Raw genomic sequence first — 144,179 nt, forward strand, 5'->3', positions numbered from 1 at the left:
TTGTTTTTATTTCTGCTCAGGGTTGCTCCCCTGTTTTGTTGTTGTTTCTTGTCGGTTTGGCTGTTGGCCGACTGTTGTAAAACTTTAGGTTTCGGGTCCTTGTAAAACCCATTTATCTTTATAAAAACTATAGAACCACACATAAAAGATCAAATAATTAATCTTAACATAATTAAATAAATCAGCTTGCAATTACTAACATACTCACAACACTGAGAAGATCAAGTTTACTAGCTAACATGGTGAATTACACCAAGATGCTGACGACTCATAGTGAATAATTTAGACCTAGAGTATTTGAGGGGAACTCATGTCATCTCTGAACCACACATACCATTGGGATTAAAGATACACTTAGACCTGTGGAGCCAGGTGGATTCGATGTTTGGTACCCACAAATCCTAAAACCACAAGGCCACAATACAACATATACAAATATATGATAAAATGCAAGTGATAGAGAATCACAATGGAACATCCTACTCGCAATGAGTGATGTGACGTCGTTCCTATCATGAAGACAGTTATAAAACACTCAAACATGTCATAATTCCAAATCATCACATGTAATCATGAAATGGGGTTAGTATATCCACAATGCTATCAAATACATAATCCATCTAAACTAACAAGTGCCTATAGAGATCGTTAATATGAATCCATCATATCATGATCATCAATAACAAGTATCATCTTAAGCATCTGAAATATAACTAGAGTCAACACATAGTGTATTACCATCAAATATTACCATAAAGTAAACTAAGCTATGTCAATAGGGTCCATAAATGCACAATGAGGATTATGAGTCAAGGTGGAACACTACACAACCAATCAAGTTCTGGTCGAGAAAGTGTTCTGATAATTTCTCCCTTTGTCATTGATGACAAAAACACTTAAAACTTATCTACCATATCTCCCCCTTAGATTATGCTCCCTTAATTCACAATATTCTCACCAATACACCATTTTTCTTTAAATGACCATATTTCCACCCATTCGACATCAAGGAGAAAGGGTAACAAAAAAAGGTTACCAAAACTATACTCACAAAAAAGGGTTTCAATTACATTTCACTTTAAAAATTATCTTGTACTTCTCTTTAAGTTCTAGAAGAATGGTCTTCAAAGAATTCATGGACAAACTGAGACTCACACCCAGATTGTCATTTATTACCAAAAAATCAATAACTTCAGATAAGGAACTAGGGATGAAATGGTTACTTACACATTTTTCTACTTCAATAAGAAGACTAGAAAGATGTTCCAATTTGGCTTCAACTAACTCCTTCACTTTCTAGAAAAAATTTGTCACATCTCCTTTCTGCCTCTAATAAAATATAAGGTTAGACTGCAAAGATTTTATCTTCTTTCTTTGTTCACCATCTTTGTCACTGAAAATATCAAATTATTTACCCATGGAATTCAAATCAGACTCAATAGAATCAATTTTAGTTTTGAAATGTTCCATAGCCATAGGCCATTGAAGATAATATTTGTACACTTTGGCTGCTTCTCCAATATAATCTTTCATCTCCTTAATACATTGAAGAAATCTATTTTGAGCATAGGTACACCTCTTCTCCAAATCTTCCTGAACTTCATCTCTTTTAGTTGATTCTTTAGGAGGATGCTTCATACTATTTTCAAGAATTTCAAATAGAATATCCAAGAGGATATTTGCAATACTTTTCAAAGAAATACTATTCTAGAGGAAATAATCAATTAAAACTTCTTCAATCTTATCTTGATCATATGAAGATCGCTCAAGGCACAAATATACAAACTTTTTCAAGCCATCTACTTCCCCAAGCAAACTAAGAATGTTCTTAACACTGTAAAGATTATCTTCATCCATACTGCCTTCTTGTTTCTTGCCTAAAACTAGCTTTCCCTTAGCTTTTGTAGATGGTTCTAAACCATCAAGGGAAATTATTTATTTCTTCTCTTCAATATTCCTCTTCTTCATCAGTTTTGAGGGGGACATGTCAATTCTTATCTTTTAACTATTACTACCAGAGAAAGTATTATTCTCAATAGTACTGACAATGCTAAGAACCTGACTAGAACATGACAACTTCTGAAGATTCATGAAATTATTATTGCATGCCTAATATCTATCTACCAAATATCTAGATGCTTATGTTATTATTTACTAAGTTGTCATTAGTTTTATTTCCAAAGTCATCCTATATACTCTAGTCGGTTAATACTACCGAAATATTCAGTCGGTAAGCACTAAAGCAGTCGGTTACAGAAGAAAGGAATCACAGAGTTAAGTATACACCGAGTTGTCTACTGAGTAAAGTTCTATATCTACCGAGCAGCAAAGAAGGTATACCAAGTACTCTAAACCGAGTGGGAACGTGTTACCAGATTCAATGAACCTAGACACATATGTGAAACGTGTTACAAAACTCGAGAAGATCTAATCGTTATCACATAGGAAATTGCACTTCAAGATTTTGTATGATTTTGAGGAAGTTTATCCAATGAAATAATTTCTATGTTTATTCATTCGATGAATCTTGTTTGTAAGATCAAAGCATGAACAGATCACCATTCTAGAGATCTATTTATACAGAATGATTTGAATATCTAAAATGGTGAAGAGACATGTGTGATAAAAGAGGAAAATCATGAGAAGAGACAATGTGTTGTGATTGCTAAGATTGACAAAGATATTCAGAGGTCCCCGAGAAAGTCTTCAGAGAATAGTTTATGGGATAGAGTAAACAAAAGGGTTTATCAAGTTGATTTATCAATTACCGAGGTATGCTATGAGCAAGGTAATTTCATATTGAGCACATAGAATCTGCTATAACATTTCAGATGTAAAGTTGCAGATATTTGTAAAGATTTTGATTGTATTACTTGAGTTGTAATAGAAACCTTTAACAGGGTAAAAGACTCTAACAAAGTCTATAAATTGTAAAGCCTTTAATCAGGTGCAGCATTTTGTATAAGTGTTGTAAAATCCTTTAGCAAGGTAGATCTAAAGATCTTGATACTCCTAACAGGGTAAGCTATCAGAAATAGCTAAACATGTAGCTCTAACCGAGCAACCTTTATTATTGTAGTAGTGAAGTTGTGGATGCCATCCCCACTGCAGTTTTTCTCTCTAACCAAGAGTTTCTGCATAACCAAAATATTTGTGTTATGGAGTGAAATGTGTATGAATGTTACTTCTATAATTATGTGTTAGCTTTATATTATGAGATCAGCAGTTTACAGTTTATGTTTATCAGTAAGATTGTTTTTGGAGAAAAGTTTTGAAGTACTAATTCACCCCTCCCCTCTCAGTACATTATCTTTCCTTGTTGGACCTAACAACTTGTAAATTTGTATTCCAACAGAAACATTTTATTCTCATATAACATTCTCTTTCAACGGCAAGGATTTTTTGAAGTAAAAACTCAAGCATATGATCAAAGAACCAAACTAGAATTGATATCCAGTATTTTTTGTCAAATTAATATTTTCTACTAATTATGGCTACAATAATTCATGCAAATCAAAATCCTTGTTCTCTTTTACCATTTGATGTGCAATATATACTACTATCACCGAGGCTGAACCTTCTCTATTTTTGTAAGAAATTTTATATGCAAAATACCTCACTACATGGTTAATGATTGTAGCAGTTATCAATTCTCATTGATCAATTGTAACACCAATTAGGGTTTCATCTTCATTTTTCTTGATAGATCTCTTCATCGGAATGGGTCCAAAATCACATAGACCAAAAATAGCTAATATAGCTTCCTTCAAAATTGGATAGGGTTTGTCCACTATCATATGATCAACCTCAATATGGTTTAAAAGAAACCTGATCACATCGTCATCTAGAAACCATGGATACACACTCCAAATATCCAAGCCTCTATTCCCTAATTCTCTAATTTTCTACAATTCTTCATCTAATGAGCAATTTCCCAAATTCATAATCCTCTCATGATTATATTCCTCTAATTGCACTTTTTCAATTTTTCAACCATTTTTTCTGCTAAATTCTCTTCCAGATCTCATATTGGAATCCATAGAGAAAAGGTATGAAAGATACCTTTCATTCTTACTCTGCTTTGAATTTTCTTTTTCTCTTCTACTCTTCAAACTTTTCAACGCATAATGCAAAATAATCTTGAAAATTAAATATTTAACTTGTTCATTGTACCCAGGGTTCTGCCACCAAAAACAGCCTTGTGATAGTGACGTCAACTAAATTTTGTACTCATATGCAGTCTACCAAAGAACACATCAATAGAATAAATTACACTAGCATGTGCAAGCCACCATATTCATTTCCTTCATGAGAGGGGATACAAATATATATTTCCTTGAAGTTCCCCCTAAGCTAAAGCTACCAAATCAATTTTTTAGAGGAAGTAGCCACACCAAACTTAGGTTAAACAAACTCGAGACCACATATTTCCTTCTCCATAGCATAGCATTATTCTTCTTAGGTTTATTTGATATTACCAATGCATTTACATTCCTGGACTAGTTAACAAAATGTCCATATTTGTTGCAATTGTAACACTTTATATTCTCCTATCTTGAATTCACAATTTCTTTTTTATATCTACATTGATTAGCATTGTGACCAAACTTATAGCTTACATGAAAATAACCTTGAAAGGGCTTACTTACATGTGATCCATTCATTTCATTTGTAAACAGTCTATAGATTTTATTCATAACTTGAATGCAACAGTTATTAGCCCTATGTCCAGAACTTTTATAGATAAAGCATTGACTATTATGATTTCCTTTACTTCTGAAATCTACAACTTTATGTCCAAAATAATTGCATTGAAAATAATAACCATTGAATGATGGGTACCTTTGAGCATTAAGTTGACGAACCAAAGATATATTCATAGTAGATCTTGGATTTTGGACAGGTTGAATTTTCAAGTTTCTTTTTAGCTTCCACCTTCTCCTTTCCTTTTATTTTGTCATACTAATTTGAGCACTCTCTAGAAAATTCTAATCCTTGCTTTTCATTATGATATTTCTACATGGTTAAGAGTTTATCCAACAATGTGTTGCTTTCACTGACTTTTGCTTCTGACTTCAGCTTCATGATTTCTTGTTCTAGCTTCCCACATTCTTCTCACTTTTGATTAATTGTATCCTTCATAAATTTTGCCATCTTCTTTCTTTATTCAATCTACTGCTTCAAACTTATAAATTATTCCATCTTCTTGCTTTCTTCCATCTCTTTGCTTTCTTCAATGCCTTTCTTTAAACTTCTAGATTTGATGTCTCAGCTTCTTCACACATTCATTTGCTACTTTTACATTTTCTTTCAAGTCTTCATTATCAGATTCCACAGTCTCCAAATCTTCAAGGGTTGTCTTCAATTCTTCATCCAAATAGTATTCTCCTATCATATCCAAAGGAGCTATTTATTCAAATCAAGATCTCCCTCAAGTGGTTAAGCTTGCAACAAGGGACTAAGCTCTGATACCAATTATTGAATGTACTAGAATGCTGAGAGGGGAGGGGAGTGAATCAGTATTCTCCAAATTTAATCCCCAAATTTAACACATAAATTTTGAAACTAAATTTGATCTCAATTAACCTTGTCATAAAATGAAATCCAAAACACGCAACCATAAGAAAGAAACCAAATTTTTATACGTGGAAAACCTAAATGAGAAAAACCATGGAGAGGGTTAACTCTTAAGATAATGTAATGAGTTATATGGGATTACAAAAAGGAGACTCATAGTCGGAGGGCTCACTGCCCAAATTACATAGACTCACTGCTGAAAGGCTCACTGCCAAAAAGAATAAGAATGAAATGAGAAAATTGCATCTACATATGCATGGGATCAGATCTTGTTAAACTCAAACAACACATCAACTACTTGTAGTAGATTTGATTAAGAAACTCTACAACTTATTCACCATTTTCTTGCTCACACTCAAAATACTATCACACAAAACCTTCCCTTACTCTTCACTAATATTTCACACTCTATTAGTTATCACCTTCTTCGCTATTACTTTACTCTACTCTTTCTCATATCTCATATATATTTGAACATAATAAGTATATGTATATGTGTGTGTACCGATAAGAATTATACATTAAGTTGGCCTTAGAAACACTTACCCAAAATATATTCCAATGGTCATATCACATGCTACAATCACCAGAGAAAAACAATAATTAAAACATTCAAGGTTGCCTTGACCTAGAATGAACAAAACCTTGAAGTTCCACAAAAACATGTTATTGAAGCATAAAGAACGCAATCCATCTTAGTATAGGAATAGTTAAGGACATGAACAATAGCTTATCAATAGGATTAAAATTAGATACCAAAAGTCAGAGGCAAAACTGGAGCTTATAAAACTAACAGACACTACATAGTCAAATATCTTTGTAGGACAACATTCGGAGCATGACTTCTGAAGGACCAAAAATGGAATACAACAATCCTGAGCAATAAGAACCAACGTATCAAAACACATGCACTATGATAAACATGCCCATGAACTGATACCACACAGTTTTGGACCAACAATCTACCAAAAGAGTATACTTACGACCACTGCTAATTGCCTTTCATTCCTACATACCTATCTTTCACTGTGTTGCATTGCCAACATTCTGCATACTCAACATGCACTGCAAACACTATATACTGCAATATTCAGATCAATCTGGATCACCAGGATTGACATCAATAACAACCAATCAAGCATTTCTAACATATAAGCAGTCTTATGTACACTACTTATTCATTGTATGGAATCATGTTAATTCTATTATGTTGCATCATTTATAAGAATACAATTTAATCTTGTCATATTCTATCTCTCTTAATTATGTGCTTTCCACTTGGTCTCTAGATCTTGGGTGCCTACTTGCATAGCAATTTCTTACACATTTTAAAATAAAGCATATTATTCATACATATTTTCTTTATATATATTTGCATGCTTCATACTCTTTTTAGGAGTAGACTTCTTTTAAAAATAAATATCGAAGCCTTTTTAACCAAAATAGCTTTTATTAGAGGAATCCAAATTGAACATTTTATTAGTTGGTATTAAATTAATAAAATTAAAATAGGTTGATTGGAGTTTTTTAGCAATAATATTTTTCAAATTTATTTTTAGATATGAAAATTAATTTCCTATCATTCTAATCAATATCAATATTATTTGAGTTATTGAATTCAAAATAAATTGTAGATTTATCTTCTATAAAATATATCTCATTTGATAATGACATAACATATACAGAGACTTAATCAATGGAAGCATTTGTTTCTATTATTTAATTTTGATACCTTCATGGACAAAATATTTAATTAAATTTTGAAAGAATTTGATTCAAAAAATTAAATAAAACAACAACTTGTTTCATGATAATATGGACAAGTATTTTATGTCATTTATAATTAACTCAGAAAGAATGCATTGAGAGATCTTGTGAAAAGGTGTAGAAGAAATCAAAGTCATTGGATCTAGCAATGTTTTTTATAAAGATAAACATGTTTTACAGGGACTTGAAACCCAGAGTATTGCAGACCAAGCCCAACAACCAACCAGACCGAGAAACTAAGTAGAACAGGGGACAAACCCCACACAGAGCGAAAACCAAAAAGTAAAAAAGCTGAACCAAAAAACAGGGCAAAGCACTCAGCTAAGAGAGTACATCAATTCAGTATTTTTTTGAATAATACTTCTATTAATTTTCTCCAAATCCCCCATGATGAATCTGGAGGTTCCCTGGTCTTGGCTCTGGCTCCTGGTTCTAGTACAAGGACCTGAGCTAATCTTCCCACCAGCAGCACTCTGTCTACCCTCTAAAGCAATCTTTTTTTCTTTTCCCCCATGGGAGGGTCACTAGCAATGGTCTTGGTCCTATAATTAGTCATCATGGAATTAATTTTTTCCAAACCATCAGCACTATTGTTTATAGTCTGCCTACTAATTTCCACCAGATTGTTTAGGTTTTCCTTGATCTCAGTCACATCCTCTTCCAGGTTCTCAATTCTATGCTCTTGGTCAACCTTCATAGTTTCCACATCATTATAAATTTTTTGGATCATACTCATGATCTTCTCAAATTTATTGGGCCCAAGGGATTTTATTAAAGTGTCAACAATTCCTTTAATCTCATCTTTTAGGGATCCGATTTTCTTCTCCACCCACTTCTAGCAATTCTTCTAACTTCTAGTAGCCTCCAATAGCAGACTTCCCATCACCCTCTCCTCCTTTATCTCACCTTTATTTTCCTTAACCACAAACCCATGTTTCTCATCATCCACCTTGATAGGGATGTCCAACCTAATCTCATGGTCCAGGGATTTGGATCCACTAGATTTGGTAAGTTTTGTTTTCTTTTTGGTGGGTGTCTCTAGGTCTTGCATTTTTTGGCAGCTAGATTTGAACTTGCTAGCCGCCCACCTTTGAGGATTGATTTTCCTGCTACTATTAGTTCCAGGGGTCATGATAAGCTCCCCTTCTTTCTTTGGTCTATACTCAAGGTCCTCCATATCCTTTATATCACGTAAATCCATAGCAATACCATTGTCATCCTCATCCATCTTCATATCAAAAACCAAATGCAAATCAAGGTTAGAGGAGGAAATGTGGTTTTTATCCTTGGGGGAGGGTTTCACTCCATGATCTTGGGAATATTCCATAATCAACAAGATCAGCCCTTCATGAATCACAGGGTTATCCTTGTTTTCAGAATGTTTAACTAAACTATTCTCCAAGGATGAAACCAAATAAAATGGAATGGAAATCAATCTACCATGCCTAAAATGGTTTAAGATAGTAAAATGATGTGAGAAAATACTAGCATATCTACCATCCAGGGTGATGTACCTAATGATGAATTGTGTCATATCAGACCAAAGGGAAATCAACTCTTTCCTGTTATAGCCACCATCCGCCATTTTTGTAACCCCCAGTCTTTCCTTCTCCTTATCATAAAAGGAAGCAATAGCCTCCTCACCTGACTTCCTGTCTCTATAGAATTTTCTGCCTTTCATATCCAGACCAGTAACAGTTGCAACCAGATTTTCATCAACTTGAAATTTTGCACCAAAGGCAATCAACACACCCTTATTCCAACCTTTAACAAAGCTTTTCGTAAAAATGGAAAAATGACCATGCAATCTCTCCAAAAAGCGCACCATCCTGCCATCAAAAATTTCCTCACAAACATCCTTATTCTTTTGCCACTTATCATAGGTTGTGGGTTCAAACCTATTCTTTTCACCTCCCATTCTAAAGCTCGAGTAAATCAAAGATTCTAGAAAAACCAGGAGGAAAGCAAACCAGAAACAGGGCAAACTGAAAGTTCTAAAACTTCTCAAAGTGGTAATAATTCGAAATACCACCCCAACGACTCCCATCCCATCATATTATTTCATCATAAATTTCATTGGAAAGGCCAAAGATCTTGGCATAATTTCTTGCCAGGTCGCATAGGGTTTTTGGGAAAGTTTCCTCTCCTCTCCACCATTTAACTGCCAAGTTCCCCAAATGATCCGTTAGTTTGTTTCCTTCCTAGAAAACATGCAAGATCTTTAAATCCTCTAGTCCAGCTATCATTTCAAGGCAGTCCTTGATTAAGTTTGAAATAATCCAGCTAGGCACCGTACATCCCTTAATGCATTTGACGATGTTAAGTGAATCACTCTCCAGCCAGACCCATTTGAACCCCTCCTTGCTCGCCATGTGTAGTCCTATGTAGGCGGTGCTAGCCTCCACAAAATGGTTAGTCGAGATCTAGTATTGTTACATCTAGTATGGAATTTATAATTACAAACATGTCATGAAAATATCGGTAGCGATAATAAGTGTATGACTCTAAATTATTTAACTTGTTTTTCTATATTAAACTACTTATATTGGGCAATGACTATCTTTTATCAAAATACACCATAAGCATCCATGGGCATAGTATTTTAGACCTATTAGAGACCTCATGGGTTCCACTCGACATGGCTTGTTTTCCATTTTGTATGATCTATAATTTTATATTAATCAACAATTAGGAACAAATTTATCAAACATTTAAAATCACTCTCATACAAATTTGCACATCATACATAATAGGAAACATAAAAAAAAAGATATCATAGTGCCACCTTACTGTTGGAATTTTGGCACTTAGTTGTCATTGATGTCAACCGGTAGAGATTGAGCATGGTAGATGGCTACCTAGATAATGATGAAGAGGCGGAATGTTAAGATGTACAACCGGTATAGGATGCTATACCGGTCAACAGGTGAATAACACTCTACTAGAAAAGGGTTTCACCGATATGTGTTTGTCAGACTGACTGAACATTGGAAAGTTGTGTCTTGATTAGTGTGAAGCTAACGTGGAAAGTAGGGTGTGGTTGGTGAAGCTTCATCCCCAAGGTCGATGAAACAGACATTCGCCATTAATGAAGGCACCGCAAATCAAGGGATTGCATCAGACTGATTGTGGCTCAAAGAAGAAGGAATGACAGAGGAAGATTAGGGGAGTAGCTGGCACCTGGACCGAAGCAAGAAGATCAGATCGAAAGAATACCTCGAGAAGGAAACAAAAGAGTCATTAATAGCAATTTGATAGATGTAAATCTATATACAGGATTGTGTTTCCCCTATCCATAAAACATGTCTTAAAAGGCACAGAAATGACGGAGCTGAACTGATGGACTTCAAGGAGATCAGATCTTACAAGATCTAACTGGATTTGATTTGCCTCAAGGATGGTGAAGAAATCCTAACAGCCTGGATTTTGAATTGTTTTGGTGGGAAATCATCTTATAAGAAAATGGAGCAATGTGCAGATGATTGATAATGCTACAGTAAAGAAAGGGGTGTGGAGAGGAGTTGGAAGAAGAAAAAGTTGAGAAGGGATTTTGATCAAGTTATAGTGTGATCAAGCAGGCAAACTAGTTAGAGGATCCTACTGGTAGTTTCATAGTCGAGCAGTTGAGCCTTATCAGTAAGGCGTGCAGAGTAGGCAACATCCCAGTGTGACATAGTGTACTGAGAGACTGTGTGTGAGGAGAGAAAGATAACAGAAAGTTAATTGATTCAAGAGTTGCAAAATTCATTTGCAGTAAGAAGCCTAAATTGTACTCAAATAGTATTTCAATATACATTGCCAAGTTGGAGCTTGGTGCAGGGGTTGGTGCCCTAAAAGTCAGGGGTTGTAGCTCCTTGTGTTGGTGCCCTTAACTTTGTGACTGTGTTTTACTGTGAGGTTGGATTGGAGCAGTAGACTTCAGCAACTTTTCTCATCGAGGTTTTTCCCATATTAGGTTTTCCTTGTAAATCTGGTGTTGTGAGTTGGTTGTGTGTGCATGATCACTTTGCCCTTCTTTCTTATATTACTGGTTTGACTATCTATGTGATTAAGTAAATAATTTATATTCTCAAGTTAGATCAAAAAAAGAATAGACCTAGGAACCACCGATTCACTCCCCCTCTCAGTGGTACTCTATGTTCAACAATTGGTATCAGAGTGTAAGTTCCTGGTTATCTTCAGACCTTGGGTAGATTCTAGACTTTGAGCACAATGGAAAGAAGTGAGTTTGCTTCCTCAAAATCCCCTTTGTTTGATGGATCTAACTATGCTTTCTGAAGTAGAAGAATGGAGACATATATTTCATCTCTTGGCTTTGATGTATGGAAGTTAGTCAAGAATGGGTATGTTGTTCCTAATACTCCTCCCACTAATCCGGATGCAAAGAATGAGTATGAAAATAATGCAAAGGCTAAACATGCCATATTGAGTGGACTATCCGATAATGAATTTGTCAAGGTTATGCATTGTGTTTCAGCAAAGGAAACATGGGACAAGTTGCAGAGATTATTTGAGGGAGATACAAAGGTCAAGGAGGCCAAATTGCAAACTCTAAGTAGCCAACTTGAAAGCATCAAAATGAAAGATGATGAAAAAATCACAGAATACCTTCACAGATTTGATGAAACTATGAATGCTATTAGAGGACTTGGTCAAGAGATTGCAGATGAAATTCTTGTCAAAAAGATACTTAGATCTCTCACTCCCAAATATGATACCAAAGTGTCGGCCATAGAAGAAGCCAAGGATCTAAAGATTTTTACTATGGATGAACTATTTGGTTCCTTGACAGCCTATGAGATGAGAACAACCGGTGAGACTTCCTCAAGAAAAGAAGTTGCTTTCAATACCACCAAAAAGGGGAAGGAAGATGTTACCCTTAAAGAATCCAGTGAAGACTCCGATGCTGAAGTAGCAAACTTTGTTAGGAAGCTCAAAAGAGGATCAGGCCGGTACAAAGGAAAGCTACCACTTAAGTGTTTCAACTGTGGGAAGGTAGGACACTTCATTGCAAGTTGTCCTCACAAAGAAACTTGTGGAGATGAGTCAAGAGAGTTCAGAAGATCTATCAGAAAAGATAGAGAAAGGAATGACCATCGACAGGGAAGAAGAGACTACCGAAACCAAAACAGTTTATATACCATTGAGGATGACACAACAGATGACGAGGATGGATAAGAAGATGATGACCATGAGAACCACATAAGAGTAAATCTGTTAAAGGCACTTGACAGAACTGCTACTGAAGATGAGGAAGAAGAGGATGTTGAGGCTGAAGTGGATTTGGAAAGTGAACTCATCAGTGCACTTGAAGAACTAAGTAAAACAAGAAGAGAACTCAAGAGAGTTAAGCTTATGCCAATAGATGAACAAGATCTCATGAAGCAGTCTCTGGAAGAATCCAGTCAAATCATATCTAACCTAAAGTTGTAGCTGGAAGAAACTTAGAGGATCAGTGAAGCTATAGCCCTTGACTTGACAAAGAAAGAAAAGGAGCATCAAGAGCTGGAAGTAGAAATAATAAATCTCAGAAAGGAGCTTGAGGAAAGAAAGGAAGAAATAAAAATAAGAAGCAAGTATGAAGGCAACATTGAAGCTTTGGATAAGATGTTGAGCAAACAAAAGCAATCCAAAGACACTGGTGGCTTAGGCTTTGAAGTTGGTCAAGGATCAGAACACAATGGAAAATTTGACAAAGAGATAATGTTCACTTCTTCAATTGAAGGAGAAGAAAAGAAGACATTCATTGTAGGCAAGGAAACCGGTAAAAAGACATATGCTGATATTGTTAGAAATCAACATCCAAACCGGCATATAGAAATGAACTGGAGGTCACATTTCATGCACAAATTTGTAGATTCGAGAAGGAATACCAAGATTGATCAAGAAGGATTCACTAGATTCAACAAAATGAATGGAAGAACCCCAATGAGGCAGTTCCATTCTGGACAAAGACAGCACGACCAGTATTTATCGAATTTTCATGGTTACTGTTACTGGTGTAGTATATTTGGGCATAGAATAACTGACTGTAGGTTAAACAATAAACCTTCTATGAATTTTGAAAGTAGAAATTCATTTAATACACTCTGAGATATGAATGTTGTTTGCTATCAGTGCAATGGATATGGACATAAGAGCTTTGATTGTAGAAAGAACCAACCGATATCCTACAATAGTATTAAGGATGCTTCTTTTATTGAAAACATAAAATGCTATAACTGTCAAGAATTTGGACACATAGCCAAATTATGCAGAAAAAAGAAGATCAAGCAAGTGAAGGAAAATATTGATCAAAGACCAGTATCTAAACTTGAGCAGAATTCAGGAGCTGACAATAAGAAGGAAATCAAACTGGTTTGGGTTGAGAAAGAAAAGGAAAAGGAATAATCAAGTCTCATAGTCAAGATTGCCTTGCATGCTGAGAGGAAAAATCTATGGGTAGTAGATAGTGGTTGCTCAACCATATGATTGGTGACAAAATAAAATTCATTAATCTTGAAGATTGGAATGGTGGATCGGTAAGGTTTGGAGACAATTCCTCCATCAAAATAAAGGGAAAAGGAACACTAAGCATTGATGGAAAGATGAAGGCACATGATGTATATTATGTGGAGGGCCTCAAACATAATCTACTAAGTGTGAGTCAAATGTGCGACAAAGGTTACAAATTCACCTTTGACTCAACCAGTTGTCAGATAAAGAAAGACAGTATCGGTAAAGTGGTGGCAGAGGGAAAGAGAACTGATGGAAATGTTTATAATCTGAAGGAATGCTATGAGTCCCAATGTATGTTAGGACAAGTAGATGAAAGTTGGTTATGGCACAAAAGATTAGGCCACATAAATTTTAAAACTTGGTTGTAGTAAGAAAAAAGGGGAGTGTGAGGAATATTCCAACCATCATCAAGCCAGTAAACACATTTTATGATGAATGTGTAAAAGGCAAGAAAGCAAGAGTAAGTTTCAAAACAAAGGAGCACAACACCTTCAAGCCACTTGAAATTGTGCATACAGATCTGTGTGGTCCAACTAGAACAAGAGCACTTGTTGGTGAAAGATACTTCATACTTTTCATTGATGACTACTCAAGGATGACATGGGTCACCTTTCTACAAGATAAATCACAAGCATTTGAAAGATTCAAGATCTTTCAGAAGATGGTGGAAAAGGAAAGAGGGTATAAATTAAAATGTCTAAGATCAGACAGGGGTGGAGAGTTCACATTACTATGAAAAACATGGAATTAGAAGACAATACTCTACTCCTAGAACACCACAACAAAATGTTGTGTTAGAAAGGAAGAATGAGATAGTCAAGGAGATGGCCAGAACTATGTTGAATGAGGCCAGTCTACCAGATACTTATTGGAAACAAGCAGTGCATACTGCTGCATACAGCTTGAACCAAGTTCAATTGAGAACAAATAGCAAGATGACACCTTATGAATTATGGTATGACCGGAAGCCATCAGTCAAATATTTCAAAGTATTCGGAAGCAAATGCTTCATTAAGAAAGATATGGATGGTTTGGGAAGCTTTGACTCTAGGAGTGATGAAGGGACCTTCTTTGGTTACTCGTCAAACAGCAAGACCTACAAATGCTACAATAAAAGACTAAGAAGAATTGTTGAAAGCGTGCATGTAAGAGTTGATGAGGATATGCACAAAGGATGTCAACCACACATTAACCTATATGATGACTCCGATGATGAAAATATTGATGTTCAGTTTGACACTGAACCAGAGGTAGCACCTCAGAAGGCTCCCAACTGGTATGTATAGTTGAATCATCCAGAAGAGCAAATTCTAGGAAATAAGAGTGATGGTGTGCAGACTAGAAGAAGACTTGCTTGAAATGATGAACAAGTCAACCTATGTCTCATGACTAAAGTTGAACCCAAAACCTTCATTGAGGGTAGCAAGAGACAAGAATGGATGGATGCCATGGAAGAAGAAATGCACCAGATTGAGAAGAACAAGACTTGGGAATTAGTCTCTAGACTGGAAGATAAGAACATCATTGGCACAAAGTGGGTCTGCCAGAACAAAATGAATGAAGAAGGTAAGGTTGTGAAGCACAAAGCTAGACTAGTCTGCAAAGGATACTCTTAGGTAGAAGGGATTGACTTTGAAGAAACATTTGCACTGGTGGCTAGATTAGAAGCAATTAGGATGTTTATAGATTACTCTGCCTACAAGGGCTACAAAGTGTACCAAATGGATGTAAAATCTACTTTTCTAAATGGAAACTTGGAAGAAGAAGTATACATGGAGCAACCGGAAGGATTTATGTTGCATAATGATGAGACATTTGTATGTCAGTTAAAGAAAGCTCTGTATGGTCTAAAGCAAGCCCCCAGAGCATGGTACTCAAGGTTAGATCTATATCTAAAGGAGCAGGGATTCAAAAAGGGAAGTGCTGATAGCAATTTATACATAAGAAAAGATGGGACTTACATGATTATTGCAGTTGTGTATGTAGATGACATCATCTTTGGTGGCAACAAGGATACTCTCTACAAAGAGTTTGCTGATCAGATGCAATTAGAATTTGAGATGTCAATGCTTGGTGAATTGACTTACTTCCTTGGCTTCTAGATACTATAGAAAGATGAAGGAATCTTTATCTCACAGGTCAAGTATGCAAAGGAGATGCTGAAGAAATTCCAACTGGAAGATTGCAAACCAGTAAGTACTCCCATGGTGACTGGCAGAAAATTAAGTAAGAATGATGAATCACCGGTAGTGGATCAGACTTTGTATAGATCCATGATAGGCATTCTACTATATCTAACTGCTACAAGACCGAATATTGTTCAGGATGTATGGTGGCCAGATTTCAAGCTGCACCAAAGCAATCACTCGTGAATGTTGTTAGTAGAATTTTTAGGTATCTACAAGGAATGCTCAGCTATGGTTTGTGGTATCCTAAATAGGGAAATTTTATTTTGGAAGCATACACCAATGTTGATTGGGTAGGGTGTATTGATGATAGAAAGAGCACAAGCAGTGGTGCATTCTTTCTGGGTGACCAGTTGGTCTCATGGCATAGCAAGAAGCAGGACTCAATCTCCCTATCTACTGCTGAAGTTGAATACATTGTTGCTTCTACATGTTGCTCTCAGGTGCTTTGGATGAAGCATAATCTCAAAGATATCCAAGTGGACATCACTGATCCCATTCTCATCCAGTGCGACAATTCAAGTGCCACCAACATAGCAAATAATCTGGTCATGCATTCTAGAACAAAGTACATTGCAATCAAATACCACTTCCTCAGAGAGAAGGTTGAAGGACAAGTGGTAAGAATGGATTATGTTCCTATTTGTGAACAAGTAGTAGACATTTTCACCAAACCACTACTGGTAAGAACGTTTGAGTACATCTGACACAAGTTGGGACTTGTATCATTTACCTAGGAAGGTTTGTGTGGTTCAGGGGGAGCATTGTGTGGTTCAAACAGGGAGCTCGTAAGTACCCTTTGTCATTGTGTCAAAGGGGGAGAAATGTATCAGTATGGAGTGGACTGTGAGAAGTTGGCTTCAATGATAAAGGGGGAGATTGTTGGCATTTTGGCATTTAGTTGTCATTGATGTCAACCGGTAGAGATTGAGCATGGTAGATGGCTGCCTTGATAATGATGAAGAGGTAGAATGTTAAGATGTACAACCGGTACAGGATGCTATACCGGTCAACAGGTGAAGAACACTCTATTGGCAAAGGGTTTCATTGGTATGTGTTTGTCAGACCAACTGAACATTGGAAAGTGGTGTCTTGATTAGTGTGAAGCTGAGCTGGCAAGGAGGGTGTGGTTGGTGAAGCTTCATCTGTAGGGTCGATGAAACAAACATTCACCATTAATGAAGAATCACAAATCAAAGGATTGCATCTGACTCATTGTGGCTTGAGAAAGAAGGAATGATAGAGGAAGATCATGGGAGTAGCTAGTGCCTGGATCGAAGCAAGAAGATTGGATCAAAAGAATACCTCGAGAAGGAAACAACAGAGGCATTAATAGCAATTTGACAGATGTAAATCTATATAAAGGATCATGTTTCCCCTGTTCGTAAAACGTGTCTTAAAAGGCACAGAAATGATGAAGATGAACCAATGGACTTCAAGAAGATCAGATCTTACAAGATCTGACTAGATTTGATTTGCCTTGAGGATGGTGAAGAAACCCTAACCGCCTAGATTTTGAATTGTTTTGGTGGCAAATCATCTTATAAGATAATGAAGCAATGTGCAGATGATTAATGATGCTGCAATAAAGAAAGGGGTGTGGAGAGGAGTTGGAAGAAGAAAAACTTGAGAAGGTATTTTGATCAAGTTACAGTGTGATCAAGCAGGCAAACCAGTTAGAGGATCCTACCAGTAGTTTCATAGTCGAGCAGTTGAGCCTTATCAATAAGGCATGGTAGAGCAGGCAGCATCCGAGTGTGACATAGTGTACTGAGAGACTATGTGTGAGAAGGAGAGAAAGATAATAGAAAGTTAATTGAATCAAGTGTTGCAGAATTCATTTGTAGTAAGAAGCCTAAATTGTACTCAAATAGTATTTCAATATACATTGCCAAGTTGGAGCTTGGTGCTCCTTGGGTTGGTGCCCTAAAATTAAAGGGTTGTAGCTCCTTAGGTTGGTTCCCTAAACTTTGTAACTGTGTTTTACTCTGAGGCTATATTGGAGTAGTAGACTTCAATAACTTTTCTCACCGAGCTTTTTCCCATATTGGGTTTTCCTCGTAAATCTGGTGTTGTGAGTTGGTTCTGTGTGCATGATCACTTTGCCCTTCTTTCCTATATTACAGGTTTGACTGTCTATGTGATTAAGTAAATAATTGATATTCTCAAGTTAGATCAGAAAAATAATAGACCTAAGAACCACTGATTCACCCCCCCTCTCAGTGGTACTCTGTGTTCAACACTTACCACATAAGAAGTCACATCAAGATGCTAAAAATTGTACACCTTATATTAAAATCAACAACACATGGAAAGGGGAAGAGAATCTATTTAGATTTTTGCATGAGCATTTCACATGATGCAACCTATTTACCTACCACAATAGCATGATAACATTTTGCTAGTGTGACAAGAGTGTGCATAAGTGAGCATGGTTATCGAGTAGAAGAGATGATTGATCTAGTTGACAAGCTCAAGAGAAACAAAATACAACTATTCTAATTTGTTAGGGCATGGTACATTGCAATTCAATATCAAAAAAATGACTTGGATAATGGATTTAGTCTACATGAGTTTAAGTTCCAAGTAATAACATTAACTATCAAACACAAACATCTAGGGTTTTAGGGAACCTAATGTACGAGCACCATGAGCATAAATAATTCTCTTGAGCTAAATACATATTTAGGGAACATATGAAAAACCATAGAGTGACAAAATATATATAAAAGTATAAGAAGAACACAATACTAAGGCATGCACATATATAGATAATCAATATTAGTTAGAGGAGTCGACATAAGTAATCTCATTAGATTTATAGGTCAATTGGGTACAAGGGCTAACACCAAAATTTTATTTAAATGTACAAACATGAAGGAAACAACAATCATTTCTTTAGACCAAGTAAATACACTATGATGGAACACTAGCACACATATTAAAAGCATACTAGAACCCTAGTGTTGTAATTTTAATATTAGCTATAAAAGGACGGTTAATGAAAGCAACATGGCTCATAGAAAATATGAATTTTATATTTTTATCAACATGAATAATGAATTGTATATGATTGTATTCTTGATATCATGCATGATATAACTTCATAACTTTTATATGATGTGATTTAATTCCATAGCTTGTATTTTATTTTATTGTCTAGTTTTCTAGTTTTTCTATGATTTTCTATTCAATATGCTTATTGCAGAGACCTAAACTTGTCATGTTCAATTAAATAAATATTTTATTTATTTAATTATTTTATCCTAAGTCTTCTATTAATTAAATAAATTTTTATTTATTTATTTAATTAATTAATCCTCTCATAAGCCTTTCCTCATTTAAATAAATACTTTTATTTATTCAAATTGGCCTTTGCTAAATTAAATAAATATTCTATTTATCTAATTGATCCCACTTACTCTATTAATTAAATAAATCTTTATTTATTTAATTAATTTATTATCCTTTTCTACCCATGACATGTGTCATTCATCTCTTAATTCTTCACTTACCTACACCCTTTATCATTTAATTATTTCCTCTACCTACCCTTTAACCCTAGCCGACCATTTATTTTTACACCTCTTAATATTATCTCTCCATTTATTACAATGTTCTCTATATAAGAGGATGCCCTCTTTCTTTTCAACCCTAATTGATGTGTCTAATCAATCTTATTCAATCAAGCCTTCTTGCAATCAAGCTATCAACCACAATCCTTTCTTTATTGATCTCTTGTGGACACATAAATTCTGAGAGCAAATATATCAAACAAGATCAATGGAGATAGGAGATCAATGGAGATTGAAACCCTACTTGACATGTGAATGGTAATATTGTTTATTTTGTGAATTTGCATGATCTTAGGTATCTCTATTGGTATACCTATATTGTTTGTGGTTGGATCTTTATGTTTTTACAATAGTTTGTCATTATCACTTTTCACCATATACACTTATAACTTATATTTTCTAACTTATTTCAAGAAAAAAAAACATAGTTATATTTTTATTATTTTCATGTATGTTGATCATTTAAAACATGATTTAATTAAAATATTATAGCTATTCATTGATTTAAATGCTAAATGGCATAATAAAAATATATATATAACATAATTGTGTTTTTGATTAATGTAATTATGGAAGATTCTTAACCCATTATAGTTGAGGAAAAGTATATTGTAACATAAGAAGAAAAATAGGTTTCTTGGTTGCTTTATGAATCATCTTATATGTTGCAGCTTGTTTTGTTTTGGACTATAATGCTTTGATTACAAGCCTTTTAGAATCTCCTATGTAAAGGGTTTCAGGGCCCCTTCAAAACCTATTTTTGCCTTAATCCAAAACATAAGATGACAATATAGTTATACCTTGGAAACTCAACAACAAAACTACAAAGAAAAATTAGAAAAAACATATCCTGTACTAGAAATTAGAATTGGGACCAAGACATTGACCCACAAGAAAAATTTGGGATATTTGGGTCAGAAGAGAATTACACTTTTCTATGACACACAACAGTCCAAGAGGAATTATTTTTGGGGGGGAAATAAGAGGAATAATACTAGAATAACACTTAGAGGCAGTAGGAAAGTTTGAAAGTTGAACTACTGAACCTAGAACAAGAACCTGGAAAGCTAGAGAAAGAGAATATGGGACTTAGGAAGGGTTGAGTCATGTACTTGAAAGAGCCCCTAAAGGATTTATAGGAGTGTCAACTATATGCAGGGAAAGACCTAAAGTAGAAAAAGTAGTTAGGGCACATGAAGCATTAGCTGAAGTGATAGGGAATACTTGAGTAGGGGCCATAGGTCTTGAGCAACCATAAATTGTAGAAGCTAGAACAATTGATGGGGAGGGGAACACTGGAGCCAAATAAAAGACCAAGTCCAAATCCACAAGAAAGAAATTGAGATGAAACAATTCTACATATTTCCACTAGGTTGGGGAAGAGAAAATTCAAGAACCATGAGGGCAAGAAGAGGGCAAGTGCCAAGTTAAAATTAGTGTCTAAATCTGAATAGAATCCCTTCATAATCCAAGTTTTGTCTCCACTAAATCTCACCAGACCTAAGAGAGATCTTAGAAATAAGTTGTTTGAGAGGTCCAAAACAATTGGGAGTCTTGCAAAGGAGGTTTTGGAGAAGAAGTTGGCATTAGGGTCAACTTTGATATAGTGACCTAGTTTGTAGCCAGTAGATACATAGGTAGTTGTGTACCAAAACTGAGGAAGGGGATGAGAGAGTTTGACCTAGGTAGGGGAGACCTTAGTAAGATCTACAAGGGGATTGAAAGAGGGGGTCCATAGGTAGAGGGATAAAGCATGTAAGTCCCATTTCCAGAGGCCCAATGAAAGAATAACCTCCCAATTATCTGTATTAATAAAGAAAACAACAAAAATACCTTCAAAACAAGGGTAAATATCCAAGTTACCTTACACCAAAGTTTTCCAATTGTATAGAGATCCAAGAGTTAAGTGTTTGGAGAGACAACAACAATCGGTTGAATATACTAGTGAGAAATAGCAAGTTTATCATAATATATGTAGTCCAAAACCTCCTTGGCTACAACCACCTATGAAATGAAGGATGTGCAATGGAGTCATTTCACAATTAGAGCCAAAGCAAACTTTAGGTGTTTATAGAGTAGGTTTGTGAATGAGTTCTTAAATGGAGAATTTATTGAAGCATTAACCATTGAGGCGATAGGTTTGACTTTCTATGGGGAGGGAAAATTAGATTTAGAAATTTCCACATCAAGTTTAGAAATAGGGGATCCAGTTTTTAGGGGAGTGATGATATGAGATAATTAGTTTAAATACAAATTTCTAGGTGTAAACCCAAAGACAAATAATAAAAAATAGGATAAATTTAAGTAGATATTTGGTTAAAATTGATAAATACTTATTTGATCAAGATGAATTGTTTTATTTATTTTAAATTTTCTTTAATCTTGTACAACCAAAAGGCTTGTGATTGAGTAGTTTGACTTTTAGATGCTCAAGTATAATTCAATGTTTAATATTTTTGTCTAATAAGATTGTGGACCCCTTATTTTGAATTGATGGTTTGTTATTCTTTTTATTTTACAACAATTCAAGGAGTCTATAAATCAAATTGAAGTAACCATCATTCATATAAATTAATTACTTACTAAATTTATTTTAAACTAATATTACTTGCTTGTGAGTTTTAGTATAATGATCAAAGTTATGTGATCATTGTTAGAATCATGTAATATTTATAGATATTAAATTTGAAATAAATATTTTCATTGATACTATATAATTAAAAAAATTTACATTATAATTAGGTAACTAAATTTGTACACACGTTAATCCACTAATATATAGTTTTGACATATATACTCATGTGCCTAGCTGAAAGAATCGATAAAACTACTAATTTCATTATTGGTAAGTTCCAAACTAATAAAATATTATATTAATTTTTACTTAGCCCAAATTGTGTGAGGTGATGTAGTCAAGGCAAGGTAGTTTTACTAAACTATCTCACCATGTAGCCACATAAAAAAATATTACACAATAAGAACAAGATACTCTCTTACAATAATAACAAATAGAACATCTATTTGGCAACCTTAGGTCAAAACATTACTGAGGACAAATCAAATATGTTTTTCCTTACTACTTCTTTAACAATTCAACAAATAATTATCACTATCCCTCAATGAAGTATTAGGCAACTTAAAGATAATTTTGTTTCTAGATTCAATTATTTTCAAGGTTTTTCATATCACAATTGAGGGTATGTTTAGAATCATGAGGGGCCAAAAAGTGGTGACATTCTGTCTAAAGTCTTGATTGATAGGCTAATAGAAAATATCTATAACTTTAAAACATTATCACATTTTTTGAATCCAAAAAATTTGCCACATTCTATTCTTTATATACTATAAGATTAAAAAAATTGAATTTCATAAAGTCTTGACCAAGTTATGATGGTCAGACATACTAGTTTTTTATATTTTTAAAAAGTTGTAGTAAACAAATATAATTAATTGTTTATTTAAAAAAAAATACAAACAAATATGTGTCACATCTAGACATGAGTCTTCTACTTATATATAAATTCTTATAAATAATTATTACGATTTGATTGTGGTTAGGGTGGTTAGAAAGACACATGCTTTTTATCTTTTACCTGAAATTTTAGTACTATTGCATTGAAATTTCAAATTTTCCTCAAATAGGATTTTTTTTCTCAAAAAAAAACTAGTAGCTTAGAAGCTACATTCAATTATCTACATATTCTTTTCTTACATAATCATGAAATTATGTTTATAACTTATTCAAATTTTTACATCAAGTTCCTAACTCTATTTTTCTAATTTTCATTGCCATTTAAGGGCCTATTTGGCCAACCATGATCCTCCACATACCCTTGAATCTAGAAATAAGATTATCTTTATATATTGGATTGTGTAAATCTCTTAGCCTTTATTGGACAACTTCCTATGAAATATATGAGCATCCCTTTATTTGTTGGCCCTCTCAATTTCCTTCCAATGGTAGAAGATTCTTGATCATTTAAGAATTAAATGTAACAACTAGTACTATTTTTGTTGGTTGTCATTTTATGGTCACATTACTCTTTTGAATATATATTTTAGGCCCTTTTAATTGATTAGTCTGTTATTATTTTAGTCTTGAAGAGGTTTTCATGGACTTTGATTCTATCACTAGAAAAAATTTGTTATCTACAAATTTTGAACACTCAAGAATAAAATGTCATTAATTGGGATATGATTTGTTGGCAAGAAAAACATGTTGGTCTTGGACTACGATAAGATTAATTGAATAGTCAATCTTAACTGACTAGAACCTATTGGAACGTGTAGATAACAAATTCAACCTTGAGAAAATATTATTATATCTTCATAGGTGTTTTTGATGAGGTTCTAAGATTTGATTTGATAGAAAAGTTTATTTGACTTGTAATAGTCTCAAAGACAAGTACTTCCCTTGTTAGGAAGATAATATTTTGGATAGTGAATTGTTGTGATAAAGCTCTCTTTTCAACTAATTTATGGGATCTCCACTCTCATACTCCTCCCACTACTTTTCTTGACCACTTGAGGAATATTTTTTTAGAAACTAGTTGGTCTAAGATTATTGATTTTAAGGAGTAACATTAATTGCTGTATAATTATTTTTCTCACTAGAAATATGTAAGTAGTTGCCCAATGGGTGGAGACTGTGAATCTTGAGTAGCTCTCAATTATATTCTTCATGATCAAAATTGCTCTTATTTTCAAAAGAAGAATACTCTAGCTTGGTATTTTGCTCCTAAAGGAGTTTACTATATTTCTAGTTCTTATTTATTGTTAGATATTCAAAGAATCACTAGGAAGATTTCCCTTAGTGTAAAAAGATTTGGAATAATTTTTTTAGACTAAAAATAATTTCTTTGTTTGGCTTCTTCATCAAAATAAATGTCTTATTAGGGATGCTATAAAAAAATAGGGGTTTCAATGTCCTCTAGCTGAGTTTTTTGTGTACTCAATAAGGAATATTCTCCTCATATATTTTTTCAATGTCCATTTTCTATGGATATTTTCATACAAGGTTGTCATTTCCAGAAATATCCTTTTCTTTATACAACATATTTTCTAACTTTTGGGCTCAACTAGGTCAAACCCCTATTTTTACATCTTTCTTACTAGTGGCTTGAGATATTGGTCATTTTTTTCTTCTATTTAAAATTTCGTTGGAGAGGAATCATCAAAAGTTTTAATGAAATTACAATATATTGAGAATGTTTGGTAGAAGGATTTATATTAATATAATACTCTTTCTACTAATTGTTCTTTTGATTAGGTCCTTATTCCCTTTGATGCAATTATTTTCAATAATTTGTATGTAGATAACTTCCTTTCTTCTACTTCTCTGAGGTCTCATACTAATCCTTTTATTAAGGTTTAAAGATTTGGACATTGATCACATCCTCCGAAATATGTTTTCAAAGTCAGGAATGATGGTTCGTTTATGGGTAATCCTAGACTAGGTTTGATTGGTGATATTGCAAGATCAATTTAATTATTTTTTCTTTTTGGTTATATGATTTGGTACTAATAATAACATGGAAACCAAGATTTATTATTTTTTTTCTTTAAATAAAGCATCTAAATTAGATTGGAAATATTTTATTTGTTTGATCTAGATTTTGTGATTTTAGTTTGTCTTCTATAAACAATAATTATGATGGTTCTTTTTGGAATTTGGCTTCTTAGGTTGACCAAAATTTATTAATTTACTCACTTTAGTTCCATCACCCGTGTTCACATTCCCTAGGATTGCAAATCAGTTCCTGATTCCTTAGCAAAATGGGTATCTAAGGCTCCTTGAGGGTGGAATTAATTTTGATTGGGATTATTTATCCCCTAATTGGGATACTCACTTTTTCCTTATAAGAAAAGATGATAGTGGTTCACCATTATGATTATTTCATAATTAATTCTATAATTATAGGTTCACAGCATGATCAATTTTTCAAATACCTCTTTGGATTTTCCTCATCATATTTTTTGTGATTTTCATTGTTGTTTCAAATTCTTTTATAATCTCTTTGGAAATCTTAATTAAAATATTTTAATCCTTTTTGCTAAAAATTCATCCTATTTAATTTGTTACTTAAATTCAAAATTTTCACAAACATGATCAATACAAATGATATTGATTATATAATACTATTTTAAAATAATTTATAGTTCTAAGAAAAGGTATCACAATCATTGCCTCATACATTTGTTATCACCTTTTGTCATGCCCACCTTTTAGCCATGTGAACATGAAACAACACTAATAAAAAAAATTTAAACTTCAACACAAATATATGATATTTCAATGGAAATGCAATTCCCAAAACGTACACACTTAATAAACACAACACAACATAAATTAGTTACACCTTAGTTTACTATTTTTCCAAATTTCTTTTAAACTACAACAAAATAGAGTATACACTTTGAGTGATAGTAGCAGATAACAAGTTACCATTTCAAATAGGATTAACTGATAGATATTAAATTAATGCTTCCTTTGGTTCCCAAGACAATATACCTCCTTCTTACTCAAGTTTCTCTTGCATTCTTTTGTGATGTAATTGCCTTGCCTCCTATACCTACACTTGCAAGTTGTCTACTTGCCTAGATGTTCAACACGAGGTCAAAGGATTATTAGACACATGATCTCCATAACAAATCAAATAATTACTTTAACTAGATCAATCATACAATAGACTAAGGCATGCATAATAATAGGAAGGTGTGGCAAGATCAATCAAACTCAAAGAGCAAGACCTAAGGGCCAAGGATAATGTCTCAAGGGCTCATCACAGATTGTCTTGCCTACATGAATGTGCAGAGACTTCATAGTTCATAAAACAATTTAAATCCCATCTAATTTGATGGTAAAATAGTGGGTATGCAGCCCTTTCTAGGGTCCAATTCCTCAGATAGTTTTCTCATTGGCTGCCACCCACATAGGTGAAACAGAGACGAAACCTCTAACTAAATTTTTTTAGAAAGGGGTCGCACAACATATTCTCATAGGTTTCTCCAAGGACATACACAAAGGTTCCCAATGGATAACAAGTCTTAAAGAACCAAGTTCCAACTCAATTTGTATTCAACACCCAACTAGTTCATGGGGACCATACATAGCTAACAGAGAAAGAATTGATTGTACCATTGCCTTATTTTACCTTATTTTTTCTTTCATCAATATTATACTCTAGGTATTAAGCTTACTTGACTTGATCATAGAGAGCTCAAGCTAAATTTTATCATATCCTTAAGTTTTCAGGAAGAGTAGACCCTATTGGGTCTTGAGCTAACCTATACTATCCAATACTTGTTACTATACAAGACATCAACCGATGTGTTCTACACAAAAGTCATAATCCGACTCCTTTAGGAAACCAAATTAAGCCAACATAGTAAGAGAGAATTACTAGACTGAATTTCATAAAAATAAGCTCATTTAGATAATTGGTGCATGAACTTAAATCCACAGACAAAACTAATTTTTAGAGGTATCTAAATTGAAGGTGGTCCAATCCACATGGACAACCTATAATCTAGTGTATACTGTGGATCATCTTTTTTTTTTTAAGAAAACATAATAAAATAAAATTTAAATTCAAATTTATCAACCTAATAAATTTTCATTTACAATAAAGCCTCCCCTTTTTGATGTAATTATCGATCACAATACACATTAGAACACTTTGCCAACACCCTCAAAATAGATAAATTCTAGATTATTCTATCACCGTAAATGAGTTACACCAATCATGAAAAAGTCCCATATTTAATCCTAAAGGGGTATTACAACCCACCATCAACTTGAAGAATTACTTTCTAATATGCTTATTGAATCTTAAAACAAATATTAATAAGAATATCTTGAACAAAGTTCAAGAGTCACGAGTGTTATTAATTCATACAATTATAATGCATTGGAAGACACTTATCTCCTATCCTTCAACTAACCTTTACTACCCTTCAAATTAGAAATGCGGACACTTTTCTTATTGGTTCTCCACAAAATCTCAAAGCATTTGTTGCTGGGCATAATGTGAATCTTGACATTACTCTATGTATATCTACTCCAAGTGATTATTTGATAATTATCAACTACCATAATTTCCTCCTCACATAGAAGAGTACTGATTATACCCACAGTGAATTTCACAATATAAGACCTCTTTCAGCCTTAAGCACTATCTCTCATGCATCAACCATATTAAAACGTAGAATTTCATACCATACCCTAAGTCCGTTGAAAAGAAAATGAATAAATAAATGAAAAGAGTTACTTGAGCATTCTCACGAAAATGAATCTTATTATGGGTACAAAAGATCTGCTGGATACTATGAATTTGTGAACTGACCCAGAAATTAATAGGCACAAGTATGTGTACGATAGTATAGCTACCAGGCAATTTGGGCGAAGAACACCATTTTCAAGTTATAGTTTGCAAAAGAAAAAGGTATGAATATATATTTCCCAGCATCAGAATGTTATAGTAAGAAAAATAGCTTCGAGGTTAGCATATGCCTACGGATGAGATACTTTCTACACTCTTTTCCCCTCATTAATATGGTTTCAATGCTATTAAAAGAAATTGTGGGAACCAATATACAGTTAGTATCCATAATCTTTATTATTAACTTTAGCACACCCAAATTACAAAATTTCTACTTCATTATACTCTAGAGAGAATTCTCAGATATAAATACCTTTCCAAATTTCTAGTGAACTTGTTTATGTACCTTTAATGACCCCCTTATTGACTGATCAGTAATGAATGGTATGGTTCCGTTGGCTGTAGACAACTTTGATACTCCCACCCTTATCCATGGAATGCACTGTATCCTCGCTGCCTAAGCTTGATGGGCATTTCATGTGCTTATAGCTACAGCCGCCCTGGTAGATTTGTATGCAAAATGTGGAAGGTGCTCTATCGGCTGCCTTGATTGTAGAATGCACACAAAATGGATTCGTTGAAAAGACTTTAGAAGAATTTCAAGCAAATGCGACTGGCAGGTGTATAGCAGAACTCAACAACCTTTGCCAGCATCCTCCTTGTTAGCGATAAGAGGGAGCTTTTTTTAAAAACGTATGGGCATCCATCAAAGCCTAATAAAGTTGGAGTCTGTTACAGTTAAAACCTCAAAAAATGCTCTGGTGGATACGTATAAAAAGATGTGGAATCACAGGCAAGGCATGTGAGCTATTTTACCGGATGCAACAAGGGGATGTCTCCTGGAATGTAATGAGTACGGGATTTTTATGGGAAAATCGATTTCTGTTTTTTGTTTGAATAAAAAAATGTTTATTTTTTAAACACTTCCGCAATTGCTATTGGCAGGCGTAAAAGCCCCATCACTCATGCCATCCCTCTCATTAAAGCATTGTCTCCTGGTCAATGTGTTAATGCCATCCATTTCAAGCTTCTGCCATCGATTTTAATGGATGACTGTGTCCCTGTCGTCCTCTTTACTTTTCTTGCAGGTTTTATTTATTTTCTAGAATGGAAGGGCGCTGCATTCCAATGAATATAGTGGCTTTTGCCTTGTCTAAGAGTCATGGTAGCTGGAATAATAATGGTACTCAGTGCCTTTAAATCTCTTACGCCTTAGCTCTCCAACTACTAGTATTTATTTGAACAATTTTATATATATTTATGAAGTCATTCATCATTTGATGCAATATTTTAAATATCGTGTAATCTTACCTCGAATTAGGAGAAATTGACATGACACTCAAGGAGAATATTTGCTTATCCCACTTACCTAGATAACGTAATTTCACCCATTAATCAGCCTTCTTATTGTAATCAATGTCAAGTATGAAGATATTATTCAATATATATCATTTGGGGAATGAGTAATATATATATTGAAATAAATATTGTTTAAAATCACCCTTCTATTTATTTTTACTTTCTATTTGCAGCTGGTGATAATAAGTGAGATTGATGAAGATTAATAGTAAGTTTCATTCACAACAAATGTTCATTAATAAGAGATATAAGAAATAATAATGGTAACCAGTAATGAAAATAAGACTATAAAATATTCTCTATTTTATCTCAAATATCCAAGACAAAATGCATGACTTGGTGTTGACATAAATATTGGTCAAATCTCTAGTTTTCAAGGTTATTATCTTAGATGTTTAGTTATTCAAAATGATTGATGAATTTAAGATGATCTCAACTATAACTGTATTATTCTCTCTCCTATATCCATCGCACCTTAAATAACAAATCTTGTACTACATTACAGCAAAGTTAACTATAAATTCATATTGCTAATGCACCATTCACATATTGGGTAAAATTCACTACCTATAATCATTATTACTTTGCTAACTCTTAGCTTCAAGTTTGCCATTTCTTTTTTGACATAAGCATATCTCATAAGAAGGGATGGTTTATTAATTGACTCTAACAAGAACATAAAAGATGAAACAAGATAGAATAACCCTTCATTGAATGCATATTCTTATCCTTGTATAAATATATTTATGAAGTGAAGCAAAGATGTATGATTTTTTGTCATACCAGTGATCCTGTGAGCATGTGGGTAGGACTTCATTAGTGAACAAGCTATCATGAATCACAAGTCTAAACATAATTCACTTGCACTTGCATTAGCCCTTCTTTCCTTTTTAATAAGATCTATTGTCTTCCGCAATCTCCACAATGGTCAATCCATTATCCAATATGAAAACTAAAGGTAGTCCTTATAGCTTATGCAAAATAGATTTAAACTAATTAAGGTATGAAACTACTCTATAAATGAAACCATTCTAATTTTGTCTATCTAATAAGTTTAAACTTAACAATGTCATTCCATTTGTTAATAAAGTAAGAAAAAGTAAAGTATGCTCAACATAACAAAAATATGTATAAAACGATCATAATTATCATGTACTTGCATTCTCATGTAACTTTAAATATCCAACCGCAGTATTATTGCAGCAACATTGGTTCATTTATATCTTACATAAATATAATTTGGATTTATATTCTTATGGTATAAACACTTCTTAGACCACTCCTGAACCTTATTGTTAAATTTAAATATAATACCTAAATATATGCACCTAGTAATTTTCTTCAAATCCATTATCAGTGAGGTGGTATTAATGCTTATTACCTCATTAGTATTTGGAATTACATATTTTATGAGGACCTATAAGGTATACAATTAACCTTCAAATGGAAAAGTGTTATACTTATTTAATTCATAACCTTAGTTAAAATGGATGACAATGTCATATAATCCCTTTCATTTTCTTGAATAATTACTACTCATATAAAGGTAACTAAGCTTCGAGACTATAATCATTAGTTTGGTTTCCACACTTACTAAATTGCAATATTATAATTTGCATCAATGGGTGGACATCTCACATTCTATATTTTTATTATTATTATCCTTCTCGTTAATGATATTAACATAGATACCAAGCTCAATTGTTTTAATAGTAATCATTGTAAAGTCATTAGAATTCCCAACTCTAGAAAAGTTAGCACTTAGATATTTATTGCATTATCTATAACGTGGATCAGGACAATGGCATTATTTGGCTAGTATAAAATATAGAAGTATAATTAACCATAACCATTTTAATAAGAGTTTTAAAGAAAGATAAAAGGTCAATTCTAACACATATTTTGCTAAAATTAACAATAATACTTGATTTCTACTCTTAGTCTTCTTTCCAAAGTAATAGAGCAAGGTAAATAAGAAAAGTACTCACCTTCTCACCACGAGGTTTGTTTCCAACCACTCACTTCTCACAAGTCCAAGATAGGATTACAATTAGTCAAAAATCATCAGTACAACATAGCATCCAGGCCAAAGAAGCATACACTTTTAGTCATCTTATAAATAAAAGCACCTCCATCCACTATAGGTAAAATAACTATACTTTATCCTTTTAATCTTTTGTTCATACTAGATTGATATTGAATATCAACTACACCACACTGAATTTTTAATTTTGCATTAAGTGTAAAGGTTCTCAACATAATACTATTCTACGTGGGCAATATAATCATAATTAAGATGTAACCAAAAAACATGTGTTCATTCCATCATACTTGAGCAAAGAACCTCAAAGTAGCATCAAGATATAAAACATCCATGTGTAGATATAGGTAGGCATCAAACCTTCACAAACCCTAGATCATATTTCCTTCTTTAACATTGTCCTATTTATTTCTCATGTATCATTGGATTGATGGCAGCAAAGGAAGTGATGAAGGATGAGCTTTGAGTGGCCACAATGACTCAAAGCGTGAGCATGGAGTTATATGAGGACCTAATCAATGGTTGCCTCATAAATTCATGGCCTCACATGGCCACCCAAGAGTACATTTCGCTACTCTCTCCAAACTTAACAAATTCCTACCCTAAATAGATCTATAAATTTATGACCCTATCAATTCCATAGCCGTAAAATCTTATGAATCTAAATCAAACTAAACCTAGCTAAACCAACTAAAAACTAGCCCAAATGTAATATTCTCCAACATTCTTCCCCTCCTTACATTAATTTGAACAAGAGTGGGAACATTGCAATGATTGAACTCAAACCTTATGGAGCCTTTGATGAAGCACGTTCACTAATCGTCGTCACTCACTGAGGAAGCACCAAATTGAATGCATCAGTGGATCTCCTAATTGAAGAACCTACAACCATCTGAACAACATGAGAGAACATAAAAGTGGTCTTACCCTCCATTCACAATAGGACACATTTCTTCAAAAAAATCCACATGTCCTTCGAGTGTGTCTAATTCCCCCTCTAGTGTTGCACATAAGATGCCCTTCCTCAGAAAGTCCACATATTCTTCGAGTGTATGTAATGCCTCCTCAAGTGATATGGAAACAATCCCTATTATATTTTACAAATCACCAACCAAACATCTACAAATGAGACACCTTTCATCAAAAAGTCTACAACTCCTTTGAGTGTATCTAATGTCTCCTCAAGTTCACAACAAATCATCAAGTAAATGCAAGTACACTAAGTGTATCCACAAGAAAACTCACTCCCCCACACCCTCCCCCTTCCCTTGTTCCTTGAAGGGACAAAAATTATGCAAAGCCCCCTCTTTTCTTCAAGGACACAAATAGGGTGCTCCTCATGCAATGAATCACCCCTTTGCAAAAAGCTAGCTTGGGATGATAAAAAACTTCTTGACTCATTGCCTCCAACCTTTGATTATTCTGTTACACTTAATTAATTTGAAAGCTCCTATGAGTCTTTGGAGACCTTTTCAAGTGTAGAAAAGATAGCTTCAAATGTCCAATCAAGAATAAATGAAGATCCATTCAATCCAAAACTATTTGAAACTCCATTGGAACATTGAAAGGTTCTCTCACATGTAGAATAGATGACTCCAAAAGAGCAAGCAATGTTTGGCATATGTCCAAAGATAAAAATGTGGACTTCAACCAATGACAAACCCATATACCTTTAAAAAGAAAAAAATAAATACACCCTTATATTCCTTATTACTCCAAAATCAAAACAAAACTTCTTATAAGAGAAAGAAATATAATTGCACCCAATGCATGCCCTTGTCCTAAATAATGTGTAGGAATCATTTGAAGTGAATACTAGAGCTGTCGAACAGAAATAGATAGGTTACCTTTTACACATACTTGACTTGTACGCTATACCGCTCTTTTCTGGCCTTTCCGTTGTCACATCACATCAACACATACAAACTACAAAGAAGAAATGGATTGTCACTGGTTAGAGTTTCAGTGCATAACTTCTCTCAAATATATTCAGAACAAACTCACACGTTTCTTTATCTCCTGCAACGATCACTAACATGGGAATCACTACGGCATTTGGACTGGACTTGAGCTGAAATATATCATCTACTTCATTATACTTATTTTTTATCTTTCCATCTCAATTTCTCCAAAACTAAAATCGTTATACTTATCTGAAAATTTATTTGACCAACTATCTAGACAAAGTCACGCCATTCTTCTGTCGTATCGAGCCACGAGACTCCAAATTAACCGCCTCCAAAAAGATTTCAACGCACAATACACACTACGGCTTCTTCTACCTCATCGTAGACCAAAAACAGTCCCAAACTAATCCTGCCCATGTTGTCTCCTTAACAACTTCTAATCAGTTATTCAAACTGTTCAAATGGCGTATCTAAATCTTCCCCACTCCAACGTGGCACTAGAGTGGCTTTAGTCTTGGTGCGTTTTCAGTTTTGCAACATCTCCAATCGATGGCGACTATCCTATCGTTCACTTCCCCGTTGTCTGCATGACTGTGAAATGTTTCAGAATATGAAGCCTCAACAACAATTTAAATGTCTAAATAGTTTACTTTACTCTACACAGGCGTACAAAGAGTTTGCTACTTTATTCATCTTTAATCTACGTTCTATTTAAAAAAGCAGAGACAATACGAGAGCGCAAAAGAAAAAACAAAATAGAAAATGAAATTGAATCTAGATGATCAACATTATAATCTAGTTGGCATTTTAAAGCCTTTGATTTTACGTGAATAACCAATAACCAATAGTGTCATAACTGTAAAATATTATTAATCTAAATTAAACCAAACCTATCTAAAATTAACTAAAAACTAATCCAAATATAATATTTTTCAACATATTAACACCAATAAAAGAGATAATTAGGTGGCCAACACCTAAGGATTGATTCCAAGACCCTTTATTTTTATTTCCTTAAAGATAAATGTTGAGTTGTGGGAGAATTTTGAGAGGGGTGGCCAACACCTAAGACTTGACCCCAAGACCCTTTATTTCCTTAAAGAAAAATGTTAAGGTGTGGGAGAATTTTGAGAGGGAAAGGCTCACTCTTGTTCTCTAAAGTGGTGAAGGGAAAGACTATGAACTTTTATCACAATTTATGAATAGTTTGAAGGATGGAAAGGTGCAAGTAGGGATGTTAGAATAGAAGTCTCTCAGGAGCTAATTGAGAAAGTTATAGGCCTAAGATGTGAGGGGGAGAAGGTTCTTCTTTAAAGTAAGAATCATGCCTATATGGAGTACATGACATCAAAATGAGTTCAATCGACAAGATTTGTTGGCACCATGGCATGTTGTGAGCTATCAATTCATCAAATAATACTTTGAAAGGTAGGTTCTCCACTATCCATGATTACCATTTCCTGCTCTTAAATCATCTAAGGCACAAACAATTGATTAGTTTTCCTTATTTTCTATTAGTTTTCCTTTCTTTTCTTTTTTTTCTTCATTGTTGCTCCTCCACTCAACCCTACCCCTATGTAGAACACTTTACCCTCTCACCAAAAATCCAATGCTCCTTGCATGGAGGGAAATAAAAAATGTATTACCTTTATTGACAATAATCCATATTCCTCCAAGGTCAAGGATTTCTAGTATTAAGTTATTAAACGTTGACTTCTGATTTTATAATGGCAAGGTTATCTAGTATTTAGTGGTGTTACAAGAATACACAATTGTTTATATATATTATCCAACATATATATCTTTAACAAAGTTATTTAAAATATATCTAGAGAACGATACCTCTTCAGATATTTTATACAATTTTATTAAAGATATATATAGTAGTTATTACTTAATGTGAGATGTTCTTATTAGGTAACCCATCTACCATTATGTCTAAATAGTAACAATTACAACAAAACACTTCAATCTAGTTTTTGTCAATCAAAGATAAATAAAATGCACATAGAAAGAACAATAGTTTTAATCCAGGATGTCCTTATTAGGTAAGGTATCTATGATTATGTCTAAATAGTAACAATTACAACATTTAAACATTTTAGTCTAGTTTTTGTCAATCAAAGATAAATAAAATGCTCATAGAAAGCATAATACTTTCCCTTTCTCCTTAAATGAACAATTGAGAATTAAATACTTATACATATAAGGTACTAGTTAATGTGGATTTTCTAGGATTAATTTTTATAAATAGGTAAAAAAGAAAATGAGTTATTTTGTTGTACATAGACAAGACACATCAGTAATTATTTTAAAATAAATAAAAATTAATTAATATCTTTAAAATATCATTAATAAAATTTAAAATTCTTAATGGTGAGATGATGTTATTTTGAAAGATTAAATTTTTTAGTCATGCATATATGTAGATTTGGTGGGATTAAATTTTTATCCTAATTAATTAAAAATTATGAGTATAGATGTTAGAACATACATTTGACTATATGTACTATCTATCATATATATCTTTAATAAATATATAAAATATGTGGAGACAATATTTTTCTCTGCATATATTTTATGTAACTTTATCAAACAGATATATGCTAGTAAATTGTTCATCTTAGATGTTATTATTAAATAAGTTATCTACCATTCAATTTCAAGTAAAAAACAAAGTTTGTAAGATATTACTATTAGATAAGTTGTCTGTCATTCACTTTCAAGTAGAACAAAACCTTTCAATTGAATAATTGTCAGTCAAAGATTATTAAAATACTCCTTAAATGATCAATTGGAAACCAAATATTTTACAACATAGCATAATACTTATCACAACAGAAAATATTTATTAGAGTTAATCACAATAGAAAACAGAGACATACCTAATATATTTATTAATATTTCTTAATCTAACATGTTGTTATTAGATAAGCTATCTACCATTCAGTATAAGAGATGCAACAAAACCTTTCAATTCAAGAGCAGTCAGTCCAAAATAAATCACGAGAAACATTAGAGTACCTTTCAATTCAAGAGCAGTCAGTCAAAAATAAATAATTCATCTGAAACACGAGAGTTCCTCTTTCTCTTTAAATGAGGGATTGGGAACCGATTGATTACAGCAAATAGCCTTAATTGTAAACAATGGCAGATCATCGCCAGCTTCATGTGGTGATGTTCCCTTGGCTTGCACATGGCCATATAACACCCTACCTAGACCTAGCCAAGGGCCTCCTCTCTCATGGCCTCAGAATTTCCCTCCTCTCCACTCCGCTTAACATTGCACGGATAAAAAAACAGATAGTGCCTGGAATTGAGCTGGTGGAGATCCCATTACCATCTGTGGATGGCCTGCCCTCAGGCGTCGAGTCCACCGCAGGTTTATCAGAGATAGGAAGAACAGACTTAGTGCCGCTGCTCATCCAAGCGATAGATCTTTGCGAGGAGCCCTTAGGTGCGCTCCTGAAACTGCTTTCCCCAAATTTTGTCATACATGATCCTTTGTTGTACCGGATTCCTCGGGTTGCCAAAAAAAAGGGCATTCCCACTATAAATCTCATGGTGGTTAACATGGCTGCCATGAGTTTCACAATAGGGCAGGTAAGGCAGAGACTGCCCGAAATCCCGACGGCCGAGGATCTGACTGTACCGCCACTTGGATTTCCCTCATTGGCCGTCCGCCGCCAACTCTTTGAAACCCGGAAGGATCTCCCGTTGTATCAAAACAAGCGGCATAACATTTGTGATGACCTCACCTTCATGGACCGCCTTTCCCTGTCTGTGGAGGAAAGCTGGGCAACGGCTTGCAATACTTGCCGAGAGTTGGATGGGAAATTTGTGGACTATTTTCAAAGAATCACCGGGCGGTTAATGTTCCCCGTGGGATTTCCATGCCCAGACTGCCGCTGCGGCCTGATGCAGACCGTTGCTTGGCCTGGCTGGACAAGCAGCCTGCTCGTTCTGTGGTGTTTGCGTCCTTCGGCAGTGAATGCGTTTTCACCGTCCAAGAGCTCGGTGCTCTCCTGTTGGGTCTGGAGGAATGTAAAATTCCGTTCCTATGTGTTCTTCTTGGCAATGCAGCAGCTGAGTTACACCAAGGCTTAGAGGATCGCACCCATGGCAGAGGACTCGTTGTTACAGAGTGGGCGCCTCAGTTGCATATCTTGAACCATCCTTCCACTGGCGCTTTTCTTTCACATTGTGGGTGGAATTCTGTGACTGAAGGCCTGAGGTTTGGACTGCCTTTTGTTGCTCTTCCAATCCAGTACGAGCAGGGCATAACTGCAAGACTAATTGCTGAGGATTTGAAGTTAGGAGTGGAGGTTAGAAGAAACGGGGAGGATGGTTCTTTCACTAAGGAGGACGTAGCTAAAGCTGTCAGAGCTGTGATGGTGGAGGAAGAAGGCAAGCGGATTAAATCCAACGTTGAGGAAATTAGTAGGGTGCTGACCAGTAACGATTGCCAACAAACAAACTGTCTGATAAATATGTCTACGTTTATATCTATATCCATATTTATATTTCTAGGTGTTTGTGTTATTGTATTCCTTTTAGTGCTTTCAAATGGTTTAACTGTTTGTTGGACTATTAAGGTTCAGTCTAATAAAGTCACCTTAGTGACTTGCAATTTTTCATTAGTTTATTAAAGTTTTTATTAAATAATTCGTTACTTTCTTTTATGTTGGTTATGGTTTTGATAAAGTTATAATGTATTATATTGAAAATCAACTTTCAATAATGTCATTGTCATTTTATATTTAAAATTGTGTAAATGTAAATGCTTGTTGATTTTTACAATATTGTTTTATCAAGTAACTTTCATATCATTCAATAATTTCGAAGTCAACAAAATTACTTATTTGATTTGTCATGTATAAAAAAATATTGACATAGGAAGGTTTCAATTTTATTTTTTTTAATGAAAAATAAGTAGAATTTAGATTTTTCTTAATTAATTGTTAGATTTTGTTTGGTTTTCACTTACTGACAAATCTATTTGCAATTTATACTGGGATAAATTTTGTGTAATGGAACAAAAGGGAACTGGAACATTAAGTTGTTTCTTAGTGTTTTTGTCGTTCCTATGAATCGTGCTCTTTGCATGGAGGGTATGCTACTCATGGGTATATCGGACCTCTCCTAGATTTTGTTTGGTTTTTCACTTACTGATAAATCTATTTGGAATTTATAATGGGACAAATTTTATGTAGTGGAACAAAGGGGAACTTGAATATTAAGTTGTTTCTTAGTGTTTTTGTTGTAATTTTTAGGACGAAACATGTATTAAATTTGGGGATATGTAGCAAGAATTACTTTTGCATGGAGGTGCCAAAAAAGATGTCAAAATGCATCAAATCAACTTTTTTGTTAAAATCATAAGAAATATTGACCTTTTATTATTCTTTCGTGGATACTTGTGCTTTATTCCAAAACCCTACTTTTACAACTAGTTCCAATTTTTACAAATACAAATTCTACTAATAGAGCCTTGAAAATCCATTCGAGAATTCAGTTTTCAAGTTAGAAAAGTAGATATACTAATTGCTATTTGCATAACTTAGATCTAAAATGAAGTTGAGGCTTTAGATGATAGTAGAATATAAAATAATTCATATCTTTTCAATTTTCTTGATTTGAATTATGGTGTTGATAACAACATAATTAATTCATTGATTATTTTAATAAATTTCTTGAAGACTCTTGGGCTTTGGAGGAGGACTAAATTCTTCAACTATATTGGAAGTTGTCTTAGAAATTTCATTAGTTTCAAAGGCATTATAGGATTCATCGTTATCTATGTCCACTTCTCTAAAAAGTAATCTCAATATTAACTAGTAGTTCAAAACAATTTCTTATCTTATATCACTTCAAAATAATGAACATTAAGGGTCATTAGTCAAATATAATATATTACAAGTTTAGGATTCCAATAAAATATAACACAATGCTAATATTTTGTGTCTCTTCTTGATTAGTAGCTAAATGTTGTCTTCTTTTACCTCCTAAGGCATAAATTATTTGTATCTATCATTATATTTTAATATATATTTTACATAGTATTATTATAGAGTATTTTCATCATATGGTGTACACATGTGGATCTAATTATAATAAACACAAGGGGGTTGACTAAAGTAGACTACCCATTAACATTTTTTATTTTTTCAAGTTTTCTTTAAATTTATTTTATTTGTGAGAAAATTATTCAGGATGTCAATGTCATTTGAATCAATAGTTGGTATAATATAAAAATTTCCTAACAAAGCCAGTAAAATTGAATCGATTTCTCTCTAGTATATATGCCCTAGATAAACACACCATTTCTACCTATTTGGCGTTTATATCCAAGATATGACATTAGTTGATGTGCTCTAATGCCTTTGTCCAGTCACTTTCTCCACATTTTCTTGATTACTTTTTATTTTAAATCAAGTCTTATCAATTACATTTTAAGACTATAGGTTATTCAACACCTCAAATAGGCCTTATAGTCCTAGAATTATGTCAAAGAAGGTACATCAACCTATACTGATTTTAGTAATCAATGTATGTTACAAAAATTATTTGGAACTAATTACATGTTGATTAAATGAGGTTTGATCTATTGATCCTTTACATATGTATGTAGTGTCATGTCTTGGGAAATCCATACTAGTAGTATGAATCGAATAATCTATAGTATATTCATTTTTAGTTATTTCTTCATAGGCTTCTTGTCATTACGACGTATAGTCATAGCATGATCATCCTAATCTTATTCTTGGCTAATAGACTCTTCTTTCTGGAGAAGATTTACTTGCTTCTCAAATATGGGCGTCATCTCAATGACATTCAAAGTTGTTACAAAGACCTTGTATCTAGACGGTAGTGTTGATAGAACAATTGGCACCAAAACTACATCATCAGTCTTTTCTCCTAATGCTTGTAAGGAAGCTCTCAACTCTGCAATCCCTTTGAGAAAGGATTCTAATTGTTTGCCATTCTTCATCTTCAAATTGTGTAGCTAACTTTGCAATTTTAAGATCTAATTTCAATTCTTCACCTCATACACCGTCTGGAGCTTGTCCCATGCGTATTTGGATGTGGATGAATCACGGATAAAGGGCTTGACATCATCAAAAACACTGAACAGAATGATCAATTTAGCCTTTCTATCAGCTTGATCAAGTTTCTTCTACTCATCAACATCTATCTTATGACGCGTTGTGGCACCACTGACCACATCCCAAACTTCTTCAAACTCAAATTAAATTTTGAGCACTGACTCTATACCCTTGTTTTTGTTAGGATTTAGAAACGAATTAGAAGAGCAAAAAAATTGAATAATGAATTCACTAACAAAGACAAATGAGACACACAAATTTATTGTGGATTAGCAGATTGACTATGTCCACACTTAAAGCAAGGGAATCAATTTATTGATAACCAATTTTGGTTTGTACATACATAGCTTCAAGAAGCTTTAGAATACTCTTCACAAAATGATATCCAAACATCTCTTAAAGAGCTTTACAAATAGAAGATGAAGAGCCAAAGGTTTTGGCGGTAAAATGGAAGGAGTCCATTGGACTTCACTTCCAACAATCTCCCACTTGAAGGCCAATGAACTGCTGCAACAAGTAGATTCCCCCACTCATTCCTACTATCAGATATTTGAAAGACCGAGAGAAGCTTGACAAAAATCAAATTTCTCCCACTTAACAACTTTAGTGAGCACACTAGCTAGATTCTTTTCGGTGTGAATTTTATCTACATGAAACTTGCCTTCTTTGACCATGTGACGAACATAATGACTGCGAACATCAACATGTTTTGACCAAGGCTGAGATGTCTCATGCCTAGTCATAAAGATGGCATTGCTATTATCACAAAACAAGGCAAAATTTGATTGCTTCAAACCCAACTCGCTGAACAAGAGTTGCAACCCTACCATCTCCTTTGCTCCCTTAGAAAGAGCTATGTATTCAACCTTGACAGTTGATTGAGCAACTGTATGCTGCAATTTAGAAGCCCAACTAATTGTTGCCCCAGCAAATGTGAAAGCATAACCTGAAGTAGACTTTCTTTTGTCTAAATCTCCAGCAAAATCAGAATCAGTAAACCCTTGCAAGTGTGTATTGCCCTTCCCAAAACATAAGCAAAGGTCTGAAGTACACTTGAGATACCGCAAAATATACTTGACCGCCTCCCAATGTGGTTTTCCCGAATTAGCCATAAATATGCTCACCACTCCCACAACATGAGCAATATCCAGACGAGTAGACACCATAGTGTACATAAGACTTCCAACCGCAGATTTGTATGGAATTTTGTCCATAAACTCCTTATCTTCTTATGTTTTTGGACACAATTGAGAAGACAACTGAAAATGAGAGGCTAAGGGGATGCATACAGACTTAGCATCCACCATACCAAATCTGTCCAATACTTTTTTAATGTAACCTTGCTGAGATAGTTTAAGTTCTCTCTTTTCCCTATCTTGAAAAATATTCATCCCAAGAATTTTCTTTGGTACCCCTAAATCTTTCATGGAAAACTCATTAGCTAAGTGAGCTTTAAGCTCACTAACAATCTTCATTCTTGTGCCAACCACTAGTATATCATCCACATAAAGGATAAGTATGACAAATTCGTCATTGGTAAGCCTAAAAATTAGATACAAAGACTAGACTCATAGCGAGTAAACTTGCGATCAATCATAAATTTGTCAAATTTAAGATACCACTGGCGTGGGGCTTGCTTAAGCCCATACAAACTCCATTTCAATCTACAATAGAGATGTTCCTAACCCTTTTTAATAAATCCTTCAGGCTGATGCATAAACAATTCCTCATTAAGGTCGCCATGGAGAAATGTATTGGTAAGCCTTTTAAAATAGATACAAAGATCAGACTCATAGCGAGTAAACTTGCGATCAATCATAAATTTGTCAAATTTAAGATACCACTAGCATGGGGCTTCCTTAAGCCCATACAAACTCCATTTCAATCTACAATAGAGATGTTCCTGACCCTTTTTAATAAATCCTTCAGGCTGATGCATAAACAATTCCTCATTAAGGTCGCCATGGAGAAATGTTGTCTTCACATCCAGCTGTTCAAGCTCAAGATCCCAGGCTGCAACCAATCCCAATACTGCTCGGATGGTAATCATTTTGACTACTGGCGATAAAATTTCTTTAAAATCAAGGTCTTGCTACTTAGCGTATCCCTTGACAAATAGTCTTTCTCGAAATATTTTGCGACCGCCAGCTTCATCTTTCAATTTATACACCCACTTATTTCCTAATGCCTTTCTGTCAAGTGGAAGTGGCACCAAATCCCATGCCTGATTTTGCAATAGTGCGTCCATTTCTTCGTGCATTGCAACATTCCAGTTATCGCAATCTATAATTTTACAAGCTTCTTTATATGTTGCAGGCTTTGTTTGATCAGAGATTAACAAAGTGGGCTCAACTTATTCACAAAATAATAAATCATAGTCAGAGAACTTAATTGGAGGTTGCCTGTGCCTGGTAGATTTTCTCAATTGACTCTTTGTTGGAGTAGTCGAATCATGCAATTCATTTGTTCTCTGTTTATGCAAATCATTGTTGCATACATTTAATGGTTGATGCCCACGGTGAATTTTACCTTCTGTAGGGTGTTCAACCTTAGAATTTTGCATAAGGCAGGGTGGATTAAATCACATGACACATGTGGATTCTTGTCCATGCTATCTGGAAACATGTCGCAGGAGTAAGGGGTTGTGGAAGCATCCTCCACAGTCTACATGGGAGGATGACGCCCTTGATGTGGGCCCGCAGAGGAGGATGCTTTAGCAGTGAGGCCGCGAAGGATGCCCCTACTGTGAGCATTGCGTGCAGGGTGTGAAGTTGGCGATGTGTGGCATGAAGACTGCACTGCCAGCAGTGGTGACTATGTTGCAGGCCACCATGAAGATTGTTTACTATGTCGCCCAATGTGCTTCAGTCCAAGCAGTGTTGACTGAGATGCAGGCCGTGGATCAACTGGGTTGAAGACACTTTCAACAGTCTTCTTGCAAGCCTATGATGGTTCTGAGGAAGGCCATGAGATGTTATCCAGTCCCTATGTTCCATAGTGTGCTATCTCAAATGGCTATGAGCAGTCATGATAAATGCTTTCTTCTTCATCATTCTCAGTCTGATAATTGTATTAAACCATGGTAGATGGCATAAGGGCTACCACTGGATGAGAGATATGAGGCAGAACACCCATAGATGTAGAATAATTTTGAAACAGAGACAGAGGAACATATTCTTTATCTGGTTTATTTGAACCTTGTAGCGCAGGGAAGGAAGTCTCATGAAAAATTACATCCCTGCTACAAATAATTTTCCTATGAACCGGATCCCACAACCTGAAACGAAACTGCTCTTCGCCATACCCAATGAAAATACACTTCTAGGACTTGGGATCTAATTTGGCTTTTTTCTCCTTGGGTATATATGAGAAGGCTTCACATCCAAGCAAGTAAAGATGCGAGTATGAAATCCTCTTCCCTTGCCATTCCTCTTCTGGAACACCAAAGTCTAATTTAGATGAGGGACTTAGGTTGATCAGGTATATTGTTGTGTTACAAGCCTCTGCCCAAAATCTCTTGCCTAGACCTGCATGTGATAACATACATCGTGCCTTTTCAAGGATTGTCCTATTCATCCTCTCGACTGCACTGTTTTCTTGAGGGGTGAAAGGAACAACCTTAATTCTTCTAATCCCATTATCAACACAAAAATCATTAAATTCATGTGAACAAAATTATCCACCATTATCTGTTTGTAGACACTTAATCTTATGCCCAATCTGATTTTCAACTATAGCCTTGAAAATTTTAAATTTTGAAAAAACTTCAGATTTTGTAGAGAGCATATAAATCCATACTTTCCTTGTATAATCATCAAGAAAGGTGACAAAATAGTTATCTCCTCCAATGGAGGTTACCTCGATAGGCCCAAAAACATCTGAGTATGCAAGCTCCAATGATGTTGTCTTTGTATCATGCCCACCTTTCAAAAAACTGACTTGCTTTTGTTTGCCATAAAGATAATGTTCACAAAAGGCTAAGTCGACAAGTTTGAGACCCAGAAGCTGATTTCTTGTGTGCATAACATGGAGCCCTTTCTTACTAATATTCCCAAGCGTTTGATGCCAAAAATATACTTTGTTGTCCTCAATCACCATTGCAGCTCCCACTTCACCATGAGTCTTAAATATATAGAGACTACCCAATTTATTGCCATTTTTAATCAGCATGGTACCATGAGTTACCTTCCAAGTATCTAGAAGAAAAGTCACATTAAGACCTTGATCAAAGAGCTTCCCAACGGATATCAAATTTCGCTTCAATTGTGGGACATGTTGAACATCTTTGAGCAGCCATGTTTTACCACCTTCTAATGGTAGCAACACATCACCCTTGCCTGTAATTTTACAAGCTTTGTTATCTCCTAAGAAAACATTTCCAAAATGACCTTCTTTGTAGTTGATGAATACTTCAAGACATGAGGTAGCATGATGGGAGGCACCAGAATCAAGCACCCATGAATCCAGAGTGTGTCAGTTGTTGAAAGGATTAGTACACTATCATCTTTATCATAGATTATATTTTCTTCGTTGTCCCGCACCTTCTCTTGTGCCCTTTTGTAGTTTCTACAATCATTCTTTACATGACCAGATTTGCCACAAAACCAATAATCACCATTTCTATTTCTAGACTTCAATCTCCTTGCTGATTTCGAACGTCGATGATAATTATTTATGCCTCTATTATGGCTCCTACCTCTATTTTTGGTGCTTACCACCGTTAAGGATTCACCTGATGAAGGTTATTCATTCTTTCTTTTCAAATCCTCGCTGAGAAGAGTAGCTACTACGTCATTAAAAACTAACTTATTTTTACCAGATATCAATGTGCTAACTGTTGTTACAATGCCATCCCAACTACTTGGTAAAGAGCATAATAAAAGAATATCCTTGCAGTCATCATCTTGTGTCATCTCCACCTAAGTTTCTTGACTAATCAATGTATTAAATTCATTGATGTGATTTGCCATTGCACAATCTTCCTTCATCTTTAGCTTGTACAACTGCTTCATGATAAACACTTTATTGGCAGCCGGTGCCATTTCATACATGGCTGTGAGTTTATCCCATACGTCTTTCATTGTTTCTTCACCCGTGACATTGAAGAGAACATTGTTGGACAGCGAGAGAAAAATTGTCACTCTTGCCTTCTTATCTAATTTTTCCCATTCTTTATCAGCCATTGTAGTTGGCTTCTTTGATTTCCCTTCAAGTGCAAGTGAAAGGTCTTACTTTATCAACAAAGACTCCATCTGCACCTTCCATAACCTGAAGTTCTAACCGGAGAACTTCTCTATCTTCGCTTCTTCCATGATTCCAGAATTTCAACCACAGAAATCTTAACAACCATCTAACCTCGCTCTGATACCAATTGTTAGGATTTAGAAACAAATTAGAAGAGCAGAAAAACTGAATAATGAATTCACAAACAGAGACAAATGAGACACACAAATTTATCATGGTTCGACAGATTGCCTACGTCCACACTTAAAGTAGGGGAATCAATTTATTGATAACCAATTTTGGTTTTTACATACACAACTGCAAGTAGCTTCATAATACTCTTCACCAAATGATATCCAAACAACTCTTAAAGAGCTTTACAAACAGAAGATGAAGAGCCAAAGGTTTTGGCAGTAAAATGGAAGGAGTCCGTTGGACTTCACTTCCAACAGTTTTCAAGTCTGAGATGGCCAAATCAATTAACCATGTGTGTGTGCTGCCAATGGAAAATATCTAAGAATGAATTAGGACCAAATGCTTGTTCCTTCGCCAGCGAGTCATGCCAATAATCGGTTTGGTAGCTTGGGCTAGCCACAGTGGCCAGGGCTCGATTCCTCCCACATTGTTTTTGGCAGAACCCTAATTACAAGGGAGTGAGAACTATACAATGCATCTTTCAAATGATCCAATGATGCCACTTATCAATGAAGAAGCCACCACAAACTGGACTCGCTAGAAGGATTTGAATCGCAATATACAGTGGCTCTCTCAAGCTCCAAAGAAATGACCGATCAGGATCCAGGTGTGCATATTGGCTAGCCGGGTTGGCATGGAGGGCACAACAGTCGTGGGTCTCGGGTTCTTTTTACTACTCGCAATGATGATGAAACAAGAAACCACCAGTTCCTCTAAACTATGCCGTCTAAATATATCAATCATATCTAAAACTCTATGCACAGTAAATTAGAAGTGCATCCTTCTCTCTACCATCAATGCCAATATTCTCTCGCTAAGCAAAAACTGATACAAAGAAAAAATAAATAGTTGGGAATGCTCCAAATGTTGAAGGATCTAAAAAATGCGAGCTCTGATACCATATCAGAGAATTACTCAATAGTATTATTCTCCAATGCATTCTCCCGTGGAGTGTGCAAATATATAGGAAGAATACAAGCAACCATGTGCTCTAAAATAGCAGTTACGGGTATAACCAAATAACAAATAGTGGTCTAAATGAACTAACAAATCAAACAAATATCAATAACAACAAACCATATGGGTAATGATGGACAATAAATTTAGAATATCACAAATTAAATTTATAAGTGAAGATGTTAGAATATACATTAAACCATATTGATTATCTAGCATATATATCTCTAATAAAATTATATAAAATATATGGAAAGAATATTTTTCTCTTGATACATTTTATGTTACTTTATTGAAGAGATTTATACTAGTAATATGCTAATCTAAGATGTTATTATCATGTAAGCTATCCACCATTTAGTTTCAAGTACAACAAAACCTTTCAATCTAATAGCTGTTGGTCAAAGATTATTAAAATACTCATGAAAAATACTAGAGTTTCTTCTTAAATTATTGGTTGAAAACCGAATGCTTCACAAGATAATAGAATAGTTATCACAACAGAAAACAAAGACATTGCTGATATATTTATTAATATTTATTAATCTAAGATGTTATTAGATAACTTATCTAGCATTCAGTCTAAGAGATACTAAAAAATATTTCAATTGAATAGCAGTCAATCAAACATGAGAAACACGAGGGTTTCTCTTTCTTCTTAAATGAAGGATTGGAAAAGTCAAAAAAAATTGAAAAGTTTTAATTTTTATACATATGTTAAAAAACATGATTTTTTGTGTTGTATTCAAACAAGACACATTAATTATTATTATAATGTTATTATCATGTAAGCTATCTACCATTCAATTTCAAGTACATAAAAACCTTTCAATCGAATAGTTGTTGGTCAAAGATTATTAGAATACTCAAAAAAACTAGAGTTTCCCTTTTTCCTTAAATGATTGATTAAAAACTGAATGCTTCAGAACATAAGAGAATACTGATTGCAATAGATAACAAAAGAATTGTTGATATGTAATTTATTAACATTTATTAATCTAAGATGTTGTTATTATATAACCTATCTATTATTCAACCTAAAAAATACAAAAAAAAAAAAACATTTCAATTGAATAACAGTCAGTCAAAAATTATTGAAAAGCTCATGAGAAACATGAGAAACGCGAGTGTTTCTCTTTCTCCTTAAATGAAGGATTGTAAACCAATTGATTGTCGTGAACAGTTTTAATCGTAGACAATGGCAGATGATAGGCAGCTTCATGTGGTGATGTTCCCTTGGTTTGCACAAGGCCATATAACACCCTTACTAGACCTAGCCAAGAGCCTCCTCACTTCTGGCCTCAGAATCTCCTTCGTCTCCACTCCGGCTAACATTGCATGGATTAAAAAGAAGATAGTGCCCGGAATTGAGCTAGTGGAGCTCCAATTGCCATCCGTGGACGGTGTGCCTGCAGGTGTTGAGTCCACGAAAGGTTTATCCGAGATAGGAAGAATAGACTTAGTGCCACTTCTCTTCCAAGCGATGGATCTTTGCGAGCAGCCTTTGGAGCACTACTGAAACTGCTTTCCCCAGATTTTGTCATATTTGATGCAGCGTTGTGCTGGACTCCTTGGGTTGCCGACAAAATGGGCATCCCCACCATAAATTTCATGGTAGTTGGCATGGCGTCTATGAGTTTTGCAATAGGACAGCACAGGCAACGACTGCCCGATATCCCAACGACCAAGGATCTGACTGTACCGCTACCCAGATTCCCGTCATTGGTTATCCGCTTTCGAACCTTTAAAGCCCAGAAGGAAAGTAAGGGCCTCACCTTCATGAACCGCCTTTCTATCTCTGTGGAGGAAAGCTGGGCAACGCTTAGCAATACTTGCCGAGAGTTGGAAGGAAAATTTGTGGACTATTTTAAAAGAAGCACCGGGCGGTTCATGTTTCCCGTGGGAATTTCCATGCCTAGCCTGCCGCCTCAGCTTGATGCAGACCGTTGCTTGGCCTAGTTGGACAGGCAACCCGCTCATTCTGTTGTGTTTGTGTGCTTCGGAAGTGAATGCCCTCTCACTGTCCAAGATCTCACTGTTCTCCTGTTGGGGTTGGAGGAAAGTGAAATTTCATTCCTGTGTGTTCTTTTCAGCCAAATGGGGGCTGAGTTGCACAGAGTGTCTGAGGATCGCACCCCTAGCAGAGGACTTGGGTTACAGAGTGGGCACCTCAATTGCACATTTTAAACCATCCTTCCAATGGAGCTTTTCTTTCACATTGTGGGTGGAATTCTGTGATAGAAGGCCTGAGGTTTGGAGTACCTATTGTTTCTCTTCCAATCCAGTTCGAACAGCCTTTAGTTGCTAGGCTAATTGCTAATGAATTGAACATGCGAGTGGAGGTTAAGAGAAACGAGGATAGTTCTTTCACTAAGGAGGACATAGCATCCTCTTTCACTAAGGAGGACGTAGCTAAAGCTGTCAGAGCTGTGATGGTGGAGGAAGAAGGCAAATGGATTAAATCCAATGTCGAGGAAATTAGCAGGGTGCTGACCAGTAACAATTGCCAAGTCTGTCAAACAAACATCATCAACTTTGTCTCTGCGCTCAAGGACAAAGCCTCCAGCAAACAAACTATTTGATAAATATGTCTACTTTTATATCTATATCTATATTTATATCTATATTGTATGCTGTCACGGTTGCTAGTTTTTACATGTTTTAGTTTCTTTTAGAGGGAAGAAAATATATGTTTCCCTTATTGTATTCATTTTTAGTCTTTTTGAAATAGTAGAATTATTTCGTTGGACTATTAAAGTTTACATTAATAAAGTCATCTTAATGATTTGTAGTTTTTTAGTAGTTTAATATTATTGTTATTAAATAATTTGTTATTTTGTTGTAGGTTGATTGTTCAAGAAGTTATAATGGTCAGGCTTTATAAAAGTCATAATGTAATACATTTAAAATCGACTCTCAATAATATTATCATTATTTTATATTTAATACAATGCAAATATATATGCTTGTTGATTTTTCTAATATTGTTTCTCCAAATGACTTTTATACCACTCAATAGTTCCAATAACTATTATCAACAAAATTGTTAGAAGACTAACCTAATTTAATAAAATACATATTTTGTATATGTCTTTACATTTATTTAATATATTGTCATATGCCATACTCTTTTGAAGACCACACTCATTTATTATAGGAGCCATATCATAGTTTGCCTTAATTTATTATTGTATGTCTTTAGTAGAGATACTCATGTTTTCAATGTGAAATATTTGCTTATTTGGTTTGTAATGCCCCGCCAGGAAACCTCGAAGGGATAAGCCAAAATTACAAGAATAGAGTGCAAAATTTTATTTTTTTTTATTTTTTATTTTTTATTTTTTATTTTTTTATTTTTTTTATTTTTTTAAAAAAAAGTTACAACACATAAGATGCAACAAGATAACAAAGATTCAGATTACATAGCGGAAGACTTCAACTAACTCCTAAAGAGTTTCCCAACGAGATTACTTAAATTCACGATTCACTTTACTCACACAATTAATCCAAATAACTAATTATCTTAACAACGAGATAATTCTTGAAACAGGATAATGTCTTTCAAAAGACGGAAATATAATTCACAAGCAAAGATTCATCATTAAGATCCATTCATAATCTTCATTCAAGCTTTTCCTTTAAAATTACAAACCATACATCTAACATTCTAATACACTAGGATTTCATCATAACATAAGAGATCTTCCCAAGCATATTTAAATTCCTTAACAACAACTGAGTAGATTCCATTACTCTAAGTTACAGTCATTCATATTCCAACTTATTTCATTTTAAAAGACAATTGCATACTAGCATCTACGATAAATCTCATCTAACCACTTAAGCATTCGATCAACATGGCATTCACGAAGGAACTGAATATAAGCATTTATAGTTAATTCCAATTATCCATTTAACCATTCTAACATAAGCTAATCATACATGATAAAGCTGAATAAAGGAACATAAGAGAATACATCACATAACACCATAATGATCTCGGAGTTCACCCCTAAAGGGCTACATCTCCGGGTCTGCGCAACTGCAAGACCCCTCTGATAAATAATAAAGTTAAGAGTACAAGAGGTTACACCATACCATCCAGCCATCAAGGAGATACATAAACAATATACAACGACCACATCGGCCAATTAATACATAAATGATCCTTGAAAAGAACAGGATCCAGCTGAACATAATCAAAGCTAAAACACGAGGTCCATGAGAGCATCCATAAAACTGAGCCATCACCACCCAAGGTCTAACATGAAACCGACACTCACAAGGGCAGAGACAAAAGGACGACCCACGAAGGTACTCTAAACAGGACAAAACGACAACACACTAGCGAACGTAGGGACAAGTGTCATCACACAACCTGGTATGGATACCATGGCAAGTCTTCATAGGTCCCGGCCCCATACACTGGGTCACCCTGGCACCCTAATCCAAACTTCCGGCCCATCCAAGCCTTATGTGGACCCACACATCCTCTCGCGGAGACAAGGAAGATGGTTTGCCATTTCAGGCCTTCTCACAGCATGTCGAATCTATGATAGCACTCGTCTCATGTGTGAGGCACATTATCTTATTTAGAGATTACATTCTAATCTACTGTTAGGTTATCACTTATTAGACTCACTTTCGATGGGTTACCCAGTAGCCACTTTGGGCGCGGCCCCCAATCGAAAGCCACTTTCCCATACGACACTAGACTATACTCGGACGAACTCAAAACCAAGGAATACACATGGTCAGACGAACGGAGTTCCAGAAGAGAGAAACAATCATCAGGTCAAACACGACTCAAGTGTAATCACTTGCTAACGGTACTCTAACTAGAGACCCGATCAACAACGGTCAACCACAATCATCATTCGACTCACACACAAGGAGGATATGACCAACTATGACAACATCACAATACAACAGTCAACTCGGAAATCGAGGACTAAAACAGGCACCCCAAATCATGCCATACGACAGGGTCCTATTTAACAAAGCAAAACATGCCATTTCATAATTAAAGGCGAATACAGAAATTAAACTCGCAAGGCAATAATCAGAAAAGACAATATTTCCTCAAATTGATTTAATCATTACAAGTCGATCAAGTCCTCTACATGATCTAAAAACAGATTAGGGTTATCTACCTCATCAAGGGATAAGTTGTTCTTGGTTTTTCTAACTCGACAAGGTTCAAGCATAGAACAGGCATATAAGCCATAATGAGTTTTTTTTTTTTTTTAAACCAAATTTATAATAATAAAACTCAGACAACCATTAATCTATTAAATAAGATATTTAATCTCCGACAAAACATCATAGACATACTGGTCTAAAATCGACCTCTATAGATTCATAATTTCAATTCCAGATACATTATACGGATTACGGAAATAAAAATGTAGAAAGAGAATCTAAATGGAGATAATCACTTCTAAGGCATATCGTTTAAATTCAAACACCCACGATAAATATATCACTTACTTTTCAATTACTCAACTGATATGTTCTATAATAGCATTTAACATCATCAATAGTAATTCCATCGTATTAAAACGATTTCCCAATAACATATTATTCTCTATTATGTTTTTAAGCAATAATACCTTAATCGTACTTACGATTCTGATTATACTTAACATTACAATAACTTTCCTTGAAATAGTAATAAATATAAATGCATTTTTTTTTTATACTAAAAAAATACATATAAAAAAAAAATGATTTTATAAACTATGTTTTAAAACCATGTTTAAACAACAAAAACGCATTTAAATTAGTGGCAGGGTGGGCCGTGCCCTAACCCTAGCCACTGGTGGATGGCACACGCGGGCCGCACCACGGTGGTGCCCGCAGGTGCCGCGGCGCCCTGCGGCCACCGCCGTGGGCCGCAGCCGAAGCAACCAACACAGGCGAGCGGGGGGGGGGGGGGGGGTAAGAACCACAGAAACGGGAGGAAGCAAGCGGGGGATGCGCGGGGGAAAGGGGGGAGGAGGAGCAGGTGGAGCTCCGCTCCCCGCCTCCAACCCCAACCCACGGGTTTAACAAAAACATACGCCCAGCGCTAAAACAAATAAATATCCCCTCTCTTTTTTTTTTAAAACACACAGGTTTAAATTTAGACAAAACACACAGTCCGACTAACATGAACGCGCAGTTCAAAATAAAACATATAAATATATTTTTTTTTCTTCACACATACAGTTCGAAAATAAACACAAACGCCCAGTTCGGGTTTTATGGCATTTTTGCCCAGCTCGATTTCATAAAAAAAAAGAACAATGCACAGGGGCGAAACAAATATATTTTCCTTATTTTCAAAACACAGTTCGAGCTTTATAAAACAAAACGCCCACTACCAGGTTTGATAAAGAATTCCGATTCAATACAAATTCGGTTTCAACAAACTGAGATTGATATCACATTTCCATTTCAAACAAAACTAAAATTGAGAGATAATTCCTACCTGATCTCGCATTCCTGGCAAGATCTGTTGAGAGTCCAAATCTCTAGCTCCCAAATCCTTCCTTCTCCATCCAAAATCCTCCAATTCCATCTCCAAAATCTTTCCCAAAAAAAATCTCCTCCAAAAATGTCCATCCTTCCATTTTCCCCAAATTTGGGTTATATGGAAGAGTTGACCCAAAAATTCCATTTTTGGAATTAAAAAATTTTATTTACAAATAATTCACAAAATTAATCCTTTCTAACTATAACAAATTAAACTTGCCTTTCAATTAAAAATCGATTTCCTCAATCAAAACGATTTAACCATTCAAATTTTAAAAGCTAACAGAATGCAATAGAATCTATTGAAATTTAAATACAAAACTTCTTTTCATCAGCATATATAAAATACATTTAATAATCAAAATCAGTCATTTAATCGAATTTACTCCCAATTAAATTAAGCAATTCAATATCAATGAAAACTCGCATAACGAAAACCCGATTAATTTAATCCATTAATTTTTAATGCACAACGCATATTTAATCAAGATAATTACTAAGGACTAATCAATCAATTTAACCAGGCACACCAAGTATGCAAACCGAGAAGGTCAACCAAACAGACGACTCGCAAACCCAAACCAACAAGGGATTACCGACGACGACTGGCGATGCTCACTTGAGCACGAGAAAGGTCAACTAGGGTCTTACGACCACCTAATCCAACTCTAAGGATTAACAGAGGTACATTCAAACCTGCACATCCAGGTGAAGACGAACCTCGCACTCATGCGACTTCGTACCTGAAATCTCCTGCAACCAAAGATCATACATGCATACATATATAGAATTTAATGAAAGCGTCAGCTCAATATTAATACCACAAAATAGGTACACAAAACAACTTGCATACAACTAGAGAGAAACCACATCAATAGCTACGCGTAAAATCAACATCTGACTATCACATAATATTACGATAAACTGATCAAGATTAAACCAAGGTTAGAGATCGATTACGGTAGGGGTACTACATTCTCCCCCCCTAGGCTCCGACTTACTCCTGGAAGTCGTAAGGCTAGATGGAGAACATGTCATACGCATCAGCCCTGAAACTCATTCAACAAAGATCAAATTGCACATAGAAATGCTTCCATAAATAAATGAAATATAATTGCAAAATCCTTTACAAATGCCATTATCCATTGGCAAGATACATCTAAAACCATACATTCCTTAAAATATTCTAGGAATTATCCACCATCATAGCAGAGAAACAAGAATTTTCTTCCTTTCATAACACCAAATTAAAGCATTACAAGGAGGTAAACAACAATTACCATAATTAACAACCAAAAATGACAAGCCAACATGCCATAATGATCAATTTCCTTTACCAATCCATCTTTATCATAAGATTTAATAACATAGAACTAGCTCAAAATATCAGTTTCTACAACCAAATTAGCTTTCATGCAATAAGAGCAACGTAAATAACTCAATTGATTACACTTGCCAGGCATAAGAAAACCTTTCCAAAGACTATGTCCCATAACATAGCGACAAGTTAACACAATTTACTCCATGATACAAATAATAACCATCCACATAACTGGAATGCATAACATAAAAGGCCACATGTGAGGATGTCTAATGCTCGGTCAAGGATAACATGCACGATCAGCATCTCTATGCCTGATCTCAGAACAACAATATGATCATAAAAATCCAATCTCTCACTCAAAGGCTCGATGGTGCTAGGCACACCATAGCGGTGCTACCTTCCATACAAGACCTTTGTGAATATCCCTTGTTGTGCAAGGTGGTTAGCCTCCAAGAGATAGTCACCACACATAGGTAGGTAGTGGGTACTAGCTGCGTCACAGCCTCACATACCCCCTATCCTCACGGTTCCCTATATCAACTTCCTCGCACACACTCTACCAATTCCGTATCATACGTCCTTGGAGAGGAATTTCACATTTCGACACAAGACTAGCATCCGAAAACAATAATGATAAACCAGTTTAGCCACCAAAGTACAGATGAATAAAGATAATAAATCATCAATTCCAACAATAAGGTAAGAAAATAATCCGGAATTTCAACACCAAATCAAAGTGCAAAAGATCACAAGATCGTGGCCAAACCTTCAAAGTCAAGGTAAAATAAATTGCTGATCCCCAAAGAAATATAAAGAATATCACAACTGCACATAACAACACTGTGTGACTAGCATCTAGCCACCAACGAGGAAGGAAGGAACAACTGACTAGCTATTGCAGTAGCTCATCATGTGGTGCGACATAGTCACACTATCCACATGGCATGGCGGTGTGCACCTCGACATCACCCCGCATCACATCGTCACGTGGCATGGCAATACCCCAAGTGGAGAAAACACACAATGGACGTATCCCGCATGGTAGTGCACCTCGCGGAGAAAGCACGCGCAGGTCACATCCCGCATAGCGACGTATCTAGAAGGATACTCGCCGTGAGTCAGAGGTATACATGACTATGGTCCACCCACATGCCCACCAACACATACTAACTGGCGGCACATGTGAATAAACCTACCTTTCATGAAGACAAGGCAAAGGATCCTCCAAATCACACCATCACTATACACAAGAATCACCATCAAAACTGCTCAAATAAGGATAGGAATAGGCTGACACACATAAACCTATACTTAGGTTCATCAAAGGGAAAGTATTGAGTACACCTTGATACAGTTTAGTAGTACAACTATATCATTCCTCGAAGTAGAGAAGCTAAAGTCGCTTCGCGCCGACATTACTCGTACGCCAATCCATACTATTCAAGGAACGGTCGCTTCGAATACTACCCCTTAACATACTGAGTTACCCACAACCCGAGGTTTGGTACTCAATAGGGAGACAATTAAGCAACATCACATAAACAGTATGGTTTCCCATACTCATAAGCAACATATCCTCCATGGTTGATTACTTCACCAATCCATGGGCACATATAATAAGCACTGGTTTCTTACAATACACACAAAGCACCAGTACTGGTTTAGTCACATTTACGAGGAGTACTTTTCAGTAGGCTAACATCTATACAAGGAAGATTCCAATTATGCTTTCTATATAAATAACTGAATCAAGTTTACTCTAGATTCAAGTATTGAAATTATTAACAATTCACAATTACATAAGGAAATAACATTATTCCTACATCTTTCTTGAATCTCACTAAGCATTCATAATCAAATTACTAGCTAAGCAAATTCATTTCTAAAGCTTAAGACTTTCATCTATCACTATGAAGCCAAAAGCAACAGTACATTTTCACATGTTTTATAAACATTCTATTTAAATCAACGCATTCTTTAATACCATTTCTAAAAATCTTATGATTAGGCAAGGAGATGGGGAAGAGAGTTTGATAACCAAACTATTTCCTACAAAACACGCAAGATCAAACAAGATCATGCTACATTATAAATTTTCTCACTATAAGCCTATCATTTAATAGCACGGTTTTCATTTCGCTACCGTTAAGAAGGATGCCAATCAGCCTAACAAAAACATTCCCAATAATTTTGGTTGCAACAGGAGGTTCTAGTTTACAAACAAAACAGAGATCAAGAGAGGCAATCTTTTCGATAATGCAAGACCTCTTAAGAACACTCACTTAATAATAATACAATATAGGCACATGTCATAATTCGCAACCTACTAGAAAAGATCACATTACGATCAAAGATAAGCAAAGAGTTATTAACCCCAAATAAAACATATTTATGCATGCACATCAAACAAGCTTTTCCATTCGCACTTTCTAACACATCAAGGTAATTCCACATACCCAAAAGCGAGTTCAATGGAGCATTAGCTTAAAATACATCTTCAATCAAACTGGTTTAATAAAACACATAAGACAATCTTTTTCAGAAAACACATAAAACAATCCTTCAGGGGACACATTAATACTCTCTCAAAGCTACAATAACATGCTCTTTTTAATACTTCTACAAACCATTCAGTTTCACATAATTCAACTATTCGCATAGCAATGCACCTTTCTAAGGTAGAATTTAATCATGCTACTCCTACAACATACACATGGAGAATTCTTTAAACATACACATACAGTTTTCTCCCAATAACTGAAATAAATTTTTTTTAAACCCATAGCCCAATAATAATCTAAAAAAAAATAAGCTTCATAAGGCTCACAAAAGGGTTCAAGAAGTCACACCCTTTTCTCTTGCAAACCAGAAACTCCAATCAAAGATAATTACACATATCTTAATCACTTTAATTTCTAGAAAGAAAGAGAGAAATGGTGATGATCATTTAATTTTTTTACAAAATAAGCATTCAATAATTGCCATACAAGTCCTTCAAGTGGACAACACTAAGCTAAATCAAAATCTTTAAACAAACACAAATCGCACTTCCAGATTCAAGACAAGCACGGACCAATCCAAATGGATTAGTCTAAAGAGTACAACACTCAATAAGGGAAGGTACATACTACTCTCTTTCAGAATAAGAGAAATCGTAGACCAAGACATCAATAAGCACACAATGCAAAAATAAGCACTCAAACACCAACATCAAGAGGGTGAAGCAAGGTGTGAACACACATACGTCACACACAAGCTAAGGTCTGCTCAATCACTCACATGAAAAAGGAGGACAAGTATACACATGAGGTCGATATACCTCACACAAATAGAGGGCACACGCGACACCAGAGATCCCAATGTTTGCAACATGGGCTCTGATACCAAATGTAATGCCCCACCAGGAAACCTCGAAGGGATAAGCCAAAATTACAAGAATAGAGTACAATTTTTTTATTTTTATTTTTTTTTTTATAAAGTTACAACACATAAGATGCAACAAGATAACAAAGATTCAGATTACATAGCGGAAGACTTCAACTAACTCCTCAAGAGTTTCCCAACGAGATTACTTAAATTCACGATTCACTTTACTCACACAATTAATCCAAATAAATAATTATCTTAACAACGAGATAATTCTTGAAACAGGATAATGTCTTTCAAAAGACGGAAATATAATTCACAAGCAAAGATTCATCATTAAGATCCATTCAAAATCTTCATTCAAGCTTTTCCTTTAAAATTACAAACCATACATCTAACATTCTAATACACTAGGATTTCATCATAACATAAGAGATCTTCCCAAGCATATTTAAATTCCTTAACAACAACTGAGTAGATTCCATTACTCTAAGTTACAATCATTCATATTCCAACTTATTTCATTTTAAAAGACAATTGCATACTAGCATCTACGATAAATCTCATCTAACCACTTAAGCATTCGATCAACATGGCATTCACGAAGGAACTGAATATAAGCATTTATAGTTAATTCCAATTATCCATTTAACCATTATAACATAAGCTAATCATACATGATAAAGCTGAATAAAGGAACATAAGAGAATACATCACATAACACCATAATGATCTCGGAGTTCACCCCTAAAGGGCTACATCTCCGGGTCTGTGCAACTGCAAGACCCCTCTGATAAATAATAAAGTTAAGAGTACAAGAGGTTACACCATACCATCCAGTCATCAAGGCGATACATAAACAATATACAACGACCACATCGGCCAATTAATACATAAACGATCCTTGAAAAGAACAGGATCCAGCTGAACATAATCAAAGCTAAAACACGAGGTCCATGAGAGCATCCATAAAACTGAGCCATCACCACCCAAGGTCTAACATGAAACCGACACTCACAAGGGCAGAGACAAAAGGATGACCCACGAAGGTACTCTAAACAGGACAAAATGACAACACACTAGCGAACGTAGGGACAAGTGTCATCACACAACTTGGTATGGATACCATGGCAAGTCTTCATAGGTCCCGGCCCCATACACTGGGTCACCTTGGCACCCTAATCCGAACTTCCGGCCCATCCAAGCCTTATGTGGACCCACACATCCTCTCGCGGAGACAAGGAAGATGGTTTGCCATTTCAGGCCTTCTCATAGCATGTCGAATCTATGATAGCACTCGTCTCATGTGTGAGGCACATTATCTTATTTAGAGATTACATTCTAATCTACTGTTAGGTTATCACTTATTAGACTCACTTTCGACAGGTTACCCAGCAGCCACTTTGGGCGCGGCCCCCAATCGAAAGCCACTTTCCCATACGACACTAGACTATACTCGGACGAACTCAAAACCAAGAAATACACATGGTCAGACGAACGGAGTTCCAGAAGAGAGAAACAATCATCAGGTCAAACACGACTCAAGGGTAATCACTTGCTAACGGTACTCTAACTAGAGACCCGATCAACAATGGTCAACCACAATCATCATTCGACTCACACACAAGGAGGATATGACCAACTATGACAACATCACAATACAACAGTCAACTCGGAAATCGAGGACTAAAACAGGCACCCCAAATCATGCCATACGATAGGGTCCTATTTAACAAAGCAAAACATGCCATTTCATAATTAAAGGCGAATACAGAAATTAAACTCGCAAGGCAATAATCAGAAAAGACAATATTTCCTCAAATTGATTTAATCATTACAAGTCGATCAAGTCCTCTACATGATCTAAAAACAGATTACGGTTATCTACCTCATCAAGTTGTTCTTGGTTTTTCTAACTCGACAAGGTTCAAGCATAGAACAGGCATATAAGCCATAATGAGTTTTTTTTTTTTTTTAAACCAAATTTATAATAATAAAACTCAGACAACCATTAATCTATTAAATAAGATATTTAATCTCCGACAAAACATCATAGACATACTGGTCTAAAATCGACCTCTACAGATTCATAATTTCAATTCCAGATACATTATACGGATTACGGAAATAAAAATGTAGAAAGAGAATCTAAATGGAGATAATCACTTCCAAGGCATATCGTTTAAATTCAAACACCCACGATAAATATATCACTTACTTTTCAATTACTCAACTGATATGTTCTATAATAGCATTTAACATCATCAATAGTAATTCCATCGTATTAAAATGATTTCCCAATAACATATTATTCTCTATTATGTTTTTAAGCAATAATACCTTAATCGTACTTACGATTCTGATTATACTTAACATTACAATAACTTTCCTTGAAATAGTAATAAATATAAATGCATTTTTTTTTTATACTAAAAAAAAACGATTTTATAAACTATGTTTTAAAACCATGTTTAAACAACAAAAACGCATTGAAATTAGTGGCAGGGTGGGCCGTGCCCTAACCCTAGCCACTGGCGGATGGCACACGCGGGCCGCACCACGGTGGTGCCCGCAGGTGCCGCGGCACCCTGCGGCGACCGCCGTGGGCCGCAGCCGAAGCAACCAACACAGGCAAGCGGGGGGGGGGTAAGAACCACGGAAACGGGAGGAAGCAAGCGGGGGATGCGCGGGGGAAAGGGGGGAGGAGGAGCGGGTGGAGCTCCGCTCCCCGCCTCCAACCCCAACCCACGGGTTTAACAAAAACATACGCCCAGCGCTAAAACAAATAAATATCCCCTCTCTTTTTTTTTTAAAACACACAGGTTTAAATTCAAACAAAACGCACAGTCCGACTAACATGAACGCGCAGTTCAAAATAAAACATATAAATATATTTTTTTTTCTTCACACATACAGTTCGAAAATAAACACAAACGCCCAGTTCGGGTTTTATGACATTTTCGCCCAGCTCGATTTCATAAAAAAAAAGAACAACGCACAGGGGCGAAACAAATATATTTTCCTTATTTTCAAAACACAGTTCGAGCTTTATAAAACAAAACGCCCACTACCAGGTTTGATAAAGAATTCCGATTCAATACAAATTCGGTTTCAACAAACTGAGATTGATATCACATTTCCATTTCAAACAAAACTAAAATTGAGAGATAATTCCTACCTGATCTCGCGTTCCTGGCAAGATCTGTTGAGAGTCCAAATCTCCAGCTCCCAAATCCTTCCTTCTCCATCCAAAATCCTCCAATTCCATCTCCAAAATCTTTCCCCAAAAAAATATCCTCCAAAAATGTCCATCCTTCTATTTTCGCCAAATTTGGGTTATATGGAAGAGTTGACCCAAAAATTCCATTTTTGGAATTAAAAAATTTTATTTACAAATAATTCACAAAATTAATCCTTTCTAACTATAACAAATTAAACTTGCCTTTCAATTAAAAATCGATTTCCTCAATCAAAACGATTTAACCTTTCAAATTTTAAAAGCTAACAGAATGCAATAGAATCTATTGAAATTTAAATACAAAACTTCTTTTCATCAGCATATATAAAATACATTTAATAATCAAAATCAGTCATTTAATCGAATTTACTCCCAATTAAATTAAGCAATTCAATATCAACGAAAACTCGCATAACGAAAACCTGATTAATTTAATCCATTAATCTTTAATGCACAACGCATATTTAATCAAGATAATTACTAAGGACTAATCAATCAATTTAACCAGGCACACCAAGCACGCAAACCGAGAAGGTCAACCAAACAGACGACTCGCAAACCCAAACCAATAAGGGATTATCGACGACGACTGGCGATGCTCACTTGAGCACGGCAAAGGTTGACTAGGGTCTTACGACCACCTAATCCAACTCTAAGGATTAACAGAGGTACATTCAAACCTGCACATCCAGGTGAAGACGAACCTCGCACTCATGCGACTTCGTACCTGAAATCTCCTGCAACCAAAGATCATACATGCATACATATATAGAATTTAATGAAAGCGTCAGCTCAATATTAATACCACAAAATAGGTACACAAAACAACTTGCATACAACTAGAGAGAAACCACATCAATAGCTACGCGTAAAATCAACATCTGACTATCACATAATATTACGATAAACTGATCAAGATTAAACCAAGGTTAGAGATCGATTATGGTAGGGGTACTACATGGTTTGTCATGTATAAAAAAATGTTCATATGGGAAGGTTTCATTTTTAACCTTTTTTTTTAATGAAAAATAGGTAGAACTAAGATTTGTTGTAATTTGTTGTTAGATTTTGTTTGATTTTTCATTTACTAACAAATCAATTTGTGATTTGTATAAAATATGAGATAAATTTTATGTAATGGAACAATTGGAAACTTGAATATTAAGTTGTTTCTCAATTCTTTTGTTGTAATTTATAGGAGGAAACGTGTTCTACATTTTGGAATATGTAGCGAGCATTACTTTTGCATGGAGGTGCCAAAAATATATGTCAAAATGCATCAAGTTAAATTTGTTCTTAAAATCATAAGAAAGATTGATCTTTTATTATTCTTTGGCATATACTTGTGCTTTATTCCAAAACCTTACTTTTACCACTAGTTTCTACATATACAAGTACAAATTCTACTAATAGAACCTTAAAAATTGTTTAGAAATTTCAACTTTCAAACTAAAAATATAGATTTTCTAATTCATATTTACATAGTTCAAATATAAAATGAACTTGGGGCTTTAGATGATAGGGTAACATTCAAAATTTCATACCCTTGAAATTTAATTATGGTGTTCATAAGAACATAATTAATTCATTGACTCTTTTGATAAACCTCTTGAAGACTCTTGGGCTTTGGAGGAGGGCTAAATTCTTCAACTATATTATAAGTTGCCATATAAATTTCATTAGTTTCAAAGGCATCTTAGGATTCATCATTATCTATGTCCACTTGTATACTATGAGAGGATTTTTTCATATCCTCAAACCCTTCATTAAAATGAAAATCCCTACCTTGTAACACATTCTCCATAATAGGATCGTACAAACTATAACATTTTTAGTGTATGGATAACCAAGTTCATGAGAACTCCTACATCAACCAAAAAATAACTACATTTTTTCTTTTAGTTCATTTCAGTTCCGTTGTGCTTATGTTGGTTCCTATAGTTGGTTGGGATAATTTCTAAACTCAAACTGTTTAGATTTTTTAAAGTTAAAAACATCAACAAATTTGGGAGGTTTCATAACCTGTGTTAGAATCTGAAGAGGGTTTCACAACCTCATTTTATTTTGACACATTAAAAAAATTAGAAGATGGCATAACCCATGTTGACTTCTAAAGAGGTTTCCACAACCTTGTTGACTTTTGACAGGTTGTCACAACCTTATTAGATCTTGATAGCACTTTTACAACCACTTGAATATTTGACATAAATTGTTATGTGATTTTATTTTAACTTCTATAATTTGTATAAATTATCAATAAAATCATCTCTCCTTTATTTTAGAAATAAATTTTCTTGGAGAGTGGTGTTAGATTTCAATTATCGCTTGAAAATTAGTTATTGGCATTCAACAAGGTTGTCACAGCCTTATTAGTAACCAAAACATCATTCAAAACCTCTTTATTGAAAAGATTTCTAGATGGTAGGGTTAAGACTTCTACAATGCTTTGAAAATTATCATCAACCATCAACATGGTTGTCACAATTTTTTTGGCACACAAATAATTTTGATAACCTTTAAAGAAAGGAAAAAAGGGATTCTTTTAATTTATCTTAAGTGGCATCATTGAAAAGGCGAAGATGAAAATTACTCAGAAAAGAGGTTTTGTGTTTTGTGTTGGTTCTTAAACTTATGTTGAATTTTCACTATGTTGTCAAAACCCCATTCGATTGTTGCAAGTCTATTGTAGCCATTGTGTTAATCCAAGGAAGACTTCATGGGTATTGAGAAATGATAAAATAGAGTTTGTAAACATCCAAAGTTTTTTTCTACATGAATTTTGGAATGTTGGACTTTTTTCTTGGTTTCAAATCCATTGCTAGAAGTTTACAAGGTTTTGAGATCCTCTCAAACCTTTAACAAGTTCTAAAATAACTTTGAATTCCTAAAACAAAATATATTTTGAGCTACGTCACGATGTTTTGATTAAAGGAATCAGTTATAACAACCAATTGTTCTTATATAATCTATTGTAAAGAATATATAAGGGAAGAGAAACATTTTCTTGAAAAAAATGTTAGATTAAGGATAAAGACTAAAAGAAGTAGTTAAGGGGAAGTTTCTATGTTGATTGATAATTTTGTGTAATGCATATATAATTGTACTCCTCAATATATTTAAAAATTATTTATAGATTTGGATATGTTGACAATTAATAACGTTGTATAATCTTTTGTTTGTTTAGTTGTTAGATTTGTTTGTTTGATAAGACCAACATTTATAGTCCATCTCAGTTCTGTTTGATCATCATAGGCAACAAATATGTGCTTAACATTCCTCTCAACAAATTTATTTTCTATAATATCATTATGTATGTAATAAATTCTTCACATAGATATACTCTAAAATACTTAATATTTGTACGATTACCACTCCATGCTTCTTGATGAGTTATTTTCTCCAAACAAGTTGTAGGAGATGTATTCAAAATATGAGATGAATTATTGACAACCTCAATGCAAAGAAAAAAAGGAATATCCATGGATTATAATATGAATAATTGTCAAAAATTAGGATCTTACGATACTAATCATTATAAAAAATGATATAAATAAAAATAAGTTAAGAATCATACTAAAATAAAGTTAACACATTACACAAGATATGCACTGAGAAAACTCTTTTGGGTGAATAATCCCAATAAAGCATCATTTTATAAAAATACTTACAAAATATAGTCAATAACAAAATAGACTTGACCTTCTTAATGTTGGTTTTTCTCACACCTCATGAGATCCTTCCTTTTAATCATTTGACTTCTATGTAAGGGTTCGGGCCCTCTCCCACTTTATCTAATTAGAACAAAATAGACTTGAACCTAGGGACACTTCTCCTTACTTCCACATAGCCAATATCACCTTTCACGCATAGTGATATATCTCACTATGTAATTTCAAATTCACATGCTCTCAAATGAGAGAGAAGTTTCATAAATATAGGAGAGAGGGTGGATTTACTAGTCACATCTTTTCAATATCCCTGAACTATAAATAAGTAATAATATAGTAGTTATTATATTATAATTACTTCAAGTAGGATATGTTTAATAAAGCATATAATATATAAGTTTTTAGGAGTGAAAAATGGGTTTCACTAGTTTATAAATGCAAACTATGAATCAATCCCATTTATAACATACCACCATATTAAGGTGAATGAAATATTAGAAACCCCAACCTAAAACCTATAGGAAAGGATTGGGAAAATATATTTAAATCTTCTTCAACTTGTTTGACTTGAATTTACTGAAATTAAATAAGATAGAATAAGAACTAGGGATAATGATGCAAAATTGAGACAAATCAACATGAACATAGAGTTTCAAAACATAAATACAAATACTAGGTACAAATTTGGAAGTGGGAAGTATAGAGGAACCAGTGTTTCAAATTCAAGCTCAGAAATGTTAGACTATGGGGCTAGGGTACCTAGTCTAGAAGGTATAAGATTTAGATATCAAAAACAATTTTGAGACCAAAACATAACTCAAATTTTCCTCCTAAAATTTCATCTAGAAAGTGTCAAGCATTGTTTACCAATTGCCAGTGTATAGGGTTTTTTGGATCTCCAAACTATAGTTTAATTTTTCTTAGTCTAATATTTTTGTATCTACATTTCATCACTTCATAATTTTCACTCGCAAACACACAAAATAGGAAAAATGTTGTTTGGTTGATAGGGGTTTTCCTATGTAAAACCCTGGGTTTGGAATCAACCCTATGATGAAGGACATAGAAAAGAGTTGGATCTAGAAATAAAATGATAAATTGGAATATTTTTTTATTAGAGTAAAACATGTTTTATAGGGACTTGAAACCCAAACAAGAAAAACCTAGTCATGAGGATGAACCAAATGCTAAGACACAATGGACTAGTAGTAAAAAATAGAAAAAATAGGGTTCATCAACCCAGGAACTACATAAGATTTCTCAACAATTGGGTAGAATTAACATTTTTATCCATAAAATTCATTTTAATTTCTGATAAGTCCTCAATAATGCTAGCATTCACCAACCTACCTTTGTCCTTGCTACGGGTGCACACTGATAATCTTATATTTGCCTTAGTATCATTAAGCACCTTTTCCTTCCTTCCTTTACTGCAAACCAATATGGAGGGGGAGGCATGAGTAGTCGAGGGGGAGACATTAAAGGATTGAGATTTATCATTTAGTCTCCTAAGTCTCTCCATGCTATTTGTGATGGTCGTCCTGCTGAAAACAATAATCACTCTCAGGTTTTCATTGATCTTTTTTATCACTATCTCCAAGTTCTTAATTTTCTCCTCATGTCTTAATTTTCATGGCCTTCACATCCATAGCTAGCTTCTTATTGAGTTCCAATATCTTATTTGCATCATATGAGGAAGGGGTATTCATAGTGCTCTATCTAGGAGTCAAATCACCGATTCTACATTTTAGCCTCAGAATCTTTGACACCACCCATTTCAAAAATTTGTTTTGTCCATCCACAAATCCGTTCACCACTTTTTCCACATGCCTTGTTTCCACCACCAAGGATCCCATGTCCCTACCCAATAGGGATCTGTTTTCAACATCAAATGGGCTTTCAATCCATATGTTGATATCTTGTGGTTCACCATCAATCATTGGTGGGCCACTATTATCTTCTTTGCCTTCTTGTTTGTTATTTTTGACAACCATAATGCCTTTTTTGAGCGTTGGAGGGAGAAATTGAATTTCCTTTTCCCTCTCAAAACAAGGCTTTTCTCTTTTCTCTTTCTCCGACCTAAGGAACTCAGGGAAACATGTTATTTTCTTTTCTTAACAGAGCCAAGGCTTAAGGAATTAGGAACAAACTCCATACATTGGGGTGTAGTTGGAGTCCACCTCATCTGAGTTCTCCTTGTCAATTTCTTACCCATTACCTTAGGTAGAGTCCTTGTTAGGTTTTTTACTGGTACCCAGGTGAAAACAAGCCTCTTCACCAGAAGAGGTAGACTCTAACACTATAGGCTCATGAGTATAATAAAAATCAAAATTCTAAGCATATTGTACACTATTATTTTTAGAAGTCAAGGGGTGAGGCCTAATCTTGAGGGACTTGGCATGCTCTATTATTAGAAGAATTAACCCCTCATGAAGAATAGGGGATTTCTATTTTTTTCAAATGGATTTTAAGACTATTATTCAAAGGAGAAATTAGGTGAAATGGAATGGATATACACCTATTATACCTGAAGTGATTCAAAATAGTAAAATGATAGGTGAAAATACTCTTAAAATAACCATCTAAAGTTATGTTCCTCATAATCACCTCAGCAACATCAACCCATAGAGACTTGAGATCATCATGATTATATCCTTCATCCTTTGTGTGGTGAACTTTATCCCTCTCATTTTTGTAGAATAAAATCTCAAGGACTTCTACTGTGTCTTTCCTATCCCTATAAAACTTTCTCCCATCCATGAGTATCTTAGTAACCTTCACAATGAGGGTTTCGTCAACCATAAATTCCCCTCCAAATGCCTATAAGGTACCATTATTCCAACTCTTGATGAATTGCCTGGTAGCTCTAGGGTGATGGCCATGAATTTTTTCAATGTAGGGGGTTATCCCTCCTTTGGAAACCTTGTCCCACACCCTAAGTATTCCTCCATTTCTCATACGAAATGGGTTCTAGTCTATTACAGTCACCTCCCTTATTGGGCCTACAAAAATATCCATGAGCACCATTTAGAAGGCCATTGGACCCCAGAATACAACAAAGAACAAGAAAAAAGAAGATTCTTGAATTGGCAAGAGAAAAAAATTACCTTCCACAATGATGTTATGATGCAGGCAGCTCATCTCTTCCTTCCACTCCTGAAAAATGTACTACATAATTAGTACCTAGACAACCCCTAAATTAGCACATAAATATATCATCATAGATGAGGTTATTAATCTATGCAAGGATAAGATCATGGGTCTCCCATTACTTAATCCTAATCTTCTTGACTCCAAGATTCTCCAAACCATCGACCAGTTTATTTCCTTCCTGAAAGACATGGGAAATTATGAAATTATCAAGGGGCTTCAGCATCCCTAAACTATCTTCAATTAAGATCTTTACATTCCAACTAGTGATTTGTGACCCAAGTAGGCCTTTAACAATATTCAAGGAGTCACTTTCCAATGAAATTCTTTTGTAGTTCTCCCTCATAGCTGGCTTTATACAAATGTAGGTAGCCATAGCCTTAGCATAGTGGTTTATCTAGGTTCCCAAAGGGAGTGACACCATTGAGAAAATCCTATAATTGTGATCATGAGCCACTCCCCAACATCCAATGGGCCCAAGTTTCCCCTTGGCTGCCCCATAAATGTTAATTTTGATCCAACCAAAAGGAGGGGTAGTCCATACCACTCCATCCCTACTCTATTTGAATCCTTGAAAAGAGATAAATATCCCTTTGAAGAATCTAGGTCTGAGCCACAATAAAATTACAAGGGATGGAAAGAGATTAGAAACAGAGCTCGAATTAGGGAAAGCAACCAAGAAATATTCTTTAATAACATTTTGAATTCTAATGACAAGAAGAGGAGCATGACACTCTAAATTTCTAAAGATCTTGTTGTTTCTCTCTTTCCAGATTCCTCAAGAAATATGGGGTAAGATAAGTGAGCATAACAACCAAAGAAAATAATTGGAGGAAGGGACATTCCATTGGAACCAACAATCCATCAACAACCAAAGATTGAGAAAATGGGACCAAATATCACTTACATAGCTAAAATCCATTAGGAGATGAACCAAGTCTTCAACACTCTCTTTACACAAGAAACATATATTGGGTGTGGCCATATCCCTCTTGCAAAGATTATCAATGGTTAGAATCTTACCTTGCACTAGAAGCCAAAAATATATTGATTTTCACAATCAGATACGAGTTCCAGACAAGGGCCCAAAAAGGATGTGGAGAAAGCACCTTTAGCTGTAAGTTGAATTCTTTAAAAAAACTATAAAATATCGGCAATCCTTCTCTGAATAGGATCAAGAGTATTAATAAAATGGACAGAATACTAGTTGAAGTCCCATTCCCCTTTTCTTTGAGTTGAAAATATAATAGAAAAGATGTAAATTGGATGCCAAATCTAAGGTAATAAGGTACATGCAAGAATTAGCAACCTAGAGTGATTGTGCTAACTGAAAATGAAATAGAAATTTCATAATACGTACAAAAATGGATAGGGAAATTGACTATGCACTTGTTACAGAAGAACCAGGGTGCCCAACACCTTCATCTTATAAGTTGTTGTCAGAGAATCTCGAATATGAAGTTATCTAGGATTTGTCTGCAAAATTTAAGGAAATAAACTGAGGAGAAGGCCAGTCCCACCACCCTGGTTTGGACAAGGGCCCTTCCTCAATACCCAAGTCCAAAAAAATTAGGCCTAAATTTTGCGATTAGTTGTATACAAAGATCGTAGGGCTATCTAAGGTCTTTTGGCTCCATCAAGCACTGATAGGTACACACAAGAGTAAAAAAAAGGGTTTTGAATCGTGGTTTGCATTAGGCCAAACCCCAGGTTTGGAATTAACCCATCCATTGATGTATTTTGTTGTTCCTTGAATCAAATATAATCTTGAATTGATGATAATGTTACCATACGATAAGATGATCATAGATGTCCAAATGAATTGAGAGAAATGCCTTATATAGGGATTTCATAATTGAAATCACCTTTAGGTTGACTTAGAATTGATATAATTTTGCACTAAGCAATATTTGAATTAGAAAGGACTACCAAATTTTTGTCTTAAAATTAGGGCAGAAGTGTGTTGGATCAGGGTGAATCCCGACGACTTGGTCCTAAAAACTTTTTTCTGAATTTCTAAGCATATGAGATGAGCAGAATCTAATGTTGAATCTAGGTTGGTGGCTTGAATTATAATGCATAGGTATGGGATATATGATTTGAGAGTTGAAATTCGGGTCAGATTAAGAAAAAATTAAGATAGAATGATAAAGTGTACACCTAGAATTAAATGCCCAAATAAAAGTGTGATGATGTAATAAAGTGGAATAAGACCAATAATATTGATTTAAATATTAATTAATTATGATAAAAGTCCTATAATGCATAAAGGAAAGAGAAATAGTAAAATAGGTACTAGGAGAGTGTGAAATTGGAAACACTAATAAAAATGTTTGATTTACAATGCTACAATATTGTATTATTAAATATCATAATACAATAATATATTATAATATATAATAATAATAACATCTTATAATATATAATAATAATAGTATGTCATACTATTATATTAAATTAATTATTATATTTAATAATTTTTATCTTTTAACCTAGCAGTATCCCCATGAATCAGCTTAGTGCCAAACTTGCCTTACCTTGGTTTTACAAACTACCAAGTTGTGGCTAGGAATTGTTGAGATGCCATGAGACTAATCTCTTGGAGATGCACACAATCACTCACAAACAACATGCATCAAGTTAGTTTGAACCCCAAAGTCAACCCTAAAAATAATGAAGAGAAATTCCATGATCCAATCCAACTCGGCTACTACTCGTAATTCTAATTTAATTATAACTTAACTTCAATTGAAATCAAACCCTAACCCTAGACATATTTGAAAAATAGGGCTCCTAATTTAATTGCATGCAGCCTGAACATGAGATCCCATAAAAATTATGCAACATGTTGCGCATCACTCAACTAAAGCCTTAGGCTTTGCTCCATTTGTGGTTTGGGATAGAAGGTGCATGTTAAAAAATACCTCAATTTTGTTCTTGTTCCTTTACATCATAATCCAATTTTCTTCTAACTCTTATGCACATTTGGCCTTTAATTTCTCCATGAATTTCATTTCCCCGTGATATGTGATTATTGAGCTCACCAGAGGAACTATTGAGGCCTTGACAAAAGGAATATTCTTGGATTCTTTATCACAATGTCAACTCAAAAGAATAGAATCAACCCTATCCATCTATGAGATAATATCTTTTCTTGATGTGCCCCCACTAGATTCTTTGGGGTAGTAGTGAGTAGATTCTCCTCTCAATATAGACCTTCTTTCTCCATCAAATAGTGATGGGAGGAAACAATCTTTAAACCCATTTTGAATCATTCTACAAAAATAAATTTCAATACCCACCTGACATTTCTAAACTATTCATCGAAAAAATTTCTTACCAAAACATTGCTACTATCAATTGTAGCATGAAAATATTGCTATATTTTTCAACATAATTTTCCCCTAGTTTAACACATTAAGCATATTAAAATTAACTGAGATAACAAGTTTCTTGGGGTTACAAGGAGGAGGCTTACCTTGTCCTCCTTCCGAGTCACAATTATCATCTATAATAGAAACAAGGTTAGTCAAAATACACATAGTGTCTAGCACTAGCACTAGTTGTTCCACAAATTCTTCCTTCTTTCTATATCTTTTATTTTCTTTGCTTTAGTAATAGAATGGTAAAATGATTTTTTTCTTAAATCCCTTTATTTATTTTAGAAAAAATACTTGCATTTTATAATGCTAGAATGATAAAATCCAATGACAATAATTAGATGAAAATTAAAAGAATGATTCAAAACAATAATTTATAATTTAATTTTGTAAAATCAAAATAGTTAGTTATTATCCAAATCATGAAAATAAATATATTTTGAGTTCTCTCATACAAGGGAGAGCCACCAATAGTCATGTAGGCCAACTTCGTTAATATGTAGCCATTACATGGAATATCATAATGCCTTGGTGTTTTTAATTGGTACATATCTATCTAAAACTAAGGTTTCGAGGTGCAACCTATCATGCAACTCATCAAAATAACATATTTAATGTGAAGTGTCCAGATTATGACAATTTTTTTTAAATATGACCGAAACTTAATCTAAAGATTTCTAGTAGCTAGGAAAAAAAATATCATTTGTTATTAGTAGAATATCATCTTTTTATATAGAATATAGAATATAGAATATCAGATGACGATTTGGGTGATTCGGATGATGAATATGATGAAGGATACGACACAGAGGCGAATGTTGAGGTGGACCCCCATACCACCGAGTCGAGCAAGCGTAAAAGGAAAACCAGTTAAGAGGAACAGGGTAAAGGGTCGATTAGTCAAAAAAAAGAAGGGGGAGGATGATGACAGTTGGTAGGTGGAAGAAGAGGAGAGTGAAGATGACATGGAGATAGAGAGTGAGGAGGTTCAAATTATCTCAAGCTAGAAGAAAAAGGGGAAGATGCTGAGACATGAGGAGTTGGAAGCCAAGAACTGCTCGCCCCTTCTAACTGACTCCAAGGATCAGAGTAAGGGCTTGGCTAGAGAGAATAACCCCAACAAGGAAATTAAGACAATTGAGTGGAAGGAGGTGGGTCTAGAGGTGAACTTGGACCCTATGGGAGATGAGGCTTGGGATGGCTCCCCTTTGGACTTCGACCTTTGTATTAAAAATGGAATGGACTGCTTTAATAAGGTCTTTTTTTGGATTCAGAAGGAAATTAAAACCATAAAGATAAACAGGTCCAGGAAGCTAGCAAACTTAAAGCTTTGGAAGCTATTGGCACCGAAAAATTCAGCTCTCTACCTAACTACTTAAGTGAGCTGACTAAAGCTATCAAAAAAGCGAAGGAAATTATAAATACCCAATTCAATAGCTTTAAAACCTTGAAAGATAGAGCAGGGGAAACTGAAAAGAAGATGGAAGGGATTGAGAAGACCCTCAAAAAGTTTGGTGAGAAGAGTTACAATATTTTAAAGGCCGCTTCTGATAGTATCAAGGTCCTTATTAGCAAACTCGAACAGGTCTAGGGGGATAAGGCCCTTGGGGACACTACTGAGGAGAACGATGGAACCCCTGAAGATAAGGAAGTTGGTCCTGGAAAAAGAACAAGAGCAATTACTAGGAAGAAGCAAAACCAAAGTACGGACAGTGAGATATCAAGAGGACTGTTGTAACAATGGAGCAATTGGAGCTGGAAGCTGCCGAATTACTAAAGAACTTCACCTAGGCTTGACTGTTCTTCTTTGCTTTTTTTGTTGTCTGGTGTTTAGTTTCTTTGTGTTGTGTCTTTTCTGCTGCTGGCTTTTTATTTTTGGCCAACTGTCCTCTCTATGGTTGTTGTCTTTTGTTTTTCCGATGGACTTTGATGACTATCTTTTGATTCTATGATGTAAAGGGTTTCAAGGACCCTTCAGAACCTGTTTTCCCTTAATCAAAAACTTATATAAAACCTAAATGGAACAAATCCCTATTAGTAATCATAAATATTTATTATTTCTATAATTTATATCTAATATAAATGGGCCAATAGTTAAACACATAAAACCATTCATTGTTATAAAAGAAACACATTATTATATAAAATATAACTTATATCCAACACAAAAGGACCAATAGTTGAACACCTTTCAACAAAACTTCACATTCATGGAAAAATACAAGATATCTATTATGCTCACCTTTTATAGTTCACTTGTTAATGAATGTATTTATGTATTTTTATATAACATTCATGAGTTCTCATGTGTTCAAATATAGGTTGATTTTGACCAACATTTGGTTATTTTTAATTTACATATGAACTATTTATTTGTAATATATAATATAAATATGTGGCAAAACTGGATATGATAAGCACATATAAATGTACAACAATTAGACCCTATACATCAATATTATTCATAAAAACAATTAAATTTATTTATCAAAATCGAATAACTTATTTACATAATGTATAGGCTGAAATGGATACTTGTAAAAAGTTTTTTATATATAAGCGATACAAGCGTAAATATTGATGCTCTCATACCAATTGATCAGTCGTGGTACTAGTAAAATTCCTATTTGCAGGACGCCTTTTGTTTGATTAGAGAAACGAAATTGTGGATGCTTGCCCGATAGACTTGGCTATCGTTCCTGATCAAGTCTCTACTAATCTCATGAACGCGAGATCTGATCTGTCTACCTTCCTCTTCCTCCATTAATGTGCGAACAACTTTACAGGAAAAAGAATCGTCCTCCTCATTTCTCCTGACTTCCACCCCCAACTCGAGTTCCTGGGCTATGAGCTTAGCATTCAAGCTCTGTTCGTACTGCAGTGCAAGAGTAACAAACGGCACCTCAAACCTCAATCCTCCGGACACTGAGATCCAACCGCAATTATTGAGGAGCGCTCCTGCAGAAGAATGGGCCAAAATGTGCAACTGAGGCGCCCACTCCGTCACCAGAAGTCCTCTTCTTTGCGTGCGCTTTACAAAACCGTGGGGCAACGCAACAGCCATCTGGTGGAGAAGAACAAAGAGAAAAGGAAGCTCACTTTCTTCTAAGCCCAGAGCCAAGACAGTGAGCTCCTGCTGGGTGAGAATACATTCGCTGCCAAAGGAGGCTACCACCACCGAACAGGGCTTCTGCACATCCAGCCAGGCCAAGCAACGGTCAATTGCCGGTGGCGGCATTAGATCGGGCATCTGAATCCCCACGGGAAGCACGGGCCTGCCGGTTGTTCTCTCTATATATTCCAAGTATTTGCCATCTAATTCTACGCACGATTTGAAGGCTATCGCCCAGCTAGCCTTAAAGCACATACTCCACGGCTCTGCCATATTAACTTGCCCCTCGTCCTTTTGGAATATATCCAGGTGCTTCCGTGCGGAGCGGAAACCAGGCGGGGGAACTGTCAGATCTGGGACTATTATACAACGGTGGCTTCTTGGCCAAGAAGGAAACCTGTACTCGAGGGAGACGTTATAACGAAAAATATGGAGGGGAAGTAAATCTTGAGACCTTGAGCACGCAATTTCTTGGCCAGCTCTAAGAAGGCTCTGATGTGGCTTTTTGAAAGCCAAGGAACCATCATAACATGGAGCTGCCGCACCTCTGCTTCCATGCTACTGGAATCATATTGCAAGTTTTCTATTGAAGACAATTCGATTGCTCGTTTAAATTGCCGAATTATCGGGCGTGATTATCGATTAGATGAAGAACAACGACTATGAACCACAGAAGCTAGCAGTCCGTGCATCTTAATTCATAACTCTTATCATTTACTTGTCCAAATTGATGTTAACATTATTAGTCTGTTAATATCTGTTTGGTTGGGGATTAAACTGTGGGGTAGTTTTTCATCAAAGTTTTGTATTAGATTGGTTTGTTGGCGTATTTGAATGTTAGGTGTATTTGAATGGTTCTAAATGATATCATTACAGATTGAGTCTTGGTATATATAAGGTCCCACATGATAAAGAATGAGCCAAGTGTTAATGATGAAGTACCCTTTAGCTCTTGGCTCTTAGTCAAAATGAAATTTTGTGAATGATATTAACCATCCATAATTTTTTTTTTTTTAAATTGTAATCTATTGATTTAATATGCAATAACCTATGTGCCATTTGAAACATCAATTTTTATTTACTTCTTTACAAAGGACATATATGAACATGAGTTAAAAACAATAGATTTGCATAACAATCAATCTTTGCTTTATAGAATACTTTGATAATTGTTCAAATTTTTTATTGGAATTTAGTTTCATAGTTTTTTTGTTAAAACTTGTTTTTAGATTTGAGAACTTCATCGGAATTTGGAAAATCTTCTTCATTTGGTGTCATTTCAATTTTGGATATAGACAAGTATGTTGATTCTGCAACATATTGTTAGTTAAATTTAAGGAGTTCAAAATCCCTATACTACAAAAAGCTAAGATGTTTGACCAGTGGATGATAGATTGTCCATAATATCTCTCCTACACTTCAGACTTTGCAAAACCCACTTTGAAAAACTTACTTCTTTGCACCTACATTTCATAATATTAGAATGATAAAATTTGATGATAATAAATTACTCTCAACTTTAAATACACCAAAAATATAGTGTGAAATCATACTTATAAAAACGCTTTAAAATTAGAAATATATAGTATCTAATTGATATAAGCATAATTGTTTTTTGCTATCATACTATTTGATCACAATGTTATTATAGATGACATGGGCTCGTAATCCTCTAGGTTAAATTTGCAAGCATGTTGTGGTTTCATGAAATATTATTGGACCTTCATTTTTAAGAAATGTGAAATAGTCTCTTATATGTCTACGATTAAGGTTTCAAGGTGTGACTCATCATTCAACTTGCCACATTAGCATATCTAGTGAGAACTTTCCTGAAAATGAACTTTTAAAGATTCAACCGAAAACTTAATCCCGATCTCCCAAGTTCTTGAACAAAATAAATATTATTTGTTATTAGAACAATATCTAATTCTTATTTGAAATATAACTTACATGTGCAACCTAAATGATCGCAATGGCTTTCAGTAAGTATAAATCTTGTTATCTCTAATTTTTATATTCAACAAAAATGGATCAATTGAACACATAAATACTATTTTTAATAAAAATAAAACATTATTATTATTATTTTAAATAAAATCTATATTGAACTTTAAATGATCATTAATTTTTTATTTTATTTAATAATATTGTATATTTCATAGTAAAATTTAAAGTATTTAGTGTGCTCACCTTTTATATTTGCGAGTAGACAAACTATTAATATGAAATACTCCAGTGCAATAAGTGTATCCCCAATAATTTTAAACATAAGGAAAATAGTTTTTTGGCATAATAATACTACTTTTATTTAAATAAAATATATATTTTACAAATCACACAATTATAGTGAATAGTTATAATATTTGATAAGAAATAAATACAAAAATAGTTATTTTACATGTTAATGAATGTATTTTTGATTTTTTATATAATATTAATAGATTCTGATTGTAATGACATTAGATTTCCACAATCCATTATGTTGAATTTTTCTATTTCTGGTTTTGATTGTGCGTGAATTTCTTGCATCAATGTTTTAGATCACACTCTTTGATCCATCATCATGATGAGAGAGTGCATAAGGAGAAGGAGAAAAGGTAAGTTGCAAACTAAGACAATCTAAAAAGGAGGGATGACAAGAGTAAAGGGAGAACACAGAACTCAAAGAGAGTGGACAAGACAATAGAAGGTTAAAACAATAAGTTAAAAGAAAAAAAAAATGAGTAAAAATTAATGCTTAAAGAAAAAGAAACATATAAACAAAATTTTATTTAAAAAATTAAATTGAAAAAACTAAATAAATACATATTATATAGATATATAAGAGCATATATATGAGTAAGTTTAAAGGAATAATAATTATAAATTAAATAAGAAAGAAAGGAATAACATGAAAATAATGAAAAGGAGAAATATGAGACTATTTAATTATACTACTAATGAAGCCCCAAAAAAACTAGCGAATATGTTAAGACGAAAACATATATATTGGATGATTCATAATCATAATGTAAGAGAGTGTCAGGAGTTGTAAATATGTAAATTGCATAATTAGACTCACTACAGATGATATTTGAAGGGGGAAGAGAGATGGAAAGAAGCACCAGACATGAGGAGAATGAAATCACAAAATATGATCTGAAACATTGGTGGAAAAAAGATACACGATCAAATCTAGAAGCAATTACTTGATAAGACAACATTTTTACTAACTTAAATAAATTAAAAAAATGAACATTCTCTTGTCATTAACTATTTGTATAATTACATAGTCAAAATCTGACTCCATGTCCCTAAATTTACTTCTCCTAAACTTCTCGCTCAAATATGGTACATAGACCCTCAAACCATCAATACTTGAAATGTTCAATTTAGGAAACCCATCATTGTTGAGTAAGAAGAAGCATAAATGCATAATTATTAAATAATACAACACAAATTAGTTGCCAAAGTAATAAGAAAATCAAAATTAAATAACAAAAGTATTCAGAAGACATAGATTTACGTGGTAAAACCTTTACAACATGCCAAGGAAACATCAATGGGGCAAGGTATAGGTATTCTTATTGCTGAAGGGAAAACAAAATTTCCCAAGGAGAAGAGCATTTGAGGTATTAGAGCTCGCAAAATGGATAGTAAATTTTTAACAATGATCCATCTAGGGCATGAAAGTGCCATAACCTCATCATTAATTGCATTAGGAGTCCATTTTAAGGCCCTAAAGGTGTAGTTGCCTATACTCCAATACTATTTGTTCATAATCAATTATTTCATGTTGATGGCTTTAAAGATCAGGAAAAAGCCTTTTTGAACCATTCAAATAAAATAAATTTAAATACCCACCATACATTTCTAAACCATTAATCTAAACAATTTTTAGCAAAACTTTGCTACTATCAACTGCAGCAAAATGATTGCTATACTTTTAAACCTAATTTAGTGTCTGGGATAGGAACTGGTTGTTCCATAAATGCTTCCTTCTTTATATGTCTTTTGTTTTCTTTGCTTTAATTATAGAATGATAAGATAGTTATTTTTTCCTTAAATCCCTTTAATTATTTTAGAAATTGTACTTGCATTTTTTTGTAATGCTAGAATGATAAATTTTAATGACAATAATTGGATGAAAATTAAAATAATGATTTAAACAATAATTTATTGTTTAAATTTATAAAATCCAAATATTTAATTATGATTCAAATTATGATAAGAAATATATTGTGAGTTCTCTTATACAAGAGAGAAGGAATACTAGTCATGTGGGTCAACTTTGTCAACATGTAGTCGTTACATGTAATATTGTAATGCCTCCTTTTTTTGTTTTAGAAATGTTCAATTCGCACTTATCTATCTACAAGTAAGGTTTGGAGGTGCAACTTATCATGCAATTCATCAAAATAACACATTTGATGTGAAGTGTCATAAAAATGACTTTTAAGAAATATGACCCAAACTTAATCTAAAAATTTCTAGTAGTTGCAGAAAAAAATATCATTTGTTCTTAGTAGAATATCATATTTTTATATAAAATATAACTTAAATACCACCTAAATGGAAATGATTTGAAATGAGCATGGTGGGAGGCAAGGCAGGAGCAAGGGTTTCAAGGGATTCTAAGAGAGGAGAACATGATTTTGAGGATGATGATGGTGGCAATCCTTCCCTCTATTTGAGTAGAGGGGTTGTTGCAAATGAGGTTGTTGGTTCCAATGGCAAAGGTGATGTTGGCGAGGTGGTCCGTCTACCTTTTCCAGTGGTTGTAGTTGTTTTTGGTGGAGGTAGGGTTTTTTGTTGGAGGCAGTAGGGTTTCTTCTGATGATAAGGCTTAGGGAGATGTTGAAGGTGGAGAGGATGATGGTAATTTTGATTCTACTTTTGGGTCTTTATCTTTGTTCCTCTCCCTTCTTGCTCTCCCTTCAATGTAGCTTAGGGGTTTCTTGTCCGACCTTGTTCCTATTTGGTGTCGCATGTCCTTTGTGGTGGATACTGAGGCTTTGTTGCTAGGTAGAGAGAACTCTAGAGCTAGGCTGCATATGGTTTGGCTTCTCCTTCAGCTGGATCATTTCTCTTCTCCCCCTATTGAGTTGGGGGTTGACTCTTTGGAGGTGGAGATGGTTTTCTCCTATGAGGGGTCTATTTCTTTTCTGTGGATCCTTTGTGCTTTCCTTTCTTATTCCTTGGTGAGGGTTTCTTCTTCTCCTCTTGCTTGTTCTTATGGATCTCTTCTTGAGGTGGTTTTCTCTCATATAGAGGTGGAGACACTACATAGGTTCTGGGTTAAGAGTGGGTTGTTTGGGCAGTTGGTCTAATCTTTTTCTTGTCCTATTGAGATGGCTCTCTCCTATTTAACTAGGCAGATGGTGTGAGGGAGTTTTGAGACTATTGTTGATTGTGTTGCTAGTTGAGGGAGCCTATCAAAAACCTCGTGGAATTATTTGCAGAAGGTTTTGGGTGTCTTGTCAAAACCCTATTTCCCAGAATGTATCTTCAAGACCAGTTGTTTTTGTTTGGGCTTTGACTGGTTGTGGGAGCTTTGTAAAACCCATTTTCACAGGTTGTGGGAGCTTTGTAAAACCGACTCTCAAGGTTGAGGGAGGTTGGAAAAATCGTATGTTTTTAATTCCTCTCAGGGACAGGCTGGATGTTGGTAGTTTTCAAGGGTCTAGTTTGGCCATTGATTTTTTTTTATTAGGTTAAGGATTTGTTGTTTTTTGTGGCCTGGAGAATCTGTTATAGGTTATGGGAGCCTAAGAAAACCCTTCTTGTTGGTTGAGGGTGCCTGATAAAACCCTCGTTCTCTCTTTTTTGAGGTCTATTGTTTGCTAACTTAGTACCTCTGCTTTGGCCAGCCTTGTTTGTAATGTTTTACACTTGATGTTTGGCTTCTGTTTGGTTGGTTGTGGCTGCTCTGATTTTCTATTTATGTTTCTTGCAGCCTTTGGGTTTTGGGATTTGGATGCCCATAAGTCTAGAAGGTTTTAGGTCCTTTCTAAAACTTGTTGTTTGTTGCCAGGTAGTTTAGTCCATTATTCGATTGCAATTCTCTGATTGTAAAGGTTTTGGGGCCCTTTCAAAACCCATGTTATCGTAATCAAAACCATAAATACCACATAAATGGACCAAATATCTATTAGTAACCATAAATAATTGTTATTTGTAACTTTTATATCTAAAACAAATGGACCAATAGTTGAACACAAAAGTCTAAAGTCTATTTGTTGTTATTAAAGCAACACATTATTATATAAAATATATATTATATCCAACACAAAAGGACCAATAGTTGAAATCTTAAAACCTTTCAACAATCCTTCACATTCAATGGAAAAGTACAAGATATCTATTGTGCTCACCTTTTATATTTCACTTGCTAATGAATGCATTTATGTTTATTTATATAACATTCATAAATTCTCATGTGTTAAGTAAAAGTCGATTTTGATCAACATTTAATTATTTCTTAATTTACATATAGATAATTTATTTACAAAATATATGATATAAATATGTGGCAAGAATGAATATCATAAGCACATGTAGATATACAATAATTAAACCTTGTAAAACAATATTATTCATAAAAACAATTAAGTTCATCTATAAAAATCCAATAACTTATCATGAACACTTGTAAAAAGTCTTAAATATTTAATATTTTAAGTGATACAAGCGAAACTATTGATGCTATCATACCAATTGATCAGTGCTGATACTAGTAAAAAGCCTATTTGCAGGACGCCTTTTGTTTGATTAGAGAAACGAAACTGTGGATGTTTGCCCGATAGATTTGGCTATCGTTCCTGGTCAAGTCTCTACTAATCTCTTGAACGCGAGATCTGATCTGTCTACCTTCCTCTTCCACCATTAATGTGCAAACAGCTCTACAGATGTCTTCCTGGGAAAAATAATCATCCTCCTCATTTCTCCTGACCTCCACCCCCAACTTGAGTTCCTGGGCTATGAGCTTAGCATTTAAGCCCTGTTCGTACTGCAGTGGAAGAGTAACAAATGGCACCCCAAACCTCAATCCTTCAGACACTGAGATCCAACCGCAATGATTGAGGAACACTCCTGTAGAAGAATGGGCCAAAATGTGTAACTGAGGAGCCCACTCCGTCACCAAAAGTCCTCTTCTTTGCGTGCGCTCTACAAAAGAGTGGGGCAACGCAGCAGCCATCTGGTGGAGAAGAACAAAGAGAAAAGGAAGCTTACTTTCTTCTAGGCCCAGTGCCAAGGCAGCGAGCTCTTGCTGGGTGAGAATACATTCTCTGCCAAAGGAGACCACCACCACCGAATGGGGTTTCTGCACATCCAGCCAGGCCAAGCAACGGTCATCTGCCGGTGGCGGCATTAGATCGGGCATCTGCATCCCCACGGGAAGCACGGACCTGCCGGTTGTTCTTTCTAGATATTCCAAGTATTTGCCTTCTAATTCTACGCATGAATTGAAGGCTATCACCCAGCTACCCTTAAAGCACATACTCCACCGCTCTGGCATATTAACGTGCCCTTCCTTCTTTTGGAATATATTCCTGTGCTTCCGTGCCCCAAAAGATAAATGGCGGACGTGCGCCGAGGGGAAACCAGGGGGCGGCACTGTCAGATCTGGGACTATTGTACGTTTCTCTACAACGGTGGCTTCTTGGCGTAGAAGGAAACCTGTACTGGAGGCAGACGTTATGACGAAAAATATGGTGGGAATGCCCATTTTGGCGGCAATGGGAGAAACCCAGTACTGTGTCATATCGTGGATTACTAAATCCGGTGAAATCCGTTCCAAAAGGGCTTCGAATGGCTTTTCCCACTCGTCCATGGCTTTGAGAAGTAGGCCAAATGTTCCTCCACGCTTCAAAACTGCAGTTGACTCAACGCCTTACAGGAGTCCATCTATAGAGGGTAGCGGAAGCTCCAGCAGATCGATTTCAGGGATGGGCTGTAACTGCTGCCTAATCCATCTGATATTGAGGGGAGCGGAGAGGAAGGAAATCTTGAGACCGTGAGCACCCAATTTTTTGGCCAGCTCTAAGAAGGCTCTGATGTGGCTTTTTGAAAGCCAAGGAACCATCATAACATGGAGCTGCCGCATGTCTGCTTCCATGCTACCGAAATCAGATTGCAAGCTTTCCATTGTAGCTAAACAGTCCGATTGCTCGTTTAAATTGTAAATTATCGGGCGTGATTATCGATTAGATGAAGAACGACGACTATGAACCACAGAAGCTAGCAGTCCGTGCATCCTTATTCATAACTCTTATCGTTTACCCGTCCGAATTGATTTTAAAATTATTAATCTCTTAATAAAAGCGGTTTGTGGATTAGATTGCGTGGTAGGTTTTTCCAATATTTTGTATTAGATTGATTTGTTGGTGTATTTGAATGTTAGATGTAATTGAATGTTAGGTGTATTTGAATGGTTTCTAAATGATTCTATTACAGAATCAGTCTTGCTAAATATAAGGTCCCCATAACATGATAAAGAATGAGTGAATGTTTATGATGAGGTACCCTTTATCTCTTTGCTCTACATCAAAAAGGTTTCATTTTAAGCATTGTATTCTTATATCAAATAGTAAAAGCAATCTTGTGAACGTTATAAATTATCCATACAAAGAAAAAAAAAACCCAATCTATCAATTTCATATTCAATAACCTATGTGTCATCTCGAACATCAATTTTTATTTATTTCTTTACTAAAGGCATATATGAACACGAATTAAAAAAAAAAAGAGTTGCATAACAATCAATCTCTACTTTATAGAAGAATTTGAAATATAGTTAAAATGTTTTATTAGAATTTAGTTTCACAGTTATTTTTTGTAAAAATTTGTTGTTATATTTGAGATCTTCATCGAAATTTGACAAATTTTCTTAATTTAGAGGCATTTCAATTTTGGATGTACACAGTTAGGTTGGTTCTCCAATCTATTATTAGTTTTAAGAAGTTGAAAATCCTTATAATCGAAAAAGCTAAAATGTTGAACCAACAAACATAAGATTGTTTGTAATTTATCTCTCCTACATTTTAGACTTGCAAAACTTTCTTTGTAAAAATTACATAGATGCACCTACCTTTTGTAATATCAGAATGATAAAATTTAAAAATAATAAATTACTCTCAACTTATAAGTAGAAAAAAAAATTCTCATAATAATTAGATCAAAATTAAAAGATGATTTGAAACAATAATTTATAAATAATTTTATTAAATAAAAATATTTTGTAAATTAACAAAGATAAATATATTGTACATTCTCTCTTGTAATAATTTTTATTAAAACTATAGCTCATAAAAGTAATTAAATTTATTTATAAAATTTAATAATATACATTAAGTACACTAAAAATATAGTGTGAAATCATACTTATACAGACTCTTTAAAAGTGCAAATTTATTGTATTTAATTGATAGAAGTATAAATATTTTTGCTATCATACAATTTGATCAAAATGTTATTATAGATGTAGGGGCTTGTAGTCTTTCAGGCTAAATTTGCAAGCATGTAGTGGTTTCATGGAATATTATTGGACCTTCATTTTTAAGAAATGTGAAATAGTCTCTTATATATCTACAATTAAGGTTTGGAGGTGTGACTCATCATTCAACTTGTCACATTAGTGTGTCTAGTGAGAATTGTCGTAAAAATGACCTTTTAAAGATTCAACCAAAACTTAATCCCTAGTACTCGAACAAAAAAATAATATTTGTTGTTGGAGCAATATCATATTCTTATTTAAAATTTAACCTACATGCAACCTAAATGATTACAATACCTGTTGATAAGCATAAATATTTTTATCTTTAATTCTTATGTCAAATAAAAATGGATCAATTGAACACAAAATTACCATTTTTAATACAAATAACATATTATTATTATTTAAAATGTAATCTATATTGAACTTTAAATGACCATAATTTTTTTTTTTGACAATATTTTATATTTCATAGAAAAATTCAAGATATTTAGTGTGCCCATCTTTAATATTTATGAATACACAAACAATTAATATGATGTACTTCAGGTCAATAAATTGTAACACCAATAATTTTAAACAATAGTCAAATTAATTTTGGTTAAAACCATTGATTTTGTTATATGTCGCTCTGCTAGGGTTTGAGTTGTGTTGTTCACCAATCTTCCTATTCTATGCTATCCTTGATGGGAATGGAAGTGGGGGGGCCCTACAGGCGTCCCTACCTCCTAGGGACCGTAGCCATGTGACCCTTGTGGATTTTGCTAGAAGAAGTCAGAAAGTTGACTCTCCAGTCAAGGTTGTTCATGATACCCCTCATCCATCCTCACCTCTATACAATCTTGATTATTTTTCTATAGATGAGGAACTTGCTAGATTTGTGGAAAAACTGCTAGGTGGAAATTCTGGTAGAATTTTTGAAATGTGAATCCCACAAGCCCAGTTATCTTCTGCAAGAACACTTGTCAGACATAAAGAGAAAATTGAACAACAAAGAGAATTGAAGACAATTAACAATAATTGAATGTATTGCTTTGAAATTTCTTATTGCTTTTAAAATTGCTTATTTCTTAATGACAATGAAGGATATGACATCCTTATAAAGAAATCTAACTCTAAAGATAGAAATCCTAAATGGTGGAGTCTACGAGATAGAGTGAGAGTTAAAATAGAATGCATGAATGAATCATGTATGCACAAAAAGCGTAATAGACTAATTGATGCATGAAACTCTCCAAATTCTAAACATGGTTTTCTTTTCCTATTTTGCATTATGCATGGAGATAAATATTAATTAATTATTTGAAATTAATTAATTAACTAAATAATAAATTATTTAGTGAATTAATATAATTAAGTGAATAATTAATATATGAATTATTTATTCCAACACCCCCATGAATGCACAACTAGGAGAGAGGAAAAGATATAGGAAAAGACATGCAAAGATTAATGCACGATGGGTCTTGGCCTAAAGCCTGATGAGGTACCCATGAAAAAACATGCAAGTTTCATAGAAATAGAGCAAAGGAGAAAACCTTGAGTGGGAACAAAACTCCTCTCCAAAAGAGAAACAAAAAGATAAGCATGAAGAAATATTGAAGCATGAAGAAGTTGCAAACACTGTCATAGAATGACTGCTATGATGCTGAAAAAAGAACCTCTGGAAATAGGAATGCTAGAGTGTCGATATGGTAAGTATTTCATCTCACCGACAATGCATGGGTAAATGGTCGCGATGCATCTGATTGTACATAGGAATAAATATTTAAGTGATCCATCTCACTGAAAATGCATGGGTAAATGGCCCTGCATCTCCTAGTACATAGGATCAAGTAATGAATACAAAGAACACTCCAACACGAAACCAAGGGAACAAGTAATGAGTACAAAAAACACTCCAACACGAAACCAAGGAAGCATTAGAAACAATAGTAGAAATCCTCTCATAATGCTGACAAGGGAGAGTAAGACAAGTACATTGAATCTGAATTCTATTCTCGATGATGCTAAAAAAAAAAAGAAATGTGTGCCAAAAAGATGGAGCTCCAATCACAGGAGGACGAAATAGGGCCACGAAGTCACTAATTATTTAGACAAGAAGAGTTATTGGGGTGGAAAGCTATCTACAAAAATGGACCTGAGATCTGGATAGAGTGTTGAATCACCTTTCTGATGATATCTTGTTTGCGAAAAATGGATTTGGGATGCACAAGATATGCCCCCAGGAGTGCAAACTGCAACTTCTGACGTCAACTAGCAAAAAATATTACAAAATGAAAAAATCATAAAAATATACCTCCATCTCTAGATCAGGCTTAGAAAGAGCTTTCCAACTATATATGGTTTTCCCAATTTTGACTTTGTATGACAAAGTTATGGCCAAAGCAAAAAAAACACCTCTTTTAGGGCACAAAGAGGGTCAAAGAAGGGCCATGCATGCTGATTGTACTGCTAACGTCAGCATGATGTCATGCTGATGTCAGCAGATGAAAATCATAATCCCTTAAATTATTATTATTATTATTATTTTTGATGAAAAATTTCTTATGCATGTATAGGTACATCCGTACGGATTTTTTGTGTCTCAAAAAGCGTGCCAATGAAAAAATCATGCCCCAGATGCCCTCGATGTCAAAAATAGGCAAATTATATATCAAAATTAATGAAATAAGCCTTCTTAATCCAACCATGAGGTCCTTTTGGGCCCAAAAAGCTTCAAATTTTCAGGTACCCTCTGAATAGAGAAAAACCCTCAAATGTTAAACCCTGGTCCCTTACAAAATGGGCACTATATATATCAGATTTTAGTGAAATGAAAGGTGATCTTGAATTTATCGAGCCTTTTGTAGCTTATGGTGAGCTCCAAATTAACCCCAGATAAACAATTTGTTGTTTAAATGAAGGTAATCTCCATAAAAGCGAACAAGAATCTTCAAATCTGGAGCTTTGATGCCATGTTAGAATTCATAAAATGCGAATCCCACAAGCCCAGTTATCTTCTGCAAGAATACTTGTCACACATAAAGAGAAAATTGAATAGCAAAGAGAATTGAAGATAATTAACAATAATTGAATGTATTGCTTTGAAATTGCTTATTGCTTTTAAAATTGGTCATTGCTTAATTACAATGAAGGATATGACATCCTTATAAATAAATCTAACTCTAAAGATAGAAATCCTAAATGGTGGAGTCTACAAGATAGACTGAGAGTTAAAATAGAATCCATGAATCAGTCATGTATGCACAAAAATCACAATAGACTAATTGATGCATGAAACTCTCCAAATTCTAAACATAGTTTTCTTTTCCTAGTTTGAATTATGCATGGAGATAAATATTAATTAATTATTCGTAATTAATTAATTAACTAAATAATAAATTATTTAGTGAATTAATATAATAAAGTGAATAATTAATATATGAATTATTTATTCCAACAAATTCCCTTAAAATTGGTAGGGGTCCTAAACGACCAGTTCCTTTGGTGGCATGCAATGTCAAAGGCCAATCAGTTGAGATTTCCAATGTGTTCTTGAATACTATTATTGCTGAGCTCAACCTCTACCTAGTTGGTAAGTTCTTATCTTTTTTCCCAACTATCGATCAGGTTAGGAAATGGGTTGATTCTCATTGGAAGTTAAAAGGTAGTGTTTCAATTAGTGCTATGAAAAATGGGCTTTTCCTATTTATCTTTCTCAACCAAGAAGATCAGGTTAAGGTTATCATGGAAGGTCCCTATACTTATGGTATCAACTTTCAAAATTTCTTGTCCTTATGTAAATGGAAACTGGGTCTTGACCCTTGAAATTATCTTGGGGTGGTGGCTCCTACTTGGATCTATCTTTCGAGACTACCCTTGGAATATTGAAATCTTGGGGTCTTTAAATGGATTGTTGAATCCTTTGGGAAATTTTTGGCTCTGGATATAATCTCAATCCAAATCTAGACTCCTTCTTGCTAGAGTGTATGTTAATATGGCTATGAACTCTAAACTTCCAACCCAAGTTACTTTCCTTTCTTGGGTTGGTTCTTGGGTCCAACCCATTGAATATGAGAACACAAAGGCCTATTGTAAAAAATATAAAAAGAATGGGCACTTTCACAATGAATGCAAAAAAAAACTTGGAAAGAAACAACATATGTTAGAAGCCCCTCTTTCTTTGCATAAGAGCATGGCTAAAGGTTCTATTAATGATATGACTCAGACTGACGAGAGTAATAAAAACTAGAGAATCCTCTCGATGGAGGATGTTGAAAAAAGGAACAATGAGGATAAGAAAAAGCAAGTTGATGACTTGACTGCATTGTCTTCTAGGAATGAAGATAAAACTATCCCTCTAATGGGATCTTGGCTTGATGTGGATGGCCCCCCAATAAAAAGTCTATTGAGCCCTAATGGGGTTGAGGATAATGTTGTTGTTAACATGGTAATTGATTTATCCCATAATACTATTGGATTGCATAAATAGATTCCAAATATCCAAATTCCTAGGAAGTTTCTCCTGTCCAAGTCTGTTGATATGGATATGGGATCAGGTCCCTATTCTCCTAAGAAGATGGAGCATTATTTGATCATCTCAAGTCCACCTAACAAAGAGAATATTGATCTAGACTTGGGTCATAAGACTGCTAATAGAAATAGTGAGACTAGATTCATGAATCTAAGAGATAATATGCACCTTTTGGGGTTCTCTTCAAACCCTCCCCCAAGTAAATCATGAAAGATATTGGATGTGGAAGACTCAAGCATGGATTGGACACAGGTAGGAGCTAAAAATAAGAAGAGAAAGAAGGCAGATGTTGGAGGTGACACTAAACCAGGTATACCTTCATAGAGAGACACAAGAAGTAGATATGTTGCAAGAGAGATTGCTAGTGGGAAGAAAAGTAATTTGAATTGCCTCTCAAAATATAAGAAGAAGAAGTAAGGTGTTGGAACCCTCTACAAGGATTTCATTAAATTGCTTAAGGCTGATTAATTTCTTTGGTTGTTGTTTATGATGAAGATTATGTCTTAGAACATGAGGGGCTTAAATAGCCCAATAAAGAAGCATATACATAAGTTCCTGAAACTTGAACAAAGAATTGGCATCCTCTTGTTACAAGAGATTAAAATGAAATCTAATGCTTTCCAGAAGACTGTGAAGCTTTTTTGGCCTATTGCTAAGTTTTTTGTTAGTGATATTGAAGGAGCTTCAGGTAGCTTTACTACCTTATGGAACCCAACTTCCTTCAATGGTACACTAATTAACTCTTCAAAAAATAGTATTATTAATAGAATGCAGAATTCACAATATAGAGAATGGTGGAATCTAATAAATATTTATGCTGCCAATGCGGGATCTCTTAGAGCATCCATTTGGAACTCCTTGGCCTCCCATATTATGAATATGGTAGCTGATATGTGGATATTGGGAGGCAAATTTATCTCTCCATTATTTCCTTTTGAAAAGTCTAGTCGCTCTGAGGACTTTTCAAAAAGTATGAATGATCTTTTTGAATTTATTATGATCGATGCTCTCATGAATATTAGCCTACAGGGATCCCAATATACTTGATCCAATAGGAGACAAGGCACCATTTAATCCAAGTTCGACTTGAGATGTTCTTGGTTTCTAGAAATTGGTTGAAGTGGATAATCTTTCCCTTAATTCTCTCCCCAAGACTAGATCATACCATAATGCTATCATTCTTTGTTGGGAAGATGGTTTTAAAAAAGGCCCCTTTCCTTTTAGATATAAAATTATGTGGACTCTTCATTTGGATTTTAGGGTGCTGGTGGAATAGTGGTGGACTATTCAAGTGAGCTGGACTCCTATGTTCTATGTGGTGCAAAACTGAAGATGCTTAGAGAAAGAGTGAAAGGATGGAACAAGTGCTCCTTTGGTAACATTTTTTAATAGAAAAAAACTATCTCTCCTAAGCTAAATTATATTCATGACAAAATTGAAAGGGGCCAGGTTGTTCAAGAGGAATGTTTGGAGGAGATAGCTTTGAGGAACCAATTGATTAGCCTAAAACAAAAGGGAGATGTATTTTGGAAACAAAAGTCTCAAATTCAATGGCTAACCGAGTGTGACAAGAATGCAAATTTATTTCATCAATTGACCATGAAACACAAAAGAAAAAATAAGATAGAGAGAAGATGGGTCCTTTACTAAGGATGATGGTGAGATTGCTTAGATAGAAGTTTCTATTTTCAAGAATGAAAATAATAATGGGAGGATTGGGTTTAGTGATCATGATGGCTTGTTGGATGTCATACCTAAGGTAACTATTATGGATATGCTCCATTTCACTTCTAGATTCTCCCCTTAGGAGGTTAAGGATGTTGTTTTCTCCTTCAGAGCTTACAAAGCCCCGGGCCTTGATGGTTTCCCCCCCGACTTTGTTTCAATAATTTAGAGATGTTTTGGGGATGGATGCTTTTATTGTTGCCAAGGACTTCTTCAAAATGGGTAAAATTCTTAAACAATTTAATTCTACTTATATTGCTCTGATTCCTAAATGTGATAATGTTTCTTCCTTGTCTATGTAACATTTTATATAAGATTTTCTTTAAGATGATGGTTAATAGACTAAAAAATGTGCTAGATAAGATGCTTTCTGAAAACCAAAAAGGCTTTGTTAAGGGAAGCCACATCTTAGATATTGTTATTACTACCCATGAACTAGAACACTCTATGGAGCACAACAAGAAACCTAGTATGGCTTTTGAGCTAGATATTTATAAAGCTTATGATAGGGTTTCCTGACACTTCCTCTTTGACGTTTTAAGAAAGTTCTGTTTGAAGGGAAAATTTCTCAAGATTATAGTTTAATGTGTTACCACCCCCATGTTTTTGGTGTTAGTAAATGGCTCACCAAAAGATTACTTCTCTTATGGTAGAGGGATTTTGTCAAGGTGCCCTCTCTCCCCATATCTATTCATCATTGTTGCTGAATTTTTATGAAGAATTATCCAAAGTTATAGGGACTTGGGTAGGTGGTCTGCAAGGTAGGTGAAAGATCAAACTTTATTGTAGCTTGTGAAGAGTTAATTTAGATAGATGGAAGGAGATTTCTTGAGGAATAATAAGAACATCATATTTAATGATTGATGGTATAGAGTTGGAGAAGAGACTGCATAGAGTATTGAAACTGTATCTAAGAAGAGGTGAACAAAACAAGAGTAGTGGATGACATAGTGTGAGTGTCAAGTGAAGAGGAGAGAGCAAGTGAAGAACATAGAACCTAGCTGTATGCTCAAGTGTAGAGAAATATAGAGAAGTTGTTTTAAGTAGCAGAGGCAGAGATCAAAAGTGTATAAATACAAAGATACAAAATATCATTTGTAACAAGGTACTCTAAATGTAAAGGAAATTTATATTTATTGTATATCATCTGAGCGGGTTCTTAGATCATGAGTTGTTCCCCCTTTGAGTTGGTGCTCATAAAATCAGTGGTTGGTACTCCTTTGAGTTGGTGCTAATAAAATCAGGGGTTGATGCTCCTTTGGGTTGCTGCCCATAAACTTATAATCAAACATTTTCATTGTGAGGCTGAATTAGAGTACTAGACTCTATAATATATTCTTAGCATGGTTTTTCCTACTTTAGGTTTTCCTCATACATCTAGTGTTATGTGTGTGTTTTTCTTATGCATGTGTATTTAACATCTCTCTGCATTGACATTCTTGATTTTCGTTATCTATATCCGGCTATTTAAAAGTTAAATTTTAATATCCACTGATTTATCTCCCCTTCTCAGTAGATTGTTTGTGTTCCTTCAATTTGTATTAGAGTAGTAAGTTCCTTGTTTGATAGGTTTCTCCAACTTGGGTAGATTTTGGTTTGTGAACACAAATGGATAAACAAGAATCCTCTTCTGTGAAAGTACAAATGTTTGATGACATTAATTATGCTTTCTAGTGCAGAAGAATGGAAGCCTATTTACTTTGGACCTAGGTTGTAATGTTTGGATGTTATTTAAAAATCAATATATTGTTCCTTAGACTCCTCCTACTGACCTTGATGCTAAAAATGAATATGAGTACGATGCCAAAGCCAAGCATGTCATTCTGAATGGGTTGAATAATATAAAGTTTGTCAAAGCCATGCACTGTTATTCAATAAAGGAAACATGAGATAAGTTGAAAAGAATATTTGAAGGAGATGTGAAAGTGAAGGAGAGAACTCAAATAACAAAGAAACTCCTAAGAAGAAGATAGATTTGAACTCCCATGGTGATAATAAAGAGATAGTCTCTTATGCTTCAAAAGAAAAGAATAGTACCTCAAATGAGAAGACCGAGCACACCAATGATGGCTTCATAAGTGTTAAAGACACAAGAAGAAAGTATAGAAGACATCCTACTGCAAGAAGACTAATGTGGAATAAACATTAGTTCAACAACTGGTATTTACTTGAATTCTTTGGTTATTGCTATAAGTGTAATGTTTATTGTCGCAAATTTTTAAATTGTAAAATTCTACAATAGACCAGCCCTAAAATTCACTAGCAAAAATCATTTTCTTGTTTTAGGAATGAGGATGTAGTCAATTATAACTACAATATGCTAGGACATAGAAGTTTTGAGTGTAGAGGACGAAAAAATTAGTCTAGTAGAAAGTCCACTCCCCTCTTTAATGAGAACATAGTATGCTATAAGTTCAACATCTTTAGTCATATTGCAAAATATTGTAGAACAAAAGTAGTCAAACAAGAAGATAAAATAGATTCTTCTCATTTGAACAAGTTTGAGTCAAAAGTTTCAGAAAAAGGAAGAAAGAGACTAAGTATGTTTGGAAAGAAAAGGGAAAAGAGATGGTTTAGTCAACCTTGCTAGTTTAAACAACACTTATACCAAAAGGAAAAATCCTTGGGTGAGGGATAGTGGCTGCTCCAATCATATGACAAGAGACAAAGATAAGTTTACAAAAATTGAAGATTGAAGTGGCGGTTCAGTTAGGTTTGGTGACAACTCCTCCATCATGATAAAAGGAAAATGAACTTTAAGGATAGATGCAAAGTTACTTACACATGATGTATACTATGTGGAAGGGCTGAAACACAACTTGCTTAGTGTTAGTCATATGTGTAACAACAACTAAAAGTTTAGATTTGATTTTAGAGGTTGTGAAATCAGAAAAGAGAAGAGTGGAAGGCTTGTGGTTGAAAGTAAAAGGACTGATGGAAATGTGTACAATCTAAAAGAGTGTATTGGGTAACAATGCATGATGGTGTAGGTGGATGGAAGCTGGTTATGGCATAAAAGATTTGGCCACATTAAATTTGACAATCTTATCAAAGTGAGTTCAAAGGGATATGTGTGACACTTGCCTAAGATTACTAAAGCAACAAACACTATATGTGATGAGTGTCAAAAAGGTAAGAAAAATAGAGTAATCTTCAAGACAAAGGAACATCTAACAACATGGTCTTTAGAACTAGTACATACAAAATTATGTGGTCCTACTAGGAAATGAACTTTAAATGGTGAGAATTACTTCATCTTGTTAATAGATGATTACTCAAGGATGACTTGGGTAACTTTCTTACAAGACAATTCACAAGCATTTGACAGGTTCAAGATTTTCAGAAAAATGGTTCAGAAAGAGCGTGGATTCAAGATAAAATGCTTGAGATCAGACCGAGGAGAATTGACTTTAAATGAATTTGAGGAATATTGTGAACAAAATGGAATCAAAATACAATACTCTACTACTAGATCACCTCAATAGAATGGTGTTGTAGAGACAAAGAACAAGATAGTCAAATAAATGGCAATGACATTGTTAAATGAATCAAATCTATCAGATGTATACTGGAAAGAGGTTGTCCATAAAACTATCTATACTCTTAGCAGGGCTTAACTAAGAGTGAACATAAAATGGACACCATACAAGTTCTGGTATGGTACGAAACCCTTTGTCAAGTACTTGAAATTTTTTGGAAGTAAATGTTTTATTAGATGAGATGAAGATGGATTAGGAATTTTTCATCCAAGGTGTGATGAAGGCATATTCTTAGGCTACTCAACTTATAGAAAGGCATAAAAATGTTTTAACAAATACCTCAAGAAATTTATTGAAAGTGTAACTGTAAGGATTGATGAAGAATTGCAAAAATAAAAGCTAAATGTTGAAAATCATATTAAGGAACCATTCTATGAAGAGGAAGAATAATCAAAAAATGAAGAAGTCACTAAGAAACTCCTAAATAAGTATGTGTAGAAGAATAATCCTGAAGATTAGATCATTGGCAACAAGGATGAGGGTGTGAAAACAAGGAGAAAACATGCAAGGAACAATGAACAAGTCAATTTTTCTCTCTTATCTGAAATGGAACCAAATAACTACAATGAGGCCAACAAGAGAAAAAATTGGGTAAAGGCAATGCAAGAGGAACTACAACATATGAAGAGGAAAAAAACTTGGGATTTGGTACTAGGTGAGGTGATAAAAATGCTATTGTCACGAAGTGGGTCTCCAAGAATAAAGTAAATGAAGATGGCAAGGTGATTAGAAACAAAGCTATACTTGTGTGCAAAGGATACAAGTAGAGGGTGTATAATTTGAAGAAACATTTGGCCCTTTTGCCAGACTTGAAGCCATTAGGATTTTCTTGGCATTTTCAACTTACAAGGATTATAAAGTATACCAAATTGATTTGAAATCAATGTTCCTAAATGAAAACCTTGAGGAAGAAGTATATATTGAGCAGCCTAAAGGGTTTCAATCACCTAATAATTGAGATTTTGTGTGCAAATTAAGGAAAACATTATTTGGATTTGTTACAAGTGTGGTTGTCATTGCATCAAAAGATCGACCTATAAATGCTCGATAGAACCACTAGACTTTTAGAATCCATAAGAGGCAGTTAAGCCATGTCACAAACTCCAGCGCTGCGCTGCACAACAGAAGGATACCAAGGGTGCACACCTTGCAACAATTCCCCTGCAATGCAAGTGAGGGGTTTGAACCCATGACCAAGCTTTGATACCACTTGTTATAAGTGTGGTTGCCGTTGCACCAAAAGATTGACCTATTAATGCCCGATACAACCAATAGACTTATAGAATCCACAGGAGGTAGTTAAGCCATGCCACAAACCCAAGCGCTGTGCTACATAGCATAAGGAGACCAAGAGCACAGACCTTGCGATAATCCAATGCCAATAATCTCCCCCTTTGGTATTGATGTCAACCACACTCATCTCTTCTCCCCCTTTGAAAAAAATTGCAAAGGGTGTACCTACAATTTTAAGCTTCCTTTCTCTCCTTGTTTCTTTGTACTAATCTCTCTATTGTCCTTATTGAGCAATCCTCTCCCCTAGAGACCTATAATCTCTATGCTCCATCTCACTTGGAGCGCAAACCGGTTCAGAGATGTATGCTGAAAACATGAGTTTCCCCTGAACCAAAGGCCTCTATATGCATTTAAGTGTTGAAAGAAGGAGGCACAACTCCCAACCTCAATCTCAAGTATTCAAAACTATTCTTAGACAATGTCTTGGTGAAAATATTTGTGACTTGTTCACCAATACTCACATATTCAAGCTTAACTTACTTTTCGACTACTTTTTCCTCAAGAAATGATACTTAATGGCTATATGCTTAGTTATTGAGTGCATGACAGGGTTCTTTGAGATATTAGTTGCACTAGAGTTGTCACACATAATGAAAATGGGTTCTGAACATTCTACTTGAAAATCCTTGAGTGTTTGTTTCATTCATAGAACTTGTGTGAAACATGAAATAGCTACTATATACCTGACCTTGGTGGTAGATAAAGATATGGATTCCTTCTTCTTAATCTAACATGAAACTAATTTTCTACCAAGGAAGAAATCTGCACCATTGGTGCTCTTCCTATCATCAACACAACTTACCCAATCTACATCTTTGAAGGATTGCAAGCTAAATTAGGCACTCTTAGGATGCAAAAAATCATAGTCCAAAATACCTTGCAGATATCTAAATATTCTTTTAACTATATTAACATGAGATTTCTTTGGAGTAGATTTAAATCTAGCTAGCATGCATACAAATTGCACAATGTCTTTGTTGGAAATTGACACTCATTGGATTCATTTTGTTGTCATTGATGACAACAAGATCTGGTGCAAGTCACAAACCAGTGCTAGGAGGCATATTCTAGCAGATACTGGCATTGGAAAGCATTCAGGCCTACACTGGCACCAACATCAATACTTCAAGGAAGCCGACATCAAGGAAGATTTATTTAGTAAATTATTTTGTAATTATTGTCGAGGCCCGACATTAAATATCTTTTGTAAATGCATTGTAAGACAACATAAGGCATATCATGTAATAGGTATATAAGTCAGTCTGCTAGGTCAATTTTGTAAGAAGTATGAAATGATGGTATTGTGATGGAATAAGGATAGACATATGTAGGCATAGAAGAACTGTGAGATGCGAAATATATGTATGGAGATCATTTTTATATGCAAACATTATATCATGCAATAATCTATAGATAGCTTGGAAAGCATTCTTGGAGGAGAAGTAATACCGGTAATAGTTCAAGTTTGTGAACCAGTACATCGCAGAACCAAAACCAGAACTCTATCTGACCTAGCAGATGCATTTCTGAGTTTATTTTCAGTAATTTACTTTGGCAGAAAGCTTTTAGTCAGTGAGATTCTCTAGTGATGAGTAGTATGCTCTAGGAAGTGTTCCTTCCTGCAAGTGCAAGCCCCTATTTTATGTAATATCTTTTCATATGGCCAGTGAACTGATATTGTGGGTCACAAATCCCACTATCGTTTTTCCTCATTGAGGTTTTCCACATATAAATTATATGTGTTATGGTGTCCAATTTATTTGCTTCTCGTTATATACTTATTTGTTTACAAGTACATACATGCATGGTTTAGAAAGTTAAAAACTGTTCATATCGACATAACACTGATTCATCCCCCCCTCTTAGTGTTCTCAGATCCCAACAATTGGTATCAAATCCTGGTACCTCAGAAGAAGTTTAACAGCTTGAGGAAGATCCTAAAACCAGAATCTTTGAACATGGCTGTGTGGAAGCAACTTGAGATGGCTCTTGAGGATTATGATGTTGAAAGGATGAAGAACTTGAAATTGCAAGAAGAGTAGAATTATGCAAATGAATTCATCCTTATCCTGCAAGAAAGGTTATCATCTTCTCAAGCCAAGAGAAAAGAACTTAAATTTCAACAACTCGATGATGAGGAGAAGAATGCTCTTAAGGAACAATGTCAGAAATTAAGTCAAACAAACATGATCATGAAGAATGAAATGCAAGATTTGACCATGAAGTTATCAAAAGATATTGAGGATAGAAAGAAGAAGGAAGATAATCTTGTTTTATCTCTGAATAACAAGTTTGATGAATTTAAAAGACTGACTCATGAGAATAATCTATTGAGAACTAATTTGGCACACTCCTAGAACAATGAACAAGAACTTGAAAGGCAAGTAACTACTCTGAGAGATGATCCGACTATTGCAAGTGAGTATAAAGAGAAGTTTAGGATCAGTTTGCACAATTAGATGACTTATTGAAAAAAAAAAGATAAATTGACGATTCTAGAGGACTTGGATTTGTACAAGGTTAAAGCTCCGGTACTGCTAATGAAGATTAGATAACCGGTATGCAGAACTCATGAGAGCAGAGGAAATTGGTAAGGCAATATAATGCTTATAATTTCAATGGTAGATGTTTTGTTTGCAATAAATTTGGGCATATGGCTAAACAATGTAGAAATAAGGCAAATCAAAACTACAATTCTATTCCCAGTCAATGCACAAAATGGAAGAAATATGGTCATAGATCAGAAGATTGTAGAAATGAATGTTAAATGTCATGCATGTGGAAATTTTGGATATTTTGCTAATCATTGTAGGTAAGGAAATAATAATACCAGATATGTCAAAGCAATTTAGAAGAACAATGTTACATGTTATGCATACAACAAAATAGGTCATATTGCTAAGTATTGCAGAAGTAAGACTCAACCGACTAATAATGATAAAGACAATGGGAAAGGAAAACCAAAGGTAGATGAAATAAAACAAGATCACACCAAGAGATGGGTTAGAAAATCTAAAGAACAAAGTGGAGATGGATCTATATTGGCAAATCCACTGGTATAATAGGGTATTCCTCCATCGATAGGAAAATACACTAGTAATTGAGGCATAAGCATTAGGGGTTGGCAAAGTCACTTCTAAATTTTGCATATTACCCTAGAAGAGATCTAAGGAGATCTGGAGAAATGTGTTCATCATCGATGAAGGTTACCGCGACACATAACTGTGAAAATGGACATCTGTAGGGTTGTTGGTGAAGCATTAATTACAGGAAATTAGGGTTTTATTCATTAATAAAAGAGGGTAAGTGAATTCATTTTAACTCATCGAGCATTCAAGCAATCAGAGCGTAGTAAAAGCGAGCAAAGCATTGAGAGAGGATTTTGAGCAATTATCTGAAGCACTGAAATCATCCACTGGCATTCACTTTTAGGTATTTTTTGACATGGCATATGGATCTTTAGGACCTACTTTTATTACAAATACCACCATTGTCGAAGTCAAGGATAGGTTAAGGCCAGTCATTAAGGAGGTTCCCAAAATTGCCAAGAAGGAAGACTCTGCGGGAGCATTTTCTAGGGTTCCTGACAGAGTAATGTATGTTGAAGATGTGAGGGCATACATTCACTGCACTCTTGAGGATTTGGGCACCAATGATATCAAAATCATGTATCAATCAGTGATAGTGGGAGACACTAGAATGATCAAACTAGAAAACAAGACAATTGAGGATCTAGGGTTAACCGATATTCTGTACATAGTAGAATTTAAGGATGAGGTGATTAGATACATTTCGAGAAGGGTTCACAATGAATTCATTTGGTTAGATAGACCCTACATGATCACAAAGAAAGATATTCAAGCTGTCGACGGCTTACCTAGGATCAAACAAGAACCCGGTAAAAAAATTTCCAACATAGAGGTCAAAAAACTCACTGGTGATACATTCGATAGTAGATCCATAAGGATAAGGACAATAACCGACACAGACATAAATTTTGCAAGCGTGATCATAGGATACAAGGTAACTCAATCAAACTGATTGAATTCTGTTGCAATTTCATGCATTCATGCTGCATATCAAATGCTAAGGAATAATGTGAAGTATGACTTATGTGAATGGATGAGAAGTGAATTGATGCTAAACTTCACTAAGATCAAAAGAACCAAGAAAGGAACCTTCAGATATGGAAAATTAATTGTTTGTTTAATTCTTTACTTCTTGAATGAGCTACCTAGTTTAGGAAAGAATAATTGGGCTCATGACATACCGGTAGGTATGTAGATCAAGATAGCTATCACCGGTCTTGGTACTGGCAAAGATGAGAAACTTTGGGGGTATTTTAAGACTTGTCAGGAGAACATGAGGAAAAGGGAGATAATTTCAAAGAATATTGTGGAGAATTATTCCAATGACATATGTTTCATGGTGAAAACTAATGAAACTCTCATCAAAGCAGTTTAACCTAGGCAAATCTGGATTACTGAGCTTGGATATGAGGTAGATGATAGAATTTTTGAGCTTTATGCAAAGATGTTGTTAGATGCCCCATTAGATGATAAGACAAAACATTTTGGTACAACAGGAGAGAAGGCTCTTGAAGTGAAAACCAACTTTAACAAGAAGAGAAGAGAAAAGAAAATAGAAAAGATGTTTGCTTATGTACAAGATGTGTTGCATAAGATAGACACTTAGCTGGGCTCCAAATAAAAACAAGCTGCTAAACCAATAGAGGTTGCTACTAAAGAAGTGAAGAAGCCACAAGTTCACATTTCCTCTATCACTTCTAACTCTGATCCTGAGGATAATGAGCCTCTGGCTTTTAGAAGGGTACAAAGGAAGAATATGGTAAAACCACTGGTAGAGAAACAAAAGGTAGAACCTAGGAGGAGACTTGTCAGAAAGGCAGCTCAGCCTACTGCACCTACGCCACCGGTAAGGAAGCCTATGCAGAAGAGGAAACCAATCACACCAAGAACCACAAGTGAAAGGCAAAAGGGTGATGATACTGAAATTGGTAAGACAACAATGACTTGTGCTGAAATTACTGATGAAGTTACAAAAGATTGAATATTAAAGAATATAACAAAGTATTATGAATATTTTGAAGAGAATGAGAAAAATGAGTTAGAAGAGGCTATTTTATTGTATATAGACATCTATAAGAAATTTTGAAGGAGATACCTTTATCCCTATATAATAAAATTGAAGCTAGAAGACTTGATGCTATCAAGAGGGATCAGGAAATCAAGGAAGTTGTAGTTTTGGAACAATGTGCTATTATAAATAATGAAGAGATGAAAAGATATATTGATATTTCTAACAAGCAATTTTCATAGTAAAAACCGACAGATAAGCCTTATGATGGGTAGAGTAAATGAGGTAATAAATGAGACAAGTAAGGGATGGACAAAATTCTTTCTGAAAAACCCAGACTTTCTCACATCTCAAGAAGAATTTGCAAAGGCAACATCCCCCACCATTCCCAACAAATCAAAAGGAAATGGTATTTTGGGCAGTTCAACTCTAGTTTTAACACAACCACAACCGACAGTTATAGAGAGTGTACAGTATATACTGGTACAGACCAATTTTGAGCAAGAGAATGTACAGGACACTGGAAACACTGTGGATAATAATCCACCGATAGTAACCGATACTACACCAAGTGGTGAAGCCACTGGTGCAATAGAGGTTGAGATGGATAAGGTAAAATCAACTGAGTCCATACCGATAGGTAAAATTGATTCAACGACAAAATTTTTGGAAATTGAAACTTATCAAGTCGAGAAGAAATCAGTCTCTGAGTTAAGTCCAACTGAATTAATGATGATGGCCACTCAAAAATTGCTAAAGGAAGGAACTGTAGACAAAGGGTTAATTGATCAATCGGTCTCTATACTACACAAAATAATGCCTGACTGTCAGAATGAGGAAGTGAGCAAGCCCTTCTGATAAGCTCAAGACTTTAATAGGGCACATATCAAATAACTTTCAATCCTTGAGATAGATTGCAAACCGATAAGCTTTGTACAGTTTCTCTATAGCTAAAAGAGTAGCTTTTGATTAGCTCATAGAAACTGAGAAGAAGAAAATAGAAGACAAGCTTATTCCCATTGAAATTTGTTTAAAATAATGTACTAACATCTACAGAGTATGTTGTACTTTGGGAAATCTTACAGCTAATGTAGATAGCAGATTGAAAGAGTTATGTGACAAAATGGCTAATATTGCTAACTCTTTTGATGGACTGACTACACTAACTACATCTGTTGATGGACAAATTTTGTCCTTGGAAAACCAAGTTTTTGCTTTTGAAAAGGAGAAAGATAAAATAATGAGAGAAAGAAATTTAAGAGGATTGGTAAGCCTTACACTTGATTCCTTGGGTGTTCACAAGAAAGAATGCATAGATATGCTAGAAAAACCCACACCGGTAGATACCCAGGAGAAGGAATCACTTTCCCACTTACTCAGTGGACTTGCATTAGTATCTGATACTTCCAAATCAGGCTGGGACACATATCTTTAGTTTCTACATAAGGCATACCCAGAAATCCTAAAGATGACTAAGCTCGAGTGACACTAACAGTATTCTTTCAACGGTCTTTGGCATTAATGTCAAAGGGGGAGTATGTACATATGTGAAAAATATCAGGGAATATGTTATCAGATGAAGTGTATTGCTTAGTGGGAGCACACCGACAGGGAATCCATTTTTCACATGAGTGTTGCCATCAATGCCAAAGGGGGAGATTGTTGGAAATTGACACTCATTGGATTCATTTTGTTGTCATTGATGGCAACAAGATCTAATGGAAGTCATAAACCGGTACTAGGAGGCATATACTGGCAGATACCAGCATTGGAAAGCATTAAGGCCTACACTGGCATCAATACTTCAAGGAAGCTGACATCAAGGAAGATTTATTTAGTAAATCATTTTGTAATTATTTTCAAGCCCGACATTAAATATCTTTTGTAAATGCATTGTAAGCTGACATTAGGCATATCATGTAATAGGTATATAAGTCAGTCTACTAGGTCAATTTTGTAAGAAGTATGAAATGATGGTATTGTGATGGAATAAGGATAGACATATATAGGTATACCAGAACTATGAGATGTGAAATATATGTATGGAGATAATTTTGTATGCAAACATTATGTCATACAATAATCTAAAGATAGCCTAGAAATCATTCTTAGAGGAGAAGTAATACAGGTAATAGTTCAAGTTTGTGAACCGATACAGAGCAAAACTAGAACCAGAACTCTATCTGGTATAGTAGATGCATTCCAAAGTTTATTTTCAGTAATTTACTTTGGCAGAAATCTTGTAGTCAGTGAGACTCTTTAGTGATGAGCAGTATGCTCTAGGTAGTGTGCCTTCTTGCAAGTGCACGCCCCTATTTTATGTATTATCTTTTCATATGTCCAGTGAACTGATATTGTGGGTCACAAATCCCACCGTGGTTTTTCCTTATTGAGGTTTTCCACATATAAATTCTATGTGTTATGGTGTTCATTTATGTGGATGGTTTATTTGCTTCTTCTTATATGCTTATTTGTTTACCATTACATACATGCATGGTTTAGAAAGTTAAAAACTGTTCATTCTGACAGAACACTGATTCACACCCCCCTCTCAGTGTTCTCAGATCCCAACAGTCTTTCCTAGAGGTAGTTAGATATAGTAAGCTCCCATTCATTGATCTATACATGGTCTGATCAACATTAGGTGCCTCATTAATTTTCCTCATTTTACATCCAGTCACCATGGGAGTACTAACAGGCTTACAATTATCCATCTAGAACCTTTTTAACATATCCTTTCCATATTTGGTCTAAGACATGTTGGCAATTGACACTCATCTGGTAGTCACCTTCTAAGGTAAATTGCATTTTTGGTTGTCATTGATGGAAAATCATCTTTAGGTGTTGGTATTTCTTCATCCAGAAACATTGCTTTACCATTTTCTCTTGCTTGGGCCAACTGGTATACACCCTATTGTTAATTCTTGTTAACTAGTTAGTCTTCGAACTGGTAACTTATATTTAGGACCTGGTTAAGATATTATGGGACCCGGTAAAATAATTTGTGGAATTAGAGGTAGCATGTAGGTCGACATCAAATATGATCATCAAGATACTGCATAATACACTTTGTGATCCAGGAGGAAGCCGAAAAGTATATTTTCTTTATTAGGATGACATGATGAACAAGCTACAAGGGTATATAAGGCATATCATTTAGTGATGGATTTTCTTATTATGGTGATGCGATTTGACATGTGAAAAGGTCAGAGATTGATAGTGTGTGAATTGGCATGTGAGTCTTAGCACTTGTGCGCAGTTACATGTGCACAATCCTAACCGGTAGTAGAACAGAGTAGAACAAAGTATCATTTACACCGATTTAGTGAAGTTTCTTAGAGCTTAAACTAGAACTTATCCAGCATAGTCAGATTCACTATTTAAGTTCATTTCTATTTGAAATTATTATGTAATATTGCGTAAGTCAGTGAGACTCCATTTGAGTAGTGAGCTCTAGGCAGTGAGCCTGTATGGATGTGCATACCCACTTATGTAATATTTGTATACCTTGGTCAAGTATATAGATATTGTGGGTATCAGACCCACCATGGTTTTTCCCTTTACAGGGTTTTCCATGTAAAAATATTGGTGTTATGGTATTGCTTTGTGTGTTGATTTGCTTATTCACTTTAATTTTATATTTTGTCATCTAGTTGATTAGTAATAAGTTCATAAATTTATTTATAGGTAGAAAACTGATTCACCCCCCCTTCTCAGTATTCTTGGATTCTAACAATTGGTATCAGAGCCTAGTTCCTCAAAATAAGTTTAACAAATTGAGGAAGATCTGGAACTTGGAATTAGTGGAAACCAATTTGTAGCAACAACTTCAACTTGCTCTTGAGGATCTTGATGATGAAAAGGAGAAAAACAACAAATTGAAGAATGAACTGAGGCAAGCTAGAGAGTACATCATTTCATTACAGGGAAAGCTATTAGTTGCTCAAGCTAAGAGGAAGGAACTCTAGCTCAAGCATTGAAGAACAGATCAGATGAATGCAATAGACTGATACATGAGGATGATATGCTGAGACTTGAACTAATTCAGTCTTAGAATAATGAAAAGGAACTTGAAAGATAGATAATAATCATGAGAGATAATTTGGCCACTGCAAATAAATACAAAGACAAGTTCAAAGCTAGCTATTCAAGACTTGATGAATTGCTGTAAAGACAGAGAGATTTTAATGACAAGAGAGGTCTTGGACATGAAGTAGGAGAAAGCTCTGGTACTGCACAACAAGATCAATCATCTAGTCAGAAGTAGAATCATACCAACAATCGGAACCAAAAATCACTGATAAGACAACCTAATGCTCACAAATTCAATGGTACATGCTTTGTTTGCAATAAATATGGTCATATAGCAAGTCAGTGCAGAAATAGGAATAATTAGAACAATGCATCATTCACCAGTCTTGGAAATGTTAGATGTCATGCTTCTAGTAGATTTGGACTAATGGCTAACCAATGCAGATCAAAAGAAAATCAAGGAAATCAAGGGTATAACAAAGCAATTCAAAAGAACAATGTCACTTGTTTTGCATGCAACAAGACTGGACATATTTCTAAGTATTACAAGAGTAAGAATCCACCGATAGATGATGGAAATTCAGATGAGAAAGGAAAGGCAAAGGTTGAAGATATTAGAAAATGACATGATAGAAGATGGGTTGGAAAATCAGAGACACAACCGACAGATCAACTGGTAGAGCAAACGGGTCCTGCACCGGAAGAAGGAACTACAACCGGTAACTAAGGCACTTTGCCTTAGGGGTAGGGAAATCATTGAAGATCATGAAAACACCCCAAATTAGGTCTGTAGTTAGAGAATTATGATTGCAAATGGATGCTCAAGTGAACTCAAATGTTTATCAGAACCTATATGTAGATTATGTGATCTGGTTAGATTCTCCGATAGCATTTATGACAATTGAAAATTAGGGTTAATGATGATAAAAAAGGGGAAAATTTAAATCATTTCTTCACACACCAATTGAGTATTTTGAAGAGAGATTTTTAAGGAATTCAAGATTCCTAAGGAGATTTGTGTGAGCATCTAGAGGTAAGTTATCAAGGTATTTTCCATTTGCTGAAACCCTAGAAATTTATCATGGCATCATCATTGAATGTTGATACTCCTTTGATAGTGGAACTCAAGGACCGCCCTTATCTAGAATTCAAGAAACATCCTTTCAAATAACTTTTGGATGATCATTTGTGAGCATTTTTGAGTGTTTGTCATGGTGTTCTTCATACTTAATACATTAGGGCTTATATTCATTGTGATATCGAGGAGATCAGGAGTTATGAGATGTCCTATGTGTTATTGATCATTTTATCACTGATAATCAACTGAAACCAGAATATGTACATCTAAAGAGGAAGAGTCTTACCCAATTCATGGATTTTCCATTTTTTCATGAAGATGAATGGGTATAGTACATGCTTAGCTGTATTCATGGGGAATTCTTATGGCTGGACCAGTCGTACAAAATTAGAGAAGAAGTGATCAAGAATATCACATGTCTTCATAAGGTCGAAGGTTTGCTAGGGCTTTGGTCAATATCAAACACATATCTATGCAAACTCACTAGCACTACATATGATGGCAGATCAATGTGGGTTGATGATATTAGGGATATTGATGTGAAATTTGCAGTGATGGTGATTGGCTATTAAGTTTATCAGTCAAACCCGCTGAACTTAGTTTCTGGAACCGCCATTCACATTGCCTATCAGATGGTGAAAGAAGATGCACATTATGACCTATGTAGGGTGATGTTGAAGGAGCTGATGACCAATCTCTGGAAGATTAAACAAGATAAAAAGAATACATTTTAGTATGGTTCTTTCATTATATTCTTAACCTTTTATTTTCTAAACATGGTACTCGGTTATAGGAAGATTCAATGGGCTTTTGATATATTGGTTCCAACACAAATTGCACAAATATTAGACCAGCAAGGAGATAAGCAAAAAAAGGCTAATATGTGGGCCTTTTTCAAAAAATTTCAAGAGGAAATGAAAAATAGAGTAAGAATCCCAAAATAAATTGTTGGAGAAATACAAGGATACTATTTGTTTTATGGTCAATAAAGATGAATGGATGATGGAGGCAGTCCAGCCTAGAACAATCTGGATTATTTTGATGGGCTATGAAGTAGATGAGGCCACACTAGATGCATATGCACAACATTTACTAAAAGCTCCAGTTGATGACAAAGAAGAGAAATTTGGTACAGTTCAGGAAAAGGGTCTAGAAGTTCATTAGGAACTAGTTGGACCTACCATCAGAAAGAAAATGACAAGGGTTGCAATAGAGCAATTAATTAGTGAAGAAAATGACAGGGCTGAAGTAGAACATAAGGTCAAAATCCTTGAAGCCCAGAGGAAGGAAGAATAGAAGTAGAAGAGGAAGGAGGAGAGAGAGGCTAAGAAGGCAGCTCAAGCCACTCCTAATGTGGTCCTGGTTACTACAGAGCCATCCAAACAACTGGAAGGACAATCTGGCAAGCCTGCTAGCTCCAAGCTCAAAGAAATAGTGAGGAGAAAATAGAATTTGGCAAGGTAGTATATGATAGTTTCTTTAGAGGAGATGGAATCATAATAGGAAATTCGGTAAGCTCCAAAGAAGAAAGGTGTATTTGCTAGGGTTTTTAGAGATAAGAAGGATGATATGAAGAAGGAACCGGTAAAGGAGTCACCTAGGAAGACTCCTAAAATCATAGTTGTACATAAGAGAAAGCCTAAGGCAGATGAAAAGTCTAAACCGAAAGCCAAAAGGAGAACCAGTAAGCAGAAAAAGTTAGATGCTTAGGAAATCATTAATCACATTATTAATGATGGCAGTCTAGATAATATTTCTACATTTTATGATGAGTTTGATGATAAGGATAAGAAGCAGTTAGAAGAAGCAATTGTTTTATATCTTGATTCTTTTAGTAGGACATTGATTGAATTGGAGAAGATTTTGCCTAAGGAATTTTATGATAAATTAGAAATAAGGAAACTTCATGCTCATAATCTAGGCAGATAAATAAAAGAAACATAATTAATTAATCTTTGTCCATCAATAACTCCGAGAGGTTGTTGATCTGATAAATAAGATAGGCTTGACTAAATTCAAATGCAAACACCGGATAAATAATTTAATGCTTGGAAAATATGAAGAGATCCAAAAGGGAACAATTGACATATGGGTAAGAATTATTTTCAGTCTTGGTTATGAGCTTAGTCCGTATTTTGTACAATCTCAGAAAATTTAATTGCTAGCTGATAAGGAACCGGTAAAGAAATGTGAACAGAATGTGGATACCAATCCACCAGCCAGTACTCCATTGGCTAATGAGTCCAATTTTGAAGCTGAGAATACTCATAATCCTCTAGAAGAAAATGTACATGATGTTGAGACTAGGGTTGAGAAAGATAAAGGTTCAGATGATAAGGTTTCTAAAGAGGCACCAAAACATAGTGAAGCACAAAGTGGTGAAGAGATCAGTGCACATGAGGTAAAGTCTTTAGAGGATAGGGAACCAACAGACAAAGAAAAAAAGAGAGAAATATTTCCCTTCTAGTTTGGCAATTGACACTTCATTATCAAAAGCTAAAGGGAAATTGCCTCAATTTTCTATCAATTTTGACAAGCATTATCATTTAATGTCACTGACTGAGAAAGTTTTAGCTACAACAACTCTATAGGCATAGGCAACTCAAGAATTGGCACAGGTTGAATCTAAGGATAGGGAATTGATATAGACTAATTTTGATTTTTTAAACCAGCTTGTACTGTAATTTCAAGCTGAGGAGAGCTCAAGCTCATTCGGTAAACTGCAGGAAATCATTGAGTACATCCCTAAGTAGTATGATTATTGGGTGAAGCTTTAAGCTCTTGAGGCTAAAGATAAATTTGTTGAGGATAGGAAATAGATATTTTTGTAGATGATTGCATCAGAAAAGGCTAAACTTCAAACTTGTTTACAATCTATTGATGCAACATTAGCAAAAGGAGGTAAAGTGTATAAGACCTGTCTAGATTTTTCCAAGCTTACTACACCCATAGACAACAAAATTTTGGATTGCAAAGGCCAGTTGCTACAAATTTCAAATTCTTATAATCCGGTAGCAAACTTAACAAGTTCTTTAGAAGGTCCAATTTTGGTAGTTATGGATTAGATTTAAGGTTGGAAAAGGAAAGGGACATTATAATAAGGAGATCTACAGAGGTTCAAAACTTTATAGGTCCCCGGTTAGATAACCTGTTATGCCATAAAACAAAATGTATAGCTAATATGCAGTAGGAGGATCCGACTGAATCCTAGGCAATTGACTACTATGCCAGTGTCCTGAATGGGTTCAACTCCATTCTAGATTCTCTTAAGTAGGGATGGGATACTTATTTTTCATTTTTGAATATTTTGTATGCTGATATTTTGAAACATGTATAGGAACCGATATCTATATATATATGTACAACAATTTTTGTGGGTACCCCACTTTTTCATTGATGTGAAAGGAGAAGGAGTACAGTAAAAAATGAATGTATATCATAGGGGGAGACTACAGGTGTATATAGTTGCATGGATGTACATGATAGGGTGAGCACTCAGAGGTAATATCATTTTTCACATGAGTGTTGCCATCAATGCTAAAGGGGGAGATTGTTGGCAATTGACACTCATCCGATAGTCACCTTCTGAGGTAAATTGCATTTTGGGTTGTCATTGATGGCAACTCCTCTTGAGGTATTGGTATTTCTTCATCTGAAAACATTGCTTTATCATTTTCTCTTGATTGGGCCAACCGGTATACACCCTATTGTTTATTCTTGTTAACTGGTTAGTCTTGGTATTGATAACTTATATTTAGGACCTGGTTAAGATATTATGGGACCTGGTAAAATCATTTGTGGAATTGGAGGTAGCGTGTAGGCTGATATCAAATATGATCATTGGGATAATGCATAATACACTTTGTGATCTAGGAGGAAGACAATGAGTATATTTTTTTATGAGGCCAACATGATGAACAAGCTACAAGGGTATATAAGGGAGATCACTTAGTGATGGATTTCATTATTATGGTGATGCGATTTGAGATGTGAAAAGGTCTAAGATTGATAGTGTGTGAATTGGTGTGCAAGTGTTAATATTTATGCGTAGTTACATGTGTGCAATCCTAACCGGTAGCAGAACAGAGAACAATAGAGTATCATTTACACTGGTTCAGTGAAGTTTCTCAGAGCTTAAAATGGAACTTATCTTGTATGGTCAGATGCACTAGTTAAGTTCATTTATGTTTGAAATCATTACGTAATGATGTGTAAGTTAGTGAGACTTCCATTTGAGCAGTGAGCTCTAGGCGGTGAGCCTGTATGCATGTGCATACCCCCTTATGTAATATTTGTATACCTTGATCAAGTATATAGATATTGCAGGTGTCAACCCCACCATGGTTTTTCCCTTTAAAGGGTTTTCCACGTAAAAATATTGGTGTTATGGTATTGCTTTGTGTGTTGATTTGTTTATGCACTTTAGTTTTATATTCTGTCATCCGGTTGATTAGTAATAAGTTTAGAAATTCATTTACAGTAGAACATTGATTCACACTTCCCCCTCTCAGTGTTCTTGGATTCCAACAAGAAATAAATATGGATTTTCTTAACTAGGATATTTGCAAACCAACAAAGTAGAACAAATCTCCTAACATTGAAATTTCAAACTCTATTTTCATTTGATCAACAAAGTCTTTACACAAACTATCTTTGTTCCAAGCAAAGATAATATTCTCTACATAAATAATAACTATAATCAAGAGCTTACCTCCAGATTGAATGTATAAGTTGTTGTTAGTGCATCCTTTCTCAAAGTCTTGCTAATGTAGGTACTTGTCTAGTCTAAAGTACCATGCTTTACATGCTTTCTTTAATCTTGTTGGCAACGAGGTAGAAAACTGACAGGGGGGTGAATCAGTTTTATCAAAATCTTTTCTTAACTTGAACAAAATTTTAGATCTGATAGTTAACAGAAAAATCATAAATCAACACCACATCAAATAACACAAATAAAACCAAGATTTTTGACGTGGAAAACCTAGTCAAGGGAAAAGCCACAATGGGAACCTACCCACAATATCATGATACCCTGTTAGAAGTATTTGAAACATTATAATGAGAAATGCACATGCATTTAGGCACACTGCCTAGAATTCACTACTAAAATAAAACAAAGGGCTACTGTTGGTATTTTGGATATGTTGATATGGTTTTGTCATTGATGTCAACACCTATTAACACTTATCAACTCTAGCACTTTCAAGAATTGGCAATATTCACTGGCAAGCAAAGTGACTTATGCATAGTCATCGATATCTGGTACATCGGTAGGATATATTGTTCACCGACACTTGGAATGACATGGAAAATACTTGGTTATGTTGAAGAAATTGTTTGGACACTTTGTCTTGGAGATTTTTTCATTGGTATATTCGAGTTTGCATATTTGTTGTTACCGGCAAATAGGTCAAGGATAAGCATTGACAGGCTTATCTATTTCAGATCAGCACAACACACTATGGAGATGATTTATTATTGTTGTAAATGAATTAAGCCGACATGTTGTATCGGTTATTGCATCGATCATTGATTTACTTGTAAACTAGTTTTATTGTAATATCTTTTAGAGCCGACTTACTAAAATTGGTCTTAGGTTATGGTATAAATGTAAGATCTTATTTGTAAGATCTATATGCGAATGTGAGAAGGATTGTAATTTGGTATATGCAAAAATAAGCAGAGCTATACACGCAGACATCATTTGAAGGTGAAGCAAGGTTTTTGTGAAGGCAAATCAAAACTAAACCGGTACTGAATCCAACATATGAAGATGCTATTTTGAGCAGTACATCATTATTGAATTTAACCATCCAATTGTAGTCAGTGTGACTCCCATTTGTGATTGAGTAGTGAGCTCTAGGCACTTGGCCTTTTTGCATGTGCAGACCCCATTTGTATACACATACTATCTGTAGTAGTACCATCTGATTGTGGGTAAGGTACTGCAATTAATCTTTATTGGTACTGCAAATAACTAATAAATTGTCTATTGACATAAAGTTTGGTTTACCGGTATTAAGCATTAAGGTTGGTTAAGTAGTTTTGGTTTGAATTTATTTGACAACTGATTCGCCCCCCCCTCACAATTTTCTCTAGGACCTAACAATTGGTATCAGAGCCTAGTCCTCTTTTTGCCGAAGTTTAATAGCTTGAGGAGATCCAATGTCTTCTAACTATTTCAAGAAGGACAATCCTAAACTTGATGGAACCAACTATGGGATATGGAAGATCAAGATGGAGACACATCTGAATTGCATTGGAAAGGACATCTGGGAAGTTACAAAGAATTGCTATACTGCTCCTACTGAAAGTCAGCCTAATCCACCAAATCTGACTAAAGATGAAGAGAATGATTGCAAGTCAAGAGAAGCACTTTTGAGCGCATTGTCAGATCAACAAATCATGGGATTATCAGATAGATCTACTGCTAAAGCTATTTGGGAACATTTGGAAACATTGAATGAAGGAGATTCCACAGTCAAAATTGCAAAACTTGAAAGCTTCTGGGTCAGGTATGAAAATCTAAAAATGGAAGAAGATGAAAGGATTTCTGCTTTTATGGAAAGAGTTAATGAAATAGTTTTGGGTATCAAATGTTGTGGAGGAACCTTAAGTGAAGATGAAATTGTTTCAAAAGTTTTAAGAGGATTGCCACTGGCATACAAAATGAAAGTTACCACTATAAATGAGTTAAGAACAATGCCTAATACATCAGTAACTTAGGGACACATTGATTGGAAAACTTTCAGCTTTTGAAATTGAGGAATTTGGTCATGTGCTACTATAAAGATAGATTTAGCTTTTAAGGCAGCAACATCATCTACACCATCATCTGACAAATCTGATTGGAAATCCTTTTATGCAAGAGAACATGAAGAAAGTAGGAGAGAAAATGAAGAACTTCAAGAACTTGAAGCACTATTTGCAAGAAAAATGCCTAAAGGCCCAGTTGGAAGTAAGTATGAAGGTAAAGCACCCTTTAAATGTTTTAACTAGAATAAGATTGGTCATATGGCTTCAAGATTCCCTGATAGACATGCTATACTAAGAGAAGAAGCTAGAAGAACATACAAGCCTAACCCTGAATATTAGAGATACAGATTTAAGAAGAATAAAGACAAATCTTGTTATCTTGTTGATGAAGGAGTCACTGATGATTCTGATGAGGATTTGATAGACAATGGATGGGTCTTTGTTTCTATAATAGAAGATCAACTGACACCTACTGTTCAACCGGTAGAGCAAGCCCTAGTAGCTAAAGTTGAAGTTAAGGATGAATGGATCATTGATTCGGGATGTTCACATCATATGACTGGTGATAAAGGTAAATTCTTGACTTTTTAGGAATATAATTGAGGTCTAGTAAGATTTAGAGATGATAAAGCTTGTTTGATCAAATGAAAAGGTACTATATCTCTTGATGGTAAGCATAATACTGACAATGTTTACTATATAGAAGGTTTAAAGAATAATCTTTTGAGTGTTGGTTAATTAGTTTAAAAAGGATTTCATTTACAATTCAAGAATGGAAAATGCAAAATTATGAACAGAACTGGTTTGGAAATTGCAACCAGTAATCAAACTAGATGTAACATCTTTCATTTGAATAACAATGAAAAGACATGCTTGATCACATATTAATGAAAGTTGGCTATGGCATAAGAGACTTTGTCATTTAAATTTTGATTGCATGGTGAAAATTAGTACTACTAAGGTAGTTAGAGACTTACCTAAGATTGTCAAACCTCATAATCTGGTCTGTAGGGAATGTCAATTTGGAAAACAAGTTAGAGAATCCTTTAAAAGTATTCTAGAAAAATCCAATAATTCTCTTGACTTAATTCATACTGATTTATGTGGTCCAGCTAGAACTTAAAGCTTACAAGGTGATAGATATTTCATGCTAATCATTGATGACTATTCTAGAATGTGTTGGGTTACTTTTCTTAGAGAAAAATCAGAAGCACTTGGGAAATTCAAACTATTCAAGGTAATGGTAGAAAATGAAACCTGTAAGAAAATCAAATGTCTGAGATCAGATCAAGGAAGTGAATTTACATCTAAAGAATTTAATGCATTCCATGAAGTGAATGGAATTAGAAAACAATTATCAGCACCCTGGACACCATAGCTGAATGGAGTTGTAGAAAGGAAAAACCAGAACTATCTTGGATGCAGCTAGAAGTATGCTATTAGAAGCAAATCTACCACATGTATATTGGAGAGAAGAAGTGAGTACAATGGTCTAAACATTCAACAAAGTTCACATCAAAGGTGAAACCGGTAAGACCCCTCATGAACTATGGTTTGGCATTACTCCTACTCTTAAATATTTCAAAACATTTTAAAGTAAATGCTATATTAGAAGAGATGAGTATATTGGCAAATTTTATCCTAGAAGTGATGAAGGAATATTTCTTGGTTATTCATCTAAGAGCAAGGAATATAGATGTTTTAACAAGAGATTGCAAAAAAATTGTTGAGAGTACAAACGTGAAGATTGATGAACAGTTTAGAGGAACTTCAAGGTATATAGACTTTGAACTGGCAACAGAAATACTAACAAATGAACCTACATTGAACCCACCAGTATAGAATGAAGATCCATTTACACCGGTATCATCTAAAAATTCCACTATAACTGAGGAACAACAACAAACAAAGACACCCCGGTATGTAAGACTAAATCACTCTGAAAATCAGATAATTGGGAACAAGTATCAAGGAGTTATGACAAGAGGAAGACTGGCAAATGAAGAGGTATGTCTTATTTCTCAAATTGAACCATCATCAATTAATGAGGCATGTGAAGATAAACACTGGATTAAAGCTATGGAAGAGGAACTAGAACAAATTGAGAAGAACAACACATGGGCATTAGTTCCCCAGCCTAAAGACAAAAATGTGATTGGAACAAAATGGGTATTCAGAAACAAACTCAATGAAGATGGTAAGGTAATCAGAAACAAAGAAAGACTAGTGTGTAAGGGATATTCTCAGAAAGAAGGAATAGATTATAATGAAACCTTTGAACCAGTAGCTAGAATTGAGGCAGTAAGATTATTCTTGGCTTTTGTAGCACACAAGAACTATAAAGTATATCAAATGGATATTAAATGTGCATTTTTGAATGGAGATCTTGAAGAAGAAGTTTACATTGAGCAACCTAATGGATTTTCTTTGACAGATAACAAAGATATGGTTTGTAGGTTAAGGAAAGCTTTGTATGGGTTGAAGCAAGCTCCAAGAGCTTGGTATGCTAGATTGGATAAGTATCTTTTGAAGATTGGTTTTTCTAAAGGTAATGCTGACAACAATTTATACTATAAAGTGACTAATGATGACATCTTGGTTATAGAAGTTTTTGTTGATGATATAATCTTTGGAGGAGAAGATGGATTATGTAAAGACTTTTCTATTGAAATACAGCAAGAATTTGAAATGTCTATGATTGGAGAGATAAAATTCTTTTTAGGATTGCAGATTTCACAAACTAATAAAGGTATATTCTTGAGTCAATCCAAGTACTTGAAGGAGTTACTAAAGAAATTTGGGATGAAAAACTCTAAACCGGTAAGCACACACAAATGACAAATTATCACTAAGGGATGAATCTACACCTGTCAATCCAACTAGGTACAAATCTATGATAGGAGGCCTACTATATTTGACACAAACAAGACCTGATATTATGAATGCAGTATGTATTGTTTCAAGATTTCAGAGTAATCCTAAAGAAAATCATGAATCAGCAGTAAAAAGGATAATTCGATACTTACAAGGCACTACAAATCTTGGTTTATGGTATCCTAGAGATGAAAAATTTGAATTATGTGCATACACAGATGCAAATTCGGCAGGAGATGTGGATGACAGAAAAAGAACCACCGACAGAGCATTTTTTCTTGGAAGCAGATTAATTTCTTGGTTGAGTAAGAAACAAAGTTGCACATCTTTATCAACAGTAGAATCAGAATATGTTGTAGCAGCAACTAACTGTACACAGGTATTATGGCTTAAGCAAATGTTGAAGGACATAAAGGTAAAATGAAAGGAACCTATAACTATCTATTGTGATAACACTATAGTAATTGATATATCTAAGAATGCGGTACTACATTCTAAAACTAAACATGTTTCTATCAAATAGAATTTTCTGAAAGAGAATGTTGAAGGAAAAGAAGTAAAACTGGTTTATGTGAATACTAAAGAGAAGATTGCAGATATTTTAACTCAGCCTTTGCCTAAGGAGACTTTAGAATATCTCAGAGATCAGCTTGGGGTCATACCCCCACCGGTAGAGACTTAGATAGTTGATGTTTGTCATCAACTGACAGAATTAACAGAGATATCTTTTATTCTGACTTTGATGATGAGAGCTACTTCTCAAGGGGAGTATTTGGTATACTGAATTGGTTGGTATTTTGTATTTGAACTTGGTTTTGTATTAGCTTTAACATTTGATGTCAAAGGGGGAGAGATTGATATGGAAAAACACAAGGAAAACTCATGTTACTCTTAGGGGGAGTGATTGTTACTTTTGGGAGAGATTGATTGCTCTTTGTACCTAAATTTTGATTTCTGGTTTTGATCTCTTTTGGGAGATTGTTGTTTTTTTGGTATTTGGCATTTCTGTTTTGGCACTTTGATGGTTTTTCCATCTTATGTTGCCATCAATGCCAAAGGGGGAGTTTGTTGATATTTTGGATATTTTGATATGGTTTTGTCATTGATGTCAACACCTATTAACACTTATCAAATTTGGCACTTTCAAGAATTGGTAATATTCACCAGCAAGCAAAGTGACTTATGCACAGTCACCGGTATCTGGTACACCGACAGGATATATTGTTCACCGACACTTGGAATGGCATGGAAAATACTTGGTTATGTTGAAGACATTGTTTGGATACTTTGTCTTGGAGATTTTTTCATTGGTATATTCAAGTTTGCATATTTGATGTTACCGACAAATAGGTCCAGGATAAGCACCGACAAGCTTATCTATTCTAGATCAGCACAACATGCTATGGAGATGATTTATTACTGTTGTAAATGCATTAAGCTGACATGTTGTATCGGTTATTGCATCGATCATTGATTTACTTGTAAATTGGATTTATTGTAATATCTTTTAGAGCCGACCTACTAAAATTGGTCTTAGGTTATGGTATAAATGTAAGATCTTATTTGTAAGATCTATATGCGAATGTGAGAAGGACTGTAATTCGGTATATGTGAAAATAAGAAGAGCTATACACACATACATCATTTGAAGGTGAAGCAAGGTTTTTGTGAAGGCGTATCAAAACTGAACTGGTACTAAATCCAACATATGAAGATGCTATTTTGAGTAGTACATCATTATTGGATTTAACCATCCAATTGTAGTCAGTGTGATTCCTATTTGTGATTGAGCAGTGAGCTCTAGGCGCTTGGCCTTTTTGCATGTGTAGACCCCTTTTGTATACACATACTATTTGCAGTAGTACCATTTGATTGTGGTTAAGGTTTTTAACTGTGGTTTTTCCCCTTATAGGGTTTCCATGTACAAATATTGGTGTTATGTGTTGTGGATGTCTTTATCTTTCTATTTCATGCATTAATCTTTATTGGTACTGCAATTAACTAATAAGCTGTCTACCAGCATAAAGTTTGGTTTACCGGTATTAAGAATTAAGGTTGGTTAAGTAGTTTTGGTTTGAATTTATTTGACAACTGATTCACCCCCCCCCCCCCCCTCTTAGTTGTCTCCAGAACCTAACAGCTACAACCCAGGGAAGACTCATTATACCGATCTTCAAGAACATTAATTACAATGACTGTCAAACTAAAAGATTCACTTGCGAACCTCCAAATCATGAACCATTTGAATTGAGGACACAACAAAACATCCCAAACACTATGCCAAATCTGCAAACCAAGATATTATAGCGCAGAGAAAAATTTAGAACACTAATCAACACCAAATAATAGAAAAACCAACTGTAACTCTGAAACTCATAAATCGATCAAATCTCCATGTCGACATTGGAAAATTGAGATGATTCAACTAGAGATACTTGTCTCAAAACCCTTTAATCCACAACAACTTATCTGCAACACACTAGCCAAACTAGCTCATTTAATCTGACTGCAACACTAGAACAAATAGAGGAATATGTTGACATCAATGACAACACATCACTCAATCAGTCCAAACACATATTTTCACATTATCTCAACAATCTCCCCTCTTGGCATTGATGGAAACATATGATGTGAAAAACAATCAATGACAAAGAAATAACATCTCTCAACAATCTCCCCCCTGAGATCTAGCATATGATATGATAATTTTTCACATGATTCTCTCCCCCTTTGACATCAATGCTAAAGGCACATTTTTGCAAACCATAGATCACACAAAAATAAACATCTGAACCACAAAATTGACTATTCCCCTTAGTAGTAGCTACCCCTCATCAATCTAGATCACAAGATATGACTTTGAAATCCATTAGACTGATGTGAATCCATTCATCTTAGTTCTTATCCAGGAGGGGCAATTACCCCTAGCTTCTCTCTGAGATACTCAAAAGTACCCTTAGGCAAAGGATTCATGAAGATATATACAATTTTTTTCTTTGTAGATACATACTCCAGTCTGACTTCCATCTCATTCACCTTTTCTCCCAAGAAATGAAACTTGATTGATATATGCTTAGTCTTTGAATGCAACATCGGATTCTTAGAAATGTTGATAGCACTTGATTTATCATAGTATATAGTAGTAGGATCATAATAAAAAACTCTGGTATCCTTTAACATCTACTTGATCCATACCACCTAAGTACAACTGTTAGCAACAACAATATACTCAGCGTCTATAGTAGATAAAGAAATAGCATTCTGCTTCTTACTCATCCAAGAAACCAATCTCTTTCCCAAGAAAAATGCACCAACACTAGTACTTTTTATGTCATTCACATCTCCGGCCCAATCATCACCAGTAAAAGAACTCAAAGTAAAATCATCATCTTTAGGATACCACAAGCCAAAATCAATTGTGCCTTTCAAATATCTGAAAATCCTTTTCATAGCTACAACATAAGATTCCTTAGGATCAACTTGAAATATAGCAACACGACTTACAACATTCATAATATCTAGTCTAGTCCAAGTTAAATATAGTAATCGACCAATCATATCTATGTGTATCTACTCTGATTTTCTTTAGGGGATTCATTATCCTTTGTCAACTTATATCCAGTCATTGTAGGAGTACAAACTAAATTTGAATCATCTAAACCAAACTTCTTCAACAATTCCTTTACATACTTGGACTGAGATGTAAAAATGTATTTATCCAACTAAGTAATTTTCAATCCCAAAAATAATTTCATCTCACCAATAATAGACATCTCAAAATCATTTTGCATCTCATCAGTAAACTTCTTGCACAAACTATCATTCCCTCCAAATAAAATATCATCAACAAAAACTTCAACAATCAAAATTTTATCCTGATCAATCATGAAATACAAATTACTATTAATAGTACCTTTATTGAATACAAGATTCAACAAATACTTATCCAATCTGGCATATCACGCTCTTGGGGCTTACTTCAATCCATACAGTGTCTTCTTCAATCTACAAACCATATCTTCCTAATTTGTCAACTGAAATCCATCTGGTTGCTCAAGATAAATTTCTACTTCCAACTCACCATTAAAAAAGGCTGACTTGACATCCATTTGATAAAATTTGAAATTTTTGTAAGCAACATAAGCAATAAATAATCTAATAGCTTCAATTCTTGCCACCAAAGTAAAAGTCTCATCAAAGTTAATTCCTTCCATCTGAGAATATCTCTTACAAATAAGTTTTTGTCTGTTCCTAACAACTTCACCTTGTTCATCCAATTTGTTTTGAAAGACCCACTTAGTTCCAATTACATTTTTATCCTTAAGTCTAGGAACAAGCTAGGCATTATTATTTTCAATCTGGTTGAATTCTTCTTCCATTACTTTAACCCAATTTTCATCTTTGAATGCTTCATTAACATATTTAGGTCCAATCTTAGAAATCAAGCAATATTTTTCAACAATTCTTCTTCTAGTCATCACACCTTTATTCTTATCTCCTATGATCTAATTTTTTGAATGATTCAACCTCACATTTTTTGGAGTCTTAGGATTTTCTTAATTTTCAGACTCTTGAGTTCTTTCTTCTGTACTAGCACTAGTATCCCCTTAATTTTCTTGCTTTTTTGGAACAATCTAAATTAGATTTTGGGTTTGCACTTTCTTTCCTTTATCTGAACTGCCATTCTGATCATCAGAATCATATCCATAGGATTTGATCTATCTCTCATTGTTTTCATCAACTTTCACATTAGCACTTTCAACTATCTTTCTCAATCTCTTATTATAACATCGTCTGGCCTTTCTCTTAGTATAATAACCAATAAAAATTCCTTCATCATATCTATCATTAAACTTCCCTAAATCTTCATCTCTTTTGATATAACATTTGCTTCCAAATTTTTTGAAATATCTAACAATAGGTGCATGACGAAACCATAATTCATAAGGAGTCTTACCGGTATCACCTTTGATATGCACCCAGTTAAGAGTGTAAACAACAATACTCATGGCTTCTGTCTAATAGATATACGAAACATTTCCTTCCAACATCATGGTTCTAGCATCTTCCTGAATTGTTCTATTCTTCATCTCCACAACACCATTATGCTAAGGAGTTCTATGTGTAGATAACCGTATTTTTAGTCCACACTCTTCACAATATACATTGAACTCACCAGAAGTGAATTCCCCACCTCTGTCAGATCTCAGACACTTTAGCCTCAGTCATGTCTCAGTCTCAACCATGGCTTTGAAAATCTTGAACTTCTCCAAGGCTTTAGACTTCTCCATTAAGAAAGTAACCCACATCATCCTTGAATAGACATCAATCAACAACATGCATGTCACCCTGCAAGCTTCTTACTCTAGAAGGACCACACAAATGAGTATGCACAAGATCCAATAATCCATTAGAACAATGTTGTTTTCTTTTAAAAGTAACTCTTGTTTGCTTGCCTAACTAAAATTCCTTGCATAACAAATTAGTGAGCTTTACCAACTTAGTAAGGTCTCTCACTACTTGAATATAACTTATCTTAACCATGCAATCAAAATTCACATGACACATCCTCATATGCCATAGCCAACTTTTATCAATCTGAGCAATCAAATAACTTTTACCACCAGCATTCAAGTGAAAGATATTACCTTTGGTCTTTGTCCCTGATGCAATCTCAATTCTGGAACCACTTAAGATTCTACACTTGCCATTCTTGAATTGTAAATCATATCCCTTGTCAACCATCTATCCAAAACTCAAAAGATTATGCTTTAGACCTTCTACATATAAGACATCATCAGTATTATGCTCACCATACAGAGAAATGGAACCTCTACCACAGATTATACCACCTTTGTCATCACAAAATATTACTACATCACCATCCTACTTTTCCATACTCACAAACTTACACTTATCACCTGTCATATGATTAGACCAACCACTATCAATAACCCATTTATCTTTCTCTTCAATTTTACCAGCCAAATCTTTCTCCTCATTAATGCAGCTAGCAGAATCAATAGGCACTAGATCATCTTCCTTGATATAAAAAAATACCCATTCATCATCAGTTGAAATTCCTTTCTCAAATTCATCATTTGTCACACCTTCATCAACAACATAATAACATTTCTTCCAAAATTTAAGCTTGTATATCTTCCTAGGAACTCTTTCCAAACACCTTGAAGAAAAATGTCCTATCTTATTACATGAAAAGAATTTAAGATGCATCTTTCCTTCAGACTTACCGTCTCCTTTAGGCAATCTCCTTGCAATAAGTGCTTCAAGCTCCTAAAGCTCTTTTTCTTCTTCAAGTTCCTTCATCTCTCTCATATCTAGATACGCTTCTTGAAGAACTTTCTCCCAGATCATATCTTTTCTTTCTGGAAACTATAACTTTGAATGTAGATTCTGTCTTAGGAAGAGTCACCAAACTCACTCAATTCAAAGGTAGCAATATTGCAAGTCAGCATGTCTCTAGTCACATTAGTCACGGTCCAGATCTCCTCAATAGAAGCAACTTTGTTCTTGTAAGCAGGAGGCAAAGATCTCAACACTTTAGCAACAATCTATGATTCTTCCAATACTCCACCGACACATCTAATATTGCACACAAGCTCATTCACTTTTTGCATAAAAGAAGTAATGTTCTCATCTACGCCGATTTTCAACAACTCATACTTTCCCTTCAAAGTCTGCAATTTGGCAATATTCACATGAGTATCACCTTCATACAAAGTTTCCAACTTTTTCTAAATCTCATGAGGATTCTAAAAATCCATCACATTTGTCATTTAAAAGTCAGTCAAGGAACTCAACAATGCTTCCTTAGCTCTAATATTGTGTTCAGATTCCTTTATCTGATCCGGAGTTGTAGGAGCATTATGAGGAATGTCATACACATTTTTAGTAATTTTCCAGTAATCTTCACCAATGCATTTCAAGTGAAAATCATCCATAATTCCCAAAGAGTGTAGCTTGATCCATCAAATCTTGAACTATCCCTCTTATCAGTTGCCATCTCAGATCACCTTAAGGAATTAAGCTTCTTCGAAGGAACCTGCTCTGATACCAATTATTGGTAACAAGGTAGAAAATTGAGAGGGGGGAGGGGGGGGTGAATCAATTTTCTTATAATATTTTCTTAACAAAAACACAATTTCAGATTTGATAGTTAATGGTGAAAGCATAAATCAACACCACATCAATAACACACATAACACCAATACTTTCGATGTGGAAAACCTTGTCAAAGGAAAAACCATGATGGGAACCTACCCACAATATGATGATACCCTATTAGAAGTATATGAAATATTATAATGGGGAATGCACATTTATTCAGGCACACTGCCTAAAGCTCATTGCTCAAAAACAACAAAGGACTACAACCCAGGGAAGGCTCACTATCTTACAAACATATTCGGATTACATCAGGAAGATCATGAACTAAGAAAATAGCATCTTGGTTACAGTTCTTGTTAGGAACATAACACATATTCTTCTCTTTCGCACTTCTTCACACTTCTTCGCACTACCTCACTGCTTCTGAAAGATCAAAGCATTATTAGAACACATATATACTTCTCTCACGTGAGTATTACATTTATTTATACATATCATCAACCTATCTTTCAAGGTCGGCTCAACACACATCTGAAATTACAAAGATATAACCATACACCCTACAATATTATATGTGGACCAAAAAAATGTTGGCTAAGACATAGTATAGACCTAAATCAACACCTCAAACATGAAACACCTGTTGGAAAATTGGAGGAATTGATTATGTGTTGCATTGATGTTTTGCCATTGATGGCAACACTAGTTATTTTGGTTGTTTACTAGTTTCTCATAGGTTCTGGTAGAGTGGGTGGATTATGATATTGATCTGGTATGCTCTGGTATACTTTGGTTTGTGGAATTGGTTTGGATTTTTTATTCATGCTATTCAGATGTGTATCATGATCAGTTGGTTTGGGATTTGATGACTCAGGAGCTATCATTTGTTCTAGTAAGCCTTTTGGTCAGCGGTAAGGGTTTTACTGGTAGAGCTTTGTTGAAGATCTTTTGATGCACTTGATAAGTGGTGTTGGTACGGATTCTAGATAGATTTCAAGATGATATTGGTTATCTTGTTCATGTTACTATTGATTGATGGTGTTTCATTTAGGACCGGACCTAATGTTATCTTATTCTGCTAGGTTATGGACCAGTTTATAAAACGTGTTGGTGGATGACCTTGATGAATTACCGGTTGGATTTATTGATTGGATTATGTTATTTCAGTCTTAGGCCGACTTAGTTGATCATTGGATTATAGGTTTATATTATGAATTTACTGTATTATCTTTTAGGTGGTTGACCTAATTATTTAGGTCCTCAATTGGTATAGATATGATGTAAGATCTCTTTGTAGATTATGGTTATGGGTTTTTGGTTTAATGGGTTATGCGATTATCTATCTGCAAATAAGGTTGTAATCATATGAAGAGGTTTTGGCCAATCATAGATGATCTAATTGGGTTGGTGAAAGAGGTTTAAGACCTCCGGTACTGAGCTTAATTGGAATTGTACTCAAGCATAGGAGATGCTATTCTTGCAAGCCACTCTTCTTTTTGAATTGTTGTCTGGATTTATTTTGTAGTCAGTGAGGATCCTTTTGTGATGGGCATTGCACTCCAGGCTATTGGCCTTCCTGCATGTGTAGGCCCCTCTTTTTGTAATCACATACTTACTGCAAAAGTATTACTTGACTATGGGTAGGTTTCCCACCGTGGTTTTTCCCTTTACTGGGTTTACAACGTACAAATCTTGGTGTTATCTTTTGTGGATGGTTGGTAAATGTTCTATGGATTATATTTGTTCTTAACTATTATATCTGCTAGTCTCATATTTGGTTTATGTATTCCAGTAATGTTTTTAATGCTTAAAGTTCTATAATCTGTTGGTAATTGATTCACTCCCCCTCTCTCAGTTGTCCACCCATTATTTGCGCTATCTAACAATTGGTATTAGAGCTTGGTCCTCTCTGTAGAAGCTTAATGACTTGGGGAAGATCCCATGGTGGCCAATAGTTCAATTCATTTGGAACTATTTTCCAGAGAGAAATTCCAAGGCTTGATGGAACAAATTACAAAGTATGGAAGATTTGGATGGAGACTCATCTGAGATGTCTTGGCAATGAGATTTGGGAGATCATTGAGAAAGGATATACATCTCATAATCCGGCATCTGACAATCCTCCTCCGATAGGCTTGGATAAGGACATTGAAAATGATTATAGAGCTAAAGAAGCCCTTTTGTGTGTACTTACTGATCAATAAGTTATGAGACTAATCGACAAATCAACTGCAAAAGCTATATGGGATAATTTGAAGACTCTGAATGAAGGTAATCCTACTGTTAAAATTGCTAAACTTGATAGTGAACGGGTGAGATATGTGAGCCTGAAGATAGAATAAGATGAAAGGATTATTTCTTTTATGGAGACAATTAATGAAATTGTCATGGGAATTCAGTGTTGTGGTGGATCTATGAGCGAAGATAAAATTATCTCTAAAGTATTGAGAGCTTTGCCACCAGATTATAAGATGAAGGCTACTACAATTAATGAGTTGAGAACAATGGAAACAACTCTATTAATAGGGATACCTTGGTTGTGAAATTATCTTCTTTTGAGCTTGAGCAATTTGATCCTTCTGGAGTTGCAAAATTTGAACCTGCTTTTCATGCATCTACATCATCTACCGGCAAGAGTGATTAGAAAGCCTTATATGCTAAGGAATTGGAGGAAATGAAGAAATAATATGAAGAGTTTGAGAAACTTGGAGCCCTATTCTCTAGAAGAGTAGCTAAAGGTCCAACAGGAAGTAAGTATGAAGGAAAATCACCTTTTAAATGTTTTGCATGTAATAAGATAGGTCATTTCACATCTATATGTCATGAAAAGAGTTCAAGATTTGAGGAAAGAGCTAGAAGATCATTTAGGCCTAACCATGATTATCAGAACAAGCATAAGTACAGGAGGAACAAAGATAAATCATTCTACTACATTGATGAGGAAGGTGTGAATGATTTTGATGAGGAACCGACACAAGATTTAGCTAGTGGATCCAGCAATGGAAATGAATGGGTGTTCTTTGCTATCAAGGAAGATGATCTGGTACCTGAAGAAAAGGCCCTTGCTGCTAAATTTGAAGACAAGGATGAATGGGTGATAAATAATGGATGTTCACATCATATGACTAGAGATAAAAGGAAGTTTCTATCTTTGCAATAATTTGATGGCAGTTTGGTTAGATTTGGATATGACAAAGCATACATGATCAAGGGAAGAGGAACTATATCATTACATGGTAAGCATAATACTAATAATGTTTATTATGTTGAAGGTTTAAGGCATAATATTTTGAGTGTAGGACAGTTGGTGGAAAAGAGATTTTAGTTACAGTTCAAGGATGGAAAATGAAAGATTATCAATAGATCTGGATTGGAGATTGCAACCGGTACTTAGACCAAAAGTAATATTTTTCATTTGAACTCCACTGAGAAGACATGTTTGATTGCACAAATTGATGAGAGTTGGATATGGCATAAGAGGTTGTGTCATGTGAATTTTGATTGCATTGTAAAGATCAGTTCTAGTAAGGCAGTTAGAGATATACCTAAGATTGGGAAGCCGTATAATCCGGTATGTAAGGAATGTCAAATGGGAAAGCAAGTCAGAACTTATTTTAAGAGTATACAAGACAAATCTAATGATATTATTGATCTTATTCATACTAATTAATGTGGTCCTGCTAGAATCAAATTTTTTTAGGGTGATAGATATTTTATGTTAATCATTGATTACTATTCTAAAATGATGTGGGTTACTTTTCTAAGGGCGAAATTTGAAGCATTTGAAAATTTTAAAATATTTAAAGCTAAAGTTGAGACAAAGACAAGATTAAAGATTAAATGGTTAAGGTCAAATCAGGGTGGAGAATTCACATCCAGTGAATTTAACAGTTATTATGAAAAGAATAGAATAAGGAGATGAATATCTGCACCTCGTGCACCTCAACAAAATGGAGTTGTGGAAAGGAAGAACATAACTATCTTGGATGCTTCTAGAACTATGATGATGGAAGATAATCTACCTCATATCTACTGGAGAGAAGCTATGCGAATGAAGGTATACACATTCAATAGAGTTCATATCAAAGGAGACACCGGTAAAACACCTTATGAGTTATGGTCTGGTCATACACCTATAGTTAAGTATTTCAGAATCTTTCATAGTAAATGCTATATCAAAAGAGATGATTCCATTGGAAAGTTTGATCCTAGATGTGATGAAGGGATATTTCTTGGTTATTCAAATGAAATAAAAGCATATAGATGTTATAACAAAATATTGCAGAGAATTGTGGAGAGCACTAATGTCAAGGTGGATGAGCAGAACAAAAGTCAAATCAGAACTGATGAGAGAGAACTGGTAGTGGAAATGATCATAACTGAACCAGTAGCACCTACACCAGAAAATAATATTGAGCCATTTACTTCAGTAGTATCAGAAAATTCAACAATAATTGAAGATTAGAATAGAGGAACCAAAAGTCAGAAGACTCCTAAGTATGTAAGGTTAAATAATTTAGAAGATCATATCATTGGAGACAAGAGTAAAGGAGTGATGACAAGAAGAAGGTTGGTAGCTGATGAGGTATGTTTAATTTCTCAAATTGAACCGACATCAGTAATTGAAACATGTAAAGATGAATGTTGGATGAAAGCTATGGAAGAAGAATTAGATCTGTTGGTATTTTGATGATGTTTAAGTTGTGATTGTCATTGATGGACACACACTTATTTTATATATGAGTTATTATCCACTGGTAATATGTGTTGTATTGTTCACACCGGTATTATATTCCATTGTATGCATAGTCTTTGGTTATAGAAGACTATCAGTGTTTTGCAGAAGAAGCTTACTGGTCAAAGCATGACCGAAGACCTCAAGCGGTATGAAGACCTCAGGCGGTATGAAGATCTCAAGCGGATCGAAGACCCCTAGCGACAACTAATCTTTTTTATCAGAACACTATGTTCCAATTTTCCAGTCTTTGTTTGTTAACCGGTAATTGGTATACTATGTTCAATAGGTAAACTTGTAAAGTGTCATGAGTTATCATCCACCGACACTTTGGTGGTGTTTTTCAACCCAGGAAATTGTAATCCAATCTCATTGGACCGACATGAAATCAACTTCCTATTTAAGGAAATCATGTCTAGGGTTTTAGTATGTCCGTGTATGTGTGTTGAAGAAGTGAAGTTGATATAGAAGCATCGTGTGATAGAGATTGAACATGCAAAGGATAGAAGACTGAAGTAATGCTGAAATGCATTAAAATAGAGCAATCAAGGATATAATCAAGTATTCTGTGCTACTTTCTAGATCATTCACTTGTTGATTACTAATCTCTTCGACAAGTCTGAAACCCTTAACCGGGTAGGCCCAACAAAGCCTATTGTAAATCCTCTAACAAGGTGGTTCACAATTGTGGATCTGAAATCCTTTCACAAGGTATTCTTTAACAAGACTTATCTCTTAACAGAGATATGGATTCCTAACAAGATCTGTTTTGGTGAAGAACATTGTAAGGCCTTAACCGGTTTGACCTTAACCGAGCTAGTTGCTATTCTACAGATAGTTGACTTGTGAGTTTTACTCACTGTGGTTTTTCTTATTTGGGTGTCCACGTCAAAATATCTTGTGTTATGGTGATTGTGCTTCTGTGGGTGAATTTTCTATTTGTTATTTGTCTTTTTTATGTTTTAACCGGTTTGTTGTTTAAACTACTATACCAGTCTACAGTAAAATTGCTTAAGAGTTTGGTTAAGTTTTTGGGCATACTCATTCACCCCCCCCTCTTAGTATTCATCAATTGGTATTAGAGCCAACCTTTCTCTAAGATTAACCACTTGAAAGGAGATATGGAGGAATACAGCATGAGGGAACTCACTCACCATTTGGGTGAATCTGAGAGAGCCTATGATGAACTTAAGGTCAAGTATAAAGCCTCTTTATCCCAAAGAAGAGAGCTTGCAAAGAAAATGACTGAAATTACTAAGATCAACTCTATTGATGAAGCAGACATGGATGCCCTAGTCCAAGAAGTGGAGAAACTAAATGTATCCAAAACTGACTTAGGGAGGGAGCTAGAAGGACTAACTATCAGGATGAGTCAGGAGCTAGAAAATAGAAGAAAAGATGAAGATCTAGTGAAGGAAAAGGAGCACGAAATTTCTAAGTTGAAACAAGAAATTGGTACCATTACCGCTTATCTGCAAGAGGGTAAGGAAGAGAAAGAAGAAATGCAAGAAGACCTCAATGTAGCCATCTCTTAGAATGAAATCTTGATGAAAACCAATGATGCTCTTTCCAAGGAACTCGCTCAGACAAAGGAGATACTTGCAAAGTTCAACCGAAGTGGTGCGAAGTTGGACCAAAAGATGGAAACAATGAAGCCATCAAAGGATACCTCTGGACTTGCTTTCTCTGCATATGAGGAAGGTGAAACCTCTGGAACCAAGATTGATGCACCAAAGGAGCAATCGGCACCTAAGATCAATCGAAGCAAAGGTAAGCCAAAGTTCAAACCTACCTGCTTTAACTGCCATAAGGAAGGACATATTGCCAATGTATGTAGGAGTAAGACTTACAATAATTTTCCTTACATGCAAAACAATGTGTTCAACCACAATGCTAGAACCGGTAGATTTAATGGTCATTGTTATGCATGCAACAAGTTTGGGCATAGATCTTTTGAGTGCAGATCAGTTATGAACAACCCTAGAAGTTATGCACCAAGATCTAAAGGAGTTATCCTGGAACCTCCTATGAACCGGAACCCAAACCAGTACAGAACCTATGACTGTAGACACCTAAAATTGTCATGTCTAATTAAATAAATATTTTATTTATTTAATTATTTAAGCTTAATTCTTCTATTAATTAAATAAATCTTTATTTATTTAATTAATTCATTTATCCTCTTCTAGCCTTATTTCTCATTTAAATAAATACATTTATTTATTTAAATTATCCTTTTCCTAAATTAAATAAATATTTTTATTTATTTAATTATTCTACTTCTTCTATTAATTAAATAAATCTTTATTTATTTAATTAATTCATTAGCCTTTTCTACCCATGACACATGTCATTCATCTCTTAATTCATACACTACCTACCCTTTCATTATTTTATTATTTCTTTTACCTACCCTCTAATCATAGCCGACCTCCTTTTACACCTCTCAATCTTATCCCTCCATTTCATATTGTGTCATTTATATAAGGAGATGCTTCCTTCATTATCAAACCCTAATTGTTCTATGCATTCTAATCAATCATCCTAATGACTCAGGCTAATCATTCATTGGACTACACTATGATCCTACTTGCAACCACATTCCGTTCTTTGTTGAGCTCTTGTGCATATAAAATCTGAGAGCAAATATATCAAGCAAGATCAATGGAGATCCAAACCCTATTGGACATGTGATGGTATAATCTTTGTGATTTCATTTGATTTGCATTGTCTTAGGTAATCTTCATATGTTATGGTGGATCTTTGTTGTTGTTAGGCTAGGGTTTTTGTGGTTGAATTCATTTAGCCTTTCAATATTGTTATTATTGTTATCCATTTTCACCATATACAATGACCACTGGTCAAATGTTTATGGAGCGAAAAATAGTTGGAGAGCAACCTATTTGATATATCGTGGTAGCGGTCACACTGTTGCAACATGCAGGAGGAAGAATGGAAATGTGAACATTGGACCATGGAGAGCACCTGGTATGGTATGTTATCATTGTAACAAACTGGGACATATTGCCAGAACATGTAGACTGAGAAAGAATCCATCGAGAGACATACCAGTCAACCTAGAAGGAAAGGTCGATATTGAAACCATTCAGGCCGATATGGATAAAATTTAAAAGAAGAAATCTTAAGAGAAGCCACAAGATGTACCAGTTTCCGCACCTAGTGTGGAGACCCCTGAATTGGCAAATTAAGCTTTAAAGGGGGAACATATCGGTAACAATGTTTCGGACCCCCGGTGTATATCGGTAAAGTGTTTTTATCGGTATCGGTTACCTGTCAACTGATAGAAGAAATGAATTGGTAAATTTAGGGTTTGTACCCTATCGGTGATGCATTTATTATGGTAGGTAGGAGCATGTTTAAAAGTGACTTTTGTCATCATTTTTACTTACCTATTTTCAAAGGAGAATTTTTCTAGCTTGACCAGTGGAACAAGAGCGATCAATCTTGCATTTGAAAGAATCCAGAAAGAAATCTTGCACAAGATTTTACATACATTTCAAGTTATCAAGAGTGGAGGTAAGAGAGGTAAAGCAAGCTTTTGGAGAAGTGTGTTGTGTTCAACATCGGTGAACCCTAGTTCAAATTCTACATTGGCAAACCCTAGTTCGGAGTGAAAAGGTATTTTTTCATCGAATCACTATCATCATTCGAAATTATTTAGACATGGCCTCTACATCCAAAATCCCTTCTAGTTCTACTAAACCTAAGGAGTCATCTGAGTTTCTTAGGAAGAAGGTGAAATATAATGCCCTATCTCAAATTCCCGTCAGAGTCATTGTCGAAGGGGATGTTTCAGGATACATTGATTGCAAACTGGAAGACCTAGGGTCTCTAGTGATTCACTCCTAGTTGAGTTTATTCTATGGAGATGATAAGAAGATTAAACCAGAGTACAACGTGATTGAGAAGAAGAAATTCCACAATGCAGTACATTTTCTTGAGGAATTCATAGAAGATCATATAAGGATCATTCTTAGTAGGGTTCATGGTGATAAGATGTATCTTGAATGAACCCATGATATCACACTAGAGGCAATCCATGTCATGACCGGTTTGTGCAATTTTGGAGAAATTCATGTTCTTCGCACGATCATAAAAGTCAAAGAGATAGAGCTCACCGGTTCGGTGAGCGATCAATGGGAAATGACTGTAAACACCATAAGAGATGACTTAGTGAAGTATGCATGCATGGTGATCGGGTATAGAGTATTCTTTGCTAGTAGAATGAATTATGTTCCTATAGTTGTGGTGCATGCCACTTATAGGATTATCAAGGAAGATGGAGAATATGACTTATGTACTTGCATGCAAAAACAACTCATGGAGAATCTGAAATCCATCAAAGAGGACAAGGCACTAAGGTTTAAGTTTGGTCAACTGCTTGTTGGTTTGTTTTTCTATTTTCAAGGGTATTTTCCAAGAGTTGGTGATGTTCAATGGTCGAGTGACCTATCGGTTTAAAGACAAATGAAGGAGAGTCTGCAAGCAGTGGGATCTGCTTATCTGGAGACTCTAAATAGGTATTTTGATGAGTTCAGATTGAAGATGAACTAGAGAATTAGAATATCAGGTGATCTGGTTAAAAAGTATGAAGATGATATTTGCTTCACAATCAAAGTGGATCATTGCATAATGGAAGCGATTGAGCCCAGACAAGATGAAGTTGAGCCTATGGGCTATGAAGTGGTAAATGATATACTCATAGGGTATGCCTCTGCCCTTCTTGCTTCGCCACTAGATCCAAAGAAGAAGAGGACCAGTACTTACTCAGAGAGGATCAAACCTATTGAAGTACCAAAGAAGAAGAAGAAGAGGAAAGTTGTGCCATCGGCATCAAAATCCGTTACATCTAATGCCAGTCCTAAAGTGATCCCACCAGGTTGATCCCACCAGGCTAACCAGGTTGATCCCACCAGTCACACCGATTTGAGTCTTGCCTCTCTTACACAATCGGTAGATGAAAATGAGCTACTGTAGAGCATTCAAATGGCTCAAGATAGATTGGAAGAACTGGGGAACAAGAAAGAACAAGATGTCATTCAATTTATTGTTGACACTCTTTCCAATCCAATCAGTGGTACTAACCTCCCCAATACCGATTCCTCACTAGCCAAGCTAAAACTATTATGCACAGTAGTGGATGATCAAGTTCAATCACTAGAAGATGTTGCCTAGGCCACTACAAAGAAAAATCATGAAAAGGAACTAAATGTTGCACTGGTCAAGAAAATTGAGGAGGATAGAACCAAGTTGATCCATCAGAAAGATGATATCAGTCTGGCAATGGCTGAAGGTCAAATGCTCTTGAGCAAGATATTCTGGCCCGATCTATTATACTATGATGCTTTGAAGAAGAAAGGTCAACTCCAATCGGACCTAAAGAAGTATGTGAAGACCTTCCAAGTACCATATGATTATTTCACAGTGTATGGGTAGACCATTCAGAATCACCGGCAACATATTGCAAAGATTGAAGCGGAGATCTGCAAGTGGACTCTAAATCTGCAGGAGCTACAACTACTTCTATTACCTAAGTTGCAGGTTCTTTATAAGTGCTTTCTGAACTTGGAAGCTATTATTGTCACATAGGAGATGAGCACTATCGATGCCATGGAAGAGTTAGTTTTCTAGATGAAGACTTAGAGTGAAATTGTTGCCTCACTTCTAGATACTTGGTCAGCAGACATGAAGGATTTTCTGAAAAACTTTAAATCTATTTTTGAAATGTTTTACTCTTTATTGTCATAAACATACTCTTTTTTTATGTTATTCAATATGATCAGGTGAGTGGTAAACCCACTATGTTCTGCATTACTTTGTCATTGTTGGCAAAGGGGGAGTGGTACTAAATTGAAAATTTTATGGGGAATGGAATTGAAGTAGTATATGCTTGTAATTTTGGCAAAAGGAGTAGTGTATATGCTTAGGGGGAGTAATTTTGATTATGGCATCATTTTTGTTTTGTAACAACTTAGATGTCAAAATTTTACTAAGTGTTTCCATCAATGCCAAAGCAGGAGATTGTTGGTATTTTGATGATGTTTAAGTTGTGATTGTCATTGATGGACACACACTTATTTTATGTATGAGTTATTCTCCACTGGTAATATGTGTTGTATTGTTCACACTGATATTATATGCCATTGTATGTATAGTATTTTCTTGTAGAAGACTATCAGTGTTTTGCAGAAGAAGCTTACCGGTCAAAGCATGACCGAAGACCTCAAGTGGATCGAAGACCCCTAGTGGAAGTTAATCTTTTTTATCAGAACACTATGTTCCAGTTTTCCAGTCTTTATTTGTTAGTCGGTAATCGGTATACTATGTTCAATTGGTAAACTTGTAAAGTGTGATGAGTTAGCTTCCACTGACACTTTGGCAGTATTTTTGTGTCATCTTACCAAATGTGTCTAGATGCTTTGAACCTAGTAAATTGTAATCCAATCTCATTGGACCGACATGAAATCAACTTCCTATTTAAGGACATCATGTCTAAGGTTTCAGTATGTGTGTGTATGTGTGTTGAAGAAGTGAAGTTGATAAAGAAGCATCGTGCGATAGAGATTGAACATGCAAAGGATAGAAGACTGAAGTAATGCTGCAATGCATTAACAGAGAGAAGTCAAGGATCTAATCAAGCATTTTGTGCTACTTTCTAGATCATTCACTTGTTGATTACTTTAATCTCTTCGACAAGTCTGAAACCCTTAACCGAAATAGGCCCAACCAAGCCTATTGTAAATCCTCTAACAAGGTGGTTCAAAGTTGTGGATCTGAAATCCTTTAACAGGGTAGTCTTTAACTGGACTTATCTCCTAAAAGAGATCTGAATTCCTAACAGGATCTGTTCCGGTGAATAACATTGTAAGGCCTTAACTGATCTGACCTTAACCGATTTGGTTGCTATTTTGCAGATAGTTGACTTGTGAGTTTTACTCACCCTGGTTTTTTCCATTTGGGTTTCCACGTCAAAATATCTTGTGTTATGATGATTATGCTTTTGTGGGCGAATGCTCTATTTTCTATCTGACTTGTTTATGTTTTAACTGGTTTGTTGTTTAAACTACTATACTGGTCTACAGCAAAATTGCTTAAGAGTTTGGTTAAGTTTTTGGGCATACTAATTCACCTTCCCTCTTAGTATTTATCAAGAAAAGATAGAAAAGAATAACACGTGGAATTTAGTTCCCCGGTCTAAAAATAAGAATGTTATTGGAACTAAATATGTTTTTAGGAACAAATTGAATGAAAAAGGACAAGTTTTGAGGAATAAGGCAAGATTAGTTTGTAAAGGATATTCTCAGAAGGAAGGAATTGATCATGATGAGACTTTTGCTCTGGTAGCTAGGATTGAAGCTATGAGATTATTTCTTGTTTATGTTTCCCATAAGAACTACAAGGTTTATTAGATGGATGTTAAGTGTGCATTTATGAATGGAGATCTTAAAGAGGAAGTTTATATTGAGAAACCTGATGGATTTTTACTTTCAAATGACAAAAATATGGTTTGCAGGTTAAGGAAAGCTTTATATGGATTGAAACAAGCCCCTAGAGCTTGGTATTCAAGATTAGATAAATATCTTTTGAAGCTTGGTTTCACTAGAGGTAATTCTAACAATAATTTATATTATAAGATCACTAATGATGACATATTGAATTTTGAAGTCTTTGTTGATCATATCATTTTTGGAGGTGAGGATAAGTTATGTATGGAATTCTCTAAAAATATGAAGAATGAATTGTAGATTTCTATGATTGGGGAGATGAATTATTTTTAGGTTTGCAGATTACTCAGATGATAAAGGTATTTTCATCAGTTAAACTAAGTATGCTAGGGAGTTGTTGAAGAATTTTGGTATGGAAAATTCTAAACTGGTTGGTACTACTATGATTACAAGTGAGAAATTGACAAAGATAGATGTATCAACACTGGTTAATCCTACAAGGTAAAAGTCTATGATTGGAGGTTTTTTATATCTGACTCGGACTAGACCAGATATAACGAATGCAATTTGTATTGTATCAAGATATCAAAGTGATCCTAGAGAGAATCGTGAGAGTGCAGTGAAAATGATTTTTAAGTATTTGGAAGGAACAACTGAATATGGTTTGTGGTATCCTAAAGATGGTGGTTTTAGACTATGTGCATATTTAGATGCAGATTGGGCTAGAGATGTTGATGATCAGAAGAGCACATCTGGTGGAGCTTTCTTTCTTGGAAATAAACTTGTTTCATGGATCAACAAGAAGTAGTCATATACCTCTTTATCTACTGTTGAAGCTGAGTATGTTGTTGCTGCTACTAACTGTACACAAGTTCTATGGATGAAGCAAATGTTGAAGGATATAAGGGTGGATTGTAATGAACTGGTAGTTATTCACTATGATAACTCTACTGCTATTGAAATATCAAATAATCCGGTATTTCATTCTAAGACAAAGCACATATCTATCGAGTATAACTTTTTGAAGGAGAAGGTGGAAGCAAATGAAGTCAGAATGGTTTATTTGAACACTAAAGAGCACATTACAAATATCTTCACTAAACCTTTGCCTAAGGAATCATTTGAGTACTTCAGAGATAGATTAGGGGTTTGTGTCCCTCCAGTAGAGACCTGAGTGATGTTGATTGGCATCAGTTTGGTATGCATATAAAGAGCTACTATTCATTATGGATTGATGTGTTGGTGCTACTACTCAAGGGGAGTAGTTAGCTGTGCAATTCAGTGGATTTAAGATTTTTCTTTGATGTTTATGTCAGATTTTTGGCATTGATGTCAAAGGGGGAGAGATATATGTGAAAAACAGAGATCTAAGAGGCTTAGAGGAGAGAGAGAGAAGGGTGGGATAAAGGAAATGTAGAGGGGAAGGGAGGTGAGAGGCACAAAGGGGAGAGAGATATGAGATGAGGGTTTAAGGAAGGTTGGGGGTGATAGAGAGTTAAGCATGAAGAAAGTGTGGGAGAGACCTAGAGAGAGGAGGGGGTGATGAAGAAACTTAGGGAAAGAGGTGAGAGAGGGAATTATATGGGTGTAAGGATGGAGAGGGAGATAGCTCAAGGGGTAGGGGAATAAGGGAATTGTGAGAGCTAGAGAGGGAAGGGAAAAATAAGAGTATGTATCTATAAGAATGAAGAGCTCGAGAAGAGGTAAAGGGAGAGAGAGAATATGAGATCTAGTTCATAGAGAGATGGAACTATGAGGGAAGGGAGATAAAGATGGGCCAATCTAGGGAGATTTAACTACTAAGATAGATTTTGAGAGGTGAGGAACCTAGAGGGGAGAGAGGGGTGATATAGAGGAAAACATTCAAAGGGACTAAGAGACTTGGTGATGAAGGGCATAGATGCGAAGGGAGTTGAGAGGTCTAGAGGGGAGAGATAGGTATTGAGGTTTAAGGAGGGTGGAGGGTATAGAGAGGTAAACATGAAGGGAACGAGAGACTTGGGGATAAAGGACATAGAGGGGAAGGGAGGTCAAATGCCTAAAGGGGAGAGAGAGGTGAGATGGAGGCTTGAGGAGGGTGGGGGGATAGAGATGTAAACATGAAGAAAAAGACATATTTGTGGATGAAGAACATAGACAAGAAGAGAGGTGAGAGGAATAGATGAGAGATTAAGGAGGATGAGGGGGATACAAAGGTAAACATGAAGGGAATAATATACTTGGGGATAAAGGATAGAAAGGGGAAGGGAGGTTAGAGGCTACATGGGAGAGAGAGGTGGGAGACTTGGGGATAAAGGACATAGAGGGGAAGGGAGGTGGGAGGCCTAGAGGGGAGGGAGAGGAGAGATGGGGGTTTAAGGAGATGGGGGGTGATAGAGAGGTAAACATGAATGGAATGAGATACTTAGGGATAAAGGATATAGAGGGGAAGGGAGGTGAGAAGATAAAAGGGGAGAGAGAGGTGAGGTGGGGGTTTAAGGATGGTGGGGGGGATAGAGAGGTAAACATGAAGAAAGTAGGGGAGAGATTGAGGGAAAGAGGTGAGAGAGGGAATGAGATGGGTGTAAGGATAGAGAGGGAGATACAGAGGGATAGGGGAATAAGGGAATTGTGAGAGCTAGAGACGGGAGGGAAAAAGAAGAGTATGGATATAAGAATGAAGGGAGATAAGAGGTAAGGGGAGAGAGAATAATAGGTCTAGTTCATAGAGAGATATGGAACTATGAGTGAAGGGAGATAAAGGTGGGTAATGGGATATCTATCTCATAGAGGAGGGTAATGGGACATGGATGAATATGGATACCTCGAGAGCTCAATGTGAGATGGATAGAGGTGGATACCTCAATAGGTGGAGAGAGAGGAGAGAGGCCATAATTGAGAGAGGGGAGAGATATAAAATGAGAGATAAAGGAACAAAGAGAAAGAGGCAAAGAGGGGTAGATGGTGAATTTTTGATATACTTAGAGATGGTAAATGTAGATATAAGTGAGGGGGAGAGTTCACAAAGAAAGGAAAAGGGGCAAGTACCTATAGGGTGAGAATTGGAGAGGGAGAGATAAATGTATAGAAGGGAAATAGAGGTGATTTACTTAGAGCCTAAGGAGGGATTGATAAGAGAAACAATAGGTACAAATAGATATAAAAGGAGAGAAAGATATCCAATGGGACATTGTTTCTATATACACATTTGGTGCTCTCCCTATTTGGCACACGCCAAATGTGGAAGATGGACCACATTTGGTGCTCTCCATATTTGGCACGTGCCAAATGTGGAATATGGACCACATTTGGTGCTCTCCCTATTTGGTGCATACCAAATGTGGAATATGGACCACATTTGGTGTGTGACAAATGGGAAAAACCATTGATCACATTTGTCGCACGCCAAATAGGGAGAGCGCCATATTTAGCATGTGCCAAATGGCTCGCTTTGCGAAACACCAAACCTATAGGTTGGATTTGCCTTGGGAATCCAACCCAAAGGTTTGGATGACCATCTCAGGATAGAGATGTGTTTTTATCAGAGCATTGAAAATTTTGACATATTTTTGGTCGTGCTCTTTGTCAGGTTTGCATGTGTTTCAATGAAGTTAAAAAAAAATACTGTGGTAAACTTGAGCTCCCTCTCAGCTATCCAACAATGTAATTTATTTCAAATTTTGATTTCGTTAACTCTTTCATCTATAATTTTTTTTGTCAGTGTGTCTGTTTTTTGTCAAAAACCAACATGCACTATTTTGGGTATAGATTTTTACACGTTCATCAGATTTTGAAAAAACTTACATTTTTGGAAACTAGACTCCATTTTACACAATTTAAATAAAACAATTGTTTTTTGATTAGTTTGCAATGATTTTAGGGGGGAGCATGCTCAAATTTCTATTTTTTAAGATGTGTCCGCTTCAAAAATTAGTAAAAAATCATATACTGATTAAAAAATTAGTCAAAAAATCTGGCATAAACTACAAGTTGTTAGCTATTTTCTCACTAAAGCAATTTTAAATATTCAAAAAAATGGTTAAGATTTTAGCGGGGCCACAACACGCACCATGTTATGTTTTTTGCATAAAAATAGGACCAGTTTTTGTGGCCCCCCTTTTTGAAGCCCTCAATCTCCACCATTTTCAAAATAATTAGTAGTTTAGAAAGTAGACTTGAAGCACTCCGACTCTTGTTCTTGTTGCATCTTCAAATTTGGATTGTAATTAAGTTCAATTTGTTGTTGAAGTTCAGACTTTGCTGGTTTTTGAAGAAAAGTGGCATCTTAAGACCCCCTTTTGGTACTACAACTTGGTGCATATACCCATACATGTGTACATGTATGTACATATACATGTATATGTATGTGTGTATATATATACATGTATATGTATACATGAAGAAACACACACAATAGCATAATATGTTCTATAATGATGGTTGTTTCGAGTTCTGTGGCTATATGGTTATTGTCTATAAACATGTGTAAATGTATATGGACAATAACAATATAGCCACAAAACTTTTTGTAATCAACAATAGTTTCTTTATTCAAGGGCGCTCATTTAGATTTGTACACAGTGAATAACTAAATTCCTTCTACAGTCAATGTTAAATGTTATAAATCTTTCAATTTAAATTATATTGTTTTCAGTAAACTAGCATTTCTTGCAATACAGTCACTGTAAATAATATTAACAGCCATATTAGATTTCCAACCATTGTTTATGCTCCTTCGTAACTGCATTATGCTTTGTATATTGATGATTCCTTTGTATGTGGTTTACAGTTTTATTTCAATGCTCTCTTATAGTTTAATGTGCCTATATGGCTATTGTCCACACACACACACACACACACACACACACACACACACACACACACACACACATACACACACATCTGTGTGTGTGTGTGTGTGTGTTTGTGTGTGTGTGTGTGTGCATGTGTAGACACGCACAATAGCATTTTTTTTTGTTCAAAGGTTTTCAATGATGGATTTGTACTCATTGGTACATGCATAAATGGATTTGATTTTTAATCCTTATAGTGTGAACTTGACTCCACTTTCTTTGCTTTATTATAGTGTGAACTTAACGGTTTATAGTTTGAACCTGACTCCAAATTATTTTCTTCATTATAGTGTGAACTTGATTCAGGTTTCTTTGCTTCATTATAGTGTGAACTTGAGGACTTATAGTGTCAACTTGACTCCATATTATTTGTTTAATTATACTGTGAATTTGACTCATTATATTGTTTCAATATACACATATAGTGTGAACTTGACTCATTATAGTGTGAACAATTCAAAGCATAGAAGAAAACTAAAAAATTTGAAGAAATGGAGTACTGCATGTTTAATATGACATGACTGACTGTTTCCCACAAAAAATTAAATTTGAAAATAGCTAGCTACCACAATCGAATACATTGCACATTTGAATTATATTATAAGATATAATTTTTTGTGTCACTTTTATTACTTGATCCAATTCATTGCATATTCTCGAGCTCTGCAAATTCCCTTTGCACATTCCTTATGTAACTATTTGTTTGCCATATGTATGTATGTTATACATATGCATATGCATATGGATATGCATGTATATGTGAATATGTGCATTTCTATGTACATGTGCATATGTATGTAGGTGGATATGTATATGTATGTACTTATGCATTTGAATATGTATGTATGAATGTGTAAGGATCGTATGCATGTTTCCAAATGTTAAAGATGGTCAAAAAGTTGTTTTACATTCAATAATGTATGGATGATTTTTTGTTACAACGTTATGCTACCCTCGATTATTACTATTTTTTGCAAGTGTGCTAGAGCATTGAGGGAAGAACCATACTTGTGGAAGATCATCATATCAATGTAAATGTGTTTATTAACACACTTCAATTCTTTGGAGATTATGCCTTTAATGCTTACATTTTATACTAATGTGTAGATATCTTAGGTAGTTATGCATTTCTTAATAAATGTGAATATTAGCACACTTTAGTTTGTTTTGCATTTTGTTGTGATTGTTATGGTAGGCAATTACAAACACGATAAGGAGTCACTATATCAAAGGCATCAAAAATGGAATCTAAAAGGTCCAACTTTGTGGTCCATTTCTCAAGCACCAAGGAGGACTTGCCTATAACCCAAGGACCACCACTCCTCACAACTAAAATATCATCCCTACATGCTAACTCAAAAGTGAAGTAACCCTTAAGAAGTGTAGAAACGAGAAACTAGCCAATGCCTTAGTACAGTTCTGGTTAAGCTCAATATCTGAGGATTTTAACCTCTCTAGTACTAATCCAATTCGATCATCTATAATTGACCAGAACTTATGCATATGATTACAACGTTATTTGCACACAAATAATCCTATATCCCATTACCATATGCCCATGATCTACAAAGAGATCTTACATCATATTTATACCAACCCGGGACCTAAACAATTAGGTCAGCCACCTAAAAGATAATACAATGAATTCATAACATAAACCTGCAATCCAATGATCAACCAAGTCAGCTTAGGCCAAAAAGAATGTAAACCAATCATTAAATCTCATCGGTAAAGAATCAGGAACATCGTCCTACACGTTACATAAACTAGTCCATAACCTAGATAGCATCAGGCCCAAAATAGGTTACCATAAACCAAATCAAACACCACTGATCAATGGGAACATGAATAAGATAACTAACAACATCCTAAGAACCATCTAGAAGCTGCACTACACCACTTATCATGTGCATCAAAATATCTTAAACAAAGCTTTGTTGGTAAAACCCTTACCGGTGACCAAAAGTCTTACTAGAACAAATGATAGCATCCGAGTCATCCAATCTTAAACCAACTAATCATGATACGCATCTAAATAGCATGAATGATAGATCCAAATCAATTCCACAAACCAAAGCATACCAGAACATACCGGATCAATATCATAATCCAACCACTCTACTAGAACCAACCCAAAACCAGTAAACAACCAAAATAGCTGGTGTTGCCATCAATGAGAAAACATCAATGCAACACATAATCAATTCCTCCAAATTTCCAACAATCTCCCCTTTTGACATTGATGGAAACACTAGATGTGAAAAACATCCAAGTTCCAAGAAATGCCAAACAAGTCTCCCCCTATCGAAGATGACCAATAATTTCCCATCAAATTCAATATAGAAATGAAGCTCTAAACCAAACTCCTCAAATGAATATATCTCTCCCTTTGACATCAATGCCAAAAATCTGACATAAACATCAAAGAAAAATCATAAATCCTCTAATTCTTACAGCAGACTACTCCCCCTAAGTAGTAGCACTACCATATCAATCTGGAATGAGTAATAGCTCTGATAATGAATACTGGAATGATGCCAATCAGTATCACTCAGGTCTCTACCGGAGGGGCAAAAACCCCCAATCTATCTCTGAAGTACTCAAATAATTCTTTAGCCAAAGGTTTAGTGAAGATGTCTGCAATCTGCTCTTTAGTGTTCACATAAACCAGTCTGACTTCATTTACTTCCACCTTCTCCTTCAAAAAGTTATACTTGATAGATATGTGCTTTGTCTTAGAATGAAATACTGGATTCTTTTATATATCAATAGCAATAGAGTTATCATAGTGAATAACTACCGGTTTATTACAATCCACCTTTATATCCTTCAACATTTGCTTCATCCATAGAACTTGTGTACAGTTAGTAGCAGCAGCAACATACTCATCTTGAACAGTAGATAAAGAGGTACATGACTGCTTTTTGTTGATCCATGAAGCAAGTTTCTTTCCAAGAAAGAAAGCTCCACCGGATGTGCTTTTCCAGTCATCAACATCTCTAGTCCAATCTGCATTTGTATATGCACATAATGTAAAGTCATCATTTTTAAGATACTGCAAACCATATTCAATTGTTCCTTGCAAATACATGAAAATCCTTTTCACCACACTCTCATGATTTTCTCTAGGATCACTCTAATATCTTGATACAATACAAACTACATTCATTATATCTAGTCTAGTCTGAGTCAGGTATAACAAACCTCCAATCATAGACTTGTACCTTGTAAAATTTACTAGTGTAGATGCATCATTCTTTGTCAATCTCTCAGTTGTAACCATAGGTGTACGAACCGGTTTAGAATTTTCCATACCAAATTTCTTCAACAACTCTCTAGCATACTTAGTTTGACAGATGAAAATAGCTTTATAAGTTTGAGTAATCTGGAAACCTAAGAAAAATTTCATCTCCCCAATCATAGACATCTCAAATTCATTATTCATATTGTTAGAGAATTCCATACACAACTTATCTTCACCTCCAAAAATGATATCATCAACAAAGACTTCAATAATCAATATGTCACCATCAGTGGTCTTATAATATAAATTACTGTCAGCATTACCTTTAGTTAAATCAAGTTTCAAAAGATATTTCTCCAGTCTTGCATACCAAGCTCTAGGGGCTTGTTTCAATCCATATAAAGCTTTCTTTAACCTGCAAACCATGTTTTTGTCATTTGAAAGTGAAAATCCATCAGGTTGCTCAATATAATCATCCTCTTCAAGATCTCTATTTATAAATGCACACTTAACATCCATTTGATAAACCTTGTAGTTCTTATGTGCATCATAAGCAAGAAATAATCTCACAGTTTCAATCCTAGCTACTGATGCAAATGTTTCATCATAATCAATTCCTTCCTTCTGAGAATATCCTTTACAAACCAATATAGCTTTATTCCTCACAACTTGTCCATCTTCATTCAATTTATTCCTGAAAACCCATTTAGTTCCAATAACATTCTTATTTTTAGGTCAGGGAACTAAAGTCCATGTGTTATTCTTTTCTATCTGATCTAATTCTTCTTCCATAGCTTTCATCCAACATTCATCTTTACAAGATTTTATTATTCATGCTGGTTCAACTTGAGAAATAAAAAATACCTCATTAGTAACCAACCTTCTTCTTGTCATCACTCCTTTGTTTCTGTCTCCAATGATCTGATCTTCTGAATCATTCAACCTTACATACCTAGGAGTCTTCTGATTTTTTGTTCCTCTACCCTGATCTAACCTTAAGCATTTAATCTTCAATCATGCCATGTCTCAAATTTAACTTTAAATATTTTTAAATTTTCAAATGCTTCAGACTTCTCCCTTAGAAAAGTAACCCACATCATTCTTGAATAGTCATCAATGATTAGCATAAAATATCTATCATCTTGAAAATTTTTGATTCTAGTAGGACCACACAAATCAGTATGAATAATATTTGTCTTGTATACTCTTAAAGAAAGTTCTGACTTGCGTTCCCATTTGAGATTCCTTACATACCGTATTATAGGGCTTTACAATCTTAGGTATATCTGTAACTACCTTAGTAGAACTAATCTTCACAATGCAATCAAAATTCACATGACACAACCTCTTATGACATAGCCAACTCTCATCAATTTGTGCAATCAAACATGTCTTCTCAGTGGAGTTCAAATGAAAGATATTACCTTTAGTCTATGTACCGGTTGCAATATCCAATCCAAATCTATTGATAATCTTGCATTTTCCATCCTTGAACTGTAACTGAAATCCCTTATCCACCAACTATCCTACACTCAAAAGATTATTCCTTAAACCTTCAACATAATAAACATTATCAGTGTTATGCTTACCATCCAATGATATTGTCCCTCTTCCCTTGATCATGCATGCTTTGTCATCTCCAAATCTAACCAAACCACCATCAAATTCTTGCATAGATTAGAACATCCTTTTATCTCCAGTCATGTATAATGTGAACATCCACTATCAATCACCCATTCATCCTTGTCTTCAATTTTAGTAGTAAGGGCCTTCTCTTTAGGTATTGGATTATCTTCCTTGATAGCCAAAAATACTGATTCCTTTCCATTGTCAGAACCACTAGCTAAATCTTGTATCGGT

At 34.9% G+C, this 144,179-nt stretch overlaps 3 protein-coding genes and 1 pseudogene across 3 annotated transcripts; 2 read left to right on the forward strand and 2 right to left on the reverse strand.

Moving 5' to 3' along the window:
* The first annotated feature begins 36,412 nt into the window (after window positions 1-36,412).
* LOC131065327 (putative UDP-rhamnose:rhamnosyltransferase 1) lies at window positions 36,413-37,940 on the forward strand (annotated as a pseudogene).
* Window positions 37,941-47,970: 10,030 nt separating this feature from the next.
* LOC131065340 (anthocyanidin 3-O-glucoside 2''-O-glucosyltransferase-like) lies at window positions 47,971-72,288 on the forward strand. Its single transcript, XM_059214440.1, has 6 exons — window positions 47,971-48,205; window positions 48,328-48,730; window positions 48,866-48,933; window positions 49,017-49,282; window positions 60,478-60,609; window positions 72,151-72,288. Exons 1-6 carry the CDS (start codon window positions 47,971-47,973, stop codon window positions 72,286-72,288), a joined length of 1,242 nt encoding a protein of 413 aa, XP_059070423.1.
* A 1,749-nt stretch (window positions 72,289-74,037) lies between these two features.
* LOC131065341 (UDP-glycosyltransferase 91D1-like) lies at window positions 74,038-75,083 on the reverse strand. The gene is made up of 2 exons (XM_057999832.2): window positions 74,981-75,083; window positions 74,038-74,885 (listed from the first exon to the last, which is right to left on the reverse strand). Exons 1-2 carry the CDS (start codon window positions 75,081-75,083, stop codon window positions 74,038-74,040), a joined length of 951 nt encoding a protein of 316 aa, XP_057855815.2.
* A 6,167-nt stretch (window positions 75,084-81,250) lies between these two features.
* LOC131065342 (UDP-glycosyltransferase 91D1-like) lies at window positions 81,251-82,339 on the reverse strand. The gene has a single exon (XM_057999833.2). It carries the CDS (start codon window positions 82,337-82,339, stop codon window positions 81,251-81,253), a length of 1,089 nt encoding a protein of 362 aa, XP_057855816.2.
* Between the last annotated feature and the right edge of the window lie 61,840 nt (window positions 82,340-144,179).

The sequence above is a fragment of the Cryptomeria japonica genome, chromosome 11, assembly GCF_030272615.1.
Source record: "Cryptomeria japonica chromosome 11, Sugi_1.0, whole genome shotgun sequence".
NCBI classification, from domain to species: domain Eukaryota; kingdom Viridiplantae; phylum Streptophyta; class Pinopsida; order Cupressales; family Cupressaceae; genus Cryptomeria; species Cryptomeria japonica.

Bases quoted from the DNA above. Each gene is read 5' to 3' on its own strand.
- LOC131065340 (XM_059214440.1), top strand. From the start codon at position 47,971: ATGGCAGATGATAGGCAGCTTCATGTGGTGATGTTCCCTTGGTTTGCA. The intron at 48,934-49,016 runs GTGGGCACCTCA...CTGTGATAGAAG, and splicing joins CAGAGGACTTGGGTTACAGA to GCCTGAGGTTTGGAGTACCT. The intron at 60,610-72,150 runs GCAAGCGGGGGG...CTTTTTATATAG, and splicing joins AGCCGAAGCAACCAACACAG to AATATAGAATATAGAATATC.
- LOC131065341 (XM_057999832.2), bottom strand. From the start codon at position 75,083: ATGGAAGCAGAGGTGCGGCAGCTCCATGTTATGATGGTTCCTTGGCTT. The intron at 74,886-74,980 runs GTCTCAAGATTT...GTTGTATAATAG, and splicing joins CAAGAAATTGCGTGCTCAAG to TCCCAGATCTGACAGTTCCC.
- LOC131065342 (XM_057999833.2), bottom strand. From the start codon at position 82,339: ATGGACGAGTGGGAAAAGCCATTCGAAGCCCTTTTGGAACGGATTTCA.